Source organism: Watersipora subatra, chromosome 7, assembly GCF_963576615.1.
Source record: "Watersipora subatra chromosome 7, tzWatSuba1.1, whole genome shotgun sequence".
Classification (NCBI taxonomy): Eukaryota; Metazoa; Bryozoa; class Gymnolaemata; order Cheilostomatida; family Watersiporidae; genus Watersipora; species Watersipora subatra.
In genome coordinates, this window is record NC_088714.1 from 26,992,152 (window position 1) to 27,136,330 (window position 144,179).

The 144,179-nt window shown below is 35.5% G+C and overlaps 5 protein-coding genes across 7 annotated transcripts; 1 reads left to right on the top strand and 4 right to left on the bottom strand.

Moving 5' to 3' along the window:
* Window positions 1-24,474: 24,474 nt before the first annotated feature.
* On the bottom strand, window positions 24,475-26,199 carry LOC137399545 (transcription factor kayak-like). Of its 2 annotated transcripts, none has more exons than XM_068085709.1 (3): window positions 26,020-26,199; window positions 25,274-25,588; window positions 24,475-25,154 (listed from the first exon to the last, which is right to left on the bottom strand). In XM_068085709.1, exons 1-3 carry the CDS (start codon window positions 26,167-26,169, stop codon window positions 24,819-24,821), a joined length of 801 nt encoding a protein of 266 aa, XP_067941810.1. In that variant the 5' UTR covers window positions 26,170-26,199; the 3' UTR covers window positions 24,475-24,818. The 2 variants fall into 2 exon arrangements, with proteins under 2 accessions (XP_067941810.1, XP_067941809.1); XM_068085708.1 differs by having other exon boundaries at window positions 26,011-26,199.
* An 8,293-nt stretch (window positions 26,200-34,492) lies between these two features.
* LOC137401169 (E3 ubiquitin-protein ligase UBR2-like) lies at window positions 34,493-109,774 on the bottom strand. Of its 2 annotated transcripts, none has more exons than XM_068087550.1 (35): window positions 109,720-109,774; window positions 104,578-104,669; window positions 103,424-103,655; window positions 102,707-102,814; window positions 101,191-101,394; window positions 99,528-99,668; window positions 93,833-93,956; window positions 90,002-90,103; window positions 88,585-88,772; window positions 86,949-87,030; window positions 86,285-86,372; window positions 83,406-83,511; window positions 80,585-80,795; window positions 78,496-78,647; window positions 76,266-76,379; window positions 73,888-74,030; window positions 73,297-73,510; window positions 72,997-73,198; window positions 70,762-71,037; window positions 69,602-69,822; window positions 66,558-66,709; window positions 65,901-66,050; window positions 64,402-64,539; window positions 63,667-63,840; window positions 62,273-62,464; window positions 60,853-60,931; window positions 60,680-60,761; window positions 59,116-59,268; window positions 57,665-57,826; window positions 54,342-54,485; window positions 51,569-51,781; window positions 49,163-49,412; window positions 42,637-42,831; window positions 40,623-40,724; window positions 34,493-35,072 (listed from the first exon to the last, which is right to left on the bottom strand). In XM_068087550.1, exons 1-35 carry the CDS (start codon window positions 109,762-109,764, stop codon window positions 34,931-34,933), a joined length of 5,373 nt encoding a protein of 1,790 aa, XP_067943651.1. In that variant the 5' UTR covers window positions 109,765-109,774; the 3' UTR covers window positions 34,493-34,930. The 2 variants fall into 2 exon arrangements, with proteins under 2 accessions (XP_067943651.1, XP_067943650.1); XM_068087549.1 differs by having other exon boundaries at window positions 103,418-103,655.
* Window positions 109,775-109,892: 118 nt separating this feature from the next.
* LOC137401170 (uncharacterized) lies at window positions 109,893-114,268 on the top strand. Its single transcript, XM_068087551.1, has 2 exons — window positions 109,893-110,000; window positions 113,881-114,268. Exons 1-2 carry the CDS (start codon window positions 109,895-109,897, stop codon window positions 114,048-114,050), a joined length of 276 nt encoding a protein of 91 aa, XP_067943652.1. The 5' UTR covers window positions 109,893-109,894; the 3' UTR covers window positions 114,051-114,268.
* Window positions 114,269-127,198: 12,930 nt separating this feature from the next.
* Window positions 127,199-130,981, bottom strand: LOC137400610 (uncharacterized). The gene has a single exon (XM_068086941.1). It carries the CDS (start codon window positions 130,979-130,981, stop codon window positions 127,199-127,201), a length of 3,783 nt encoding a protein of 1,260 aa, XP_067943042.1.
* A 592-nt stretch (window positions 130,982-131,573) lies between these two features.
* On the bottom strand, window positions 131,574-133,091 carry LOC137400611 (uncharacterized). Its single transcript, XM_068086942.1, has one exon. The coding sequence runs from the start codon at window positions 133,089-133,091 to the stop codon at window positions 131,574-131,576; it is 1,518 nt and encodes a 505-aa protein (XP_067943043.1).
* Window positions 133,092-144,179: the final 11,088 nt, after the last annotated feature.

The window sequence follows — 144,179 nt, forward strand, 5'->3', positions numbered from 1 at the left end:
ATTTGGGGGTGAACACTCCTAAAACAATCTGGTAATCTGATAATATCAGTTTAATATCACAAGCTATAGTAGCCTAATAGTTCAAGGCAATTAGGTTACGTTGTTCAAGCTTGTACTGTAACATATAACTATTAAATCCAGAGGTCTGAAAAGTCATCCAAACATTTTAATACACCTGAATGACAACTATAAAACTATTTTCATTACAATCAGTAAGCAGAGTAATGTCGGGGAGAAAACTCCTAATAGTTTTCATTAGATTTGTTGTTGGTTTACAATGTTTGAGAATGGTATTGTGAGACCGCTTATGTAATGATTAACATCTCTTATCAGTAATTAAATTCTGTGTTTCTGTCTCTGGGAATTATTGCTTTTACTATGGAAGGATGTACAGTAGGATGCATGTAGTAGGATAACTCCTACTTCGTGAATGGCACGTTTCAGACCCACCCACGATATGGGAATTTCCAAAGAAGAGAAAATAGATTTTTTACGTATGAGTCATAATTTTAACACTTAGGAGCACTTAAATTCCCTTTCTAAACTTTCACCAGTTCTATATACAAGTATGTACGTGTCCTTCTATATCTGGTATACTTGTATAGTACATTGTATATATAATAGTTAATTCTGTGGGAGATTAAATAGAACTGAACGGAAAAGCAAGTTTGGGTGAGAACCAAAGAGGTAAAGCCAATGATAAATATTCTTGAGCCAATCAGTGTCAAGATAGCAAAAATATGGCAATTCTTTGTAGATGAAGGAGGAGAAGTGGTCAAATCTCATTCAACAGTTAGAAACGAGATTCTATTTTTGGCAAAAAACTTTCGCATCAAATATCTGTATCCTCCCAATCATGTCTTCTAGACACAACAGACAGCGTACAGTGTAGGCATGTGCCAATGAAGGCCGCTGAAAATCCGCAATACAAGGAAACGAGAGACTAGTGTGCTTTCTGATAGCCCTTCTAGGTTTCACAGCAAGATCATTAGAAACAAGTCAAACAATTTGGAAACTTTTCATGCAAATTTAATTTTGTGAAACAGTGAAGTTTTGCAGACTAAATAGGAAAATTCCACAAGAAAACACCCATTTCTCACAAACACTTGCCTTTTTTCTGAAATCAAAGGAGACTGTCTACAAAATAATTTTCGAAGCTCAAATAAACACTTCTCATATGACAGAGGGCTTAAAAAATAAATGGAAATTAATCAAATAGAAATTTCCAAACAAGGGCAAACAATGTTGTTAACATACAATGTATTTGCGATAGATGTGAGATCTCCAGTGTATTGCGGAGAACCCTGTCGTACCTACGAGAGATGTGTACATGGTGTAATCATTTTCTTCCTAATCCATTCAGCTGTACATAATAAGATTAGTGTAATAAGGCCACTGTTCTCCTTCAGGCCATATACATAATATGGCACTCCTGGTATGTTGACCTCACAAGTGCATGAAAGGCCAGCCATTCCAACTGAACTATTGACTGAAGGGGATAATTAGCATGATCTCGCGGAAGGTTAAAAGTTCAAATGGTTGCCTGTACTGCGTGGGCTTAAACTCGTTGCCAACAGATGCTGTGGGTGTAGCCATTAAAGGCTTTTCGTTGGCTTCCGCGAGCAGCGCAAGATGACACGGGATGGCAGCGAGGAAGTTTGTTGGTTTTTTATTACAGCGGTATTTTTGGGTTGATCTAATGACCTTCAACCTCATGACCTCTAATGACCTTCAACCATAGTCAGTCAAAATTAGCATTAGCTCTCGCTGGCATTAGCAACACCTGGGTGGGCCAGTGCCGAAGCTCTACAGCCACAGACAAGCAGATCATGTTTCTATTGGGCACTATAGTAGAGAGATGGTTGTGCAAAGCCTCATGTCAAGGTTGTATCTTTAAGAGGTCAAGAACAAAGCAAGCCATGGATGATCAGGCGAAAAATCTGCTACTTCTTACGGCTGTTCGTTATGCGCATGACTGTCATTTTTAGCCTCAAAAATAGAAAACAAAACAAATAGATTAGAGTGTTTCAACCATAGACCTATTAACTATTAACTATAGTATAGTTAATAGGCCTATGGTTTCAACAACAAAAATTTCTGCATGTGAAGCAACAGAAAAACTAGACCGATGCGTATTCGCAAGTGTTTCACTTTCAACCAGCGACACTGAATCATGACAGGATGAGAGCAACACGACTGTTTCCATGATGTCATTGCAGTGCTACATGAGGACGTGTCACTGCTCTATCAATGTATGAAAACTTAGCAATTACAAGATATCACATTGGCTAATAGTATAAACGATATGATTTCTGTACATTTGTACTGATTGTAAAAGTGAACTGAAGGAATATTTTGTTTATCAAATTTAAAGGTCAAATCAGTGAACTGTGAAGTATGAGTGACTTCCTGTCACGTTTATCAAAATTACTAAGCATCTCTTCTGTGTTTTATCTAGTTGTGAATAAGCTGTTCATCGGTATTCAAAATTACAATGTAACAGTTGCCTGCGATCTTTGCCACAGAAATTCCAATAAAAAAAAACTGCCAGCCATGTTTTTTCTTTGCTTGGGATTAAAAATGAACGTACATAAAATTTTAGTAGGTCTTGTCAGAATATACCGGTCTTGTTCTATCATTTGCGATTGCTTCTGATGTTTGAGGCGATTTGACCGTCAGAATGGTTCAAGATTAAAATCGACAAAATTTGATCACGGTTAAAACAGTACGAAAAAAATACATTCCAAACTGATGTCACTAGTTGCTATCATTGCTATGGTTGATATTGGCTATTGTGTTCAAGTTGCAGCAGATACGCGTCTCTATTCTGTCAGTTCTGTCGATAGCACTTTTACTTGATCTGAGCGTTTTAACAATGATCAAGTTTTGTCGATTTTAACCTTCAAACATCCTGGCAGTCAGATCAAATCAAACATAAAAAACAATTGCAAATGGTAGAACAATATCGATACTTACTAATAAAATCTACTAAAATTTTTTGCATAAGTTCATCTTCAACTCTTTCGCTACCGTAAGCCGATGTATCGGCTTTCGCGGTAATAGAAGTACAGACCGTAAGCCGATGTATCGGCTTATCAAAAAAGTTTCCCTTTGCTTTTTGCTACGAAGCCTACACATTAGCTAGACAAATTAAATTTGGTCTCCAACAAAACAACCTTGTTGCCAATCATGTACAACCAGTCGAAAATCTTTTTGCTAAGCAACTCCATTTCTAATCATTTTTCAAGACGGGAAAACCAAATCGCTATCGTCATAGCAATAATGAACTCATCGCGTTCTTTCAATGCAAAAGAAGCATCAGAAATTTTGCGAGAGTGGGATTCACTAAACAATTTGATACTTATCTCGTAAAAAGTTTTGTTTTGAATAAGATAAGATACATTTTACAGTGAAACTATATCTGCATTGATTCTCGAGATATTGCATGAATACTAGCGGTAATCGATTTTTCGTACATCCGTTTGAATTAATTCGGTCAGAATAATAGTTCGGTCAGAATTTAAGGCGGTAATGAAAGAGATAATGGAAACTATCCTACGAAAATTGAACATGCATAAACTGAATTCTAAGAGAATATTTTGCCAGTTTTCTAATATCAATAATAATTTTGCAATAGTCAAATAATTCTGCATTATCAGCTGAATTGGAATGTAAGATACACATGTAATGAAATATAGTGTTAAGAAAGGGTATAAATCGAAAACCAGTTCATGAAAAGTCTCCCCAAAATCAGCAGCGGGTTGGTTAGACTTTCATGTCTAAATGATCAACCTTCTAGTACTTTCCATTCGTGTTCACATCTCAAGGTATGCTGCTATGCTCATCAGATAGATTATTAAAGATAGAGTTGCTACATCAGTGATACATAAAATGCGCTAAAGGTTTAAAGCTCACAAAATTTATGGTGAGAACAGATAACTCATAAAAATCGTCACCTATTTTCTTCTTTGTGTCTGCCAATAAGGTATCAATCATAGTGAGCATTACCCAATAGCATCGTCGGCCATCGTTATGAGAAATGGACTGTGAGAGAACTGGGGAGATGTATATGTTGCGATTTTTCAAACTTTAAGTCCAAATTCAGCTGTCATAAAATTGTGATTTGTCAACAAATTTTGCCCTAGTTGGGCATTAGGTTTATCTTTCCTTGTGTTGTTCCCATAGACCTATTAACTATACATAAATATAGTTAATACATAAGTGCATAAGTACATAGGTACATAAGTACATAACTATACATAAGTATAGTTAATAGGTCTTTGGTTGTTCCCAAGCCATAAAAGCCGTTCATAGGTTGGAGATGTTGGCTGCATAATATGACTGCAGGTGCTGACTGTATCATATGACTGCAGGTGATGACTGTAACATATGACTACCGATGAAGACTGTATCATACACCTGGCTGAAGGTGATGGCTGTATCATACGGTTGCTGGTAATGATTGTGTCATAGAATTACAAGTGATGACTATAGCATACGCCGAGGTGATGACTATATCATAGGACTACTGTAGCAGGTAACGACTGTACCATAGAATTATGGGTGATGATTGTTAGTAAGCAGCTTGCAACTAATGGAAGATTGCAACATAGTTTCTTAGCAGCTGTTTCAGTGAGTGGCTGCTATTAGCTATGCGTCTGCATATCAACATATGCTAAAATATCTCACAACTGCACACTATACAGCAGATTTAATATAGCGGTGTATCTATACAGTGTTACCTATACAATATAGCGGTGTACCTATACAGTGTTACCTATACAATATAGCGGTGTACCTATACAGTGTTACCTATACAATATAGCGGTGTACCTATACAGTGTTACCTATACAATATAGCGATGTACCTATACAGTGTTACCTATACAATATAGCGGTGTACCTATACAGTATTTATAACCACGTATTAAAGTTCTCATGTGTTTATGGCTATGATAGTTGACCCAAAACTATTTTTAGTTAGAGTACTATGCCAAGACAGTTAGTACTTTGTTGTACTAGCTGAGGCTGAAAGACAAAGATTATGAAGAGAACAACACTAAATATGGGCTACGGGAATATAATCCACCCGATAAAACGATTCTACATTTACTGTATATTATAGAGCTTGTAGCTTTATAGGTACAATAAACTTCATGTAATGCTCCAGTATTTTATGATATATTATGGAATATTTAAAAGACTGTGTAATGTTATGGAATTCAGATAAACAAAATTTATTATTTTAAGTTAAACAATCATCAGATCAATTGAAATTAAGTAATATTATTCAAAATTTGAATATTAATTAAAGTTTTTAAGTCTGAATATATTTAAAGCAACATTGTTTCTTACTGTGTTTAAAAAACTATCGTTTACTAAATACTATTCACAAAACTGAAATAGCATTTAAATTATATAAACAATTTTTTAAAAATACAAGAAAACAACATACATTGAAATAAAGATATATAAAGCAAAAGCTTTATAAACAAATACATATATATTTATGTATACACATATATTTATATAAACATATATATAAATAAATAAATAAAAAATATATATGATTATTTTTTGTCAAAGTGTCACTAATAACGTAATAAAAAAGTGTATCTACTGAAGACAAGAGACAATTGAATAACTGAGAACGTAAATACATTTGAGTAATCTATGCAATTGCATCAGATATAGCAAATACAAATGATTACAACAGTAACACACAGGCACGATAGTAGTCATAAACACTTCAGAAATTATTAAAGCAGATTATGCCTCATGACTCGGCGATGCACGATATTTGCCTACGCTCCGGTAAATCCGGCATTTTGCCATCTCAATACCGCAACTCCTTCGTCATACTGAACACAAAAAGGATGGCGTTGCAAAGCACAAAAAGTTTATTGTAGCAAGGTTAGCGTTGCCCCACCTATCAACTCCTCCACGGTCCATTGAAATCGCATTTGCGCTTATCGTTAGCGCTTTTATTACATCACAGCTAATTCCGTTTCGTACAATAGGCCTTTGTACGAATGAAGTGCAAATGAACTGGGTGGATGTTGAACAGGCTAATCAGCTAGTTACGCAGGCTCTTTTGTGCTTGAGGTACAATTGAAACTGTCAGACAGTAGCAAAAGCTTTTCATTAACGCATGCCTCTGGCAACACGCCAAAAAGCTCTGGTGACCATTTTGAAAAATCTGGATCTAAATAGGAATAAGTTTTATAATATGTTACCCAATACGTGGTTGGTATAGGATAGCCAGTAAAAAAAGTTCAAAAGAAAAATTATTTTTTATATACGGTAGTAGTATTATTATTTTGGTTGCTGCCAGGATTATTTCGACTTATCTTGTCACACATTGTTTTCTATAACATGATACCAACATACCACATCCACCATCGTATGATCCAGTTTATGAACTTTCTGTTACTATAACCTACAATTCACTATCCCGACTTCTCTGTAATACTATTAAATAACCAGTTTTTAAAACACATATGTTCAGCTTACTCAATAATTCCTGATTTCTGTCTTTTCATTGTTTTTTATTGCATTTAATGAAAAATATCATTTTTTGACGGTTACTACTGCTAATAAAAAATTGATACAAACAATTAGCTGCTGGTTTATAAAAACATCCAATAAGTTTAGAGCTAAGAACTATTATCAACGTAAACATGACAGGTTGTCTCCTCTTTTACAAATAATAATTAAAAACAGGGTTGCCCACGCCGACCGGCGCGGGAGAAACACGCTGATGCAAACAGTGTAGCGCGCGTGCGGCCCCGAACATCTGAGGGCATCATTGACCTGTTATTGCTCTCCGCTTCACGCGGCTAAAAGCCGCTTGTCTCTCTAAGAAGCGAACGGTCGCCGTCCGTAGTCGGCGCCGTCTATTTAGCAGGCAAGAGTCTGGTTCGTTATCGGAATTAACCAGACAGATCGCTCCACGAATTCTGGAGCAATCCACGAATTCGCTCCAGAATAATTCCAGAGCGAATTCTGGAGCGATTAACGATTAACAATAATTAACAATCATTTTCTGTTTCAGAAAATGATTGTTAATTATATGCTTAATATCGTGCTAAGTTTTATTATATATTCATTCAGAAAACCTACTTAAACTTCAAATGGTAAAAATTATGCTCTAATAACCCCAAAAATTTATTGTCCAGCTACCAGGTCAGACACATTCCTAGATAAACTAAGTATAAACACAAGCTTTTATTCTCGTGTTGCGTTCATGGATTTCTTGGTAACGAGAAAACAGGAAATAGCCAACCCCCTCCCTTGTAAGTATGTATGCTCCTTCATAACTAGCAGTTGTGGATATGTTACTGACACTATGGAATTGTTTAATGGCTAAATATGGCTATCTAAAATCTATTAGTATTGCTAACAATAACCATCTTTGATCAATCTTTCCAATATGAGCCTCTTTCTGAAGCCCCAGTTGGAGGTTGGGTAAAAAAATGTATTTGTACAGGATTTGAACACACTACTTTCAACTTGGTAGCGCAACACACTAACATCTGCGCCACTCTTTCAGCAATGTCCTAATAATCCTACACCTACATTATACTCTGTGACTGATCTGCACACCTGACGATCTCTTACAACACACCGAACTGCCAGCCAACCAGCCTATATAAACATGAGTGAATAAGCAAATTAGAGGTATGGTACACCATATTTGTACTGACACGCTCGCTCTTGTCACTCCGCCAGTGGTCAAGCTACTCTCATGGTTTTTCGAGGCAATATTCATTTGGAAAATCGAATACAGAAAGAGGATTGGAGTGTGACTCATCCGGTGTAGAGGTCAACGATGACTCATTTGTTTACTATGGTGAAACCTCGCTCTGAGTCAGACTGATAATTAATTAATAAATTAGCCATCGTATAGTGGCTGAGATGATTACCATAGTAGAGTTGCGCAAGCCGCAAGGCAATTAAACTAGGCTTGACTTGATCTTCACTGTAACTGATAGTTCAATGGCTATTGTAGGCTCTATGGCTGCAACTGCTGCCACTAATTTCAGCAGTTCTTTATTAGAGGCAAGCTAGAGACATTCCTTGTCTGTACTGTAAGTGTGGTAGCCTAATACCTTCAGGTACAAGCTTAATATATTCCTGGGTCCAAGCTTGTATATCAGTTTACTCATATCTCAAATCTACTTTTCCAATTATGTATGATATCTAAATACAAATTAATTCACTCCCATTTTGCTAAAAAAATCTCTAAAATCAGGGTATTACAATGGAAAACATGGTTTTAATTGATCTAATTCACTACCTCCATTCACAAAGTAACAAATACCCATGTTAGTAGTAGTTGGTGGCAAACTGCAAACTGATCTGACGAGTGCTTTGAGGGATGTTGTTCTTGTAAGGGGCCTCTTCCATAGTCGGCCACCTGACAGCAGCATCAGGAGCAATCTCGTACGCTCGTATTTCAAATTATTTTATATTTCAGGACAAAAATTTGCTTATAGTTTTCCTCCTGTGTCAAATGTCTCGTATGTTGGAACACCCAAATGTCAAGCTATTACTGAAGTAAGCGCTTAGTGAGTACACAGTGAGTAAGTACATATTAAGTAAGTACAAAGTGAGTAAGTACACAGTAAAATAACAGTTTGTAAGACGTAAGAGTGGGGCCGCACTAACTTGACACCGCTAGCATGGTTAATAGACTCAGCTCAGCTTAATATATACAATAACTAGTAAATATAGTATTACGCATCTATGGATAAGTATGCAGACTTAAGTCTGTTTACGGTAACTAGTAAAAATAAAATATACATCTATGGAAAAGTATGCAGACTTAAGTCTGTTTACGGTAACTAGTAAATATAGTATATACATACATCTATGGATAAGTATGCATAACTGTCACGTTCAACTTTTATCGTATTCACTAGGTAAATCAGACACTCTGATTCCGATTTTTTACTCAAAATAAAGATTGGTCCATTAACCTTCAGAGTCATGAAGGCTTTTTAAAGCGTTTCTATATCCGTCTTGAAAACAACATGATTGGCACAACAAGCTCTGCCCATAAATATTTGACGTACGCTAGCTTTTTAGGAACGGAGGTTAGGGATGTTTAGTCCGATTTAGAATGATAGAGATGGGTGTCTTAAAACCCATTATTATCTAAATTCAAATTTATTATTCAAATTTATTATTCTAAGTTCTATTATGAAAGGTAGATAAACTATTTCAAATTGCTTGTAGCTTGTTACATGATGTTTAATAGGCTGAACGCCGAAATAAATGAGCTCAAAAAAGCGTGATTTTATCACAAGCTAGCGTTGTTATCGCGCTTTTTTGAGTTAATTTTTAAATATGCAATGTTAAATAGCTTATCTACCTTTCAGAAACGACTGAAATTATTTTGAAGGCTGAATTTAGATAATCATGGGTTTTAAGACACCCACCTCTATCATTCTTAAATCTAAATCGAACTAAACATCCTTAGCTTCCGCTCCTAAAAAGCTAGGCTATGTCACATATTTATTGACGGAGCTTGTTGTGCTGATCATGTTGTTTTCGAGACCGATATTAAAACGCTGTAAAAAAGCCTTCATTACTATGAAAGTTAGGTGACCAATCTTTATTTTGAGTAGGCCTACAGTATTTTGAGTTGGAATCAGCGTGTCTGATTTACCTAGTGAATACGATAAAAGTTGTATGTGACAGTTATGGTTTACGGCTGATCTAAGTCTATTTTGAATACCAGTTTATTGAGCAATAAATGTCATATGATCTCACTCAAATAGATTAGTAACTTTGACCTTGTAAAAAAAGCTTTCTGTAAAAGAGCAACCATTTCCCAGAGGTAAGCTGTGTAAATACCATGCCTATAATAGTCCTTTTATTCATAGTACAGAGAGAGAGGAACGACCTTGAGGCTAGTTCATAATAATCCCTAGAGGTTAGGAGTAGTTTCAACCATCTATATGTACATTTAGTTTGTTCCAGACTGTGTGCTCAGGAGTAGCGGATAGCTTGGGCTTTTACAATAAAAGTACAGATGCCCCCAATTCCCAACAAAAGGATATATCCAGATACCGACCTAGATACATATTTGAGTGTTAATTTTGTGACAAAGAATGTATAATATACATTTATGTACTTTTGAATACTTATAAAATAATGAAATATATTTGAATTCAATTTTGCAATAATATGAACAAATAGAAATATCACGCAGCTTTCTAACTTTCCTATGATTGGCGGTAATAACTTTCATTGCAGTGTAGACCTATAGGAAATATGACACGCTATTTACATCCTGATAAAACAAGAAAACTATTAAATTAAATTATTGGTTATGGAGCTCAGGTAGAAATAGAATATGAATGCAGATAAGGTCATCAAATATTTATATCTCAGTGCGGGAAACCTGCAGTTTTTTACTACTATCAGCATTATTATGGGAGATTTTCATCGAAACCCTTATGGGGTGGTTGTAAGTGAGCCCGAGCCCTATCTAAGGGCCAGAGGGTTGTCACTGTTTTCTTCTACTATAGAGCCTTTCTCAAAATCTGTGCTGTCCACAGGACAGGAAGGACGCTGCGCATAGCTGTTCACATGGTCATGCTTCCTCATCCTTCTGCCAGATGTCTGCAGCTTATTGTTCCGATAACTCCAATGACAATGGGTATCACCTTCGGGCTTACATCCCACAATCATCCGAGTTCGAGTCCCAGTTCTCTGTACTTTTCTGTCTTATTATTATTGTTGTTAATGTTGTTAGTACGATAGGCTGAAATACTATTGTCATGGTTAGCAGTGGGCCTGTAGACAGTAACTAAAATTCCAGAGTTATTGAAACGAAGATTGGCAAATACTTGAACTCCATATACTGATACGATGATCAGGGTATCTTTAGCTATAAGGTAACATTGTTGACGTTAGCACGCTCTTCATAAAGTTACTAGCCAGTCAGGTCACCCGTATCCAAAGCGATGCTCTCTGTTATCAGAAAAGTCATCAGTAATTTACTGAGGATAACAACTTCAGCTAACCATTAATTATCCATGGTAATGATACTCCCTTTGTTCACTTTGTTTATGAAACTCCATGAGTGACTACAGACAATTCTTATCAAACTGCAACAACAGGAATAATTACAGAAAAAAGTCTAACAGCAGCAATTATTTTTTCTTAAACTTAAAGAGAGGAAGTAAAAAGTGTTCAATGGCAGTTTTTTGATGTTTTTTGGAAAAGATAAAATTGAAGGATTGGTGAATTCAACGAACTAACCTTTTTTCACAAACTTTAAACTTTTGATTTGATCTATGATCTGGAAACAAAATAGAGCTAAGCTGTCGTTCAAAATATTTGGCAGATCAAGTAAAGAGTTCGTAACAAAACGACTTTCAAAACTTCAGTGTGTTAACACGGCAAACAATCTCATTCGACCATCTAATTTGTTTCTGTAATAAATTTTGTTGAGGCTTGTTAAACTTTTATGCACAGATTGTTTTGAGAAAAATTGTTTTATTATTGATGTTAACCAGTCACCTGTTTTCTGATTCAGTGTAACCCCTAAAATAGTCATTTCTAGTATAATAATATCTAATACGTGGCTCCAAAAACATTTAACTTAACACAAGTTTATCACATCCATATTTCAAAGTTGTACTAATAGAAAAAACAAAAAAAAATAAAAACAACTATTATTATAAGTCTCACATCTGATGTGATTTCCACAACCAAACACTACAGCAATCTATGAGCACCTCTGCGCGTTGACATACATCTGTCAGAGAGGACAATGCTTAGCATCAGTATTCATTCACATCCATGGTGCCTCAGGCGCCTCTGTCACAAACCCTCCAGGTTGCCGTCGGTATCATGAAGTCTTGATCTCCAGTTGCCACGGTCTCTGGAAAGGACGGTCAATAAAAAGGGATTGCCGTTGAAGTCTTTGAGGTCGTGTTTCATAAGATCTTTGAATAGGTCGTGGCCTCCCTGTTTGTCTTGTGCCATCCTCCAGGACTCCATGGAGCAGAAAATTAGCGAGTCTGTATTGAGGCATTCTATTGACATGTCCAACCCAACCCAACGCAGTCCGATCAACTTCAACCAACTTGAAGATGGTTCAGAGCTGGCAATCTTGAAAGTTTCATTTGTCCTTCTGTCCTCCCGGGCATTATAAGCACCTACTACTGCATTATCTACAATAAGCTACAGAGAAACATTGAAATTTTATATTTGAATGGTTCACTAAAAGTAGAGTTTTAAAGCTTGCAGTTTTTTAGTTGTGACTGCCCTCCATGATTGGCAGTAAAGGAGTTTCAGAGTTTCGAGTACAATGGTCAGTTTATGTTTATTTATTTCTGCAGGCGTTGAAGGCTCGTACCCATCCCAAAACTACAAACAATATAACAAATTATTACATTAAGTAGATAGTAAAAGGCTACACACAGGTTTTCAACAATTCACAAAACATTGATTAATAATTAACAAAACAGAACAAGAAATACGAGCAATATATATAAAATACTATGGCGAGTATATATTGTACCTCTTTCACCCTTTCCAAGAGAGAGTTGATAAAATACAAAGCTGTTAAGTAAGATATGATAGCGTTATGAAATTGCTAAACTACACAACCCAGAAGGAACTGAAGGAAACACAACATATAGCCGAAACGATGTAACAAAAAACGCTGTCACGGAATTGGTAACACTTAAGCAGTGGGGGTTTGATGATGCAATACAATTACCACATTTGTCTAGAAACAGATTTAATGGGGTACTGCGGTCAAATGTATAAATAGACCAACAGCATGGTGATAGCAAAGTCAACAAACAAGTTATTTAAATAAAAGGGAGACTAAAAAAATTATATAGATAACTGGCAAACCATTACAATAATTGTCCTGATGCAATTTTTTGTTTGTTCGTAGAACACACAGCCTGCTCCACCATATGACATATGAGAATTCTTTACAGCTGGTAATCCATATATTTGACAGCTTTTTAATTTATTCGAACCACAACTCAAGCTCTTTATAAGGATACTCACAGATTACAGGAACTCTCCGATAACTCTACACTGTATGGTTTATACATATAATCAGGTTATTACGAATATTTGTGGTATTTCTAAATACACAAAAGTATTGTTTATTTAAAAATAACATTAGAAATGTTGAAACTCTATAAATAAAACTGCTACATCATACTGCTATGCTGTGGTAACAACAATCTGGGTAGCCCATGCAGGCGTGATTCTCAAAGTCACGTGCTAATCTGATTGCTCCACTCATGTGTGCAATTTCTGATGACTCAACAAATGCGTGTTTGCAGCCTAATAGAGTGCCTGAGTAGTCATTCCAGTCATGTGAACTCTGTAATCGACTAATCGGCTGTTGAAAGTTGTGGTGTTTTAGAATATCTAGCAAAATATGATGTCAAACCGAACATTATTTCATCATAAGTATAAATTTAGCAAACATGACAAATATTTTTATGGAACTCTAGTAACTTTTTACAAAATTCAAAACTTTGTTTATATTGTATTTGCTATATTATATCTGTTATATTATACCTGTTGTATTATATTTGGTACAATATATTTGTTATACTAAATTTGTTATCTTATATTTGTTATATCATATTTGTTACAGTATATTTGTTGTAATATATTTTTATACTATACTTGTTATTTTATATACATTATGTTTTATTTATTATACTATATTTGCTATACAATTTTTGTTCTATTATATTCGCTATGTTATATTTGCTTTTATAGATTATTTATATTTATTATTTATAGATTGTAATTTTTACATGACTCGAAGCTGATTCAACTAACAACCTCTCAGTATACCCAGAAAATGACTGCTCAAGGTTTATTTTATATTTTCTCTGTCCATCATCATAACATACAATATAATTAATTATTTACATTAGGCAAGGCCACAATAAACTACCAAAAACACGAAGCTTGGCTTTTTATTCAAAATATGGAAATAAAGTTTTATTATTAACTCTTTAAAGTTGGAATTAATTTTCAAAAAATTTCAAAAGTCGACATGGCCATATATAGTCTTTCATAACTTAGAAATAATTGGTATTTATTCAAACTGAAAGCTGCATCCTATTCAACACAAAATTTTCTTTCTAATGAAATAGAAAATAACTAGCCTTACAAACTTTTTCTATTCCATAAAAATGGAAAAGAAATGGCTTGAAGAAATAATTTTTAAATCACCGTTAAAATGCAGGAGATTATTGGCTATAAGAACAAAAAATAGTGTTACACATGTTTTGTGTCCTCTCATGTTGACCACGTCCATCATAATGAGCACTGAAACCTTGTCATCATAGCAGCTTTATTATTTTGCACTACAGAGGACGTTTCCATCAAGCACCACGAGGAGTTATGAGTACTATTTTAAAAGTTGTGGGATCAGTGTTCCTTGTATTCCTTAAAGCTTAGAGTGGGGAGGTTCTTTGAAAGTTTGTACGGTATAAAAGCGTTGAATTTTTGAATATAAGTTCACATTGATTGGGTTACTCGTTTCATAGCAATAACAAAAACTAACTGGATGCTTGGCTTCGGCTATTTTGCCTTCGTTTTTGATTCCTAATTTTGATTAAAAATTTTGGAAAAGTATAGAGCCACTCACTTTGGCGATATAAGATGTCAAAGAAATTGTATCTTGTAAAAGATTTTTTGGAGAACACAGCTAAAAAAATTATTTAGCTACTGTTAGTGGTTGCCAAGCAACAAGCAAAGGAATGGTCCAATGTCAGAAAGTCGCTGGGAGCAGCTCGCTGATTTTAAAGAGCTATGAACACTTTTATAGAATATTCTAGATATGCTCATTTATTTTTAGAAATTTCGTCTCAGCAGTGTATTCTATCTAGTCTGTCAAACTGCATCCTTCTACATGTACCTTATTCCTGCGAGAGTTGTAGTGAGTGTATGACATGCAGGCTATATGCAACTATAAGATTCTTGAATTACTTGGTTTTTTGTTTCTAGCTGTGTATTCATTCTTTTCAACAATCTTGTGCTGAGATCTCTCTTACAAGTTCTGTGGAAAAAGAAGAGAAAGATTCTGATATTGAAAGACTCACAATTTTTTGTTATAATGCTTTGGTTTCTTCATAGAACTAGCATAATAAAGACGATTTTGGGAAGCGAGCTAATGAAAATGTACAATTTCAGAGCAAGGCTTTCAAAGTTCAGAAAGTCCTTACAGGAAGTTCAACTAGGTTCAGAAGGAATCTACTAGGTAGTGCTTGCAACCCTAATGACCTAAGGGTATGAGCAGTTGTTCATGATGGTTGAAGCGCCAATCGTGAAGACTAAAAAGTGTATTTGCCATCATAACAACTTACCTAGGCAATTCTGGATATTTATTTTTGGATATTAAACTTTCTTTATATTAAAAATAAATATTGTAACGCCATCAATCCTAGAAATGATCTGCCCATTTCACTTACCCACAAACAACACGTTTTGATCAGATAATAGGTAGAAGGCAAAAAAAGACAAAAATCATAAAGTAAATTATTTTTTATATGCTGCTGTGTGAACACCGTAGACTCTTCTTAGAATGACTTTCCAATAACATATCGTTTTCATATATTTCAAATATGTCTGTTTTTTATTGTTTTAGGCCTTTGTTGTTTCATACTGAACTAAAGGTTGTCAGTCATACGGGGGTTCGGCAATGAAAAATGAATAGCAAAGAGCTGCCCAATATTTCAAAAACGTTACATTTGTCTAGTATGACTCTTGTTAGTCTTGTATAATGAAGTCGTGTCATTGTCTATATTTAGACACATGTATGATAGCGTGTAATGAATAAATCATTTGCATATTTACCGTGCTGCGTAGCACGTTGTACAGAAAAATACGGAAGTAAAAGAGAATAATATATTACACGCCAAAAAGTCAGACAAAGAAAGATGAACAAGCGAAATATGTGTTTGCCCCGCGGTCATTTGTAGCATCTTTTGACAAAAAAGGCTACTTTTTAAAACGCTAAAAAGATCGTCGAGTGTAAACGGTAAAATTTTTTGAACCTATCGACTTTGGAAAATGTTTGGCACTGGAAAAATTGGGTAAAGCTCGTGAGAGTTATTCAGTGACTGGTCAATATAATTGAGAGTTTACATGAAGATAGTACAAGTATAGGAATTATTCAAGGCAAGGTTTTTTATTCTAATGTCACGGAAACCTGTTTCATTTAAGATTCCATATAACATGAAATCTTACATAATCTGACCACCATAAGTTTTAAAATGATACAGAGTTAGACTTCTTCGAACTATTAGGTCTTAGGGCTATATAAATGTAGGGCTTATCTTGTTTTCTCCTATTAAAGCTGAACTTACACAAAATTTTAGTAGATTTTATCAGCAAAAACAGGTATTTTTCTAGCATTTGCAATTGTTTTGATGTTCAATGTGATCTGACTGTGAAGATGTTTCAAAATTAAAATTGATCAAATTGATCACAGCTAAAACACTCAGGAGAAAAATATGCACTGAAATGACGCCCCTAGTTGCTCAGCAGTACGTCTCTCCCATTATTAATATCAGCTATAATTGTGTTCGAGTTGCAGCATTACGCATCTTTATTATGTCCGTATCTTTACAACTATAAATATCATAATCGCCCTTTCACTTGATCTGAGCAGATCAACTGTGATCAAGTTTAGTTGATTTCGATCTTGGAACATCTTGACAGCCAGATCATCTCAAACATCACAAACAATTGCAAATGATAGAGAACATCGATACTTTTTGTTAAAACATCTACTGAAATTTTGTGTAGGCTCATTTTTAAGAGCTGTTGTTTACATGGAAATTTTCAGGGAAAGCCTCGTTGTCGCCTCAAGATGGTGGTTTTCTTTCATATCGGACATCCAGCATTGATATTTGTATATGGCAGGCCATGGAAAGTTTACGGTCATTCGAACTCATCTAGCACTGGAGATTGAAAAAGTAAAAATACAGCGGCCAGTAATTATTGATAAAAATTAAATGAAGTTAATTCTTGTTATACATTCACTATGTTTTCATGACACACATGATTCACAAATTTGAGCCAATTCGCAAGTTAACCGCATCATGGAAACGACATAAATCCACAAGCTAAGCGAGTTTTTCGATTTGCAAAACTTTACCGAATCCATCATGGAAACAGCACTTGCGAATGATGGAAACAGCCCTTGCGAATGACAGAAACAGCCCTTGCGAATGATGGAAACAGCCCTTGCGAATAATGGAAACAGCCCTTGCGAATGATGTAAACAGCCCTTGTGAATGATGGAAACAGCACTTGCGAATGATTCGCATTAAAAATCGTGCCAGCTAATATATTTTAAACACTTTCAATACTTTCGTTGTCCTTTTTTTTCGATCGAGCATCACTTGTTTGCGTCGCTAACCCGTGCGTCGCTAATGCGTGCGTCGCTAATTATTAACTTGTAGTGTACAATTCCTTAATTTTTTTCAACAAGGCGCTGAAGTCAATCCGCATCATGCGAATGTCCACAAACAACTGTTAATTCGCATGGTAACGCAACTTGCGCACATGCAGCTCATGGAAACATAGTGATTATTAGTACGCTGACGGCTTGGTGGACTGTAAGGAATAATTAGGTGTAACAAGTATACATACAATTATTCCCAAACTCAACCTGTTTATCGAGTGATGCAGATGGTGACACACTAGTCTGCCAAGTCTAATGATTGACTTTGGAATCTCATACGATGACATCTTTCGGACAGACAGACAGATGGAAAGATGTGGCTCTTATTATAGCAAACACTAGTACGCTGACAGTCCCGTCTGCCGTGAGAGATCATCAGGTTTAATAAATATGTGCATAATTATTCCGTATGACAGCATTGACGATTGGAGAAGGGCAGATGGTAGTGTGTGCATAAAATGGAATATCGGAGTTTGATGCCTGCGCGAGGCTTTTTTTCCTAACGCTCTTAGTATGGCTTGAGACAGACGAATGACAACGGCTCTTAATATAGTAAAGGTTGACGATAGACCGTGTGGGAAAATGTTTCTCAAGGAAATCAATAATGAAACGGATTCAATGCTAGACAAAAAAACAGTTTTACCTTCACAAAGCAATAAATATAGCGACGGAAACTGTCATTTTCAACTAAGACGCATTTCTCTTTGCAAAATAATAAAAGCGAGACAAGAGTTGACTGTTTTGGAATACTGCATGCAATATAAACCGCAATCCAAATCCAGCACCGCTGCGTATTTGTAATCCAGCACCGCTCCGGTCGCCAGCGGTGTTGGCGATTGACCAAACTTTAGCAACGGATGTAATTGTCTCTTGTAGTGTATAAATAACTCGACTGCGTCGTACGCCTCCCTTTGTGTTTGCTCTAGCTGTTCAACAACAATTGTTGGCAAACGACTGAATACCTTTTATATTTATTCATCTTTATTGCTTTATTCGTCTGTATTTGTTCACCGAGTCAAACAAGTCGGAACTGGTCGTAACGGCGCTTAAACTTTGTCGTCATTGATAATCGATTGAAAGAGCATTTACGAGTTCACTTTTTGATCGTCGAAACTACAAAATTTCCTAAGTTCAAACTTCTGGATTTGTTCTAATGTACTTTCAACCAAGTAGATCCTAGTACCGAGTGACACATGTTGAGTATCTGTTATTTGAATTTCATCGACTATTGACTCCTAGCTGTAATATACATGCTTGTGTTAAACCAAGAGTATCAACAAGGAAATCATTTACACGATTCTGCTATCTATCGCTGTCCTTCCTTGAAGCAATGGTTGTTCACAGTTCATTGACACCCAACACGGAGTCAAAGAATGTTATGTTGACGTAACCTGGGTAAACTGACTGCTATGAACGAGGAAACCTTGGTGATCGACCTATTATCACTTGTGTACTTGGGGCGTAGAATAGCTGTGACTTCCCCTTACTGACTGGAGACACAAAACTGGCGGTAAAATATATAGCGTAATTTTGCTGTTAAACATAAATAAACTTAAACAAAATTTTAATAGTTTCACCAGAAAGTATCAATATTTTTTATTGTTTGCAGCTGTATTTGATGTTTTAGGTGACCTGACTGTTTCAAGATTAAAATTGTCAAAACTGACCAATGTTAAAACGATCAAATTCATGCGAAAGTGTGATTATGACGTCTATTAGTTGCAAACTATAGAGATGTGCAGCGCTGCAACTTGAACGTAATGGTCGATATCAATAACGAGAGACAATCAGCTGCAGAACTAGTGACATCATTTTGGCATGTATTATTCTTCTGAGCATTTTAGCAGAAAAAGTCTGGCAGCTAAATCTTTTAAGCTGAATAAATAACTTTTTAAATTTAAACTTTTCGTTTCAAATTAAAATAATTTAAAATTACATTGTAATTTAGCCAACTCATATAAATATACGTAATATTTTACTAAGGCCAGCTATCACTGGTAGTTGCTCAAATCTTCAAAGATTTTGAAATTTTCAAAAATCTTCATAGAAAACATGATTTGGAAAGGCTGTTTGACGAGTAAATCACGTCAACTTTTGAAATTTCTGTGCATCAGACATAGACCTATTAACTATACTTAGTTAATAGGTCTATGGCATCAGATGATGAATATAATCTTTGAAGCAGAGAAGCAGTGCATATGCCAGGTTTGGCTGCACTTTCTGAAAAAACTTCCCCTTCCTCACGGACTAAATAGTCTCCCAGCTTCTATATTGCCTTATGTATAGACTAGCTTGACTACAGAAGGACAAATTTTAAAGATAAATATAATTACAGAATACAAACAACTTAAAAATTTACACCCAATAATAAAAAAATTAAAAACAACAATTATATTAAAAAATAATATAACTTTGAATAATTTTTTATAGTATCAGTTAGATATGCCAGCTTTTGGCTCTAGAAGGATCTAGACTATTTTTCTTCTAGCACGTTCTAGACGATTGCGCCAGCCGTACGTCATGGAAATCAATATTGCGCAACTTGTTTAACAATGGTTGCTAAACACGGCTATCAACAACTGATCACATACTTCGCAGAACAACAGGAAATTTCCAGGGTAAGAGTGTGTGCCGCAATAAATAAACAAACAGTCTCCCTCTAAAGAATATCTGTTTACCATTGCGACAGACTGGATTATGCCGGTAGCGCCTGGCATCCACCGGCTGCTATTAAAATATTTCTGGTTCTTTCCGGAGAGTTCTTTTGGATTTCCTGTCTATGTGAACCGTTTGAGATTCCACTTGCATTGCAGAATTATGGTACTTTTGTGAAGTTTAGGTTAGACTTGGGCCTCTAAAAAGCATTAATAAAAACCGGCCGGAGTTCTTTACCAAAATCATTTAGGTTATAGTACCACATATGGTTTATTACTTACAGGAATAGCCGTCAATAATGATTAATACCTTACCTTCAGAAAATGTGCAATACTTTTCCTGTGAGCCTCAATGTGCTACGCGTCAGAAATTAAAAAATTTATTTCAAATGGTAGCTTCACCTTCTCTCCAGCTGATGAATATTTCACACACTCCAAACTTTTTAAATGAATTATGAAATGGATGAGTGGAATGAAAGTCACGACTTGTGGTCAATGGTTTTGACTAATTTGTTAAAACTGATTTTACTTGAGAATAGTGTTTCTCTGCAATGCCCGATTTAGCCTGGATTATGGATTATCCCTCAGTCTAGGCATACATTGGTTCTTGTCCTTATAGGCTTAGCTTCAAATAAGCCTTCTAAGTTTTTAATCACAGATGAGTCTGGCTGAAGCTCATACAGTGCAGATATTAGCATAACGTTATCAGTAGGGGCTGATCAATGATGCATGTAAAAACTATGCCAACAAAAACTGGGAGAGACTGCTCGTAGTTTTAACAGAGTCCCTCACATCAAATGCTAGTAGATTCTATAAGAAAATACAGATATTTCTCTATTATTTACGATTGTTTGTGATGTTTGAGGCGATCTGACTGCCAAGATTAAAATCGGCAAAACTTGATCGCGATTAAAATGCTCAGATCAAGTAAAAGTACGATAGTATGATGGTTGCGAATAGATTGACAATATAGAGACTCGTATCACTGCAACTTAATTAAACGCAATAGTCGATGTCAGCTATAGCAACAATCCATCGTTTTTTTTACATCATCACCCTGTTTGCACATGCGCTCGTCCACGAAAAAGCCGCCATCTTCGTAGAAAACGATCGTCATTCTCTTGATTAATAGTATTTTTTGGTGTTGTTTTGATACTAAAATAAAAAATTTGCAAACAAAAGCATTGTTAGCAATAATTAATTGCAGAAGCTTCGTGTTTTTAACGATAAAAGTTGTCCATAAAGATGGCAGACAACGATAGAATGATGTCACGAAAAAACAAAGGATAGCAACTAGTCGTGCCATTTCGCATGTATTTTGCTTTTGATCGGTTTGATCAAGTTTTGTTGATTTTAATCTTGAAACATCCTGGCAATCAGATCACCCCAAGGATAGAAAACAATCCCAATCATAAAAATACTGATACTTTTGATGAAATCTAAATGAAAAGATTTTGTAATGGTTCATCCTTAAAGGGTCACTCACATCAAACTTGGTGTGAGTGACCCTTTAACTGAGTACAGACATGCTTGTTATTATTGGCTGCTAGACAGCGACAATGACTAACCGCTGCCGCGTGTGTATGTCCTACATTTTCACACCGGTAGTGCCAGTCGTGCCTTTTGCTTGTTGAATATGAATGGAGAAATTGATTAAAACTATAAATTATAACTCAACTCTTAGCTAATGAATGAGTCATAGACATGGGATACAAAATAAACAATTGAAACAAGCATCAAAGGTTACAAAGAAGTATTGAAAAGTATCATTGTTTATGCTCCACTCAAAAGACTTAGCAGAATTAAAGCAAAATATTAGTTAAACAGCATTTTACATTTTTCAAAAATTCATCTACGAAAGTGAAATGAAAACAGTGAAAGCAGCCACCTGCGATCATTTCTTTACTAGTCAGTATTAAATAAAAGTATGCGATTTTCTCATTTAATAATATTCCTTTATACTTATGTTGTATATCTAACAATATCCTTAAAAATGGTCTATATTATGTAATATATAAAAAATGCTGGCGTTTTATAATTTTTCTTGCTTAAGTGTATCTTATTTTGAGTATATATATTAGCATAAATTCATATCAACTAAAACTTAGCTTATTAAAGTGGTAAATATTTGTAAAGTTAAAAATATTTCATATCCCAAAAATTTGCATACAAAAATTAATACTTAAGCCATGTATAAATAAAACAATATTGTTATATTTTTATATCCACGACAACCACATTAATACAAGGTGAATACATTTGTATTTAGCAAAAACCATGCTAAGGAATTGTCGCAGCGTAAAAACCTATGTTTTGGCAATGACATAGGTTTTTGGCAATGACACAGCAATGACTCATGATTCAGCTTTGTAGACGCGTCATTTTGTTAATTTTCTTTTGATTACGATTTTTAGAAATTCAATTTCACTCACAGCATTTTTTTAATTTAAAGATTTAATCTAAACATCACATACTATTAGTGTTAGTACTAGTACTATTAGTACTAGTAGTGTTAGTACTAGTAGTGTTAGTAAACGAATTGTTTCTGTCAAGTTGATATTCAATCAGATTTCACACAAGGTTTTGGTTCCTCCAACTCATGTTGATTCTCCCATCTCAATCATAAAAAAATATAGGTCACATTTTTTGCCCAAATCATTTATGACTATGGACCAAAAAGTACATTATACTAGCACAAAAGATCATATATTTAATATAAATCCAATAAAAATGCTAACCTACCGTAAAACCTCTAATCAAACGCCACTTCTATTCAGCGCCATGGCGCTCAATTAGAGGTTTTACGGTACATATAACTTGCAATAGTTACTCCGTCTTACTATTATCTAACAAAGTTAACAAAAACCGCTGTAGCTGCTATAAAAGTTATATAATAACAATAATTAGCTATGTATCTTGAAGAGTCAAAAGTAAAACTTATAACCTTGAAACTATTGGCTGAAATCATTATAGTACGTTTTTGGACAGCTTAGCAGGATACAGGATAGACAGCCTCGTAAAACAGATTAATTAAAAAGAGGAAGTGTTGCTATGACAACATATTGTAATGATGAGCAACTGTTGGTGCAATGGAAAAGTCATGTGTATATGATGGGTAAATTATACTGTATATTCTGTATATTACCCCATGGCATTACATAACTGTGCTTAGTCAATGCTTGATTTCCAAAGTGCTGAAAGAGAGTTGTTGTTAAATAGATATACTTGCTTTGCTTAAAATTTCTGCGATCCAGCTAGTTAGAAATAAATGGATTGTATGCGAGTCTAATATACGCCTAGTTTCATCCTTGCTACTACTTCAGGCTCGTAATTTAAAGACATCAGACACTTGACAATCCTACTTTCACAGGTTCACGTTGCTCAAACGTGGCAAAAGAGTTCTGTGAAACCAAACAAGTCTCTTGGTTTTATATATATTTTATTTTTTCATGCCAATTTTCACATATACATTCGGTTAGTTTTTTGTCAGTTGTTCTTGTGAACGATTTACCAATTACATGTATGGGTTTTCATACATCGATAGCCTAGCGACGCACCCCCATGTGGCACTGCAAGGCCATCATAGAAGCAGCCGTGTTGCTCGAATTCTGTTGTGATTCAGTGGCACTGTTTAGATGCAAAGCACCAATATGATCCATCCGCCATTTTTGTCCCATTGAACAGCCTTAGTGGCCAATGGTGTCTGTGCGTGCCAAATAGGTCTTGCTTTCTCGTTGCTTAATACAACCACTGCTCTACTCGGCCCAATGGAAATAAGACAGCGTAGCAGCACTGGCGCACGCGGCGTTGCTATTCTATCAGTTTACAAACTTAGTACATATGCACCTAGCTTGAGTGCCTAGCAAATGTTGAAAAAAAGACTTGATGATTTGAAAAAAGGTTCACTGCACAGCTCTCTAACTTATTTGATAAATACAAATAAACAATATAACCACAACTCTTAATAAAGCTAGGTTTCGTATAGTAATACGTAATTAGCTCTTACAACTCATATACAGACCTACCGTCAGAAAGACACATGACATCTTTCTTCTAGTAGATCACACCCTACTTTTAAACTTTCTAAGGAATGTTTTGCAGGAAAAAAATAGCTTACGTGACAGAAATAGCTATTTTGACTGAGGAACTGGTGAATGGGATTCCAATTTCGTATCAAGAACAATATTATCCCAGTTATTTACTTATGCAACTGTTGCTCAATGTTATTGCAAGTTCCTCAACTACTAGTGACCAAACTTTATAGTTGAGCGAAGTGAGAATTGAGGAATTATCTTGCTTCTAACGCGCACACGCTATTCTAATGTATATAAGAGTTTAAGATATGATTAGTGTTATTTTATTTGATACACTTTGTGTATATGTATTGGAAGATATGATCATAGATATCGAACATAAAAAAATATAAAAATAAATTTATTAAAAATGTAGGTTAGTATCATAGCAATGTACATAAAATAATAACTGATTGATTCAAGATTGAACGTGAAATACTTGAGCACCAAAAGCTGGTAGACACCAGTTCAACCATTGAACACTTCTGAATGAAATAAAAGAGAGAGGAATGGCATAGCATAAGCTGAACAGAGATTCTTGACTATGGTAGTAATACTGGAGCCATTAAATATCACAAAATGCATTAAATAAAAATTGAGATCAGAAGAATACTACAAGACATATGAGGGTGATAAGATGTCTCCTTCAGAACTACTAGATCTTCTATGTGCCGCCGCGCAGGGCGTATTGTTATAGGGATTAAAAACTCTACGTTTGGCAGCTTGATTACAGTGGCTTTTGTGAGAGTTGAGTACGTATTCACACTCCTCTTTGTATTCTCTCATACGATTTATAAACTCTTCATATTGTCTAGTTTGTTTTTCCAGTTGCTCTATTTCCTGTAATAGCTCATCAGTTTGAGCTAGTCGTCTTTCTCGGCACTTTTGAGCGGCTTCTTTGTTACGAATACGTCTCAGCCTTCGACGCTCCTCAAGATGAGGTGGTAACTGTAAATATAAAAAGGTATAATAAGAAACTTACAAATGAAATCACGAAAAAATAAGAAACTGCGAAAACTGAAAATGATTGATAGTTGTGAAATCAAAAATTCTGAAAGAATGCTTACCGGATCATTTTTGGGTTTCCTTCCTCCTTTGCGTCTAGGTTTAGGCTCCGGAGCTGTGGCTGATGGTACAATAACTGGACCTCTACTATTCGCGTATAGCTGCTGGTTTGTGGATGGCAACTCGTGAAGAATAGGAAGTGGTACAGGAGATGGAGTGTGACTTGAATACAGTGACGAATTGTCTATTGGATATGAGTATCCATTGCTCACCGCGGTTAAAGCTGCTGAGTCCGTCGTATGCATATATGGGAGGTTGCTTAAAGGGTGTGCTGAAGATTGACTCACTGGTGGCGTGTTTAGCGTCAAGAAGTCAGGCTGCAAGAAGGCAAAACACAAATAAGTCTAAGAGCAAAACAGACAGTGTATAAATACTTGCTAAAGAATGTTGTTTAGCAAGTAACTACTAACCGGCTTCAACAAGTTGAGAAACGTGCTGCTAATAATAGCTAGTAGGCAATGCGTGCCGAACTTTATATACCACACGCCCGGCACGCTACTTGTTTACTAAAACTGTCCAATCAGCCGCGAGTTTTGCATTTGACGTAATAGGTCATTGAATGGAACATTTCAAGTCAATTTTTATGCCACAGTAACAACTAGTATCACACAAAGTATCCTGTCAATATCTTATGATACAAAATCTGTGAAATGAGCAAACTTTTGTATTTACTAAATCCTTTTAAACTGCTAAAGAAGTTGAACAAGCACATGCTAAAATGTTGATTGTAGGATTTTACCTTACTTACCACTGCTTGATCTGGTTGAGCTATGAATAAGTCTTGATAATTGACTTCACTATCCATATCATAGTAATCACCAAAGCTAGATGCTTGAACGTCTTTCTCTGAGTTGTGTGCCATATCGTTGCTATCGTCCAAATGAGCCGCGTAAAACATTCCCTATTAGATGCTCTCTCTGTGATGATTCACGAGTTAAATGACTGGGGGTATCCCTTCTTTCGCTTTATATACCAAAGGGGGCGGAGCTATCTAGTAAGCTATGGAAATTTCTATAATTTAGGGCCCTACCATCACAACGCGCTAGCCGCACACGTTGAACAACAAACAATTTCAGTCGAAAGGCTAGGGAAATTCCATCCATATAAGGCCAAGAGAGCCTTATATGGTGAGCAATGACCACAAATTCAATCTCGTTCGTTCTACATAATGCTTTGTGACTGCATTTAGCTGTGAGCCAGCCGCAACTATGGAGCCAATAAATAGTACCTCGGAACTAAAAATATTTATTTGTGCAGACATAACAACTTTAACCCGTTGAACCCTGGCTATTCTTGTCAGTAACCCTGGGCAATTTGTCCAACGGTCCAAAGTTTTAAAACCTTTATTACATATATCTAAATGTGCTGATAATACAATGATATTTGGTAACACACTAGTAAAATAGTCGGGCAACCCACAGAAAATCTCATCAAACAGAAATAAACAGTATTTTACCATTATTCGGGCTAAAACTATAAAAATTTGTACAATTTTAAAAACTCGTAAAACACTTCAGTAGTATCATAGCTATCGAACATATGTTTATCATCATTTCATGACTGAAAATATACTGGAAAACTATAGTTAGTATCATATAACTATTTATTTGCATCACAATCATTTATGACCTACCATTGAACGAGTTGTATTGAATTTTCTGAGATATCGTTCTAAAAAAACTTGTTATTATAACGAAGGAAGTAGATAAAGATATTTGAAAACTGTTACATATGGAAGTGAAATTTCTGCTTTAACATCTTGTGCAAGAATTAATTAGATTGGTTTACGCTGTTACTGTACTTAGAAACAGCTTTTGTAAACAGAGCCATGTGAATGCCGGTATTTCGGCCGTTAGGGTTTATAACACACTCTACGCAACGCCGGAAAACCGGCTGTTAAAAGGAGTAAACAACAGAATAAATAAAGATGTAATCGCAAGAAAGGTGCAACAGTCATAATACTGTATCTAAAAGTGCGACAATAACGTCATGGGGGTTGCTGTGATGAAAACGTATAGGGAAGGACTGTTCCAATGTTTACCTTATACGGTTATAGATTGTAAAAGGCTTCATTGTTTTGCGTGCAACCTTGCGAGACCACTACCAGTAAACTATTAGCATTATGTGATGTCATGTCTATATAGAGCGGAGAGCAAAGGTAGGTGTAGCCGAGTACATACGCACTCACATCAGATGATAATGCACAGCTCACTAGGTGTACATTCGGGCAACCATATGTGCCCTGAGTGTTTAACAACATGTGGAACAAATATGTATCGTTGAAGGTATGTGCACATACAAGTATAAGCAATACAATGTAAATGTATAAGCATTCTGTAGTCCAATGGGTTTCTATAAACTTTGCGTTACTTTCTGTATGCCTAGTCCAGTGATATGCTGGACTAAACCGGTAAAATGATTTATTTTTGGTGTACATCCAAGTCCTCACGCGCCCCCAAATGATTTGAAAACGTGTGAGGACTTGACTCTAAACTACAGAGGTGATAGTAATTGTGAGATCATTTAAAATAAACGTGTTATTTGCGATTAATTCATAGTTTGTAAAGTATTTATTTGATGAATTATGGCAATGTGCATATCAGTAGAAAGCTATGGATGTTCTACACATGAATGTCATTAAATATAAACTATATTGGCCTTCTTAACCAGATTTTTAGTTCAACATAGTGATATCGGTACATTATGACAAAAATCCTATAAAACTAAGTTTGTACTCGACGACAAATTTTTTTAACTTGAACATGGTTTTCGAACATACATGTACTTGTTACTCATGAAAGTAAACTGGTGACCTCTGGAGTATTAGTAGCGTCTTCATATTTAGTTGGGGAGTCCTTATTGTCAATCACAGGATAGGATAAAATGGGTGTCCAATAAATAGATTATCTTTTTTCAGAATGCTTTTGGTATCAGACAGATTGTTTACCAATCTTGCTTTTCAAGTATGTATAGTATGTATGCTCGGAGATAATAAATAAATTGAGTTGAAAAAAACACGAAAGAAATACTTGATGGTCCCATAATTCTGATCAACTCTGTATACCCTACAGAATGAAAATATTTGTTGGTTATAAAAATTCGCGATTTCGCAAGCAGTAAAATCCACGAACTATTAAATTCCGTGAATAATTAGTTCTATTTTTAATCACAAGGGAGAATAACTACTGCATCAAAATAAAAACTATAGCTGCTAGGCTAGTTTTTACTATAAATACTAAACGTAGTTGAGTTCCAAAACATTTTTAAAATCATTGCCTGGGCTTGGAGCTAACACCATTGCCAATGTATCACATTTCTTTGCAAAATTATTCAAGGTTGTCACAAGATATGCAGAATGGCGTCATCGCAAAAATAGCCGCTGGGCAGAAGTACTAAACGTAGCCGAGTTCCAAAACTTCTTTAAAATCATCGCCGGGCTTCGAGTTTTATTGCATCAAGCTTTATAAAATTATTCAAGGTTTTCACAAGTTATTCGGCATGGCTTCGTCATCGCAAGAAATCTCTCCTAGTCTTTTTACATTGCAATCAACCCCATCAATCTCTAATACCGAAGTTGAGGACGATCATGATTCTGATCTGGACATTATGGTATGTATTTGATTTGCAGTGCAGATACGTTTTTCCATAATTAACTGCATTAGTTAATTCTTTTGTATAAAAACTGATCGCTTTCATTAAATACTTCAGCTATTGTTTTTGTACTTCCTTAACACTGGTTAATATTTTTTTCTTTTTTGTGTTCACTGTAGATTGAGAATGAAACAACCTACTCCGATTACGAAAACTAGAGACAAGTAGTAATATTCATCAAGGCAGGAATATTGGCAGAGAAGCAACCAGTCAACCTAGACCTCTTCATCGACACCAACTCCTTGATATCGCTGCAGCAAACATGATTAAATTATATATTTTATTTCATGTTTAGATATATTATAATTTATTACAAACTTGAGTGTACAAATAAAATATTTCAAATACAAATAAAATTTTACAAACGATGAATGGAGTAAATATAAACAGTTTAGTCTATATGGCGGTTGTCTAGAGCAATAAAATTAAACTGATACTCTTGATAAGTGAATACTAGCGTGTAATGGTACTCTCTGACTAGATATTTTGGTAATAGTAGCTCTATATCGCTGTCACTGTCTTGGGTAGATGTTTAAGGCGATTCTCTCGCTACTAAACGACTGGTAAGGAAGTTATCATCAGAACGCTCCTCCTGGCTTACTATTGCAAAGTTCTGCCGGTTGGCCAAAGTTTTGTGCTCGTAAAGGCGTTTTTGTTCCTTTTTTAAAACAGATATATTCTCCTCGTAAGTAGCTGCGGTCACTTCTACCTCAATTTCCAGACTTCCCTGAATGATTCGTGATCTTGTAAGTATGACATATACCACCCTTGCAGTATTGTGCTTGCGTGTATGATGAAAAATCTCTCTCTCACACTAAAACAAATAATGAAGCGGTAGGGATGGAAAAAATAAATAATGCGTTTTACCGAAGAACCAAAGTAAAATTCAACTAATTCAGTAAATGGTTTTGAAAAAACTCATTACTTACCACAAATTGTTGGCTTATCAAAGGCCTCCAAAGCAATGAATATTCGTGAAAACCTCTGGACGCAGCAAAAATTGTTTACCGTAGCTTAGCATGATCGCCTCGTAATTGTAAGCTAAATTTAAACCGGAACACGCGGTGTGCGCATGCATAGGAATAACTCTATTACTGGCCGCAATAGAGTTAACCTTTCCTAGAGAGTGGCAGTTTTCAGCCGCGAATAAATTCATCCACGAATATGCATAAAAAGACAATTTTCGCGAAATATAACTCCGCGAATAAATTCATCCTGTAGGGTAATATAAATTATAACCAACATAAATGAATACAATTTTCCACCTCATATTTGTTTGTCTGCTGACAATGCTTTTTGGTTCAGACAAGTAGAACGACTCTGAGCGAATTTACTTTGAGATTTCAGGTTGTAGAAGCGTTAGTCTAGGGGCCGGGTGAACAGCCCATAGGAATGACCTAATTACTTTTTAAAGATCAGCTGTGACTGTTCTAGAGAAACAGTTGCTTCATTCGAAGTCTGGAAACTCATAAATTCCCCTAGCTTCCAGTTCACTACTTATGTATTGGGTGCGGTGTATAAGCCCACAATGGTAACCATACCTACAGGCTAAAGGATTTCCTTCAAGTAGATGACATCGAAGGTCTGGAATGTATCAAACACATTGTGTAACAACACGGCGTAAAGAGTCAACAAGACTTACTCTGAGGTCTAATTGAAAGGTTGCCAGTAGCCATGTCAGAACATATTGTATATAGTGTAGTGTCCGCAGTGCACTTCCAATGAACTAAAGCAGTAAGTGCGTTATTACGACAGCACTTTTTAGGCTGACATCTCTCATTCGGAAACTGTAATGAGTATAGACAGGCGGTGAAGGAGATAACAGCTATGTTGTGCAACAGCTGCATTCTTGAGTAACACGTACTCGGCTAACTCAAGGCATGCAAGACCGGCATGGGCCACTGAGCATGCGAAGTAGGAAAATGATTTTTCGGAAATATCTTTAGAAAGCTGCCACATGGCTTTTTCTTGAACCAGTGCACTACTAACAAGCACTCTACATGAGATATTAAAAGTGGTATGGACCATTGTCCTTTATTTAAAAGGCAGTTTTGTGATGAACATGCACTGTTTTGTAGGTATCCACAATCTAGAGACAAAATTTTTTATAACCCAGACTTACTAAAGTAATGATGCTACGTTTTTATGATAAAAACCAGCCGAAAGGTATTTTTATCTTTATCATGTGCCTTTATCTTTGAATGTTTAAAATAGAAACAGCTACGTCCTTGAAAAGTCTTTGAAATCTGATTGAATGTCAACATGACAGAAACAATTTATTTACTATCAGTACGTGATGTTTAGATTAAACCTTCGAAATATGGAAAAATGTTGAAAATGAAATTGAGTTTCCAAAAATCATAATCAAGAGCATTAACAAAATTACACATTTACAAAGCTGCTCATGAGCCATTGCTGTGCTAAACCATAAAAAAACTATAGTTTTATATGCTGCAAGAGTTCTTTGAAATTCATTAGTGGCTATCGCCTTCTGATGAAGCCTTTTCTAATCATTGGGCAGATGAGCTAGTTGGTGCGATCTTGCGTGCCTTTTGTAAAAAATGACATAAAAGCATTTGAGCGTTGGGGTAAGAACTGATTTTTTACAATAAGATCCAAATGTAGACATCGAAATGACTGCAACATTCTGTATAAGCAAGATAAACAAAAAGATTGATTTTAAAATTTTAATTAAATAAATTGTAAACAAAAGTTTACATATTTTACGAACAAGACATTTAAATTTTGCTAAGTCAGAAACTGCGACCTCTCTCAGGCGAGTTGCTGTGAGAATTATAACTGCGACTCTCAGGCGAGTTGCTGTGAGAATTATAACTGCGACTCTCAGGCGAGTTGCTGTGAGAATTATAACTGCGACCTCTCAGGCAAGTTGCTGTGAGAATTATTTTGCTTCGATAATACTATGAATTGAAATTATGCATACGTAGTATTTTAGTTTTTATTGGTTCACTGTTACGGTTATGTTATCGGCTCATATGATATTAGACCGATAAATAAATGTATATATGAACTATATTCTCACCGATCGATGTGGTTTAAAGCAAATTAGACCACGAGACATTCAGTAATAAACTATAGTGAAGTAAATATATTGATGATGCAAAGTGTTGATGATTTGAATGATCTAGAATAAACACAACGACTGCTACTGGATTTATTCACATCAGAAAATTAAGAACACATAATTTCCACTGGGTAGAAAGGCATTCAGTATACCTGTTCTTCGCATCGCTGCTCACATAACACACTATAACAGTAACACACGCTTCAAATTACGAAATGACTGTTTTTAAGGAAGTGTTCTGAACACTGTTCTCAATGCGAATTACCTGGGAGATATGCACAACATTCTTGGGCCATTCAGAAGTGACCACTTCCTGAATGTCATGAGACATGTGCTGAAATGACTAATTCGTGATGGAATATGGCGGCTAATCCATTCGTGCGAGTGCTTATCTAAACGCCATTCCATTAATATTGCTATCATAAGTAAAGCCTGAACGTTGCTTATACTAGCAGTAGCGTACCACCACCGATGCAATGACATGACCTACTTTTTAACTCTCTTTACGTAGATGGCTATTTTGAGAACGCAGTCATGCATAATTCTATTTGCTTAATAGCATTGTTGTTTGATATAAGGGGAGCGTGCAAGCCCCCCATCAACCGTGCAGTACCACGGCTATGAACTTTGCGCCGTCCATTACTTGCATAAGAGGCCTAATCAACTTATGATCACAGCTGTTATCAGACTGCTAGTAAGTGACTAGTTGCATTGTATAATAAACGCTTGCGCAACTGGGTATTCTCCAGTCTCAAGGACATGTAGTAACCCCTGACCCAATGTAAAATGCTTTAATGGTATCACCCAGCGATCAGAAAGCAACTACACGAGCAATCATCAGACATATGGGCGAGTCATTGCAATGCCTCTCCAATAATTGCATAGGGGCCGAAAGTCCCTGAGAAATCTTAAATTAAGCTGTAAAGCTTTCATTTCGATGAAGTAACCTAAAACTAAACTAAATAACAATTATGAATATCCAAGGCTAGCACCATTTGCCCCATCACATTTAGCCTATTAGCAAAAGAATATCATAACCCATTTCTGGCGTCTTGAGAAATGAATGGTATTAATGCCAGTTTTGCTAGGAAACTATGGTAGATGCATCTAATGTAAATCTAGGAAAAATACAGTATGCGTGAATCACTATGCTTCTACGGTGCGACTAATCCGCCAATTTGCACCATCAGTAAGAGGGAAACGACAAGAAATATCCAAGTCAAGCGAGTTTTGTTACTTGCAAAATTTTACCGAATGTTTTATGCTTGTGAACGATGGAAATGGCTCTTGCAAATGTTGCGCAAGAAAATGCCACTCAAGCTATTCCATTTTAAACATTTTCCACAGTTCAGTCACTCCTACTTTGATTTCAGTAATTCCAAATGTGACGCTGTGACCTTTGGCATAGAAATCCTGACCTATGTTAACAAAGTGCCGCGTTAATCCTCATCACGCATAGATGTTCGTTAAAATACTTGTTGCACGGTAACTCAACGTGTGCACAATTCCAAATCCGATTCAGCTGTACCATGGAAACAGTGAAAATGGTCATTGCGTATTAAGGCGGAACCGACTGACAGCAGAATACTCAACAAGAATACCCTGCTGTAGGCAAATTGCCAAGATCTTCCAAGATCTAAGTGGCTTCAAGTAAGTTACAACTAGCCAAAGCACTGCTTTTGTCCTAAATGTTGAATAACTTTGTACCCTTCTATTTAAACATACATCATTTGAATATATTTTAGAAACGCTTGGCAGTAATTGCTCTCACAGGCCCCTAATTGCTACACTATGATAAATATTACACTTTGTCATTTAATAATCAAAAGATTGTGAGTGTTAAATTTAGCATAACGCGTGCTTTCATCGATGCCGATGCAATAGTTTTTTTCGTCATCTGAAAGATTGGATTTTCAGTAATATTATTAGTAACAAGAGATTTCTGCAAATGAGCTTGCGTGCACCGCCGAAGAATATGTATTTGACACACCCAAGCCCACGGTCTCTGATGTCACATCACAATACTACCAAAAGATAAATGGAATATGAACTTTAGCCTGTGAACCATAGATATATAGCTTCTTTATTATAGCTTCTTTATTATAATTGTATTATATTCTTCTTATAGCTTTCATTATTATAAACTATTTGTGCAGTGAATTGCTCGCAGATGCTGCCTTTACGTTGACCAACTTGAGAGTAAACACCATGTCGTAAAGGCATGTATTCATAGAAGACATGATAGTTGCATGCCTTTTCTCTGAGGATCACTAATATTGTAAGCGCAGTCACTCAGGATGACTGTGTGCTTGTGAACTATGGTACATATCAAGGCACGGCTGGCAAACACATAAGCAATCCAGCGCTAAAATTCACCGGAAACTGACAGCTATGATTGATAGCACTAAAAATAAGTTAAGCCTCGATCAACATGGTTACCATGGCAAAGGCCTTGCGGAAATTTGTCAACAAAAAGATGTACAAATAGTTGTGATACAGATTTTATTAATAAACAACCAAGAATAGTTCAAATAAACTTTGAGAAAAAAACGTTTGGTTAACAATCAGCAACATATGATCACGCAAGAATAGAAACGGTATAGCGTGTAGCGTATTATGCTACACATTTGTGGTGAGGTAAGAGAAAACGAAGAATGGCGAGTAGTTCGCAAATGATGGATCAGCCTTCTCGTGTCCTTGCTAGCAATTGTTACATTCCCTCCGATACACATCAAAACGCTTTGCAAGAGGTGCGAGTACCTATCCACGCATACAACTTTCCAAGACGGAGCACTACAAAACACTTGTTGGAGGTCAAATAATAAGACGTAGGATGGCTTGAAATTCCTTAAAGCATTCCAGTTCTCTGGGAGAAGATAAATCTAGAATATATGGCCCTGAATAGATTTGAATGATTGGAAGGCTAAAGATGAAACCATTCGGCGAGTAAATGTCCAGAACTTGCTATGACAGATCGAGCTACCCGCTGTTGAATACCGTGGCTAAGCCAGAGTCTGTGCAGGTCTCTATACGCTGTACTGCAGAGGTGTAAGGGGTTGCCTCTCCTGCAAGGCACACACGGTGTCAGCTCATACATGTTGAATAATACAGCAAGATGTGGCAACATGAAGCAGCCTTAGCTAAAAATTATGTTTGTTCTGAATGAGAAAAAACTCAACACTGACTCAGGAACCGCGCTACACTTAAATGAAGATCTTGCGTGTCATCAATTAAAGGGTGTATCTGATTGTTAAAGGGTGTATCTGATTGTTAAACTGTGTTATGCAACTGTGTTATGCAACTGTCTTTTACACAAGATAATTAGATTTCAGACCATTTGGCTCATTAATCTTCTTGTAACTTGATAAAATGTACGGGCATATTTGGATATAACTTGAAAAACATATGCTGTTTAAACATGCAATTTAACATCTACCCTAGTGCGTTATTCTCTACTAAATGCTATTCAAAATTCCTCGTATGATACCTATCAAAAGAAATGGTCTTGCGATTCTTCACATTATCCACAATAAGAAAACACCGGTGATACCAAATACATGGGCTACTCAGTTCAGAACTGAGAATATAAACTGCATGTGCAATTGTTTCTTTAGGACAATAATGTATAGCTTTGTAGGCATATAGCTACCTCAATTTATACACAAAAGAGCTTTCCATAGAAATATATTGCCATTGACATATATTTCCATAGAAATATATTGGCAAATCTTTCTTGGCCGACTGTCTCCCGTCTATGGTAATATATTTCCATAGAAAATATATTGCCATAAGACTGTTTTATTTCATTTTGTTACATGGAAACACCAACAGCCACCTAAGTTAATGTAGAGAAAGAGAATGCAATCCATATTTGACAATAGGCCTATCACTGCTCATGACACAGATCTGATAAATGAAAGGTTCATATATTAAAAAATAAATAAAAATTGTGTAAAAAAAATCACCAAAATGTACATGAATACAATTAAGGAGTCTGCTGAAAAAATATTGTTCGGGGAAGAAAGTCGGCCATGAAAGATGCGCCACACAGTTATGACATCACATAGTATCAATAAATATGGCCAGCAATTGTCAGACACACAAGGCGGAGTTAACTATTGTTGCTACCGACTTTGACATTCTGTATGAGTGCTACAGATATTACATTGATGTTCATCACAACAGAATAATACATTATTAACAAAGCTCGATCTTGTGATGTGCCAAAGATCAACTGACAAATATCAGTGCTTTATATTTTACCAATACTAGTAAGCTTGCCAGCCTCGGGCACTATGACCAATCGTCATGAGGAATCAGTATACTGTATATGTATAATTATTCCGTGATATTGTAAGACGACTGAGCGTTTGGTGGTGGCGTGCTTGCCTTTGAAGAAGATGCCCCGAGTTCGATCCCCGTGTGAGGCAATACTTTTTCCTAACACTCTTAGCGTGGCTTCGAATGGACGGACATGACTCATATTATAGTAACGATTGCCCCTTTTGATTAAGTTTTGAACACAGACAGCTTACAATGATAGAATTCAAACATGAAAAGTGGAATTGTGTAGCACATCCGAACTTTGATATTTTAGATAACAGCGACTAAAATTTTTGCCAGCACAAGCAAACATTCCAAGCCTGCTAAATACTGCCGTCACAAATAACAGTGTGTACACACAGTACAAAAGCTTTGGAATGGAACAAAATCTTATTGACACAATTTACAGCATTTATCATAATTGATACAGCTAATGAAGGAAAATGTGTTGAGTGCAATGGAATCACGAGGAAGTAGGAGAGGGCGGCATGCATTATTTGATCAAGTAAGTACCAAAGAAATGTTACAGGCGAACATTTTTTTGACTCCTGAACATAATAACCAAAAGCGTTCACTGTCGGGTCTACAATGTTTTGAATAGGTTTGACTAACTCCAAGATAGCCAATAAAGTTGAACGTTAGAGGGCCTTCAAATGCTGATGGCCGAGTTTTAGTAAAATTTGGTATACTCATAGCAGAATAAATTATAAGTGTGAAATTTTTACAACGCTATAATGGATTTAAAAAAATGGATGAGTATCATGTTGGTGATGGAAACCATTTGAAATGATATTTCATCAGGACATTGCAGCCGACCCTTCATAATACTAGGGCATGCATATAACTAGGGAATAAATTACACAAACATGTTTTTACATTTCATTCCAGCAATTGACACTAGAACATAGCCAGTGACAGGCCATTTAACGGCTATGCTGGTGTGCAAGGTCTTCTAGTGTAATCGTATTGCCAGCACTTTTAGCTATGGGTCTGCTCAAAAGCAGTAAGCCATGCCAAGCAATGACGTCTGTCAGGCCAGTGACCAGTGACAGCGGGTACCACTGAATACAAGGATGCTCATATTCGGCCCCTAAGCCAAGCTGCTGTTTGACACAGCCCCGACCTTAGCAGTACCAACTGGCGGTATGACAAATTCTTCCCCATTCAATTACATAGCCTGTGAACGATTATGCAACTAATTTAAGCGCACAAATGTCAAAATTAGGCAAAATATGCTGTATCACGGTCATTATTGCCAAGTAACAACCAGTGTAGTGCTTCTACAAAACTGTTGACTAAATATGACATTTTAATATACAGTTAAACCTTGACTGATGATCACCCCTCTATTTGGACTATTTGAAATATGATAAAGCTTGAGCAAATACAAGTTTTGGCATATGAAATGAATTCAAAAAAATGAAATCAACATTTTTTCAAAACATCACAGTTCTTCGGGTAAAAATGTGAAAAAACATCAAAAACAATAGCAAACGATAGAAAAAGACCAATACTTTTCAATAAAGTCTACCAAAACTTTGTTTACATCCATCTCTTGGAGTGTCAAACAATATATCGAAAAATAGCAACAGTTCCTCAGGCTGATGTTCTGTATTGACCTGATCAGTAAGCTACATACCTTTCAACCTTTGATGGCATTGACACTAGTAAAAAGTTAATGTTTACATGGAATGCTCATTAATTACTCCACGCCTAACTAGGTTTCTTTCTATTAGCTACGACCTCTACTTGTGGTCTTGTGGAAAGTTACCAGAAATCATAAGTTAACCCTACTTGTTGTCTTGTGGAAAGTTACCAGAAATCATAAGTTAACCCTACTTGTTGTCTTGTGGAAAGTTACCAGAAATCATAAGTTAACCCTACTTGTTGTCTTGTGGAAAGTCACCAGAAATCATAAGTTAACCCTACTTGTTGTCTTGTGGAAAGTCACCAGAAATCATAAGTTAACCCTACTTGTTGTCTTGTGGAAAGTCACCAGAAATCATAAGTTAACCCTACTTGTTGTCTTGTGGAAAGTTACCAGAAATCATAAGTTAACCCTACTTGTTGTCTTGTGGAAAGTTACCAGAAATCATAAGTTAACCCTACTTGTTGTCTTATGGAAAGTCACCAGAAATCATAAGTTAACCCTTCTTGTTGTCTTGTGGAAAGTCACCAGAAATCATAAGTTAACCCTACTTGCTGTCTTGTGGAAAGTCACCAGAAATCATAAGTTAACCCTACTTGTTGTCTTGTGGAAAGTCACCAGAAATCATAAGTTAACCCTACTTGTTGTCTTGTGGAAAGTCATCAGAAATCATAAGTTAACCCAACTTGTTGTCTTGTGGAAAGTCACCAGAAATCATAAGTTAACCCTACTTGCTGTCTTATGGAAAGTTACAAGAAATCTTAAGCTAACCATTGCAATAACCACTTTTTTTTGGAAAATATTAAAAACAGCTGTAAACAACTAAAATTATCAGCAATATACAAAAATTGAAGGGATTGTGTGAAAATAGCAAAATGATGCAATACATTATGAAAAAAACATCGCCACGCATGGTTGCCTCGGTTGCCTCGTGTAGCCACTAGAGCATTAGACACGCTCAACGACCAATCAAAAGGTGCTATTTCTCCAACTCTATTTTGGTAGACACAGTTAAGTGATATGGAATGTTTCAGTTGAATTCTAAATGCGGAGTACTTGAAGATCAGTATGTACTGTGACTTGTTTAAAAACAACAATTAAATACAGCCACTTTATAAGCGAAAATAATAAACATTTATGCTGCAAAATCTTTGTTTTGATTGTTTGTGACTTTCTAAAATGACAACGCTTCAAAGGGATGTAAAAAGCGTTATCAATCAGTTTGGTTTCTATAATTTCAAAAATTTAAACATGATTAAAATCAATGAAATTAATAATAATATAATAACAAAGCATAATAATAATACAACATTCTGACAAGGATTGCAGTCATCTAAAAGTACATTTGTTCAAGTATTCCCTAAGCACCTTCACGCAGATTTTTGCCATATTTTTTAATTCGAAACAAATTTACATTGCTAAGCGAAAAACTTTTTGAGCAAAATTTTACACAACAGAGTTGTCTGTATTCTAAAATGATAACAATAAGATAGCGCTATTAGTAGTTATTCCACTGTTTGAGCTGTAAGTATTCTGAAAGTTGTGCAATAAAAACTTCTCATTTCCGTTGCTGGAAATTCAATGAATCCTCTACATACGATGTTTCGTTTGTTCAAAACCAGCTCCGTATCTTAAAACAGTTGTATGTTGGGTCAAATAGGTGAATTAAAACACTGTAATTCGTTAAAGTTGTTCTACAGTCCACAACGTTACAATAACTTAATAATACCGCAAATAATTAAACATAAAAGTAAAACAAGTACCGTTTAAGGAAAATATAAAAAATAATTTAATAACTAAGTAATCAAAAGAAAGGATTTATATTATTACTTTAGAGAAAAGTAAATGAGAGTGCAGGCCTGGCGATGTATTGGCTCAGTAGAAGACAAGATGAGCACCATAGCTTAATCAAACTTAAATTAGATAAAGTTTAAACTTTCTAATATTTTAATTTTATGCTATTTTACACGTGTTTTGCTTTTATCTTTAACTTCATCACTTTAATTTACGAAACTATGATTCTCAAAAATCTAAGGATGTCATATATTAAGAATTATTTTCAATGTATAGTAATATATATATTTGGCTTTTACATTGTAGAAAAACCTTTATGCAAATGAAGTAAATCTCTCACTGTGTATGACACATGGTACAAAAGAACATTCTCCGCTCCGATCAACAAATAACAGTGTCATAGCGCGCTTTGAGTTCATTTTCCAAGCTTCATCAACTGTATTAGTAAGTTACTATTAAAATACCAACTATAATGATGCTCTGCCTTAATGTGGAATTTTAAGTTGCTATGTTGTCATGGTTACGCAAGGCTTTAAAAATTTCCGCTCGGTTAGCTGAGACATAACAACCTTCCTTTTTCTAAAAACTTTTCCCCACATCCCAATTCTAATACAACTGCTACAATCTCTACGTCCAAAAAGGATGGTTTGTTAGTCCAACCACTCTGGCTAAAGGAGAAAATGTAACACCCCTCGCACCCCTTTCAAGAACTGAAAATTTTGTGGTGCAATCATGTTGGAAAATAACACAGCCTAGTGAAAATTCGAGATGTCACTAGTCAAGACTAGACCTTGAACCCAAAGTTCCTTACTTGGAAGAACTTTTTTCAAAAACATTTCAAAGAACTTACTTGAGTTGCACGTCGGACTCGCCATAATCGTCGACATAAGGTGCTGGGAGGAAACAACCCTTGTTATGTCCAGAGAGGAGAACCACCTGGCATTGTCGAACTCTGAGAATTAAACATATACAGCTATATACGATGTATGTACTTGAACCTATATTGTATATAACTGACCTTCAGCTACTTGACCTCCAGCCTTACTAGAGCAAAGTACGGCTGAAGGTCTCAAACACTATCGTGATTTAAGGCTATGGTTACATAGCACCCAAAATGGTGTCTCGGCTGAAAGGTGCATGTCTACACTGAACGAGCCAAAGTTCTTCCCTACCAAAAATGAATTTGGGAAATTAACACAATGATAGCTATTTCTTGACTTAGGATCAGTCGATTCCATTTGATTCGACATGAATCACGATATAATTAATCTCCAATGAAAAATAGAATAAACAATGCATTCGCTAATAATATGCTGTCCAATCAAACCTGACCGAACTACACCGAGTACGACTGAAGCCATTCGATTGCAAGCTTTTACGTTTCAGCTAGTTCGGTCGCTTCTCCTAAATGGAGCATCAGCTGTCAGAACCATCACATTGACTGCCGTGTGGTCCACGGCTTAGCAATAAGCCTCAGACCAAGATATTTCTTATTTTAAGCCTGCTCACACTAAATCGCCATTTGTCGGCGTTTTCCTTTCAGCCTTTATTGCCAACTATGTGAACCGTAAGCCGATGGCATCGACGAAGCGATGCAGTTCCGTCATGAAACTTCGCAGCTGTCAAACTTTCGCAATATTTCGCCAAGCATCGCCGACTGCCGGTACAGTGTGAACCATTTAAGTGATAGTAATTCATGGTTGCGTATAAAGCGATCTATTTCAATTCATGAAAGTTGCTGCGGGACTAGTAATTTATTCTAGCACGGGTAAAAAAGAGGTTTCTCTGTGAAAAATCAAAAAGGAAAATGAGAACACTACGTCATGGAGTATTTGCTGATGCAAACGCGGTTGCATAGCATGTGTTCGTGATAGTGAAAACATTGTTATTATCGACGATCACTGAAGTATTGTGGCATCAATGCCGAGATACAGCGATATAGTGTGAACCAGCCTTTAGGTCCATATGCGTCACATGAAGTAATAATTACCTCACAGCATTATTGAACACTTCCCAAAGCTAATGTGTTAAATCTACTAAGTATTAAATCAGCATATTATAGACGTGTGTAAAAGTGTGGGGTCACAATAATCTAACATTTCTGAAATATGTATTTCTGAAGTTGTAATTTGTCTTCAAGAAAACAATACAGAAACTTGGTATCATTTTAATACTCAGAATCTCATCTATCTGTTGATCTTACTTACTCCTCTTTAAAAGCAATACTCTGGCCGTTACGCTACTAAGTTACGCTGCTAAGTAGTGTTACATGTAAATATTTCTTAACTAAAAGTTTTTTGAAAAATTGATGCTTAAAATATTGAAGTGACGTGACTGAACTTATTTATACCGCTAAGGAAGTAAAAATGTCAAATATTTGAGAGAACTTCATAGAATTTAACTGAGTGGCTTGAGAGAAAGTAAATTTGGCTAATATTTCATTACTACAGGGCAGATTAATTATGCAAATGAGAGGAATAAACTTTAACTCGCAAACAATACAATAACATCACAGAAAATGCACATTTTAAAGATTAGGTGACATGCAACTTTCTTATACTTGAGACTATATTGGGCTAGATTGAGTCCTCAAGTTGTAATGCATGAAAACTAAGATGAACATTGGGCGGTCCCATATTATTGCACATGACTAGGGGGCCAGTGCAACAAATTTCCACAATAAAATTAGACATCCTTATTAAACATGCACTAACTACAACACAGCACCATTAATAATCACTGAAATGAACAGCAAAAAATTTTGATATAATGAAAAAAAAACATGAAAAATCTCTGACAAATGTTTACTAAATTTGAATTTCTGCGTATGTGATGTAAAAACTGAACACGAAAAAAAAACTCACCTTAAAAACATGCAGCTGCCATTACCGCATTTGATGGCGTGATGAGAGGCAGCGCCTATTGAGTTGTCCTTTGATCCACTCCTAAATCCTGGCATTTCGACTTGACAGCAATAGCTCTGAGAACAAAGCATCTCTCCACATATGAGACATAGAGTTGGAGTACGGGACTCATCACTGCCCATTGAATTAGGACACCTACAAAATACCCATGTACAGTGGACTCCACCACACAATTTTAATTCGTTCCAGTGTTGGCATTGTAAATTGAAAACGCCGTACAGAGGGTATAGAAAACCATAGTAATTATCTAATGCAAAAACCCCTAGGTGATAAAATCAAAATTTTACATAAATACTGTACATATTACACATTAATAACAAACTAGCATGTTAACCTTAGTATTTATATGTAGTTACCTATAGTAACTTTAGTGTATTTAATGGTTATGATCTGCAATAAAATGTAACACTACAAAATACTATGTGCTGTACGTACCGTAGGAAGTTCTTATTTTCGAGATCGATGTATAATATAAACTTTGAATTTAACATAGATGAATTTAGCTTACTAAACACTCACTTGAAGCTAACTTTTAGTATGTATTTTACTATCTGATTTCTGAGAGACATTATTGTTGCCGGAAAAACATTGTGTTTCACATCGTATGGTGATAAAACTGTAAAACAGGGACATCGTAGCCCAGAGGTACGCTGGATCAAGGCATTTATTTGGCGGCATGTAACCATTATAGCTACTGTAAAACCTCTATTTGAATGCAGTGGCGCTCTATTTTTCAAACCTTTCCCTATATTGATGGTCAATTGGAAGTGCCGTTCAAATAGATGCTGGCGATGTATTTGAATAAAAAAAAATGCGAATATCCGTTGAAACACTTATTAAATGGTAACTCAACGTGTGCACACTCCGAATCCGCATCAGACGTACTATGGACACACAGCGCATGTCTACTTGCCATAAGGAACTAATCTTGAAGGCAAGGAGGTAGTACAATCTAATGGAAATATGGTAATATATTAGCAAAGTATAGGCTTTGATTCAACAATGCACAACATGATAACCAACATAGCTAAAAATGTGCAAAGTCACTTGGGCGAGTCAATATAAGCAAAATGTCCTCCGATTGGTCACTTCACGGGTGACAAGAGGAAACGCAAGTGCAGCAAATGTGCGCAAAATACATGTCAACACGTTTGGAAGCTAAAACGGACCAATGCAAATGCTAGCTGACCTCAGGACAGAGAACAAAACATGTTTTTTCTACAGTACAATTAAATTACAAAAAACTAAACAGTATATAAATAGTTTTTGCCGACGTATAGACCCACACACCTCATTTAACATTCTTTTCAAAGACGAACAATACACTATAATTTTTGTGCAAAATCAATTAACTATTGTAATCACGCGTGTCCCTCCTTATTCGGTATCGTCTTATGAAAATACAAGGAAGCTAAGGTACGAATAAATGTAAAAGCTCTACCAGCAACATTAAAAGTATAGTAGAAGTAGACGGTCCTGCAGGGATTACGGTATACGTGTTATAAGTTGTTCAAAAACGCTTACGTTACAGGGATTTTCTGTTATACAAAGTATTAAATACACGCAAATAGCCTAATCTACATATTTTAAAACGAAAAAACTAACTTAATCTTTTAATTTACTGACTGTACCGTAACTGTGGTATTATTGGTTTGTATAGAGAACTTCTCTCTTTTTCTTATCACTTTCACTCTGTTTAGGGTTCATAATTATTGTAAATGATGTGCATACCTTCAATGTCAATTTAAAGGGATTTTTTCACTTTTTTTCTACACAGCGAGGTTTATGCTGCAAAGAAAAGAGAGAAAATTTTTTTTGCTTATGTATAAAATAAAAATAAAGTGAAACAAAAACATATTTTTACTATAACGAGCGCAGTGTCTGTTCTTCCAAAGCCTGGGTTAGAGGTTAAACCATAACTGTCACGAACAACTTTTATCATATTTACTAGGTAAATCAGACACGCTGATTCCAAATTTGTAATCAAAATAAAGATTAGTCCACTAACTTTCAGAGTAATAAAGGCTTTTTTACAGCGTTTTAATATCGGTCTCGAAAACAACACAATCGGCATAACAAGCTCCGCCCATAAATACGTGACGTAACCTAGCTTTTTAGGAACGGGCAGTTACGTAGGGATGTTTAGACCGATTTAGAATAATAGAGATGGGTGTTTTAAAATCCATTAATATCTAAATTCAGCCTTAAAATAATATCAGTCTTTTCTGAAAGGTAGATGAGCTATTTAACATTGCATATTTAAAAAAGCGCGATAACAACGCTAGCTTGCGATAAAACCGCGCTTTTTGAGCTAATTTTTCTCGGCGTCCAGCCCATTTAAGCGTCATGTAACAAGCTACGAGGAATTTTAAATAGTTTATATACCTTTCATAAAAAACTTAAATTATTTTACAGGCTGGATTTAGATTATAATGGGTTTTAAGACACCCATCTCTATTATTCTAAATCGGACTAAACATTCCTAACTTCCGTTCCTGAAAAAGCTAGGTTTCGTCACATATTTATGGGCGGAGCTTGTAATGCCGACTTTGTTGTTTTCGAAACGAATATTGAAACGCTTTAAAAAAGCCTGAATGACTTTGAAGGTTAGTGGACTAATCTTTATTTTGAGTACAAAATCGGAATTAGCGTGTCTGATTTACCTAGTAAATACGATAAAAGTTGTTCGTGACAGTTATGGTTTAAGATAAAACTTTGCTTTCAACGAGCCTCGTCCTAATGAGATTCAACTTGACAGACCGTTCAATTCAAATTCAATTCCAATTCATATTGTTAACTCACACAAACTTGATGCTTCATGTTATACAGAAACCTTCTTATTACATTATATGAAATGTCTTACATAATACAAAGCAGAAACTTTACATAAACTCTTTATGTTAGGTGGAATTTACGTAAGAAGGGGTTTACGCTATAAGAGAGTCTACTGTATGTAAAAAGAATGCCAAAAAAAGAATGTGTCAAAAATTTGTGAGTTTGATCACTAGACTTAGTACTAACTGCCAGTTGTATCAGTCATACTCCCTACTCAGTTGTATCAGTTAAACTCCCTACTCAGTTGTATCAGTCAAACTCCCTACTCAGTTGCATCAGTCATACTCCCTACTCAGTTGTATCAGCCATACTCCCTACTCAGTTGTATCAGTCATACTCCCTACTCAGTTGCATCAGTCATACTCCCTACTCAGTTGCATCAGTCATACTCCCTACTCAGTTGTATCAGTCATACTCCCTACTCAGTTGTATCAGCCATACTCCCTACTCAGTTGTATCAGTCATACTCCCTACTCAGTTGTATCAGTCATACTCCCTATTCAGTTGTATCAGTCATACTCCCTACTCAGTTGTATCAGCCATACTCCCTACTCAGTTGTATCAGCCATACTCCCTACTCAGTTGTATCAGTCATACTCCCTACTCAGTTGCATCAGTCATACTCCCTACTCAGTTGTATCAGTCATACTCCCTACTCAGTTGTATCAGTCATACTCCTACTCAGTTGTATCAGTCATACTCCTACTCAGTTGTACCAGTTATACTCCCTACTCAGTTGTATCAGTTAAACTCCCTACTCAGTTGTATCAGTCATACTCCCTACTCAGTTGTATCAGCCATACTCCCTACTCAGTTGTATCAGTCATACTCCCTACTCAGTTGTATCAGTCATACTCCCTATTCAGTTGTATCAGTCATACTCCCTACTCAGTTGTATCAGCCATACTCCCTACTCAGTTGTATCAGCCATACTCCCTACTCAGTTGTATCAGTCATACTCCCTACTCAGTTGCATCAGTCATACTCCCTACTCAGTTGTATCAGTCATACTCCCAACTCAGTTGTATCAGTCATACTCCCTACTCAGTTGCATCAGTCATACTCCCTACTCAGTTGTATCAGTCATACTCCCAACTCAGTTGTATCAGTCATACTCCCTACTCAGTTGTATCAGTCATACTCCTACTCAGTTGTATCAGTCATACTCCTACTCAGTTGTACCAGTTATACTCCCTACTCAGTTGTATCAGTTAAACTCCCTACTCAGTTGTATCAGTCATACTCCCTACTCAGTTGTATCAGTCATACTCCCTACTCAGTTGTATCAGTCATACTCCCAACTCAGTTGTATCAGTCATACTCCCTACTCAGTTGTATCAGTCATACTCCTACTCAGTTGTATCAGTCATACTCCCTAATCAAGTCGGAGAGAACAGTACCAAACTTGTGGACACAAATATAAGCCTGAGGGATATTAGTTACAAGGACTAAAGCTATAGCACTTTATGTGTGTGAGCATTCCTTGAAGGAGTGTGATGTTTGCTTAGCCCACTGTAAGCAGAGACTAGGTGTGTTTTAAGAGCCTTAGTGTGCAAACAGTGGCTCTGAGATCTTGACTGGACATGTCCGAGTCCGGCGGCTAAGGAAACCTCAGCAACTGGAGACATGTCCAGTTGTAGAAAACAATCTAAGGTTGGATGTTATTATTGTCATCCCCAGTGGTCTTTTTTGAGAATTGAATCCGGCCAGTTGTTTCCAGGTCAGTATGCAGTGTATGCAGAGTTAAAGTGCAGAGAATTTTAACTGCGAATAAAGTTTTGTCGATTTCAATCTTGAAACATCCTGGCAATCAAATCACCTCAAACATTTATATATAAATTTTTGAGGTGATGAGGTTTATATTTATATATAAATATAAAAACAATCGCAAATGATAGAAAAATACTGATACTTTCTGATGATATTTACTAAAACTTTGCGTAAGTTCTTCTTTCAGTATGTTTCCATGATGCGCAGTGCTGCGGAGTTGTGCCCTCCATGATGCGCAGTGCTGCGGAGTTGTGCCCTCCATGATGCGCAGTGCTGCGGAGTTGTGCCCTCTCCGAATCATGGAAACGGCGGCTCCGCACTGAAATCACTGCGTACTGACCAGTGTGAAGCCAGTGCAAATTCGCAGCAAGGAAACAGCTGCTGCGCAGTGGCTGTGCATAGCTTTCATGCCGTGGAAACGGATTCTTCGAGGGCCGTGAACTAGTACAAATGTTATCCCGCTAATCTTGTTTTTTTTATATTCTTCCAATCTTCTTTCACCTAAATTTAATTATGGTCTGCATTCACGAGGATGATAAGGTGATTACTTTCCTGGACTTTGTTATCCATGCCAACACTTTTCGAAAAATAGGTGGCAAGTCTTAAATTAACGTTTAAATAATATATTACTTAAAAATACTTATTAAAAATATATTACTTTGTAAAAATTGTGTTAAGGTTTGTAAAACCTTGTGAATGTGTATTGTAAATAAAAGTATAATGACGACAGAAGCATAAAAAGACCGTTTCGGACGTTCGGTATCCGTGATCGATTCTATTTCTCCATCAGGTGATTCGATTTATACAATTTCTCTTCTCTGGCTAATTTGCTGAAAACCACTGCGCAGCATGGAAACGTACAATCCCCTCGACTTCGTAGAGGGCTGCTTCGCAGTACTGCGCACCATGGAAACATAGTGATTAAGGAATTGAAGGGCATAATCTATCATATGAGCAAAAGACAGGTAACTATTGAAGCCTGATGTCAGATGCATTCAAACTGTGAGAGACGGTGAGTGATAGACCTCGCCATCTACATCCCCGCTGACTTGCGTAAGATATAAATTAGATATAATCCACATGCAAAGATAAGATTTGTGATGTCATTATGTATGGCCTGACTGAAGAAGGTTACGAACAACAAATACATATGCCTAGCCTGTATGGTAAAACTAGCTCTATGTCAAATAGTTGCAATTGATGTATTCATAATGGCTAAATATATGCAAAGTTTTTATGTTCATCTAATGGATAAACAAATCCAATGTTTATATGCCGAGCTTGCATAAAGCCGATGAACATTCCGAAACAAGCGAATGCAAAAGCCTACACTTTCTCTTTCAGTAATCACCCAATCACCAAACTTCATTACCCCTTTTTAATTTTCTAACACAATTCTCTACACGAGGGTGAAACCATGCCATCAAGGGAGATAACCTCAAACTTAACCGACCGACATACTATTAATATAGTTATATTGCGCAGATGATACGGCTTTGGAGTTGTGTGCACGTTGAGTTATCGTGTGACAAGTGCTTTAATGGACATTGCGAATTCTAGGAATTCTACGCCAGAGGTCATAAAAGTCATAGTTGTGCACTCCTGTCTCACTAAGCAGCACGCTTTCGGAAAAGGAATGACTGAAGTAGGAAAAATGTTTAAACTGGAATAGCTTACGCATAATTTTTTTTGCGCATCATTCGCGAGTACCATTTCCATATTTCATGAAACATTCGATAAAAATTTGCTAATAGCAAAACTCTCTTGACTCGTGGGTTTTTACTGTATCCATCTTGTGGATGAAATGAAAACTTGCGAATTAATCACGGAAACATAGTGTGTGTGACAGAGAGCATCTTACATGAAGAGAGAGGCAGAATTGATGAGCTCTGAGAAGTCAGAGGGAAGCTTGACCAGAGTATTGACCTTGAGAGGATACTCTACAACCATCAAAGGCCATCGTCCCTGACTGAAGCGCTGCTGGACCCTCATATCACTGCATTTGTTCACTAATATCTCCACAACTTCATCGATAAAGAGCTCGCTAGGACTTGCCGGTATAGCCAAGTACCTGCTGATGATTGCGTATTCCTCAGGAGGATCGGACAGCGCTGCAAACAGAAAATATGTGTAATTATGGCAAAGAAGCTAAACTAGGAGACATCTATTGACTACGTCTAGTGACCGAGGCTCCGGAGAACCACCTAGTACTACAGGTAAGCGGGAAGTCTACTTGCGATAAATAATCAAGTATTCATTTAGTACAATTGAGTGTTATGTCTCATGTTTACAATCCAACCTTCCTGAGAATACGATTTAGATGTTTGTAAAAAGTCAAAAATAATCAAACTAATTCCTGACTCGTTTAATTTGGCAAGATTCTAAAGAGATAAAATGGCTCCTTGTTGTGAAATGTACCGTGGACACTCCTATAATGTAAACCTCCTTTTACATAAATTCCACGTAAATAAACTATGTAAAATTTTTACTTCGTTTTATGTAAAAAATTTTATACAACATTATACAAGTTTTATATAAGTCTGTCCAAGTTCTCAAATTCGATTTGAATAACAAGAATCCCATAGCTAGCCTCAATAAATATCGTTTTTTCTCTTGTCGCCATTGGGAAAGCAAATTACGTGGAAAGGTATTTCTAACATACACACTGGGACCCTCACTGTCTAGCATGCCGCGAGACTTCATCAAGTGTGCCGATTTCTCAGAAATTATTCAGAAATACCTAACGGCGATCAACTGGTGCAGGTGTTAAGAGTGTAGGCCTACCTATCTGAATATTACTAATTGGGGTCTTGTTGAAATCAATCTTCTATCCTAACTACATGTACTTTACTGCTCGTATAATGTAAAATCTGTATAACATAAACACTCTGGGAATGGAGTATTTACATTGTAGGCACATCTCCTGTTATTGAACAATTTATTTGCATTGTAAAATAATAGCATATTGCAGACATCGCATCAAATCATTGCATCATTCAAAGCCGTCGTATAAACACGACTACGTAGCCTATTAAGTTAAAAACTGGTACAGAAACCAAAACCTCTGCATAGACATGGCTGCTTGCATGCCTTATAGAACACTTGCACCAGATTTACAGATCATTACAAAGGAATCGTTGTGTTAGAACAATTATTGTGCACATAGTTATCATGTACATGGTAACCATAGTTACACTACATCACAATCAAACACTCAGATGTGGCTGATTGAAACATTTTGTGAAACATAAAAGTGGACAACTCCCAAATATCTCAAAGCTATGACACATTATGTCATTCTCGTGAACCGTGCACTGTGCACTACCAACAGGTACAGTTGACGCATCTGAGATTTACCTTCCATCTATATTTAGCTGCTACGTCAGCAGATAGCACCAGCCTGCAGCTTAGCAACAGAGTAAACAAAGCTTTACATCATAAAACTTCCTGGTACTGATCATTGTATGTATTACACTACATGTATAGTATATACTTTAATGCAGCCTCATATTCTGGGTTAATATAATCGTCATCTCCCTATTTATTAATAAATATTAGCCCTATCTTTAAAGCTAGCTTGCATAGGCACACCTTTTCACTGCCCTACTACATGTATATGTAGCTTATGTACACACACCCTTCAGGCTATCATACGAATACACACAGTATTCCTATATATGGCCCATAGAGCAGTAACTTCCTTCATTCCAAGGATTGTAGCTGGTACCCTGAGCTTTTTTTATTAAGCCCAAGCAGCATCTTATTAGATGTGATGCACAGCTTTACAAACCTAAGATCAGTCTTCCTAGGAGTAATCTCTTGAGAAGCATTTATGATAGAAATGAAGTGTTTTTGTCGAATGGCCATACTTCATCTCACAAGACTAAACACAGGCATCACCGAGACCTCTCTAATTTTCGGCACTTATAGATAACAGAAATGACAAAAAAGTAGCAAATTTTGAAGACTGTCACAAGATGCCGCTTGTATAGGATGACCGTTACATTGTGTTCACAACTTCAAAAAAAAGACAAGATGCAGCCTTCTGCTGATTCTTCACTTCTATCGCCATAAAGAACACAGCATCTCGGATCACTCTCAGGCATTGTGGGGAGATTTTGGCCAATAACGTATCGGCATTTTAGTAATTTTTTGAGCACACCGTTATGCGGGAAAAATACCTTAACCAGAGGCCGGAAAAACATTGTAGTTCAAATTGAAACCACAAAAAACCATGTCCAGAAGTTCAATATAGAATAGAACCTACCATGAAGAGCTGGAGGGGCCGGTACATCTGTCAGATTGGCAAAAAGGAGAGCAGCGCATCGTAAGAATGGCAACGAGGCATTAATTATATGTGTTTGTAGCTGCCGGGCAGAAGGAGCCGATTGAGGTTTAACTATGCCTATGCTTGCGTGAATCCGCATGTAGACTTGGATGAGCTTACAAGAGTTGTCTTCCTCTGTGTCCATATTTGTATCTAGAGCAAGCATGGAACAGGGAGTTCAGCATAAGAGCCCTTGTGAACAAGTTTAACAATGGGTAGATGATGACGCAGAAGGTACAGGTGCATGTCATACAGTGTGTGCTGCACTATTTCCAACTATGGTTAGCTGATTCCAGCCATGAGAAGGTTTTCTTTCAGTTATGTATATATTTTAAATCCAAAAATACATTCAAAAAACCAACAATACAAATTCCAAAATAGAGTAAACCAGATTATGTCTGAAAATCCAGTTTAGGAGAATAGAAACACTTTAGCGATGGAGTTGTCGTCTCTCCCATTTGAACGCGATCATTCACAGCCCTACAGCTTACCAATATTGCTTTTAATCATCAAGAGGAATATTTGGCAAATATGATTGGTTAAGAGCACAAGAGATTTTAAGATTCAACATGTGAGAAATGCTATTGACTTCAAGAGTTCACTTCCAGCTGTGATTGACTTAAATCTAGAATATAACCAAAACAGGCCTCAACAACAAGTTCATATTTATCATCTATTAAACATTGTCTCTCTCTGCCCCTTAGATCCACTAACTTTATTTAATATGATTAATGACCGCCATTTTGTGTACAGATTAACTGAACAGCTAACTGGTCTGTTTATGCGCACATTTGAAACAAAACTTTATGACTAAAAATGTTTGACTTTATTATGGCGCTTTTCCTCAAAAAGATGACAGGAAACAAACTGGTTTTCAGTTACTTCAGCTGTATCTCTGTGACACAAATTTACAACTTGCTCATTGCTAATAACCTGTTCAGAATACTACCGTATGTTGAGCACGCCTAGTGTTGACCTAGTTTCCTTATTTGTTGGCCTAATTTTTCATATCAAATATTGGTACTTTGCTATGTAAATTGATTGCGACGAACAGTTGCAACGTGAAACAAGCTGAGCATCTGATGTACAGATCATGAAACTAACTACGCAGACAGGTTCAACTCTCCATGTCCACCATCATTATTAACCAGACTTTGGTAAAAAGCACCACATCTATATTCCTTTTACATAAACTGTTTGATGTATTAACGTTTGTGATACCTTATTACGATCAGATTACCTCGTTAGTACATGTGAAAAGCCTTTGCGTAAAAGCGGATACATACTCAAAACTAGTCTGAGATGTCCCACATGTAAAAAATTATGATCGATAGCTTGAGAAAACAACCAATATAAAAACATAAAAGCAACTGATACAACATAAACCAGACTTAGGAATGGTTAACTTATTTGTGACAGGTGCGAGGCAGCCCCTCTCACTAACATGAAAAAGGTAAAAACAATATGATTGCTCCAGAATCCCTGGGTAAAATTGGACCTATTCCTATTGACTATCAAAGCATTTCTGTTGTGGGCCGAGAACACAACTTCCTATTTTATAAATGTTCACTTTCACTATTATACAGCGGTGTGCGAAATAAACCGGACCCTTTTGCTGGAAAACTAAAATTCTTATTTAAAACATCGCTTTCTATTGTGAATTTATTCAATAGCCATAAATTCTATATTAAATTAATTCTCATTTTTCCTAATTTCAAATATGTAAACCAAACAGATGTAAAATTATGTTTTTAAATAATGATGTAGGCCACAATCTGAACATTTCATTTTTAATGGTTGATAATCTGAACAGACATGATCACACCGCATACATTTTCATTTGCTTAGTTCAAGTCATATACATGTATATGACTTGAAATTCACAATGAGTAACAATGCTGCAAATGGGAATTTAAGTTTTCCAACCAACGGTCCAGTTTACTTCGCACATCTTTGTACATGAAAACGATTACGGTGACTTCATGATGTATTACAGGTAAGTAAGCTCTTCCTAAGATTTACCAGCCATACAAGTAACTGTAAATTTAACATTAATTACTAAAGCACTGCAATGTTACTTACAACACTGAATGTTGTTGATGTTGTTAAGGTATACTTGAAATGACAAAGCCATAGTTCCGGATGCTGACACACATTCTGGTTTTGTTATCCTTAATGTGCTGAAACCAAACAACCTGTTTACACAAATATTTTTATTTTCCCGTTTACTTAGCTCTACTCTTCAACATTTGCCGTTCAACTGTTTACATTCAACTGTTTGTCGTTCAACCGTTTGTCGTTCAACCGTTTGTCGTTCAACCGTTTGTCGCTCAACCGTTTGTCGTTCAACCGTTTACCGTTCAGCCGTAAACCGTTCAACTGTTTACCGTTCAACTGTTTGCCGTTCAACTGTTTACTGTAGCTGCAATTCCTAGCTTTGTAACAGTTAGCACATCGGTGTAGTGACTTTAGCACATACTACAAACATCGATTTATTAGATTAGATGTTCCAGATACAATTATTTTCAAATTTGTCTATTAGCGATTAACAATGCTCAGTCGTATACAAATTGCAATGTTTTGTAGCTTCAATACTTATATAAATAAACTCATAATTTTTCTCCTCAGCTTAGCTTTTCTCAGTAGAGTGTTCCTGAACGTCAAACCATAACAGATGTAAGTAGAATAAGTTGTATTAAAAAGAGTTGCCTACCCTCTTCCGGCTGAGTAGCAGTCGCTGATGATGATGGTTGGTTGACTACAGGGCTTTTAGATTCAGAGGGAATAGAGCCTAACATTATCTGTGTCATATGTAGAGAAAGGAGCACATGTAGTAGATACTGTTCATTCACACTTCCTGTAAGAAGACATAATTTGTTATACAATATAAGCCTAGCGAAGACCAGGACAAATCAGCTTACACTATCGAAAACCTAGCTATACCAGCACAAATTCATCATAGTATATCATAAGAACTTATGTGAACTATCGCGAACCTGCACACAATAGCATTGATTGGTATACTTTTAAGTTTATGCTGGCAGTGGCTCAGCTACTAAAATAACATCAGCCAATTGCAAAGAATTGTGACATATGAGAGCTAGATAGATTCAAAAGTACTATAGCAAGTTGCTCTCCTTTTCTTAAAGACTGAATAAAACAAGAGAAGACAGAGAAGACAATTACACAATTACGTTTGCCGATTTCATTGAAATGAATTGAACAAAACAACTTCGCGGAGGAGAACAACAAAGCTTTTATTACTTGTCTATAACTAGAGCCATGATTGCATAGCTTTTTCAGCACATTTACCTTTGTAAGCTTGTCTCCTTATAAAAGTCAAAGATCATTTGCACAGACACGAGACATGAGCAATAAGGATGAGCAGTAGCTAGTCAGAGGGATAACAGATTCAGTGAATAGTACTGGCTGATAAGTTAATAACCTTAAAATACAGTGCACCTTCAAGATATGCTTACCTTGATACAAGATTTTTTCACCTCACAATGTGGAACATAATGATTTTTTACCTCACCATACAAATTTTATTTCACCTTATGAATTCAAGAAAATGAAAATTTTCGCCCAAGTTCAAATTTTGCAGTCGGTGTGCTTATTACATAGTCGAAATAATAAAGTTGCCGAAATGCGATTTGCTGAAAACATTTTCAAAACACCTGAAAGAAACAAGATGACTGATTTCTCTCAGTTCGGCACTTATCGTGTGTAAAATAAAAAACTTAAGGTATAAACACACTAGTCGATATCGCGCTGCGTAGCGCTAATCTGCGCTAGAATTCACTCAGCGTGCTCATGCAGAGCGATAACGTTAGACTTTCTCTACACAGCTTTATCGCTAGCGAGATGCATTTAGATTGGTTGGCTTTTACTAGAATGCAATTTTATGGCGGGTAATTATTTCTTATCGCTGTTCACCAATGTACAGCAGCAACAATTTGCTATTTTGTTACGATTGAAACATCTTCAGAACAAACACTAGATTGTTCATAAATTTAATAATAGCACCCCCAGTCCTGTACACCATAACAAACAAAATTACAAAAGTTCAAGTTGAAAACCAACATTTGGAGTCAATCGTTGCGCAGGTTGACCATCTTGAGAACGGTAGATATTTAATATATTAAGTATAAAAACCACTACAAAATAAAATATGTATAAAAATAGTGAAAAATATTACAGTTAAAAATGCAATAATCGTTTTTCTTGTCTCCTTGTAGTGTAGGCAGTGTACAATCCGTGAAAGTGAGATAGATTTAATAATAAATGCGTAAGTTGTTTACGTTGTCGCCTAGACGGCGCCATATTGACTAACCTAGACTTATTAACAACTCCGAAGAAACTAATGATACGGAATTTTATTGGCAGTTTGTGGGCGTGCCAATTATATCGTTTGCTAGTGAATCGCTCAAGTGTGTTTATGCACACGCTAGCGATATCTCCGCCCTCATCATGATGCTCGCGATAAAATCGCCTAGTGTGTTTGGACCTTTAGAGTTAAACTAGAATTAAAAGTTAAAACTAAAAGCAAAGTTGGAGTTACAATCTCTTTAAACAGAGGGTTTGTGATAAGACAACTTCCATTAACCTGCTAACAAAAAAATCCACTGCATTACGGCAACAGCATTGTTCAGGCTTTCTTGCCGAACTAGGTTGAAAAACATTTTAATTAGATTTGCTAAAATTGTATTAAAAACAAAATCAGAAACTAATAAGTGATAAAATTTAGTGATAAAAAGTTGAAATTCAGTAAAATAGTTAAAAATACATACTAAAACTTAGCGTGTGTTTAGTAAGCTAAACTTATTTAAAGTGAATTCAAAGTTTATGTTATAAGTACGTCTGTCTTGAAGGTAAGAACTCTCAACGGTACGTACTGCACATAGCACCGTTACATTTTAATGTAGATCATAACCAATAAATACACAACATATACTTAAGTTACTGCAGGTAACCATAGTTACTAAGGTTAACATACTATTTTGTTATAAATTTTTAATATGTATAGTACAGTATGTATATAAAATTTTGATGATTTTTACCAGAAGTTGTTAGCATTGTATAATTACTATGGTTTCTATACCCACGTATATGATTTTTTCCTTATATGATGCAAACCCTGAAATGGATTAAAATCGTATTCTGAGGGTGCACTGTAGCTGTATGAAAGGGGGAGAGATGAGAATGAAAGAAGCCATGGAAAAAGAAGCAGTATATAAACAGGCAATAATACAATAACAAATATGAATAAAATAAAAAAAGATTAATAATGAAACCAACAATATAGAGAGTAACGATGTGGAGACCAATGATACGGAGACTAACGATATAGAGACTAACGATATAGAGACCAATGATATAGAGAGCAACGATATAGAGACTAACGATATAGAGACTAACGATATAGAGACCAATGATATAGAGACCAACGATATGGAGACCAACGATATAGAGACCAACGATATAGAGACCAACGATATGGAGACCAACGATGTAGAGACCAATGATACGGAGACTAACGATATAGAGATTAACGATATAGAGATTAACGATATAGAGACAAACGATATGGAGACCAACAATATAAAAACCAACGATATGGAGGTCAACGATATAGAGACTAACGATATAGAGATTAACGATATAGAGACAAACGATATGGAGACCAACAATATAGAAACCAACGATATGGAGGTCAACGATACAGAGACTAACGTTATAGAGACTAACGATATAGAGACCAACGATACAGATACCAACGATATAGAGACCAACGATACGAAGACCAACGACACGGAGACCAACTACATAGAGACCAACGATATAGAGACCAACGACATGGAGGTCAACGATATGGAGACCAACGATATAGAGCCAAATGATATAGAGACCAATGATATAGAAGTGAAAAATGGAAACATCAATTATGTAGAACCGAGCAATATACTGATACCGATTACAAACAAACAGCAATTACAAAGGAGGCAATATAGAAATGACTAGGCCAAGGTAACTAACCTGTAGGGATAAGATGGGTCCTGCTTGCGAATAGGCTAGGCAGAGCGAAGACGAGAGAGACAAGGTAATGCCAAACATCGATATCCAATATGCAGTTGTTGGACATGATGTCAAGGATCTCTCTGAACTGATTAGGCTGTGTTGGATGGGGGAGCAACAGACCTACAAACAACACTCATCACATAACCTATTCTTATATTCCATAAATGTTGTATTTTAGCGATGAACCCAACTTGCTTAGTAACGATATAAAATATAGTTCAGACCAAATGTTGAAAATAGTATGATTGGATAATAAAAAAGAAATATTAAGATGCACTAAAGAGAGGAGACTTTATTATTCATCATTAGCTCAGAAGGTGGTCCGAACTCGGCCTTTAATTAAATCAACTTTACAAGTTTCAAAGGTTAGTTGTCGGGTTTTAAACTTCCCTACAGTCTTGTGACCAGAAGCAGTTTTCAACTTAGTATTCTTCAAACAATGACGAGAAAAATGTTTTATTGTAATAGCAGTTTTGGGAGAATGATCGTTGTGAACTTAGATGATAAACTTCCACTAGTGGTAGATGTTAACAGGTGATAGAGCAGAAGGGGATTGACAAACTGCTCTATGAGGTAGGTGCTGCCCTAAATGCTTTACATTTAAGTGCAGCTAGAAACCTTTCAGCATAAATTGATTAAACATCAGTTATCTGCACAAAAAATAAAAACGTAAGTTTGCTGGTGAAAATTTCTCCTCGCATTGATGCTTTCTGCTTCTGAAGCATTTCTTATAGTAAAACCTGTACAGCCAAGTGGTGATGATAACAGTGTGAAGGAACCAACTGAGTTCCTCTACTTGCTCCAAAAGGAAACAAACCACTCGAGTGCAAGGTACCAAATGTATATGTTTCTCAGCAAATATACATGTATGATGATACAGTTAAATATGCAATGAACATATACATGTAAGTAACTGCATATGGTAAGACTTTCAGGTTCTCTGCTCCTGGTCACTTTTGCGGCCTCTTTTATAGCTCCTGGCTTGTCTCCACCCCTCGGTAGCACGGCCGACTCGGCAGCTGACTCTCAGCCAGCCAGAAGTATTACTAGGGGCTGTGACGTCTGCTGAGTCGAGGCTCAGCCTGGTAGTGGCGTCGGTCGCCTCAGGGTCACCTTCTCTCTCTGACCCGGGCCCTGGTCTCGGCGATCGTTCACCACACTCTTCCCCCATAAGAGGCATGCGGGCCACTCACTCAGCGTCGGGAGGAGAGATCAGCTGGGACAGTCGGCTCTTTGAAAGCAATACTGGCACTGCGCCCACCATCCCTATTAGGCATTATGTTGAGCAAACTGTCCTAATCTTAGAAAAATCAGACTAAACTATAAAATGACTACTAGTTGGCTACAGGAACAGAAAACCTGACTGATGGGAATTGTAGGCCATGTTATACTGCAGATAAGAAACCCACCCTGCAGCAGCGTTTTACAGTGAAGTCCAACCACGCTCTGTGGAAGAACCTTTCGACAGATGGAAGCAAATCTGACAAGCAACATGATGCACATTTCCTCTCGCTGCGTCAAATGACCAAAGAGTGGCTTGCCGTCAGACCTTAGCAGATGCTCTGCAACAGAAAAAAATAACACAGTGCAGAAAAAGTAGGATACACAACGCGACAAGCACTAATGGTCCATGAAAAAAAGGTGTATATATATATATATATGCATGTATACATATAAATGTATATACAATATGTCGTTTCAAAGTAATCCAGTCAAAAAAGAAAATTCTAAACCCTAAGAGTTGAATGTATTAAAGCTAGACGGTACTTATAAGACTAAGATTTGTCGTGGCAGCTACAGTGCTGTTTCACACTTGGCGCTCATCAGGCTCCGATTGAGGTACATAATTTATATATGTACGCATATATTAATTGCAGCATGTATGTATATATGCATATATATATACAGACCTAAACTAAATACAGTGTACCTCATTACCTGCATATATACCCATAATAGGAGAAGATTAAAAAATATTTACTACTCAAAAGTAATAAAAAGCCACCAGTAGGTGACAGCAGCCGCAATACCAATAGCTATAGCAACTCTGGTGCATCGGCACTACCGATTTGCCTTCGACATATACATGCAGTAGAACACACTGTGAAGTTCTTTAACTGTTGTTTTGGCGGAGTTGTTCTCCCGTCCGCGGGCGAGCAACACAACAGCTTGTCACAAGATGTGCTGCACCTGATGCATCAGCTGCACTTATAGGGAGTTGTTCTCTTCCGTCTATGCGGCTTGGTTGCGATGTTATGTCGGTCGCTCCATTGGAAATCATAACGGATTTCGCGTAAAAGTTTATGCAGAAAAAATATGATTACAACGTTTAACCAAATACCAGTCTTTGTTGTAAACGTTAGTAGAATTTAAGAATAAAATAAATTGAAAATAAAATCTATAAGAACAAATAAAACTGACTGATACAAAAATAGAATTAAAACTGACTGAGCGCACAAATAAGGACAATTTTAGTCGCTGTTGTTGCCTAAGTTCTCAAGTTCTACTAAAGTTTACCGCAGACTGGTCGCTGGTTAAACGTTATAATCTTATTTTTTCTTCATAAATTTTTGTGCAAAATCCGTTATGATTACCAATGGAGCAACCGACATAACATCGCAACCAAGCCGCATAGACGGAAGAGAACAACTCCCTACAAGTGCAGCTGATGCATCAGGTGCAGCACGTCTTGTGACAAGCTGTTGTGTTGCTGGCCCGCGGACGGGGGAACAACTCCGCAAAAACAACAGTTTGTCAAGACAGGCTAGCCTTCATGGTGGTCAGTTCAAATAACACAATGCGATATCACATGACGGATTGCTTATCTAACACACCCCTGTCCGATTCTGCTCTTATTCAATGACTACTCAAGACATAATTTGAGAAAATCTGTGAAGAGAGGCAACAGCCAAGTTTCTAAAAAGCAAATGTAATAAAAAGTATGAACAACAATACTAAATATAAATATCTCACCAGTAACTTGTATTGTGTAGGCTGTTGTGTTCCAAATGACAGGACCTAAGTCTTTCTCCTCTAGAGCCTCAAGAGGTGAAACCTGACAACCAATAAATGAAGGTGGCACTAACTCGATGTGTTTTACATGACAAACACTACAAGTGGATGTAGGTAAAGAACATGCAACTGACCTTGACCCCTTTGAAAACTGAATACGTGCTTAACAGGTATTTTGTAACCATTCCAGACATCTCCTCTGACAATACAGTCCTAAACAACAAATACATAATACTATAAACAACTAAATACATAATTACTGATAATAATAACCTGTGCATTATTACAAAGTATTTCTAGTCTGGGAGCATAAAGGGCCGGTTACGAACTTGCAAAAATGAGAGTAGTTGGGATGAGCAAGCAACTCTCATATATAATGCAGAGTGACAACTAAAACATGCAATGAATCAACTGCTGAATGGTTGGTGATATTTTCAATTCTCTTACATCTGAGATCAACCATAATAATAATAAAAAAATTTCATAACTTGGATCAAAATTTGAAATTAATTTATTTATAGAAAATAATTTGCTATCTAAATGATGGTTGACTAAAATTAGTATATGAATATTAGAAGAATTCGTAAGACTCGAGACCATATTTCCGCCATGTTGTTCCGTCCTTTTTGTTCAGTGGCTGGCTGAGAGCTAAACTATTTATTACCATCTAACAATTATGTAGCTGGTCCCTTATTCATAATCCATTACTAGTGTCACAATATTTAGTGATTCAAATCTAGTTTAAGACAGATTCTTAGTCACAAAGAAGATTGCTGAGAAGACAAGGCTGTTCCAAGGTCAAGGTCTCAGAAAATGCTAGAGCCTATCAGAAAAAAGTCACTCAATTTAAACCTCGACTAATCATATTACTGTTAATGTTAAGATAGCTAGCCAATATTTGCGCTTTTGGCGACCTTGACCTCAATGAACTTTTGGTGACAGCAGAAATTAGCAAAACTGATGAGTTCCTGAAAACAAACATTGTTCCTAGGGTGACAAATGTCGCAAGTTTACAAGTAGTGCGCACTTCACCTGCAACATACCATTTTAAACTGATATTGCGTATGCCTTCAAAAACCTCTAGTAAAATGACTATAAATGTGCAGATTATCCAGTTGCACCTTTTACATACAATTGTAAATGATTTTTCGTAGCTGAAAATTTTTTGGTCTCATTCAAATAACAACCTCCAGCTGTAAACAAGCGACATGCACATATGGAGTGATTATTAAATCTAAAATATTAGCGACAAACGTCTTTGATGTCACGATAAGGAAATAGACTTGACCAATCAAAAGCCAAACTCCCCCGCCGTTATTAAATTTATTGGACCAGCTGTTTGCCACTAGAAAACCGTTATTATACACGACTTATCAGGCTCATATTCTTTTGGTTAAAAAATATGTAAGATTTTGACTCTTAGGTTTACCAGTATTCACTAATTTGATGTAGAATTACAAGATATCACCTGACCCCATGCAGCAAACATGCTAGAGGCCAACTCAGGTCAGCTAAATAATTTTATAAACCCGGAGAGTCGGTTAGACTACTAACTCATTTAAAGCTGCGATATAATCATACAGCCCCATGAGCTGTGAGAAGACCGTATCGGCAGCTTGTCGTGCGAGGTCAGGAAAAGGGCAATGCTCTTCCACTGCTGCGCTAGCCACACCAGCATTAGACAACTGAGTCAGCACCTTTAACCAGTCTGTCAGTGTTACTTCAGATACGGAGGCTGACACGGGGCTACAAGGAAGGCGACAGAGCATCAATCAAGAGTTCAGGAAACATAATATTTATTAAGATACATATAGTAAAGCATTGCCATATTTTACGCACTAGGAAGCGCCAGGCGCACTCAAAAGCCTGAAATTTTCTAAAGATTTGACTGTGCGCTCATTAACACGGCGCACCCTGTGGGTGGACTGAGGTCTAAAATCTGTTGTGTGTCTTTGGTTTAACAAAGCCCCTAAAATGGCATTGGTAAAGCGCCATGCTTATGCGGCTCAGTTTAAACTGAGGTATCAACGGACATGTTACACCACCGCATGCCGGTGAATTGTAGACATATGAGCTGAGATAAAGTCAGTCTCTATTGTTAGAGCGCTAGAAAAAGCATCAACGATGAACCGCAACCAGCCAGCGAGTCTGACGCAGACAATGATAAGGAGTTAGAACGTGGACCGTGAAATAACTCAGCAGGTTAATTTTGATACTGAGGATGAAAACTTTGAGGGTTTGTTAAAGAAGAGTGATTATATCCAATAAAGTTGATCAACTTCACTGTTTTGCCTTGGTTGCTGTTTTTCTGTGAGGGTTTAAAAATGCGTCTTGTAATATGGTACGCTTTATATATTGGTTATGTACAGAAACAGACCACGAAGTTGAAACTGGGCACTGATACGGTTTGCTCTGTGGTGGGAAACTACAGTATTTACAGAAACAAACTTTTGACTGGTCGGTGACAAAGTCGGGTGAAGTTTACTTGCAAATAACAAGCTGAGACAATAACTTACTCACTTAACTAAGAACTATAAACAAACATAACGAAACCATGAAAACATGAGGAAAAGACGAGGAGGAAGAGACAAGAGAAGACGAGGGAGAATGACAAGGCAGAGAGGAAGAGACAAGAGAAGACGAGGGAGAATGAAAAGGCAGAGAGGAAGAGACAAGAGAAGACGAGGGAGAATGACAAGGCAGAGAGGAAGAGACAAGAGAAGACGAGGGAGAATGACAAGGCAGAGAGGAAGAGACAAGAGAAGACGATGGAGAATGACAAGGCAGAGAGGAAGAGACAAGAGAAGACGAGGGAGAATGATAAGGCAGAGAGGAAGAGAACAAAAATGGAAAAAGAATTAAAATGAAAAGAGGAAGGGAGAGGGCAAGAAGAGAATAAAATTCGAGAGAAGGCTACAGAATGACCAATCAGGTAAGAACTAACTCACAGGCTAGGCTGAAACTTTTGAACGCTGGGCAGAACGGGAAGGACTGCATTAGCTATCGATTCGCATAGGGGGCAATAGAATTCTCCTTTCTCGATGTCAAACAAAGGGATACGCCAGCCCAGGAAGGCTCGCTGAGCCCGTGCCTGCTCCTTTGCTACAGCGTTCTCATGGTATCTACAATAAACAACATGCCCTTAACAACAACTCCTCATTGTAACTACAATAATCAATACTTCCTTAGTAACAACTCCTGGTAACTACAACAATTAGTACTTCCTTAGTAACAACTCTTTTTGGTAACTACAATAATCAGTACTTTCTTTGCACCAAATCCTCATGTTAACTACAATGCTCAGTACTTGCTTAGCAACAACTACTCTTGGTAACTTGAATAAATATTTTTTTAGCAAACACTCGCTTTATCAAATCAACTGTAGCCTATGGTCCTGGCAACAACAAAAGAGAGGAACTTTATGAATTGTAACATCTTCATTTTTCTCATTTCCAAACACTGAAACGCTGCACGCAATGGCTTCAGTATTTTTCACTAAAATTCCCATGAAAATTTCGCAGTCGATTCAATGCACAATGCAATCAGGATTGAGATAGAGATATTTCGATAATCCCAAAGGAGGAAACAATACGAATAACGGCAAAACAATCTTTTAGCAGGAAAAATGAATGATTTCATGGAATGAACACGGACAGATCAACGGAGCTCAGGCAAACACTAACCTCTTCCAACAGCTGGCGTGCATCGGGTGCCCACACGTGCTCGTAAACACTCCCGAGCGCAAGTCTGCAGGAGTGAAGAGCATTGTAACTGACGTCCCCTCTGGCGCCTGAGTGTCCTTTCGAGACAGCACAGATGACCTAACAAGGAAACATAAAATAAATCTGTTGAATTACAAAAAAAATTTCTGTGTGAAAAACATTTAAACATGTGGTAAACAAAAGCCTAAGAACTCTGACAAGATAGACTCTTGCACTCTTGGATGGTTCTCGCACAAATTTGCAGATTGTGACCCTTTCATGAACACGACATACCACTCGTGGTTTAAAAATTCATATTGAATTTAAATACACATAGAATGAAATTCGTAACATTGAAAAAAATTGATATTACTGGGCCAAGCTAGAAAGAGTGAGCATATCACTACTTGAAGAGCTAAAAAACAAAACAATTTAAATAACTATCAGCTGTAGAAGTAAAAACCGAAGAAATAAATGTGAAACCTTCTGACACAGTGTATAACACCTACAGTGTATAACACCTACAGTGTATAACACCTACAGTGTATAACACCTACAGTGTATAACACCTACAGTGTATAACACCTACAGTGTATAACACCTACAGTGTATAACACCTACAGTGTATAACACCTACAATGTATGACATCTACAGTGTATAGCACCTACAGTGTATAACACCTACAGTGTATAGCACCGACAGTGTATAGCACCTAAAGTGTATAACACCTAGAGTGTATAACACCTACAGTGTATAACACCTACAATGTATGACATCTACAGTGTATAGCACCTGCAGTGTATAACACCTACAGTGTATAACACCTCCAGTGTATGACACCTACAGTGTATAGCACCTACAGTGTATAGCACCTATAGTGTATAACACCTACAGTGTATAACACCTACAGTGTATAACACCTACAGCGATGACACCTACAGCGTATGACACCTACAGTGTATGACATCTACAGTGTATGACACCTACAGTGCATGGCATCTACAGTGCATGAAATCTACAGCGTATGACACCTACAGTTTATGACACCTACAGCGTATGACAACTAGAGTGAATGACACCTACAGCGTGACATCTACAGTGTATGACATCTACAGCTTCACGATTTCCAAAAATCACCAAACGATTAAATATTGCAAATAGACAATTCACGATATATATACATGTATATGATATTATCATTATGTAAAAAATTTGTAAACTTTTGTTAACATTTTTTTGTATATTTCAACTTGTGGCTGTGGAATGAGCGTACTATTTGACTAGAAGGCCTATGCGTTTTAGTTCCAGTAGCGCTCACTCTGAAAATCGTCAGATGTAACATAAATCGCCATCAAAAAGATTATATCGCTTATACGATTGACGATATCTCATTAAAGGGTGATGATTTTCAAATCGTTTACCTTAAAAATCGTCACAAAAAAATTAAATCACCATATCCTGAAGCTCTAATCACACCCACCTTTGAATGAGTGCTGCATATACAATGGTTGAATCGTCATTGATAGTTGATGCACCCTGACACAGTATGCATACAAAGTTGTCGACGTGGCTGTGGGAGGGTGTCTGATGGAGGCCTAAGGCTACGGGATCAGCAGTGTCATCTAACGAACTAAAGCATAAAAAAGTGCTCATAGATTTCAGCTTAAGTGTTACATCGTTACACTGTTAAAAAGGTTGACACATAACTGACAGATTAGGACCGGTGAAATCACCGGCCATGTAAAATACCCTTGTGAAATATAGAAATGTTATAGTAAGGTCACAAAAGATGCACAAAAAACCGGCAACACTAAACATATGTGTAAAGTTGTGCAATCAATAACATTCTAGAGTTCACGTAACCAGCCTTCAAAGCATTGCAAACATATTTTCTTACCTTTTCGTGTAAAAGCGGTTTCTGCTCTTTCTTCGAACAGCCTTCACACCGTGCGCATGTTTGCACATGTATGCACAAGTAACTGATTTCTAAAATTATGTTACTCTGCATACCATATGACTGGTCAAGCATTGCAATCGTGGTCAGACAACTGCGAGGTGTAGAATACTGAATACTCTATGCTAGGCGGCGAAACATGCTTTGCATTATACACTACTTAGAGACTCACTAAGGACTTACCTTATGTCCATAAGAGACGATGCTGCCTTCAACTGCGACTCGGCCTCATTTGAACATTCTTCGAACAGATCTTTGGAGTCAAGGAGAAACTTCCTCTGCATTTTAGCCATCTTATCGAGCAGCTTGGACCGGCTTTTGGCAGCTTTGTTTAACTAATAATAGCCAACAACAACGTGAGTGCGTAACTCCTGATGTTACACGCAATGCTCGGGTAGGCTTTGGCGAGCCATCTCTGAGTCACCAATTAGTAAAGTTCCATAGAGCTAACGACTCCTGAACTTGATGTGAGCCAGCAAAATAACAAGTGGAGTAATTTCTGTGTACAATAAATGTTAGGCGTTGGGCCGGATGCCGACAATCAAGCATATTTTGTATTATTTACTATTTATTTAATTTCTTATTTTGCTTTATACAGATAAAACTAGCCGAAAAATGTCAAAAAACTCCCATTTTAACCCAAAAGGCGAAATTTTCTTCCATTTTATCACAATTAATAATAATAATAACTATGACGGAAACTAATGATATGACAAAAAAGTGTCTTCTTATGAAATCTAAACATTACATATAATATAGTTTTCAAATCAACTAGAATTCCTGGTTATAAGTTAATTGTAACAGACTGCTTCATATACCCTCCCGAAACAACTACAAGTAAAGTTCACAGCTATATAGGAGTTGTGATATCACACCACTGAACTGTAATAAGGAGTTAGCGTCAAACATCATGATAGTTTACACACCCTTCTCAAAATAGATCTAACCATAAATACACAATTGATGCACTCCAGGAAGTAGGCTAGCCCAATATTAAAGATGGCGATAGTTGTTGAGAGTAGCTACTATATTCGGCTAATCTGAACTAACTCTATGAACTGTAAGTAGTAAGTTCATAACACAAAGGTCTATGAGAAATGTTTGCACACTAGTTAATCGTTTGACAAAAAATGAACAAGTCTGGCCGACAAACCGTAAGCTTTCAATTTTGCCACCAGTAACAATTTTGCTTCCCAGTAAATTGTTACTGGAAGCTTGTTCAAGGTTGACTTGCAACAAAATTCACATTACAGTTATTTGGTATCAAAAGATTCACCATATCTTACTCTGTTGTGTTGTAGGTGCAAAATATGTGGAAATGTGATTACAAGCTCTTAAAAGCTAAAAAACGAACAGTTAATCGTAGCCATCACGAGACCGCCGTAGATTAGAATCTCTTTCCAAAACGGCTCAAATGGGACGTAGTTGTACAAGATGGCTTCTGTTTACACTTTCACGCAACCTAATTCGTCGAAATGTTTTCACAAATATACTTCACGCATTCAATAAAACTATGTCTATTGTTCTTACGCGTCTGTTTTATCGTCATTGTAATGCTGTTACTTTTAGTACTGATATCTCAAAACCTACCGTGAAAATTTGTTTAATTTTTTAACCTTAACTCGGTGTGCATATCATCCTCTGATAAACATGATGAGCCTGTTGGTCACCTGTGATAGTCGAAAAATGCTGCAGAAATTATTCGCGCTGTTTGGCAGGAAGTATGGGTCACATGATCAGATTACGACTAGATGATTAGACCAAGCCGAAACCAAATTGTAAACTAGTGAGCATCTATATTTGGTAAGGGCTCTTTCAGTAAAACACGAAGTGTTTGTCATAAACTAGTGCTACGAGAAGTTTTATATTGAGCCTTTTATTGGCCTTTCAATTTCGTGAAAACATCACTTGACAAAACAATAACCAAATGTAATGACTACGCCAGAGAAATAAACTGATTTCAATCTACGGCGGTTTCATGATGGCTGCAATTAACTGTTCGCCTTTGAGCTTTTAAGAGCTTATAATCACATTTCCACATATTTTGCGCCTCCAACACAGCAGAGTAAGACATGGTGAATTTTTTGATACCAAATAACTGTAATTTGAATTTTGTTGCAAATCAACCTTTAAATTCCAGTAACCAAGCTTCAATTTTTTACTGGAATTTAAATTAAATTAAACAGTAACAAAATATGCGAAATGCTTACTGGTTAATTTCCAGTAACCAATTTTTCAAAATAAACTGGACACCTTTTGAACATCGAACCATTTTCTCAAACTTATTTGTAATTTGCTGTTCCCATATTTCTTACCAGCAAACAAACAAATTATATACCACTAGATTCAAAGTATTGTCAGGATTCGGAATATTTCATCAAGTAATGTGTAAGATTCATCTAATTAAGATTAGACGTAGTTTCTTGAACCAATGCAATAAAAATGATAGGATTACGTATGACCAGGTTTCATGAGATGATTTCTTGTTTTTTCGAAAATTTAGACACACAAGTTCTTTATTTCCAAAATCTAGTCTCGTAGGTATAACTAAATACGTTATTTCTTGCAAACACAAAAAAAAACAGATCATTTGTACAGATTGTTATTTTTAACCATTATAAATTAAATGTTCAGAATTTAACCTAGATAATCATACAGAAACAATTTTACAACTGCTTGATTAACATGTTTGAAATCTGAAAAACTTGAGATTTAATTTAATTATATAATTTATTTATAATAATATAATAATTAATATAATATTAATTTAATAAATTAATCTATTCACAATGAGTAACAATTTTGTAAATGAGACAGTTTTTTTAACAAGGTGGTCCAATTTATTTCGCAAACCACAGTAGTTATTTTTACGGAATATTTAATGTTCATAATACCAAAATGACATTTGCAACAAGCCAATGAATATAAACTATGAATAATATAACTAATATGAAATAGACTACCAAATTTATTCATGTATGCTAGATGTGTATTTGGGAGCAGCTCGTGCCACCAGATCTTACTACCTATCTCACAAATAGTTAGTAAGCACACCGATGAAAGATGTGTATTTGGGAGCAGCTCGTGCCACCAGATCTTACTACCTATCTCACAAATAGTTAGTAAGCACACCGATGAAAGATGTGTATTTAGGGGCAGCTCGTGCCACCAGATCTTACTACCTATCTCACAAATAGTTAGTAAGCACACCGATGAAAGACCCTTACCCGCCTTTGTCTATCTCTCGCTGCCTGCTGCTGAAACAAATCATCGGCTGGACTCGCCGTTTTTGAGCTTTGAGCCGCTGCTTCAAACTCAACCTCCGCAACGCTGACGAAATACTTGAGCACGTACTGAAGAAGGTCTTTGATTGGCTCATGAGTTACGTGAGGAGATGAAACGCATTTATTAAGTAAGTCATGTATGCTAAAACGTTCGTTGAGTCTCGCTACAATTTAAAAGAATAAACAATAATTCATTCATCTCGCTACAGAGCTAGAATACCTATGACAACTCCTTCATATAGGCTGCATGTAACTACAAACTGCATTAAAATAAATACTTCATATTATAAGACTATGCAAAAACTAAATGGACAAACAATTGTCTACATGAGTTCAATTAATAAATCAATAATTATATAAAAATTTCTTATTGTTATTATCTAACATCTAACATTAATTATCTAATTAACTAACAAAAGGATAGGCTCAGCAATGCCTAAGTTAGGAGGTGGTTTCAGTGATATGAATATGTGACTAAACTTGCCCTAACTTAAACTTTGTGAAATTTCAACTAACTTTGTTTATATATATTTTTTCAAATTTTAGTTTGAATTTTCAATAGCTTATTTGTTTACCAAACAGCAGTTTTAAGAAACTTTGAGCATTGTAAGTTGAAAATTACTTTAGATGTAAAGTGAAATGTATGCTTAAATTTTACAATATATGCTGAAAAACTCACATGTTGAAGTGATCATAGGCAAAAGTTTGACTGCACAATGTGAGTGATGCAAAGATAAAGACAAACATATTTTAAATGCTAAGCCAAGATACTTTTGTTATTATTAATTAGCAAAAAAAACATTCACAAGAAAACCACCCATAGAAGTTATCTGTTGCTGTTTTAAAGACATGCCATACATCATACCAAACGTACCATGTCAAACAACCATAGAAAAAGCTATGGCAAATAGCCATACCAGAAATACCATCCCATTCCAAATAACCATATCAGACAGCAATAGCAAACATTCATAACAAAACATCAACACAGATTGCATTGAGAAATTGATAACTATGTATTGTCAACTTTAATTAAAGAGTAGAGTTGCTCTCCCCTGATTTAGATACAAACAAGAACAAACAAGAAATAACTAAGGCCTCACCTGAGTGATAGTCGCTCGCCCCGTAATAGCTTTGAGCTGCCTTAACAAAAGCGAGACTCTTGTCCCCAGCCAGACATGCCTGCTTGTCATTGTGCAGAGCGAGAGTTATAAGGTGGAGAACTCGTTCCGTGTGTGATTCGGACTTGAGCTTTGACCTTTTGGCCACCATGTTACCGAGCAACGTATGAATTAGGTAAAGCATTACATCGCATGTGTAGAGTTTTGAGATAGCGGCGTAGCGTGAACACCAGCGTGGAGGAGATGGTATGGGTAATGCTGAAAACAAGCAAGTATATTTAGAAATAAAATTACATTCAATTCAAATCTGTAATCACCAGAAGCATCAGAAGTCTGAAATATTATAGAGTGCGTGCATTCAAAATGTGGTTACAATCATACAAAGACGATGACAATTTTAATCCTAGCTATTTATCATACAACCTCTATTTGAACATCACCTCCAATAGAACGCTACTTAGGAAGGGTTGGAAAATCTAGTGCCACCCTTTAATTGAACGCCATCCCTATTTGCACGCCACTTTGATATTTTTTGATCTTAACGACCCTAAAATAGTGAGTGATTAATAGAAAAATGTCCCCCAAAACAGTACTAATAATACTCGGTTACATCAATAACAATTAATTATTTGGTTGCTGTTGCGGTGGTTACCATGGTTTTAGTAATGGTGTACCTGAGAAGATCGAGCAACACCATCATCAGAACTGCACTGATTCGACGTCACTCAAGTCTAAATCCTATCTATTGTTTTCAAATTTGTGGTTTCAAATGTGGTTTACAATCTTAACTGAAGACTTTATAGCGTTTTGATGAGCGATGAGAATACACCGTATGACGTAAAAGCAGCCATTGTTATGGCGTATTCTAGCGTTAAAAAATTAACGTCTTTAAAATTTAAAAACATTGTGTCTATTTTTAACTCCAAATCTTTACGGTTTTTTCTTTAAAACTTTAAAAGCGACACCATCGAAATAATTAGTAACTGTATCCGCTAATACAGTATAATCAAAGTAGTTCCTTGTTTAATTTGGCCTGAAGCTTCGACGTATATGAAAAGCAGTTTGCGATCTGCCTAAAGGAGAGTGCAAAATATAGGTGGCTTTAGCATCACTTCACCGGTAAAAGAGTTAAAATTATCTTCCTAAAATTCTGGCGAGCTAGTCGGAAAATAGAGCAGCACCCTCTAGTTGAAAGCCACTTCGAATGAAACGCCACAAGAGAGCCACATGGCGATATATTCATGCACCATATATCCTCGCATAAACACCGAATTTACATCTACAGAAAAGTCACCAACTAAGGAGTCGGTTTATACGTGCCTAACTCTGATCGCACTCAAACGAAATGTTATTATGCCAATCTAATTTCACCAACTACTACTCGACCCATGCTAAGCATGCAACTGGTAGTCTTTTGTTTACAGTTTGTTTTATACCGTACTGTCTGCTTACACTTCAAGAAAAGCTGCGTATCAAGGATGGTTGAGAAAATGCAATAACACTGGAGCGTTTCGCCTCGTTTCTATTCAGATGTTGTTCATGAAATAAAGAACATCTGAATGAACAACGTCCACGTACACACGCGAAGCAGCACTTGGTTGATAACAGTATGCCAAGACAACAATAACAGTCTGCAATTGTTTGGTCATACACGTGATCACTTGCGTGTCTACGCTAGTCACCTACAACTTTACGCAGTTTATTTGCTTTAATAGTAGCGCTAGTACAGTTAAAAACATTTTACTGTTAATAAAAGTAGAACATGACAATAATGGTTATCATTTTCATTAATTCTCTTCGGCAGCCTTTTGCTGTGATAGTAGGTACGCACGGTGTATTACGATTTGTGGAGGCAGCTTATATGCAAGTTGTTTGAGTTCACCATTTTAGGGCTGTTTCTCAAGGGTTGGCTTATATGCGAGATCAAGTTATCTGTGTGGATATATGGCACACAAAATGGGCTTGAAAACTTAAGTAATTAAGCCATGAGCTTGAGTTGTTTTTGGAGAGACAATAAACAGAATTTATAAAATTTGGCTGCATTATTTTCACTAATTATACAAATACCCAGTTGAAATAATTTTCCCCAAAGGAATGACAACCCCTACAAAAGATATATTCCAATTATAAAAAAAAGTTCAATGTACAGTATTGAACAAAAATCTACATCTAGCGACTGAAACAATCAATGACCGACCTTAAACTGGTGAAACTAACCTTGATCTAAACCGGAATTTTTCCGATGAAGTCGCTGGTAGTCCTCAGCCTTACTCTGATCGGACTTGTTGTAATGGTAGAAACACGAGTTGAACTGTGACCTGCACTCATCAGTCAGGCTATACATTCCTTTACTAGCTGCGGTTCGCTGGAACTCAGCAACCTTCTGAACATTACTCTCTAAGTTTGTCTCCAAGTTGGGCTAAAAGAAAGGAAAGACGACTGAAAGCGGATTAATCTGAAGCGGATTAACAAACACGTGGAGGCTAACATAAGTAACCAGTTCAGGAATCAACTCACATCCTCTGGCAAATTTTTGTCAAGGTCGCTGTGGGACATCCTATTGATGGCGAGGAGGTGGATAATTTCCCTTTGTATGATTTCATCCCTTGTCACTTCACCAACACCTTCCACATACCGCTCTCCCAATATTATTATTAGCAAGTGCAAAAATTCATCTATCAGCGTTGTCATCAGCTTTACTGATAGAGAACTGAACAGTGGCTCCTCCTGCCTGTCAAAAAAAGCACCTTTCAGGCGATGTTCTGATGCGACACATGTCAGTTATGTAAACAGGTAGAGCCTGAATCTTGCCAGCTGAGCATATAGCAGGCACTATTAATAGTGCATTTATCCTGTGAACTCTCAGTTAACCTTTACATGTGACAGATAGCTGTAGTGTGGAGGAAAAATATGGCATGTGTCAGTTAGTATTATGGCAAATGATAGCTGTGATAATTGCTTTGCAAATAGCATTATCGAGCACAACTATCCAAAATATAAAATTAATAGTACAAATGTCATAATAAATATCAATTTCTACAAATATTACAGACAAAAAACTAGGTCCATGTCAGACGCCTTTTATTTCACCTCAAAAATGTGACTTACTGGAAAACAGAAGCAATGTTGAATTTATGCAACAGGTGGATAATGAACGAATTTGGATCCATCAAGGCAGCTATTGCTTGTAGTAGCTGAATATCCCTGTCATACATCTCCTGTCGACACTTGACAAACTGATAGTAATATATCTACAACGAATTGACAACTTGTCATGCAAATGTTGACAACAAATCGACAAAAATTGACAACAAATCACACAAAATTCTCTCTATAGAATGGACCAGACTTGACCACAGGCAATAGAATAGCCTACCTGTTTGTTTTGTTTACCTACTTTGATATGTGCCCAACCCATAACCCATATCAGTACATGGACTGGTTACTCTTTAGTATTAGCATTGCTACCTCAACAAACCAACCCATATGGTGCTTAATAAATGACATTATGCAAGAAACCACCAGACTGCAGTAATCATTGTTTAGACTATACTATGCACATAAACTATATGCTAGTTTATCTCAAATGAATCAACAGCTGATAAAGGGTCTCGGTGAATTAAAAAAAAATATATGTTATCAAAGACACTCGAGCTTTGCTCAAAACAAACAAAACCAATCAATGACTCCGTTATATATATCTTCGTTACTACTCAATGTTATTTTGACCAATGTCTCCAAATATTAAAATAAAAATCATTAGCCTTCAAAATTATAGCCACTAAGTAAAATGCAAGCCACTTTGAACCTGGTTGACACACTGAGATGTTTCCTATATAAAAACTTGCTTCATGAAAAATGCAGTTTTCAATTATTACACCTTGATAAGTTCCGTTTGTTTTACAAAATACTACTCCATATAATTGCCAGCAGACTGTAAAAAGCTCTTTACAATAACACAACACTTACAAACCCTTGAATTGGGCAGTGTATTGTACATAAACCTTCATTGTCATAGGTACAGTACTCCATGAGCAAACATAACCGTGTAAGCAAAAATGGTATCTGCTCATGATGTTTTGTAAAGCCACCTCAACTAACCTTATTGTCATCTCAATCCATCTCAACAACTAGTTTTATCAGTACCTCAAGTACAACTTATTCTACCGAGGCCACCGTAATACTTTGTTTTGATTGGCTAGCTACTAGAAATATTTGACGCTGCGTTTCCATTTTTTAACTACAGTTGGAAGTACACTAGTAAATTGTTTCAGTAAAGTTAGCTCAAATGAAACTGCTAATAAGCAAATCAGATATAGCAACAAGAAACATCATTCTAATGAACACCATTTTATGGATTCAAATGAACTTAAAATCAATCAGTTGTGATTACCAATTGCCAGAAAACAATCGGAATAATCGACCCTGAAATTAGATCAATTAGCCAACTGCCATAAAACAAGCTAAAACCAGTAACATTTTATTTATGCGGCTAGGGTATGAGTGCCAAAAGAAGCATAACTACAAACACTAACCATGTTATTAGCACAGAGTAAAAATAACCTGCCTTGAGGCCTAGCGGCAGCAAAATAGCTAATTTTCGGACTCCGGTAAACAAATCACAAATTTTTATCCACTGCATACCAGGCTTGCTCAAGTTAGAATAGGTATTGCTTTCGTAGAGCTACACATGATGAGAGAACATCAGCTACTACTACTGCCTACATTACTATTTACCACTACTATTACATTACTACCATTTCTAGTATTACTACTATTACTCCCACTACTACTATTACTACTACTATTTACCACTACTATTACTACTACTATTACTACTACTACTACATCTACTATTACTACTACTACTGCTATTACTACTACTACTGCTATTATTACTACAACCACTTCTATTTTATATACTACTGCTATTATTACTACTACTACTCCTGCTACTACTATTTCTGCCACAAATACTGTTGCTATAACTATTACTAGTAATTAGTATAACTGCACCCAACCTACACAAGAAACAAAAACGATGTCTACAAGGAATGCCTACAAGAAACATGTTTGAATAAGCTAAATTAGTCAACTGCGGTTTTATGAAAACATGAGTGATGAAACAGAGGCTAAGGGAACTTATGAGAGGGTGCATGATAAGTCACAACAGTTACAATTATGTTCTGACTGGTGCGACCATTTCTTTGTAAACTTTAATTGCTTCGATTGAGATATTCGCACTTTGGGATCTTCGGTTTAGTTGCCATCTGCCCATACCGTACAAAAGTAAAAACTTTCTATAAAAAACTATCGATATATATATTTTTATATGAGTAGATTCTATAATTAATATAACAGAGTTACTTTGGTGGTGCATGCATATTACAGATACATTCTTAGCCTGGAGTTTTCTTCTCTTACACGATTCTTCCTACTCTTGTAGAAGCAAAGGTAATGAAGTAGAAAACAAGCGCAAATCTAACCTGATTAAGTATAGAATATCCATTCCTTTTCCACATGTCAGCCTGAACCTGGGCCAAAAGAACAAGCACCCGCAGTGGGTACTCAAGGAGGTCTGCAAGATCCATCCTTTTGTTCTGTTGAAAGAATGCAAACCTTATAACGGTAGTTTAGAAATTACTAGATTAAAACTGATCTATCTGAAAATGCCAGTGCTATTAACCTTAGTTTTCAATTTACAACCAAACAGAGGTTTTAAGATTATTGCAATGAACATCTAAAATTGAAAATTCACAATTTTTAACAGCAAACACAGATCCCGCCTTGTCATCTTCTTACACTTATACCGACAAAAAACTAAACTGCCAAACGGCAGCAAATCCTAGTCAAGGATTTGAAGCAAAGACAACCTTCACATATTTAAGAAGCTCTCTCACTGTTCTTGTGAACCATTGCCGGGGAGTGATAAGGTGGTGGCTGTGTAAAAATTCATGGTTACCAAATTGTCTATGAGTAAAATGACTAAACACAAAACAGTCTAGTTACAAAATGGTCTAAACATAAAATGATCTAGGCATAATATGGTGTAAGCATAACATGGTTTAGAGATTAAATGGTCTAGAATTGGAACAATCAGGCATCGCAGCCCAAAACATAAAAATATACGTAAAATGTAATGTAGACATAAATATAATGCAGATATATGAGGATGGCTGACTTCGAGGCTATGAAATGTCATTTGTTGTCCTGAAAAGTCAGTGTCTAGTCTTTGATAAACACCCATTCATATTGCAAAGATATGGAGAAATATATGGAATAGATACGTTGGATAAGAGAGTAAATACTGGATGCTAGACCAGGGATTGATGACCTCTTCCATTTAACTCTTTCGCTACCGCCAGCCGATGTATCGGCTTGCGCAGTAATAGAAGTACAGACCGTAAGCCGATGTATTGGCGTATCAAGAGAGTTGCACTTTTCTTCTCATTACAAAACCCACACATTAGCTAAACTAACAAAACTTTGTATCTAATGAAACCTTGTTGAAAATCACGTGCAACCAATAGAACATTTTTTTGTGTCTCAACAATTTCATTTCTAATAATTTTTCAAAACGGCAAAACCAGATCGTTATCGTCATGGCAATAAGAAACACACCGCGTTCGTTCAAAGCAAAGAAAAATTACGAGAGTAAGATTTACTAAACAATTTTATACTTATCTTGTAGAGAATTATTTTCTGAATACGATGCATTTTACAGTAAAAGGATGTCTGTTTTAATTCTCGAGATATCGCTTAAATACTAGCAGTATATCATTTTTCGAAAATCTGTTGGAATTAATTTGGGCAGAATAATCGTTCGGTCAGAAGTTAATGCGGTAGCGAAAGAGTTAAAGAGCCATTTGTACCTGTTTTCCGCAGGAAATAACGCAGTGGGAGCCACAAACCCTCTTTGATATTTTTAATTTAAAAAAAAACTTCATGTAACGTTTTTGTTTAGCTTTTAATGCTTTTATACCATGTTTACACCATAAAACGAAAAGGTGTGGTATGTATAATGATTTAACTGCTGAGAAAACAAAATTACACTTTTGGTAGGAACAATAAAATAATTTTGGCGGTTTTACGGCGCATAAATTGTTATAAGGTGTACTACCTGTATTAGTGTTGTTATTTGTCAGGAGTGTTGTTGACGATATTGCTGACCTAAGTGTGCTGACCTAAGTGGCTGGCTAGCCTTACTAGATTTCCAATTGTTTAACTCTAGTAATATCAGAAGGCATCTTGTAGCGATCTGGTCCTCCACACGAATCCGGTGGTACGTTTTTCTGTACTTTTATATTAAAGTCACGTGACGATCATGTGATAAAGTACTAATAATAATATAACATAAATAATGACGCATAACAAGCGACAATGTTTGATTTATCACCATAATTACAACTTTTTAAACCATAATACAAAATCTAGTAATAAAACTTCTATATTGTTATGAATTACTTGGCATATGGTGAAAAAGGAACAAAATCCGAAGTCAGAGGAAGCCGCATCAAGGGGATGAAAGAGCCGCATGCGGCTCCGGAGCCGTGGGTTGCTGACTCCTGTGCTAGACTAAATGATTCTAGGCCATGACTTGAAGTGCAATAGGAATATTATCGGCAACTCAACATAGCAACAATTTAAAAAGATATCAGTAACAATTCAATGTTGTCAGGTCACATACGGTCATGTAGCCTTAAGATTGTAACTTACTAGAGGAGCGAACTGCGGGCTAAGAAAGTTGACACCCTCTGGGAGATAATTGTTGAGGCCGGCCAACATCCTGTGCAACGGTAGATGGATACTTGTATAGCTTTCAGTGCCCCCGACCTCAAACATGCAGCAGTCTACAGTGTGCTGGGCCACTAAAACAAAGTAGGTGTAACCAGCTAGAGACGTAAGTGCTCTGAGCATAATCACCAGGTGCTTCCTAGTTGATAGGTGGTAGGTATTGGACTATAATGTACAGAGGAGACAAATATCATGAACCATAATTGACAGGAAAGGACAAGTCTAATGGATATAATACACAGAATTGTGAGGTATTATAAATATAAATGACAGAAAAGGGGTAGGTGTAATACATACATGTATACTATATAAGTAAAATGAAGATATCATAAATATAAACAACAGGAACGTGCAGGTGTGAGTGGTATGGTACACAGAAAAGTGGAGATGTAATGGATATGAATGACAGGAAGAAGCAGGTGCTAATGGTATAATAAACATAAATTTTGAGGTGTAATGAATATGAATGACAGAAAGAAGTAGGTGGTATAGAAAACAGAAAAGCGAAGATATAATGGATATGAATAACAGGTAAGGGCAGGTGTTAGCGGTATAGTAGACCAAAAAGTACAAGTGATCCACTTGTACTTTTTGGTCCACTTGCACTCCTCCCTGTCATTCATAATGGATATGAATGACAGGGAGGAGCAAGTGCTATAAATATCATTATGACATGGAAGAATTATTGCTATTTTTAATAGCTACATGTTTGCAACCTTCCTCCGGTTGACTGCACAACCATTAGAACAAATTGAAAAAATAAAAACTAAAAATGAAATTTTAATCCAGGTCTCTAGAGTTGCCCCGATCTTGGTAGCGGAATCGGTGCCGATATGGGTGTCAACTACCTGAATCGGTATCGGCCGATCTTTTCTTAAAACATCTGAAACTTCCGATACTTTTCACAGATCAACTATTTAGCAGAAAACCGTATTTTAGCCTGCTACACTAATACAAAATCATCAACTGTAAGCTCCTTTTACCTAATGAATTTCGGGCCTGCCACTAAAATTTATTTCATGTCTATAGCCTGATCAACACAGCGGAGGAAACTTGCTTTAGCTAGGACGTAATCACAAAGTGTGGTTTTCCCAATTACAGTGATAGGATTTATTGCAGTCAATCACGAACAAGATAACAAAGATGGGAGACAAGAACGCAGTGTAATATTTCTATTTACTAGCATTACGGAAGTAATTTAAACAGTCGGTGCATAAAGTTGTCTATCACTCTCTTGATCCTGACGATACAATGTATCGTTTGTATCATACAAAAAATGGTAACCCCAGTGGCTTATCGGTATTTAGCCTGTCCTCCATCATCTGTAGCAAGTGAGTGCCTCTTCAGTACGACTGGCTACATTGATAGCGATGGAAGAAAGAGACTTCTTACTGAGAGAATTGAATCACTAACGGTAATTAAAAGAAACATCGATTTGCTCTAAACTTGTACAGGCGCAGCAGTTCATTCAGCAATCGAAGAGAGAATTCGTTATCACAGAGAGAACTGTACCACTAACAGTAATTACCTTTATTTACAAATTACAAGAAACATGGACTGTTTTGTCACTACATGAACGGTATGTTAGTATGAGAATATGTATATATATTTTTCCATAAATACAAAGAAATAAATACGTTAATATTTATATTTTCTTTGCATTATGTTTATATTTGCATAATAAAATGAACAACTATCTATGCAACACAAAAGATCTGAATCGGATTATTTTTCAATAAGAATCGGTATATTGGATCGGTATCTGAATCGGCTGGTGAATTTAGAATCGGGGCATCTCTACTAACAACAGCAGTTCAACTGTATTTACAAAATTTCATTGTCTCAACCTGATTGATACAAGAAATGTTTAGTTTTTATATTCCTTGCCAACAACTGGTGAGGAACAACAATTCTAGAGCATGAAACAGCCTGCTCTTTAATAACAAGAAAGGAACTTACTTGTTTGCAAAGAGCAAGCTTAATAGCTACAAAGTAAACAAGCAAACCTTACCTGTGATCTGGCAGGTAGACACATCCCTTAATTTGACGAGGTGCTGCAGTACAGTGCTGTAGACATCAAAGAGTATTTCTGTATTGCTGCTGCACCACCTGAGTAATAAAGCTATGCAATCATGAGACTTGAGTTGAATATTAAACGCTGTCTCCCACTCGGGCTCAATCTCGATGTGCTGTGTAGTAAATCTTTTCATTCCATCCATTCCCTGCAAAAAGGATGATCTATAAGTCGTGATATTTTTTCCTTGCTTATCGACCATATCTCTACGCAGTTGGGACTATATCGACCATATCTCTACGCAGCTGACGACTATATCAACCATATCTCTATGCAGCTGAGGACTATATCGATCATATCTCTACGCAGCTGAGTACTATATCTACCATATCTCTATGCAGCTGAGGACTAACCATGTTTATCAGGTAGCATTATGACAAGTTATTTAACCCAGCTACTGTAATATTTGTGTATACATGAGGCTAGTGGCGAGAAAATTCGATTTTGCTGTAACATTGCAAATGTAAAAATTGTATAAGTTAACTTTCTATTTACCAGATTTCAGAGCAAAGTAATTATAGCGACTATCCATACTTGCAAACCTATTGAGCAAATTTGAGACGAGTCAGACAACTTTGAATAGCATTGTTGAAGACCATTGCTAAGGTAAGTCATCAAAGTTCAAGATGGCTGTTTATGAAAATTATATTTGAATTTAATTTAGCTGAGAAAAATAATAAATTATAAAAAATCTTTGTTTCTAACACTTTTTCATAGCCATTTGTTTCTATACAAATGGCTATGAAAAAGCACAGTTTTATACTTTATAGACCGACCGAAAAACTGTGAAACTGCTGTATGTTTACTAACCATTAGATATAGCAAGGAGTTGTAGATAGAATTTATAGATGCTAAGGCAAACACAGATATACAGTGAAACACGGATAACTCAAACTTCAAGGGACCGAGCAAAAGTGTTCGAGTTATTAGAGCGTTCAAGTTATCAGGACAGTCATAAGTGCACGTATTTATCAGTAGATACATGTGCATATACAAACTATATATCAATCAAAAGCATAGATTGCTTGTTGCAAGTTAAAGGGTCTCTCGTGTGAAGTTTTAAATATTTTTAATCAGAAAGTATAGATATTTTTCTATCACTTGAGATTTGTTTGTTGCTTTAGGTGATGTGACTGCCAGGACGTTTTCAGATTAAAATTGGCAAAACTTGATCGCGGTTAAAACGCACAGAAAAAGTACATACGTATTTTTCTACCGAGCGTTTTAACCAAGATCAATTTTGCAGTAAGTCAGTTATTACAAAACCGCTTTACTATTAAAAACCCATAATCAATTTTGCCGATTTTACTTTAAAGTTATCCAAATTTTACCTCGCTTTTCTTGCTTTCGGAGGGCTTATCGCTAAGCGGATGTTTGGCAAAATTTGATTTTTGCAAACCTTTAGAAAAGTCGTTAATGAAAATATTTGCTGATGTTAGTAATAACGAGGCCCAAGAACTGCTAAAAGTCGATGTTTATCTCTATGGCTTGGAATAAAGTGATATTCTAAAGCGATAGTAACAACTGTCTCGATAGCTGTTTGGCAAAAAACTGTTCGAGTTACCAGAGTTTCGGTCGAATTATCTAAAGCCATTTATCATTGCGTGGGAACGGACCAAACAAATACATTGAGTTAACCGTGTTCTCGAGTTATCCGAGGGCGAGTTATCCAAGTTTCACTGTATTATAGTTATATGCTTGAGTTGTAATAATAAAGAAAATTTGCTTTCAATTTTTTATTCCACTCACAGGTTGTAAGGTGATTGTAAGGTGATTGTAAGGTGATTGTAAGGTGATTGTAAGGTGATTGTAAGGTGATTGTAAGGTGATTGTGAGCTGAGTCGGCCTGCCTGGAATTTCGTTTTAAATTTTGAAAATTTTGGAAATCTGATTTTTTGTTACAATAAGATAGAAGGATTTGAATTTGCTCTTTGCTTTTCATGTATTTATTTAACTGTAGTAACAAAGCAACCTGCAATCATCAGAACACCTAATCTTATTTTAACACACCAATAAGTACACACGACACATGCCTCACACTAAGCTTATCAATCTCTATAAAGCTCCTTGTAAGGATAACTGTGATAGTTACAAGCTAAAAAATGGGAAAGCAAATCAGAATCTGCAGTTTTGCAAGCAGTTCCAAAATGAAGTATGTCAAAATCTAATTTTTTGTGCTAAAAGACAGGAGCGAAAGGGGTGAAAAGAGCAATGGTTTGACCCTGTCAACATGAATGATCTGATGATGCAATACTTGCCAGACAAAGCTGCTGGTAAGATAGACTGTCATGTTAAGATTTGAGCTCTCCAAAAATCACTAGACAATTCGATATTGCAAAATCGAATTGAATCACCATATATCGCGATATTATTATTACATATGTAAAAAAAACTTGTAAATTTTTTAAAATATTTATCTGTATATCTCCACTTCAAAAGAAATTGTTTTGTGTTCTGACAACTAGAAACATTTATGTCTGGAATGGTCGTGTGAGTTGAAGGCGATGGATTGAGCCTATTATATGGCTAGAAGGGTTATGCACTTTAGTTTTCACATCGCTCAGTCTGAAAATCATCAGGTATAAAATAAATTGCCATTACACTACTATATTGTTTATACGATTGGCCCATATCTCTTAAATGTGATGATTTTCAAATTGTCTACCTTCACAATCGTCACCAAACAATTAAATCGCCATATCGTGATGCTTTAATTAAAACAAAGGTTAAACATGTACGCACACAATGTTAGTCTTACTTGTATTTGAGAGAACAACTCCAAGAAAGTGGAAAATCCAGCCAGGAAGGACTTCTTCATATCTGTTGACCACTGGAGCCCAGGCAATGCTGAGCTCAGAGCATATCTACAACAGAAAACGATGAGCCTTGCCATCAGTTCAGGTAAATTAATCGCTATCAATAACCTATGGCTTAACATCCTATTAAACCACTTGTAGAGATGGTCATCTGACTACACAATAGTAAGAGTTCAAACAAGCTGATCTCGCAACCAAATGAAAGCCATGTGGCCAACAAGTGACCAAAGGAGAGGCGGTTGCTTTGTAAAGTAATAATGCAACAGCACAGAGCAAATGGAGAAGCCTTAAAACTAAAAATTACTACATACAAGTTTTCTAGGATGTCAGCAAATTTAACTTACAACAGCTTTTAACAACCGTGAAAATAAAATAACTTCACAAAATATTGTTGTTCATAATCAACTAGGCATAATGTATTTTTCATTGTGTGATATCAACACTGCGCTAAGAAATCAATTTTTTTTACTATGGCTATTTGCAAATGAACAAATAATGAGATACACCATGAGATATGGGAGTCATCTAATCATTGTATAAATGCACTTAAGGTATAACTGCCACAAACAGCTTTCATTGTTTTTTCATCGATAAATCGGATACGCTGATTCCGATTTTGTACTCAAAATAAAGATTGGTCCACTAACCTTCAGTCATTTTTGTTTTTGAAGGCTTTTTTACGGCGATTCAATATCGGTGTCGCAAACAATGCAATTGACACAACAAGGCTTGCCCATAAATATGTGACGTAACCTAGCTTTTTAGGGACGGAAGTTGGGGATGTTTAGTCCGATCTAGAATTATAGAAATGGGTGTCTTAAAACCCATTATTCTCTAAATTCAGCCTTCAAAATAATCTCAGTTTTTTCTGAAAGATAGATAAGCTATCTAAGACTGCTTGTAGCTTGTTACGGGATGTTTAATCGGCTGAACGCTGAGAAAAATGAGCTCAAAAAAGCATGATCTTATCACAAGCTAGCATTGTTATCGTGCTCTTTTTCTCAGCGTTCAGTCAATTAAACATCCTGTAACAAGCTACAAGCAACGTTGAATAGCTTATCTACCTTTCAGAAAAGACTGACATTATTTTGAAGGCTGAATTTAGAGAATAATGGGTTTTAAGACACCCATTTCTATAATTCTAGATCGGACTAAACATCTCCAACTTCCGTCCCTAAAAAGCTAGGTTACGCCACATATTTATGGGTGAAGCTTGTTGTGTCGATTGCGACTCCGATATTGAATCGCTGTAAAAAACCCTTCAAAAACACAAATGGAGTGAACCAATCTTTTTTTTGAGTACAAAATCGGAATCAGCGTGTCTGATTTACCATGAACAAACAATGGAAGCTGTCCGTGGCGGTTATTCTTTAATGCTTGAACCCAGGCATAACATTTAAATTTCTCTCTGACTAAAGCTTTTATTTTCATGGCTGTGCATTTCCAACAAATTAACTTATGTTACTTACTATCAAAGAAGAGCTTGTTTTTTTTTATAGAAGTATGACAGTAACTATATTGTTTATTTTATTTTGGTTTCATTTTACTTTGCTGTTTAGTTTTGTGCAGTCATCACTTTCATGTCAAGCAGCAATTGAAGAGAAAAACTGTGACAAACATTTTCATGAGAGAATTCAACGATTTTCAAATATCAGCTTTTTTAATGGAGCTCTCAAATTTTAGGTCACACCGCGACTTTCTAGCAAACAATTGAGGATGCACTCAGCCCACACAACTATTTGACACATAATTACAGAACAACCAGACACTTTATTTCCAGTTGTGTAATCACGGAAGTCAATTTATTAAAATTTTCTGGGAAATAGAGCTGGATTTGAAGGAAACAAAAATTCTGAGTAAATATTAAATAACAAAAATAAAACTAAACAGCTTGGAAAAGCTTCTAGGAACATTTGTATAGCCAGGAATACAAAGGTTTGTCATGAGCAAACAACTCCCTTGAAGGACTCATGCGATTTGAACTAAAATTTGGTGTAACTCTTTTCATTTCTCATGTTATTATCACAAACAGTAACTAACTACCACATTGTGAACATTTTTAAAGGTTACGACCTATCTTAACACAAATAAACACTTTTAATATTATATGGGAAGTACATGCATGTCTATTCAAATGAAAGTCCTCTAATTTTTCTGGAATTTCTTAGAGGACATATAGTCAGTAAATTGTAATGATAGGGCAGGTGATAGGACCATCTGTACCTGTAGAGTTACAATAACTTGTTAACAACAGCAAATCAATGATTTATTAAAAATTTTTGGAACTCTTAAGTGTTAAAATGATATGTGATTATTTGATTATCGGCTAAATAAATTTCTGCGCCTAAGCTTTGGCTTCATTACTTGCCGACAATTTTTCTGGCAAGTAAACAAGCTCTGACAATTTCAAATTATCATGCGAGTTGTTCAAGTGTATATTCATATATGCCGATGTTTTAGAATGATAATTACATGTAAAAATAGAAATGATTAGGTTTTCTTTATTGTTGATTATCATTAATATTTATCAATACTTGCTGACTTCATGGTGTGTGGTTGAACAGAACCTACGCCATAACTTACACCATAACAGAATTTACACCATAACAGAACTTACACCATAATAGAACTTACACCATAACTTACACCATAACACCAGCAAAAGTTTCCCTTGCTTCTTACTCGTCCGTGAGAACTTAAACTCTGGTAAGAGGCTGTAGGACTGAACTCAACCCGAATAGTCCAACCCACAGCAAGCACAACGCATACAGCAGACACAAACCATGTGGTGAGACTGTGAAGTTAACGGAACTCAACTTACTTGAGGTCATTAAGTGCAAACTGCACTTTTTTGAAAATGTCATAATCTTTGGCTATACGCCTTCTCTGAAAACTTAGAATTCCACGTTCTACAAACAGGAATAAAATATACAAAAACGTATTTCATCTATGATTAATATAGCAATGAATGACAAAACGCAAAGAAATTCCAGAAAAGCTCATTTCTCATAAATATCATGATCAGGCACAATATATGCAACATTATAGAATTATCATCCCTGAGTGCGAAATACCTAGCTACGCCCTGATTCCTTTTGCTTGTGAGGTACTGCGTAAGAGCTCGTAGGTAATATTAACATAAATCATATTTTCGGGACTGACCTTTCAGACCTGAACTGCACGCGAAAGCAGCATGATGAGAATTAAATGGTGGTTAAAACACGCAACATCTGATCAACTATCAAAAACTTGCATAGCAAAAATCGCATAAACAATGTGTGGATACATATTTGAAAGCTGGCCTGATTTCTACGTTGCGCTGGATTATTGACAAAAGGCCTGAGATCACGTGTGAGATAGTTCATGTCAATCACAAAAGCAGGATGTGTCTTGAGTCAGGAATTATATATAGACAGGTTTGAATCACTGCTTACTAAGATGTAGCGGTCAGAAAAACTGGTGAACATATGTACAACAGCACTAACCATTCTTCCATTTTTCACTTTCTTTCAGAATTGTCCTGAGAATAACCTCTATTAGATGATGCTTCTCTATGAGAACTTTCACCTGAAACAAACAAACTGATCAGCACAACAAACTCTCATCTCATTTCTACTTACCTCGGTGATCGTAATTACGGGACCACCAAACAATTTTTTTCTATTTTTGTTACTGATGACAAAAATATCACTCTCTTTATTATCCCAGACCACATGTACTCTACATTTTTGAGAAGCAAACTTGATAGACACTCTGTCTGTCACCAAAAGTATTCTCAAGAAATATAATCTATTTATTGGGCACTCATTTTATCCTATCCTCAATTGACAATAAGGACTGGCCAACTAAATATTAAAAAACCCTTTCATACACTTTTGCCGCATACATGAAACAAGGGAATGATGGAGTGACAGCGTGAAGGAAAAACAGGCGAGATACCGGCATCAGTGAAACGACTGTCTAAAAAACAGCAAGTAGGTAGACATTACCGCACGCAGGTAGAAATGAGAGGAGCAGCGATTAACATAACATACACAACGATACTCCAAATTTGGCATCTGAAACCGATTTCCTCCTATATTGATGATGGAGGAAGAAGCGAGAGATACAAAGCTTGCATTGACATAGCATTGACAACTATATTCACATATAGAAGAATAACAGCAGGTTGCCTACAATCACTGTTTCTATGATGTGTATTTGGAGTTGTGTGCTCGTTGAGTGACTATGCGATAAGTTTTTTAATGATTATTCGCATGATGCGGATTAACGCAAGCCCTTTGTTAAAAAAGATAAGGATTTATCCAATAGAGGTCATAACGGCACATCGAGAACTGCTCAAATCGATATAAGAACAACTGAAGTATAGAAAATGCTTAAAATGGAACAGCTTGCACGACATTTCCTTGCGCATCATCTGCAATTACCGTTTCCATCATTCGCAAGCATGAAACATTCGGTAAGAATTTGCGAGTAACAAAACTCCTTTGACTTGCGGGAGTTTTGCCATTTCTATCTTGCGGATGAATGAAACTTGCGGACTAACCCTGTCCTGGCAACATAGTGATTATGAGTGATCAGATAACCAGTGCTGTTGCAAGTAGCACAATATGATGACAAATATGAACAGATGACCTGCTATAATACTGCCAGCCAGCATGATAAGTATAGCCAACTTAGCAATCCATCTATCTATCTATCTATCAGAAAAAGCAACAGAAGCACCTGCTAGATTGTTGGCAACAGAACAAGTTCGCGTAAGTATCAAGAACTGGAGTGAAATAATAATAGACAAAAGCATTTAGAAATAGACCTAATAATAAAGCTCGTGAAATAGTAACAAAAAATGCTAGCTAATAGTTTAATGGAGAACTTAACTGACAACTAGCGACAGGTGATTTGCTAATCTAGTCAAGTAAAAATGAATGTTATAAAAGATGTACCACAAAAGTTAAATGACACAAGCCAGCAGGTAACAAGTCACAGTACGACCAATGATCTGCTACACAAAACATAAAGACAAATACTAAGTGACTCGCTGCAATAACTATGGTAGGACTAATCCTAGCTGATGTTTTATGACTCAAGTTAATAAATGACAGCTGCCAGCAGGTGACTTACTATAGTAGTGACGGTATAAATCTGAACAGTAACTACTGTAGCAGAAGCAATCCTGTAGTGATCATCCCTGACAAACTTTTCGTAGATGGCGCCATAGTGCTTGGTGAACAAGATGGCAAAGAGGGTTTTATTCTCAACGTCTTTAAAGACTCCGGTCATAAAGAGCTGATGAAACTGCTGACGGGTTGCTGGCAATGACACATACAAACAGTATTGATGAATAAGGCATGAAAGGGTCATCTATAAACATTGCAACAAATGGCAAAATGAGGAACAAGAGATATACTAATAAAGATTGAAAATAGAAATATAAATGAAATACAGAAAAAAGTAAAATAATACAAATTATAAATTAATTATATTAATTAAGTATAAGTGAAATAAGTAAATAGAATATTAAAAAAGGAAGAGACATTAAAAAGAGATGAAGGTAGGTGGTAGGGTAGAACAGAGAAAAGAGAGACATTAAAAAGAGATGAAGGTAGGTGGTAGGGTAGAACAGGGAAAAGAGAGACATTAAAAAGAGATGAAGGTAGGTGGTAGGGTAGAACAGGGAAAAGAGAGACATTAAAAAGAGATGAAGGTAGGTGGTAGGGTAGAACAAAGAAAAGAGAGACATTAAAAAGAGATGAAGGTAGGTGGTAGGGTAGAACAGGGAAAAGAGAGACATTAAAAAGAGATGAAGGTAGGTGGTAGGGTAGAACAGGGAAAAGAGAGACATTAAAAAGAGATAAAGGTAGGTGGTAGGGTAGAACAAAGAAAAGAGAGACATTAAAAAGAGATGAAGGTAGGTGGTAGGGTAGAACAGGGAAAAGAGAGACATTAAAAAGAGATGAAGGTAGGTGGTAGGGTAGAACAAAGAAAAGAGAGACATTAAAAAGAGATGAAGGTAGGTGGTAGGGTAGAACAAAGAAAAGAGAGACATTAAAAAGAGATGAAGGTAGGTGGTAGGGTAGAACAGGGAAAAGAGAGACATTAAAAAGAGATGAAGGTAGGTGGTAGGGTAGAACAGGGAAAAGAGATGAAGGTAGGTGGTAGGGAGGTGGTAAGAGGGTAGAACAAGGAAAATTTAAAGCAGTTTAGCAAAGGAAAACGAGAACAGAGAAAAAACCAAACTAAGGATAAGAAGGTTGAGAGGGAAAGAAGAGTTGGAAAAAGAGAGGAATGAGAGAGCAGACAGAAAAAGAATAACAGACAATGAGCAGTAGAAGAGGAAGGACAAAAAACAAAGAAATTGAGGAGAAAAGAAAAGAGAGTGAGAAGAGGTGAGGCTGGAAGAAATGGAAGAGAAAGTAGCGCAATGAGAAAGATGGGAATATAGACAGAGGAAAGATGTAGCGAAGAGCAAATGATATCAGTGAAAATACAGCAACAACAGTGCCAAGAAAGAAAGAGCAAGTCATAGGGAGCGACTCACCCTTCCAAAACAATGTATCGGAAAGAAGAATGTCTTCTACTAACGATTGTGTATTTCCTCTTGGTGACATGGCCACACGACAGAACACCCTTCTCACTCCATCTACAAATAGATGCTCTATTTCAATAGACCTTTTTTTCACAAAATATCCTGTGCTATCCTTCACGCCTTATAGATCTTCTCAGTGAGTCTTATTAAAAAAGCAAGACAAAAATTATCAAAAATTTATGTACAACCGTAAACGAAAGATGCGCCGTCAAACTTGGAGTTATGATCAGCTCAACCTACAAATTATTCAACACGCGACTTGAGCAAATATCTGAGTGAACACACAAAGTCATTTCCAACACAGTGTCTGAAGCTTCTCAAAACACTGTAAATCAGCACATGTGTGCCCAGTTCGGTTTTACATAGCTTGGTTATACAGCGATGAAACAATATTAATTGTAAATATTACATTCGTTTTGAATTTTATATCATAAATATCAAAGCAGCAGTATGGTGACAATGGTGAAAAGGCAATGCATGACAAACATGATCTTCAGATAATTCATTTGTATTATTTAAAACGTTCCCAAATTTGTCTCTAGCTACAGTGTGAAACAAACCAAAAACGATGCAAAAAACATTCAACTGTAAATATAGAGAGGCTGGCTCTGATAATTAAGGATACGATTTAACAAAAATATTCAACATAAAAAGTAAAAATGTAAGTAAGCGAAATAAACTGGACCTCGTCGTTGGAAAACTAAAATTCTCATTTACAACATTTTTTACTCACTGTGAATTTAGTCTATAGCCATAAGTTATATATTAAATCAATTCTCATGTTCTCCTGATTTCAAATATGTTAATGAAACAGTAGTAAAATTATGTTTCTGAATGATTGTGCAGGCTAAATTCTGAACATTTTCTTCTTTTGATGGTTGAAGATAATAATCTGTACATATCTGATCACACACCCCATACATTTTTGTTTGCGTATTTCAAGTCATATACAGTGGAACCTCAGTTCTCGAACGATTCGGTTGTCGACCAACTCGGTTTTCGACCAAAAAATTTGAAATTTGTTCGTCTCGGATCTCGACCAAACCGGAACATGCGCATTTGAATTAAACGTTCGGAACAGCTCCGGAAACAGCATGTTTATACATTTAACGATATTGTTATGAGCCACATTCGGAAGGTTCTCAAAAAAGGGAGAAGTTTAGCGTCCTTAATTCTTTACAAAAAGGAGCCATCTAGGACAACGTCTCCTCTACCGAAAAATTTGCTAAGGATAAAACCTCTCCGGTCGAGTTACCCTAAATTGTTTTGGAGGAGGATTCTCCTTCAAAAATGTGAAGTAAATGTGCTATTGTTGTTTATATTTTCCTTTTCCTACGATTTTTGATGTAACTGATCTGTTGCATTTTTTGCTGTTTCATTATCAATTCCTGCAATTTTTGTCATTGTATCTTAAACCATAACTGCCACGAACAACTTTTATCATATTTACTAGGTAAATCAGACATGCTGATTCCGATTTTGTAATCAAAATAAAGATTAGGCCACTAACTTTCAGAGTAATGAAGAACTTTTTATAGTGTTTTAATATCGGTCTCGAAAACAACACGATCGGCATAACAAGCTCCGCCCATAAATACTTGACGTAACCTAGCTTTTTAGGAACAGAAGTTACGTAGGGATGTTTAGACCGATTTAGAATAATAGAGATGGGTGTTTTAAAATCCATTAATATCTAAATTCAGCCTTAAAAATAATATCAGTCTTTTCTGAAAGGTAGATAAGCTATTTAGCATTGCATATTTAAAAAGTGCAATAACAACGCTAGCTCGTGATAAAACCGCGCTTTTTGAGCTCATTTTTCTCGGCGTCCAGCCCATTTAAACGTCATGTAACAAGCTGCGAGCAATTTTAAATAGTTTCTATCCGTTTCATAAAAAACTGAAACTATTTTACAGGCTGGATTTAGATAATAATGGGTTTTAAGACACCCATCTCTATTATTCTAAATCGGACTAAACATTCCCAACTTCCGTTTCTGAAAAAGCTAGGTTTCGTCACATATTTATGGGAGAAGCTTGTAATGCCGATTGTGTTGTTTTTGAAACGGATATTGAAACGCTTTAAAAAAGCTTAAATGACTTTGAAGGTTAATGGACTAATCTTTATTTTGAGTACAAAATCGGAATCAGCGTGTCTGATTTACCTAGAAAATACGATAAAAGTTGTTCGTGACAGTTATGGTTTAACCTTTAATGTTTTTGATGTTTTAAGAGCAAAACATATGGAATGTTTACTTTTGTTTTCTTTCTCCATCATCATAAATAGAAAACCTTTTATTAAAATTAAACACGATCTATATCTACCCGTTTTTATTTATAGTATGCAGTAGACAATACAGTTTATGGTGTAAAATGTTAAAAATTACTTTACCAAAGTTGTTAAATCGATTTGGAACGGATTAAAACTTACATATATAAATCTAAACCTGTTTCGGATCTCGAACAACTCGGTTTTCGACCAACCTTCTGGGACGGATTGTGGCCGAGAACTGAGGTTCCACTGTACAGTAGGTCCAGTTTATTTTGCATACCAATGTATATTATAAAGTTCATGTGGTTTGTGTTAGACTTTATTTACAACTTACGCTAACAGTGGTCGGCTAGCCAAATATTATCGCAATTCAGAATGATTGGAATGAAAAGTGACCCGCTATAATTTTGCCAGCATGACAAATGTGAGCCAGTAATTTATTATCTAAAATCAGAAGAATGCCTATTACCTTATTGTTGAAAACAGAACAAATTTGCAGCAAAGGTGACAAATACCAGCAGAACTATCAACACTATCGATTTCATACAATTTGTGCAAAGTTAAGCCCTGCAACGCTATAATATTTTACGGAACTACTAAGGTATCAAGTTTCATGAAATTTGAAAAGAAATTAATTGCTTGATATGTATTATGAAAAAGTATTACCAATAAACATAAAGACTTCAATAATTTTTATTCAAATGTGATCACAATACAATACATATTTAAAAATCAACCATAACTTTAAGCAGCTGTCCTTATCTTGCTTACCACTTCCTGTTTTTAATGAAGACAACAAACTTGCACAAATACGCACAAATTTTGAAATTTTGTGGAATCTCCGGTTTCACAATGAAGATGTGTTGACACTGAATAATTTTGTATGCAGTTAGAACTTCTTATGCGAAAATAGATGCATATGTAAACGGTAAGGCGTCTGGGCTCACTGCCATTGTATAGTCTACTCTGTTGAAATGATTTCTTACTAATGATCATGAACCAGCATGAGATGGTGATTGTTTCTATGGATTAAATTTTTCTGATTTGAGTTGCATGATCTAATCGTCTGCACATATTTTCACTAACAAATTATTCTCCTAGACAGGAATAGTTCACCCCTTAGTAATATCATCTTACGCCGGATGCTATTGGTCAATACTTGTGAAAATAGGCAAGTCGCATGAAAACTTTCAAATTAATTTCTTTAAGAGATTTGTATTGAAGTATTGCATGCCGATTACTTAGTACTGAAATATGGTAAAAGCTCATATGGATAGTTTGTGTAATATAAAATGGTTATTTTCGGTAATTGTATGAATTCTGCGGATAGTTTAGTCTTTATGTCAATTTTTTTAAGTGAAACTGTTAGTTTTAATCATCTAAGCAATCAAAATTACTAGCAAGTCCCTAGTCTCCCAATCTTAAATTAAGATATAGTATGTTTTGTCACATCGTCAGAGAGAACACAACTACTCAGTGGCACATGAACCAAATCCAGTTGTAAATGCTAACCAGAATATTCCAGGAGATGTTCCAGCCACCGTAGAAGACTCAACGCGAACTCCTGATGTGCCACAACAGTCTCATGCATGATTAAAGCTTCTAGAATCTTCTTATCAGAGCTCGAGAACTTCTCCTAAAATGGAGAAATTCTGGACCAATAAGGAAAGGCTTTATAAGAAGAATGCATTTAATGGAACTTATAGGTGAGAGTAGGGTTAAATCTGTTACTGGAAGTCTATAGGTGAGCGAGTGCTGTTAGAGAAAGAAATGAATTCTATATGCAGTCTAAACAGAAGTTCATATATAAAATATTGGCTGAATGCCCGACATTGCACGGGTAACACAGCCTTTGCACAGAAAAATTATTTTTATTTAATATGTACAACATTTTCCATAATAACTTTTAAACTTCATTTCATGAGTAAAGTGTTTAGTGCAGTTCAAATAAATTGGGAGTAAAACTAAAACAACTGTAAGTGTGTTTTAATGTGAAATAATAAGCAAGTAATGGGTAGATATAATATGATTTGTTACGATAAAAAGTAAAATAATACTGATACAGTTGATACGAATTATTGAAACAAGAGAAAAATCATGAATATGTTGAATTAATATTAACAAAGACTACATAGAAGTGTGTGTATAAAAAAGGTTACTGATGCTGCAGAAGCTATCCATCAAAATTTTGAATACGACAATACTGGTACCTCTCGATAATCGATAGACTCGACACTAGCAATAACGGAAAAATGCAAGATCGAAAATTCGAAATGAAATACATCAGCGAAGTGCACGAGGGTACTCTGTCTGACTGAAGCAAGAGAGAGAATGTAGAGGCAATTTTTACTTGATAATCTCCACGTGAACATCTTTTTAATTTGACAATTTTTAGCGATTGACCTTTGACATAACCAAAAATTAAAGAATGAAATTGTGAGTTTACAGTTGCACTGTAACGGAACATTTGAATTTGAAACAGCAAAATTGGAAAGTATAAATAGAGAAAAATGAATACTAGATTTTAAAATGGCTCAAAAACAAAATTTCAAAAGACAAAAAACTCAAAAGATAATATTAATTCATAATAAAACGTACATATTTAGCTGTAATAATAATTAATAAGGATACCGTACGTAGATGAGCTAAATAAGGAAAGAATGGCCTAGCCTTGAGGGCGCATGTTTGCATACTTGAAACTGCAATCGTAACGAGATCCATTACAGTACGGTGAGAACTTTTCATTAATAGACTTCATTCGCTATAGCGGAACGCAACAACAACAAAAACAAACATTGAGATATATATCATACCGATAACATGTATATAACATATATCTCTATATATAACATATATCATATGTATAACATGTATATAACATATATCTCTATATATAACATATATCTCTATATATAACATATATCATATGGGGGTCCTACCACACAAAGCTGTCGTCAGAATAGTCACTTTTAAAATCACTGTCGTCACTTTTAAAATTACTGTCGTCACTTTTAAAATCACTGTCACCTTTTTCAAGTTGGTAACCAAAACAACCTCTTTCTTCACATTCGTTATATTAATACAAATATCTATACTGGTGGCACTGGGTTGCGTTAAAAATCTGAAACTCGCTAGGTTTGAACTTCTGCTAACCAAAAGCATGGCTCAACCAGCGACCTTCACAAACATATTAGTGATGTTTGGGAGCATTGCTGATTACTCCGCGAAGAGTGACAGCCGTCTTAGGTTTTTAGAGCTATATTTCTTGTACGGAAAATAGACCGAGATTGCCTTTAATAATCACTGTCAGTCACAGACTTGGAAACGGATTTGCTGTCAATGTCGTGGCATTTCATTGCTTTAATTATTTGGCAGTCTATAAATGCTGGGCCAGATGCTTCAAACCAAAACTAGTGAAGTTTCGGTTGACCGTGGTGATTTATGAACAAATAATAAGTTAGTAACGGTACGGCAACACGTAACAAAATTTCCGTTGGTTCTAACCAAAATCACGAAATGATTGAAACACACAGAATTATTTTGCGCTGCTAGAATCGTGCTAACGAGCACGATCTCAGCAGCTTTTGCAACTAGTATAGTCAAAGAGACGTATAGTGACACACAATAGTAAAAGTATAAGTGCAAATCAACATAGTACACACGATGCAATTGCTTAAATTGCGTTATTGAATGTATTTATTGTTTGGACGCTATAGCTACAATTTGTTTATTTTTTAATTATATTTCCTTTTTAGCAGCAAAAGTTTTGTGGTAGAGAATGTCGACATCTCTAGCGCAAACAAGTCAGTTGCATCGTATTTACTATGATAACTTTCTGTAATAATTTTCTTGTGTGTCGCATTATGTTTTCGGACTACGTATATCTTAAAATTTGCTAAAGTCGTGTTTGCTAACTAATAATAGCGCGACTTAGACAGTTACATCGTGTGTTCTATGTTGAAATGCTTCCGTATTTTTATTGTGTGTCACGGTACATGTCTTAGACTATACTAAATGCTAAAGCTGCTAGAATCGTGCTCGCTAATAATTTGTTTAATCTGTTAAAAGCGTTTCGTCGACGAACTCGGTGGGCATGCACAGCTCAAATAATTCTGTGAATTTTGACCGATTAATTCTGCGTTTTTCGTGATTTCGGCCAGAACTCCGAACCAACGAAAAATTCGTTACGTGCAGCCGTACCTTTAGTAATCCTATTTACGCAATCCTCGTCACCTACATTGATAAATGGTCGTCTCGTCTGTCACTTTTTAAATATCCCTGTTGTCGGGTCGTCAGAATCGTCACAAAACATGGGAGGACCCCCTCATATGTATAACATGTATATAACATATATCTCTATATATAACATATATCATATGTATAACATGTATATAACATATATATATATCATACCGATAACATGTATATAATATATATCTTTATATATAACATATATCATATGTATAACATGTATATAACATATATCTCTATATATAACATATATCATATGTATAACATGTATATAACATATATCTCTATATATAACATATATCATACCGATAACATGTATATAACATATATCTCTATATATAACATATATCATATGTATAACATGTATATAACATATATCTCTATATATAACATATATCATATGTATAACATGTATATAACATATATATATCATACCGATAACATGTATATAACATATATCTCTATATATAACATATATCATATGTATAACATGTATATAACATATATCTCTATATATAACATATATCATATGTATAACATGTATATAACATATATACAGTCAAACATGGATAACTCGTCCACGGATAGCTCGAACACATGGTTAATTCGAACATTTCCTTTGGTCCGTTCCCACGTAATGATAAATTGCTATAGATAACTCGAACTCAACACTGTTAATTCGAACTGTTTTTTTGCCCAACAGCTACCGAAACGGTTGTTTTCGCTTTAGAAAATCACTTTATTCAAAGCCATAGAGGTAAACTTCATCTTTTCGTAATTCATAAGCGTCGTTATTACCACCATCGGCAAAATATTTTTGTCAACGACTTTTCTAAAAGTTTGGTGAAATTTGATTTATACTGCGATACGATGAATAGCACGGGCTAGCCGGGTCACGCGCGCAAGAATTTTCGCCACGCACATACAAAACAAAAATCGCATGTTGTTTTGTATGTGCGTGGCGAAAATCCTTGAGTGCGTGACTCGGCTAGCCCGTGATGAATAGTTTTCCGACGTTGATTCCGTGTTGAATCAACGTCGGAATGTTGAATGTTTAAAACGTCTTAAAAATGTTGTAATTAAACGTATACGTTGTCTGAGCTACAAAAAACTATTCATCGTTTGACCTAAACACAGAATACGTGTGTACATTCAATAAGTATCTATTAAAAAAGCGTGAGTGATATAGAATGTACCGTAAAACCTCGTAAAACTTCTAATTGAACTGCCTCGGAGTGTTGCTCTTAACGAATCCCAGGCAAAGTAAGGTAATCTGCATAAACTTCAAGAAAAAACGGCAAAATTGATCGTGGGTAAAACCCCAAAAGAAAAAAATGTCTTTTCTTTTGAGCATTTCAACAACAATCAAGTTTTGCCAATGTCAATCTGAAAAACGTCCTGGCAATAACATCACCTCAAACAACAAACCAATCTCAAGTGATAGAAAAATCTCTATACTTTTTCATGAAAACGTTTTAAACTTTACATTAGAAGCATTTAATTTGAAACAAGCCATTTGTGCTTTTGATTTATATTATAGTTTGTATATGTACATGTATCTACTAATAAATAAGTAAATATATGGACTTGTGACAGTGCTCTGATAACTTGAATGTTCTGATAATTCGAACACTTTTGCTCGGTCCCTTGAAGTTCGAGTTATCCATGTTTGACTGTATATCATACCGATAACATGTATATAACATATATCTCTATATATAACATATATCATATGTATAACATGTATATAACATATATCTCTATATATAACATATATCATATGTATAACATGTATATAACATATATATATATCATACCGATAACATGTATATAACATATATCTCTATATATAACATATATCATATGTATAACATGTATATAACATATATATATATCATACCGATAACATGTATATAACATATATCTCTATATATAAATCTCAGGGTCTGTTGTTTGTCTGATTAAAAACTAGGAATGAAAAAGCTGCAATGGATTTTAACTCTACGAACAGGCGCGTCTAACCATTACGCTGAGCCGCCCTTGTAGCTTGTATCCTGTTATCGCCATAACGATAGGTATGTATTTTATATTATTAATTAATATCACCTTTTGCGTTTCCTTTTTTCTAAGGTTTTTTTAAAAGCCTTATAATCATTTCCTATTTTTTAATTCGGCATTTTCAAATGTGTCGTTACACTCCTTCAATTTCCAGTTTTCCCTAAGGGCGATCGTTAAAAACAAAAAACCGATATCCAATTTTTACATTTGTACCAGTATCAAAAGGCACCTGTATCATGGTATTCAAAATTTGCTAGATAGTTTGTGCTGCAACAGTAATCTTTTTATACACACACTTCTATGTACTCATTGTTATTATTAATTTAACGTATTCATAATTTTTATTTTGTTTTCTCAGTTCGTATTAATTGTATCAGTATCAAATCATTTTTCATTGTAATCATTGTAGTAGAACAGACTATCTAGCCATTACTTGCTAAGTTTTTCACGTTTAAACACCTTTACAGTTGTTTTATTTTTTCTTTAAAGTTATTAGAACTGCATAAAACACTTTTCCCATGATACGAAGTTTGATAGTTAAAATGGCAAATGTTGTATATTTTAAATAAATATAAATTTTCTGTGCAAAAATGATTTGATTACCAAGCAATCCGATTACCGAGCACCTAGCATAGATATATATATATATATATATATACATGTATATATATATATCTATAAGACATATAGCAATACGACATCGAGTTCGACTCTGATAAAAATCGATTCACACAACTATTTGGATGGTTGTGCAAAATATAGGCTATTATACGGCGATTTTTGAACCATGCACTCAGCCTCTCACCCTTCACAAAGTTCAATCTTACAACATCAGATAGTGACACAATCATTTGCGAAGCGTGCCAATGGTAACAACAACTGTATAACCTCGATTCACCTGAATGGCAGATGAAATCTTCTGACAGTTAGATCGAGGTCCGCGATAGACTGGAGTTCTTCCTTCCCGGTCTACTGTGGTAGCATATTCAACACCTTCCTTGCGTGTACAATGTACAGCCTTCTCTAACCTCTCTATAACCTGTTTTTGTAAGACAAACAAATCCAAATTGTAGATCATCAAAAGTTTATACATGGTCTACGCAAAGTTTACACAATAATTTCATAGGCTGTCTTCCTAAGACACTCAGCAATAGATAAATCTAATAGATTATGTTCAAACAAGTCCAGAATGAATGTTAAACTCTGGCAGCACAGACAAAGCTTTTCCCAGCAATTCCTGGTTGGCAGCAAACAGGTCTTGTTAAATGACTAAATTTGTACATGTTTCTTTTATCGTGTTACATATGGCTACCATGGGATTTGTGAGAATATTACGCAATGATGGTACTTTCTATAAAGGTCACACCAAACTTCCAGTGTTTGAGCATACGCACAAACATACGAACACAAATACACTTTTATATAGTCAAACCAAAAGGAATGCTCGATATATGACATCTAGAGCCAACCACAAGTGCATATATATTATAAGCACGTGTGTAAATAAACATATCTATATATAAATAAATATATGATATGTATATGTGACAATTGAGTTATTTTCCTTATCTATTAATAAAAGTGTAATCAAACAGCAATCGTTTGTACTAATATCCATCAAAATGATTTTAACTGCTACTTGCTCTGACTAAGGGTGACTGCGGTATTTGATTTCTTCAACTATGATTTTAATCTACAACTGAACATGAACTGTTTCCGAATGAATTATAATAGATTATCAACACACGGTGGTTTGTTTATTAAATGAACTGTGACAACAGCAAATCTATGCTTAGAAAAACAGATTGATGAGCGGACAACTTTAATCATGAGTAATTTTTTCATGAAACAATTTTTCTTTGTTATGCTTACGCCTGAACAGTAGCACGAGTCATTGACAAACACAGAACCTTGTAGTTGTTGTTAATTGCTATCCGCTCAACTAACAAAACTTGATGCTTTATATAACGCACCATGGACACGTCCTCTTCTGATGTCTGAGGTTTTTGAACAAGGTTTCAGGCACTTAACACTTGTTACAAAACAAACCAGAACAATGATATAGTGATATCATTGTGGGAACACTATCATTGCACTTAATTCTTTGTAAACAGATTGTTACAGAAATTGAGTTTACTTGAGTACATTATATCATCATTGCAAGTGCCCTAAAGACAGCAAAGTTTAGCCCAAGTTGAACATTTGCTTTACTTTTATCCAATGTATGTAAATACGAGGTGAAAAAAGATCATGCAGTGTCCTATACTTAACTACACTACTTGTACAAAAACATGTACACATATGTGTATATGAAGTATTGCTTTGGAAGCAACTAAAATGATAGTCATCGGTATTTCAACAACTCATTACACAAAGGACATATCAAGAGACAAATATATAATTGGTTTTGGCATAAATCCAAGCAATAAGAAAATATTACTGTATTGTGCCATTCTTTCAACTGCTTGAAGCAATTTGGCATTAAAACCTTTTTTTAAAAAGGTTTTAATACAAAATTGCTTCAAGCAGTTGAATACAAATATAAAAAAAAGCTGCCTCACCTGGTCGTAAGTATGTATTTCATCATTGAGCAGCATCACACAAAAACAGTTGCTGCTTGTTTTACTCGCAGACGAGTTGTCCAGTTCAGATAGAGGGCGATTGTACTCCTGTCGGACAAGAACCGTATAACAGTGCTGTAAAACGACATCTATCAGCACCTCTGCTCTTCGCTTGATGTCCTCCGGCAATCTTGCCTCAGGATCCTAAATCAGGATGAGTTAACATAGACCACTTTAAGCCCAGAAATGCCCAAGATGGATAAAATACTTTTTCAGCGAGTACAGTTCAAATGAAGCTAAAGAAAGTAAAACAACTCCAAAGATGAGGAAAAAACAGAAAACAATTCCAAAAAAGGAAAGACAATCACATAGAGATGAAATCACTCACGACTAAAATAGTTATAAAACCACCACACAGGAAAACTTATACTCGGGTAATGTTAAATAGAAGATGATTCCAAATTATAATAATTTAATCAAAGGGAAGTCATTAACTTCTAAACAAAGGGAAATTCGAATAAATGTAGTGATACCAAATGAAAAAAGTACAGCAAAAGACGTTTTGGAAGATCAAAAGTTTGAGATATGAGAAGTTTGGGTGCACTGTCCAGAGTTGAGGAACAAAAATTAGAATCTAACATAAAGTATTATAATAAAATCTTATATAATAATACAGTAAACGCTTCCATAATGTAAATTCCAGATAACGTAAAAACTTTCAGTGATGTTTTCACTTCCTAAAACGTAAAAAGTTCCATATAACGCAAGTTGGCCAGTCGGGCAAGTTTTCAAATTCTATTTGTTTGTTCATCTCGCCACACTTGCGAAATAAAACACCTTCTGTATAGTGTTATATGTAACTTGTATAAGCGTTATATATGACTTTCGCGACATTCTAGTTCGCCGTAATAGATCGTTAAACCTGTCGACAAAAAGGAGAATAGGATTAGCTGCGCAAATGTTCATAAATGCAAGGATGATGGATCGTGAGCGTGTTACAGCATCAGTCTACCAATCTAAATGTCACGAGTTGAAGTATTGTCGAAAGTTATTTTTTATCCTAACCTTGACCCTAAGTACAGGATAAACGACGACTAGATAGATCCGCTTTTTATATTTAAAAGATTTTGTTGTTTTGCCTTATTGTAGACGTACAAAATATTTGTTATAAGTTTTACTTTGCAGAATAGACTTTGCTGTTTAGAAAAAATAAGCAAATCATTGTAAATGAACATCAAGAATGTGCAGTCACCATCAACTTGTTGTAAAATTACAAGTAAATCATGGCCTATAAAACCAGTGAGATTGGTCATATAAAAGGAGAAAAATTGTCAATGCAAATCAGTAGTACTGCAGTTACGGTACAGCCCACAAATTAAAAGAGTTAAGTCAAGTTTTTTCCTTTTTGCATGGCCAAAGGGGTGAGTTTGGAAAGATCTTGGAACAGATTAGGCAATTTACATGTATTTTACCGTTATTATACCTACTGCACATGTATAATATAATGACTACATACTTGCTTGGTAGCGAGGTTAGCCTTATCATGCTGACTGCAGGCAGGTGCAGTCTTCCATGCATCTACATCTCCGCAGTCGCAATAACCACTTCCTCCTGAAGTGTTTATCTGTAAACATATACCCAGGCAAAATAAGAAATCTGCTCTTTTACAAATCAAACACCAATGGAGAAATTACCTGTCAATGTTCAGACTAATACACATTGGTGATGAGAGACAAAAAAAGAGCGATTCAAAATTTGAAGATATTCTTGTTACTACCAGAAGAATAGAACCCAAATGGGAATAGAACCCAAACCTGTTGTTTAAAGCTGTTCATACAAACCTTTGTCATATTCATTCAAAGGGAAATCTTAGAAGACAACTAGCTTGTGGTGGAAATGAATAAAACAAAATCGATATAATGTTCATTAATCTATTTTAACAAATGAAAATTTACCGGTTCAATTTGTACCAACATAGACCAACAAAAGAAGGCAAAAACTGAGCTAAAGAGAGATATACACAAGAGAGATACAAACATGTTCATTTCAACATAGACATCAACAACACTGACAACGTGTAGCTGATGCATTGTCAAAAACCAAATTCATCTGCGAGTGCAGCATGCCATTAGCTTGCTAAAGTTTGTTATAAAATACAAATGGCTGGTAAGATGAAGTGACTAGTAAAAGAATGACATAAGAATTGAGAAGTAAATGAATACTAGACCTCTACCCGGTATTTGTGCGTCTTGTGTCCGCTCAGGTGAAAGCACTGCATGCAGAGAACACATGTCGGATCCAAAGCACAATCCCTACAGCTGTATGTTGGTTCTCCATTCCTGAGTGCACGACCGCAGTATAACGGAGGGTCATCAGCTGCCTTTAGATTGTTCAATATCGATGACGGGTCATCGCTTTGGGTTATGAACTTATCGAGTGCTGTCAATAGCTTCTTTTGTTGCTGCCTGTAAAATAATTATCTTATGTTTTGCTTATTTACCTCTATAAACAAAATACACTTGAAATCAATGTTTTATATAAACAATGGTGTCTCAGAAAACAGTTTAGTAAAATATACACATTTAGGAAGCATATAACAGCAAGACGTGTTCTTGACATGTTTATCGAACACCAATTATAATAGTTTGTAAATTTGTTGAAACAAAGCATCCAATCATTAACTACCGATGCCTTAAAATACGATTTTAACTCTTTGGCTACCGTAAGCCGATGTATCAGCTTTCGCGGTAATAGAAGTACAGACTGTAAACTGATGTATCGACTTATCAATAGGGTTTCACTTTTCTTTTCATTGCGAAGCCTACACATTAGCTAGATCTAATAAAATTTGGTCTCCAATCGAAAAATTTTCCAGTAAGCAATTCCATTTCTAATCATTTTTCAAAACAGGAAAACCAAATCGCTATCGGCAAAAATAAACTCAAGGCGTTCTTTCAATGCAAAGGAAGCGTCAGAAATTTTGTTGTGAGAGTGGGATTCACTAAACAATTTTATACTTATCTTGTAGAAAAATTGTTCTGAATAAGATGCATTTTACAGTAAAACGATATCTGCATTAATTCACGAGATATTGCATAAATACTAGCGGTATATCGATTTTTCGAAAATCCTTTTGAATTATTTCAATCAGAATAATAATTTGGTCAGAATTTAATGCAGCAGTGAAAGAGTAAATGTCAGGAAAAAACCCTAGCATGTTGCCGCACAATTATGTTAGTTTTTTTTTGTTTCAGTTTTTGTAGCAGAAAAGTGGATTTGATCAATGAGAGTTCAGAATTGCTATGACTCCTCAACTAAATGTTACCCGGGCTTCAACAGTAAAGAACAGTGACGGCAATAAGGATAATGGTGGGCATGGCTACTTACTCCCTTTGCTGAGCTGTTAGCTCCTGATTATATGCCCCAGGCACGGCATCTTTCCATTTTGCATACAAAGTCTGCTTCAAATTACTGTAATCCTATGAAATGCAAAAAATAGAAATACTGTATAGAATGGTCAACCAATAATGTATATATATATGTATATATATATGTATGTATATATATATATATATATATATATATGACATATACGTATATATCTGAGACAATGACACACAGTTTGCTACTGCCGCAACAAATCTATACTTGAGATCAAATAATATTCATGTCCGTAGCCATGCTAGCATTATAAGCTCAATACCACGAGCTCACATTAACATTACATTTACATACATATTATATTATGAACTAAATATTCAAACAATTATGACAACAGTTGAACACTTTCAGCATTCAGAAAAACCATAATATCATCTCATCTGATAATCATCTTGCAATCGCTAAAACAGATCTCATTTTTACGTTTGTACCAGTATCAAGAGGTACCAGTATCATTGTATTCACGATTTTACTAGATAACAAAATTGATGTTGATGTAGCTTGCAACGATAACCTTTTTATACACACACTTGTATGTACTCGTTGTTATCATCAGTTCAACATGTTCATGATTTTTATTTTGTTTTCTCCGATCGTATTAATTATATCAGTATCGAATAATTTTTCATCGTAATCATTGTAATAGAACAGATTATCTAGCCATTACTTGCTAATTATTTCACATTTAAACACCTTTACAGTTGTTTTATTTTCTCTCTAAAGTTATTTGAACTGCAGAAAACACTTGTATCACGGTACGAAGTTCAAAAAATTATAATAGTAAATGTTGTATATGTTATATGAAAATTTTCTGTACAAAAACTATTTTATTACCCAGACAATGCTGGGCATTCTTCTAGTATATATACAGTCAAACATGGATAACTCGAACTTCAAGGGACCGAGCAAAAGTGTTCGAATTATCAGAGCATTCAAGTTATCAGAGCACTGTCACAAGTCCATATATTTACTTATTTATTAGTAGATACATGTACATATACAAACTATAATATAAATCAAAAGCACAAATGGCTCGTTTCAAATTAAATGCTTCTAATGTAAAGTTTAAAACGTTTTCATGAAAAAGTATAGAGATTTTTCTACCACTTGAGATTGGTTTGTTGTTTGAGGTGATGTTATTGCCAGGACGTTTTTCAGATTGACATTGGCAAAACTTGATCGTTGTTGAAATTCTCAAAAGAAAAGACATTTTTTTCTTTTGGGGTTTTACCCACCATCAATTTTGCCGTTTTTTCTTGAAGTTTATGCAGATTACTTTACTTTACCTGGGATTCGTTAAGAGCAACACTCCGAGGCAGTTCAATTAGAAGTTTTACGAGGTTTTACGGTACATTCTATATCACTCACGCTTTTTTAATAGATACTTATTGAATGTACACACGTATTCTGTGTTTAGGTCAAACGATGAATAGTTTTTTGTAGCTCAAACAACGTATACGTTTAATTACAACATTTTTTAAGACGTTTTAAACATTCAACATTCCGACGTTGATTCAACACGGAATCAACGTCGGAAAACTATTCATCACGGGTTAGCCGAGTCACGCACTCAAAGATTTTCGCCACGCACATACAAAACAACATGCGATTTTTGTTTTGTATGTGCGTGGCGAAAATTCTTGCGCGCGTGACCCGGCTAACCCGTGCTATTCATCGTATCGCTGTATAAATCAAATTTCATCAAACTTTTAGAAAAGTCGTTGACAAAAATATTTTGCCGATGGTGGTAATAACGACGCTTATGAATTACAAAAAGATGAAGTTTACCTCTATGGCTTTGAATAAAGTGATTTTCTAAAGCGAAAACAACCGTTTCGGTAGCTGTTGGGCAAAAAAACAGTTCGAATTAACAGTGTTGAATTCGAGTTATCTATAGCAATTTATCATTACGTGGGAACGGACCAAAGGAAATGTTCGAATTAACCATTTTTTCGAGCTATCCGTGGACGAGTTATCCATGTTTGACTGTATATATATTTATATACAGTCAATCATGGATAACTCGGCCACGGATAGCTCGAACACATGGTTAATTCGAACGGTTTCTTTGGTCCGTTCCCACGTAATGATAAATTGCTATAGATAACTCGAACTCAACACTGTTAGCTCGAACTGTTTTTTTCCAACGGCTACCGAAACGGTTGTTATCGCTTTAGAAAATCACTTTATTCCAAGCCATAGAGGTAAACCTCAACTTTTTGTAATTCATAAGCGTCGTTATTACCACCATCGGCAAAATATTTTTGTCAACGACTTTTCTAAAGGTTTGGTGAAATTCGATTTATACCAAACATCCGCTTAGCGATCGCCCTTCGGAAGCGAGGTAAAGTGAGGTAATCTTTGCATAAACTTCAAGAAAAATCGGCAAAATTGATCGTGGGTAAAACGCTCAAAAGAAAAAGATGTCTTTTCTTTTGAGCATTTCAACAACGATCAAGTTTTGCCAATGTCAATCTAAAAAATGTCCTGGCAATAACATCACCTCAAACAACAAACCAATCTCAAGTGATAGAAAAATCTCTATACTTTTTGATAAAAACATTTTAAACTTTACATTAAAAGCATTTAATTTGAAACAAGCCATTTGTGCTTTTGATTTATATTATAGTTTGTATATGTACATGTATCCACTAATAAATAACTAAATACATGGACTTGCTCAGTGACAGTGACCTGATAACTTGGACGCTCTGATAATTCGAACACGTTCGCTCGGTCCCGTGAAGTTCGAGTTATCCATGTTTTACTGTATATATATACATATATATACGTCATAATGCAATGTCTTATATATATAAAACAGCAATACAACATAGAGTTCAACTCTGTTAAAAATCCTACCACCTAATATTGAATTTCATTTGCTGAACTTTTGAAATCAGAATTATTTATATCGGTGAGAAGCAACAGCTGACTTAGTCTACAGTTTAATCTTATTTCTACATATGATTAATAAAAGCACCCTATTTCAAACAAATTATATAGCTAAAAAGCCATAAAAAGCTTACCAATTGATGGCAAAATGGAAAACAAAAGCTTAAAATCACTTGAATAGAACACATTTTTTCTTTATGTACCTGACATGGCTATAAATATACATCTAGCTAATGAGTTGTTGCAAATGCAGAGCCCATGTTTCAATTATGATTCGTGCCAACTGTCATTTTCAATAACAATGGCTTTCGAGTATTTTAATGATGACTTGTCTATTTGCCAGTAAATATACTTTTAAATGTTTTTTGTTAGTCTTCTTAGTCTGCATGGTTGGCTTGGTTTAAACAAATGGTTTAAACCAGCCCGAAAAAACCGGTTTTTATGGTTTTTTCATTATTTTTTGTTAAAAACATAATATTTTAAGCTCGTAGTGGTTCATGTGCGGTAGAAATGCAATTATGTGTAATTATCAGCTTGGAAGTTTATTTAGGACACAGTAGTGAATTGATGGCAGAGCTCAAGTTGAAACTACATAAAATCCTAGCACAACAATGAATTAGTGAATTTCATTTTCAATTGGTTTTATCAAGTGATATGATGATCTCTTTACTGATGAAATATAAAAACCATGTGAAATATACTAATCCAATCATCATCTCTAATAATGAATGAATACTTTCTCAAGTCTGGCCAGTGAGAAAGGATTACTTATAATTAGAAATTAAAACAATAAAATTCCTTTGGGCAAAAGCTTTAAGTTTGCAAACTAATATTTCATTTATTGGTCACAAGCCAAAGTTGTTGGATTGTTAGAATTCAGTTTATGAAGTTTGTTGTGTTTTGAAAAGTTTTGAAAGGCAAAGGTTTCAAGGCAAAACGTAATAGGTGTGCTGTCGTAATGCGAGGTCACGCAGATAGGCTTAAAGCTCATGTAGCCAAATATCAAGCTGAAAACACCAATTTAGACAGTGATGCTAATATTCAGGTGATAGAAGTTGAGTCATCTGCCACTGCTCCAAACACTAGCAATGCATCTGCATTATGCTCTGCTCTACACTACCACACAACTAATCACTGGGATTAAAGTTACTACTTATACATAGAGCTGTATGTAAAATATTCACTTTATGTGATAAGATTTCTGCTCTGTATTTCATCGACCATGTTGGATTTAAGACTCTGAAATTTCCATATGTTTTCTCTCTTTCTTCCATTAAAACTCCCACAGTACCATCTTTAACAGATGATTCCACATATGCATGTTCAATACTCAATCATGTAGCTATAGTAAGTGATGTTAAGTAGACTTAAAATTGCAAAAACCTTGGTGAAATTATAAAAACTCTAAAAACCGGGTTAAACCATAAAAACTGGTTTAAACAAAAAAAAAACCTGGTTTTTTTCATAAAAACCGTGATTTTTTCCAACCCTGCTAGTCTGACATGTTTGGTTCACTCTGAAAAATGTTTAGGCAAGAAGGGGTGAAAATGTTTTATAGGCTACATATGTTTTTGTTGTTGGTAGCATATTTGTTTTAAGCATTCATATTTATGTGTATATTATGCTATTGTAAGTTGTTGATCATTATCCATACAAAATAATTACATTCTCATCTAAGATGCATTATAGTGATTGGATGTCTCGGTCTTAACAGTAAACGTCGGCTACGTAGATTTGTTAGAATGATTGGTGTTGCAAAACACGCTAAAAATTCGGTGAGCAGAATGTCTCGTGTGATCTAACAGTGTGCTAAAGAGAGATATACCGAATGCGTTATGTACTAAAGACATCTTGCCGTTAGGATTTCTGTCGTGTGTGAGCATTCGTAGTCACCAATCTACTGAGGTTATGAATATTGTAGGCCTATAACGCGTCTAATAAAATATCTAATACGACGATCAGACAAACATTAGCTTCAAAAAGCATGCAAATGTTACTCAGATATTACACACATTTGGGCCGGCCGATTAAAACAATGTTAGCATCTCGATTAACATAACTGATAAAATCGAAGAAACTACGCATGACATTATCGAAATGTATAAATGAGTATTTTAGAATAACGTAATATGCTCAAAAAACATAAAATAAATAAAACTACCAATATAACCACATTATGACCTGTGAAATTACCTGTGAAATTTGTACATCACCAAAATAAACGGGCATTTCTTCCATAGGAAAACCGAATCGCCCTCTTGCGTAAAGGTTGAATACAGGTCAAGGATAGCTTAAAACTTACAGCAATTACAAGGAAAAATGACCTCTAACTGTTAGCATCGCAACTATTTAAAGTATATCACATGACATGAAGATGGCGGAAGATGTAAAATCAGATAAAGATGAAGAACAATCAAATAACCAAGATCACAATGGTCTACTACTGCCTGATTCAATAGAAAATTATGGAACTGGTAAGTGCGATTTTTGTTTAATGTGAGGTCACTATAGATTATTTATCTTTTTATTTGCTGTATCCTTACAGACCGGCCAACCTTGGAGTGGGGAAAGGAGTGAGTGTCTATTTTGGGGGCAATGAAAACGTGAGGATTTGAAAAGTGGGGTTAATTTTCGTAGCATATAAAACATCACAGCGAAATATAATATAGCTCCATATGGAAACCACATGTCGTCAAGGTGGAGGTTATTGATAGATGATAATGCCACAAATATGTTTATACATAGTTGTTTATTAGTAGTAAGTATATGATTACTACTTGAAGATTGAGGCAAAAAACAGGGTTGCTTGGGTAAAGGGGGCAATTGCGTGACCTGGGCGTGAGATGTGTGAGGCATGGGACAATTGCGTGAGTCTCACGCCCAATGCGTGAGCGTTGGCAGGTATGTGTATCTACGAATGAGAAGCCTAAATGAAAATTCTCCTACTTACTTTCCGTAGAATCAATTAGCTTGCCATGCGTGTGAATACGCGAAAATGCGCCTGAATTTTATTTTCAGGTAAAGAATACTTTGTTTATTGCAGACGTGATGTCTATATTATTTTTTTGTTGCTCAATGGGTGGTAAATACGGCGTACACTCTGAACATAAGAATCCCATTGAAGGCAATCTCAGTGCTTTAACCCTTGTAAATCTCATTCTTGCACTTGCATAGTTGCTCAAGATGTAGCTGTTTGTTTATGGTGAATCATTGCTTGCATGGTACCATGATGTTGGACACAACAAGAAACAAGTAACCTTATTATGTTTTGGAAACCAGCAGTTTTAAATTCGTTGTCATTCATGCAAAGTTGTGTTAATCAAACAAAGAATAAGCAAGGAAGTGTTTATGGGGCTGTGATGATAGCATTGTTATGATGGTACTATTGTGATGGTTGCAACACCTAAATTTTTTTGTATGTTAAAAGATAAGATACAGTTATAGTCTGATAGATAACATACATATAGTCTGATGTGTGGCAACTGGTTACCAATCAACTAGGACTGCTACCAGTTGCTCTGAAGTCAGTTCACTTTGCTGATACAGCTCATCAAAGGCAATTCAGCCTAGCTAACTTACATGTAGCTCACCCCAACTCATCTACAATGTAGCTATATTCAATATGAATAGGCAAGCTTTTATTGAGTTTCATCAATACATTGCCGGTAATCTGCTTTTGAAAACTGCAACTTTACAGCAGCTGCTGTAAAGTGCTGATAAAGCTGTCGAGGGAGTTTTGATTTACCTCGAAACATCAAGAGTTTCTGTATAAACTCAGCAGTTATTTATGATGATAAAAATAGAAATGGTGTATTTTGTGAGAATTACAAGGAGTTGATGGATCCTATACATTGCTGAGAACTTTAATAGACATTGTCTGTTGCGGTTGCTTTGTGTGGTTCTTATATTTATATGCTTAAGCACGTCCTCACAAGCTTTGTCCTTTGAACTCCGTGGTCAAGGCTGCTATGAATAAATGACATGGCTGTTTAAATAAACCATAAAACTTGAGTAATAACTAGATAACATGACCATTTGTTATGTTATCTTAATTTTGACTTGGTTGAAGATAAACCAAGTAATATAGCCAGTTTTTGTCAGTAGTTCTATTTACAATTGACATGCCAATTCGATATTATGTCATGATATACTCTTGCATATATGTCTATGCATTTTTAAACAAAAGTGCATGCAAAACTGGGTTCACTATCTCGTAGCCCTTGGTCTGGAGAATAGAGAAACAAGTGATGGCTAAGGCACAAATTTAGAGGTTCCATTCAAACCGAAAACCTTGACAAGTATGTTTGTTGATCATTATTTAAAATATGCATGTATATTTTATCACCCATAGTATCCGGGATCACAAAGATATAAAGCAGTAACAAAAGAATTAACTATTATTAATGTAACCGAGTCACTAATTGTTCCATTTGCTGGACAATCTTCTACTGATCATTTTTTATGATGGGCTCGTAAATATCAAACAGTGAATATCAAAGTGGTGGTCTAATAGAGATGGCGTTCAATTAAAGGGTGACACTCTAGTTTTCAACCCTTCTCCAGGCCTATAGTGGCATTTAAATAAAGTTGGCGCTCACATAGATGTTTTACGGTATATTTTTTACCTCTCATAAATCCAGGTCCTATGATGAAAACCTTGCATGACATAACAGATTTCATTGGTTTAGTTGATAATAGTACATGAATGTTTTGTATTTTTGTAATGAGAATGTATATCTACCACTCATATAAAATCAAAAATTTAATACTCAAAATGCTAGCACCTGTTTAAAAACATCCAAAATGAACAGGTATTCTTTCATGCAGACTCATTTTTCCGTTTTAATAACTAGGCAAATCTTTAATGATGCCTTTACTAAATATGCTGAAATCGGGTACAGTAGACCCCCTCAGCCCTAAACCCATCCCCTCCGATAACATAAATAATCCACTCTGAGAATGTTTACATTGTAGTGAGTTTACGCTGTACCAAGTGTAAAATATATGTAAATAGCCTAATCCGTTCTGAGTGGAAGTTATGTAAATGATTTACGTTATTTACGTTATAGAAGCGTCCACTGTACAAGCTGTTTGGTTTTAGTTTTATGCTGGAGTAGAAGAAGAAATCAATTATAGTCGTGATTGCACACTTGTCACTCCCTTATTGTCATTGTATTTTTATTAAAGCTGCTGATATCCTCTTCACCCCTGCTGAGTTTATGACGGATAGCCTGACTCTCAGGCTAAAGTTCGCTGCGCGTTTTCTGTGTTGAAGCGCGTGTTTCTAGGGTTTAACAAAAAAAACCATGATTTTTTTACAAATCGTTTTTTTTTCAATTTAATCGGTTGTTATAATTCTTTTTTAATAATTATTATTTTATTGCCTATTTTTCTTATGCAACTTGTCGGTGACTTGCATTGTACATCAGTATATGGTAAACCCACTTTTCAGTGTTAGTGACTTACATGCTTTAGTTTGACAAATTCTTATATATTGTTACATTCAACATCCATATAAAATGCTAATGTGCAAACTACATCTAAGTTAGTCGAGTCAGTTTTACATGAAAAGGTGCTATGAAATATTTAAACTCATTTTTCCTTGATGTGGCCGATCATGCAAAATATAAATATCATTTATCCATTTTTTTAGTACCCAGCAGGTTTCTTATTTTTGATTGAACAAAACCAAAGGTAGAGAATACTGATCAATGCTTGCACTTGAGATGATTGCAGTATAAGGAGTTTGATATCATAATATTATTTATTAAACAGAGTAGTGAGAGGAAACTACTAGTTACAGTTGCTACCTCATAATTAATCCTGCTGAGGTTTAATAAATAAACTCATAGATCCTAACTTCAAATGTCCTTCTGTAGCAGTGTACTACACATACAGTCAATTATCTCCACCATATTTGTTAATTCATGACAGACAAGCTTTACAGATTTGTTATACACGCTTCAAAACAAGATTGTTTGACTAGAAACAAGAAACTTGAAAAACAGAAATCCTTTTGAAAAAATTTGGAAGACAAAAAATTATGATTTTTTTGCTGGAAAAATCATGATTTGAATCAATAGTTTAAATCATTTGATTTTTGTGTATGAACCTGCTCGTTTCAGTATGATGGGTCCATTAAGCATGTGGTTATCTCAAATGAAAAGGACCTATACGTTATTAGCTAATGGGAAGGTTTCATAGTTTATCAAACGATTTTGCTTTTTCAAATCCAAATGAATAACAAGAGTTCAGTTAACAAAGAATGTGGCAATTCTGTCGGTGTGATACATGACAAAAATACCTTTTAGGAATCTTATAGTTTTGTCTACATTGTTGTCTTCTTTTTGACAGAGTTCACATCACTCTCTGACACACTCGCCGAAGTTGATGCAGCACTTCAGGCCCTCGAGTCGCAAAGTGATGCCCTTTATGACGAAGCAAAGACAATGCTAGATGAAGTTAAACAGGACAAGGCAGGTGTTAGCGCGAGTGAAAAAGGAGAGGATAAAGCTGTAGAGTGACCTGTAGGCATCACGGATGGTTGTCAGGATTGCTGGTCTCGTTGAGTAGGACTGCATCGGTGTAGAGGTCTTGACTTGTCGTTAGATGACCTCTGTATTCATACCATGTCGTTGAAGAGTATTGTAATCCTGTGAAAAGATGTCTTAGTTCCTATTTTTTCTTTTGTACGCAATACTAAGTGTATTATATTAATAAATTGATTACCAAGGATACAATATAGACTCTGTGAGTAGGTAATTTTTTTTCCAGAGAGTTACATTTGATTTAACCTACCTTATTTAACCGACCTTATTTCACCGACTTTTGACAGCAAAAGAGAATCATACCATGTGAAAGTGAAATAATAACATGGGAATTTGTGACATAGTCCATGGATCCATAACATGGCATCTAAAACAAAAATTCTTATGATATGCACGTAAGTATCATCTAGATATAGGACAGGCTAGTTGTTTATATCAGGTGTGCACAGTGAATATTGTTTATGGGGTGTAGCTATGACGTGGATGGGGACTATTATTAATATTTACATGCTGTTCAGCGTAACCTCTGACCTTTTCTCTAGTACAGGTTGTATCAAATTCTTTAAAAAGCTTCCCATTGTCTAGCTTGTGAAACGGAAAGTCTTGCTTAGTTATTTGAAACTTAAAAAATTAATAGCTACAATTGTAGAAAAATATTTTGCATTTCAGCTGCGCAATAACAAAAATAACTTTGACCTTATCAATATCCCTATAGTCAAATCCATTTCAACTAGCCGTAAGCCCTAGAGCTGTTCATCTCAAGTGGTTGGACAATTCTTATTTTATGTTCCCATTGATCATTAGCAGTCTGAAATTACTCACAATAAAAATATATATGTGTAAATATTTTATCCATTAATAGCCGTGAAAGTAGTGATGCAAAGCCAATGCACCATAGCATGGCTAATCCAGGTCCTGAAAGTCGGCAACCAATCCTCAGGGCAGGCTATCCCAGATTATCCAAGATATGCTGGGCCACGCTAAATTTATTAATGCATCCTATCTCCCTGGAATAAACAGGAAGACTGCCCCAGACCTCAGACATCTGGTATGAGATTTGTCTCTGGCCACAAATTGGCATAGGTAAAGAGTTTAGACTTATTAACATCGGGCCATTTGCCTGACCAATAAAGCCCAAAAAAGTCCCTCTAATTGGGAAAGTAATGACGCGGCGATAATCTGTAAGCTCAAAATTTTCTCAATTTCTTGATTTTTTAATAAAATTCTACCTAAATGTATAGTAATGTTATAACGGAATATTAAATGGATCAAATAGAAGAACAAGTCAGTTTTTTATTTATCTTCACACGTATTTTGTAATCCCTTTTAGAATTATGCAATTACAATGCAAGAATTGTTTGACTTATTTATCAGTTGTTATTTTGTGATTTACTGAATTGATTGTCAATTGATTACTAATTTTATTGTCACAGGTTTCACGGTGTATTAGAATCAATCAAAAATAAATAGAAAATTCTAGATGCGCATTTATGTAACCGTCCTCGCTCTGACTCATAAAAGTATTGCAGTTAGGTTAAAATGAACTTACACAAAACTTGGTTCTGTCAGAAGGTACCAGTATTTTTTATCATTTGTGATTGTATTTGATGTTTGAGGTTGTCTTATTATCAAAATGTTTCAAGATTAAAATTGATAAAACTTGATTGTGGGTAAAATGCTCAAATCAAACAAAAGTGTGATTATGACATCATCAATTGCAAAGAGACTGAGTCTTCAATTGCAATGATATCAACTGTAGTGACATCAATTTGCAGGTGTTTGTCTTCTGAGCATTTTGATCGCTATGAAGCTTTGTTGATTTTAATTTTGCAGCTTTCTGGCAGTGAGGTCACCACAAGAATCGAAAACAATCTCAAATGATAAAAAATATCGTTAATTTCTGATAAATTCTGCTAAAAGTTTGTGTAATTCATCTTTAAAACTACAATAATTATAAATAATTGATTGAAAATAATTAATTAAAAAAAACAATTATTATAATCAGTGCAGCTGGTTTACATGCTCATACTTCATTTTATTTCGAAACTTCAAAATTCACAAAAGATATTTCATAAACTTAAGCAAGTCTTAATTGGTTTACTCGCTGAGAGTCATCGCGCATTGTCGGCGTCCGATGTTGAACGCAGCCACCAGCACAAGAAGTCTCATCTCTGGTCGAATTCTAATTCCAGGCTTGAATCTAATCTGGACTTTCTTATTCATCTTGAAAACGTTCGCGAAAGGCTTTTGGCACGTGTCGAGAAAAACTAATTTCTTGGAGGAAGGTGACTTATCATAAGTGAAGGCAACATTTCCGCAAGGATCATAGCCAGTCTTTTTGTGAATTCTTCCTCCGCTGCCATTGATATGGGTAACTTCGCAGCAATCGAGTGTAGCATTTGTGACAACCTTGATTATTTCCTCGGCATCCTCCGCTCTCCTCCAAGACTGTATATTGTGTCCCTCCCGCACTGTGATAATGAGTTCGCCTATCTTCGTGATGTGGGTACCGCATGGCGATCTATTCATTCCAGCAGCCAATTGATAGCCTGAATATTCAGGGCCGCTCTCTCCAAACTTTCTAATTTCGACAATATCCATTTTACTATAGTAGTCATCAAACGTTTGGCTACACATTGGCTCCATCTTAAACTATTATTGGCAGCGTTGGTTCCAGCAGCTGAATTAGACACCAATAAGTGTGATGTCACACATAAGAGCTTACTATGCAAAAGTACATTCTTTAGATATTTACCCTAAACTTGATATGCAGAAAATTCGTTTCTATTACAATCATGCATACATTACAAAACTACAAACAATAACTCCTTATTTTATTTTTCATGCATACTTAGTTATATTGAAAAACATAAAATACATAGATGTATGTAGTTTGAAATATTGTGCGTTGAGATCTATTAAATTAAAAGCAATATTAAAACAACCTGGTTTTAGAATACAGTTATGCATGAACCCACTGGTAAAGCAAATGCAAAAACATCCATACTTGACTGTAACAGTCCTACTCTTAGTTGTTACTCAAGATTTGTTAAGGTGTTAACAGGTGTTAGGGTGCTAACAGGTGTTATGGTGTTAACAGGTGTTAAGGTGTTAACAGCAAATAAATTTCTATTTATTTTAATTTCATTTATATAGAATAGGTAAAATGTATTTGTACTACAATTTGGTTGCTGTTTGTGCAATCATCAGGTGCTAAGAACAAGCGAGCAAGAAACGATTTGTATCGTAAATTCATTTTAATAAATTCTGTTTAAATATAATCAATAAATACCTACCATAAATACATACCTGCACTGCACTGGTAATAAGGTAACCGGTAGGAATAGTAAAGTGGACTGAGGAAGCCATAAAGGAAGCAGAAATAGTAACTCGCAGTCTCCTGGCCATGCATGGAGCACTCTACACCTACTGGCGGCTAGGCAATTGATCTGGTTATTAGGATAAAACCTTTAAATCTAAAAAAGTTAATGGCTGGTAGGAAGATATTCAAATTTTAACATGTGTGATTTCTTACAACCGGCAGTATTTCCTAGTTTCTGGTTTACTCTACCGTGGACCTCCACCGTACGACATTAGTTCGTTCTGGTGTTGGGTTCATAAGGCAAAAATGCCGTATGAAGGGGTATAGGAACCTATAGGAATTATCTATTGCAAACTCCCCTCGAGTAAAAACATTAAAACGTTATATACGCACTGTATACATTAAAAACTAGCAACAAACTGGTATCGTAACTATAGTTACCTATTTAGCGGTTATGATCTGCAATAAAATGCAACACTACTATGTAGAGTATGAAGTTCTAACCTTTGACCTCCTTAGTGGCTAACCGCGGTGTGAGACAGATTTGGACAGCAACGTGTTTGGTACAATATCTTTTTGTGACGCTACATGACGTAACATAAACTTTGAATTCACCTTATATAAATTTAGCTTATTGAACACGCACGCAGGCATTCACACGCACAAACAGGATTTTAATCTTGAGACATCCTGGCAATCGGATCACCTCAAACATCAAAAACAAATGATAGAAAAATACCGATACTTCCTGATCAAATCTACCAACATTTTGTGTAAGCTCATCTAGAACAGATTCTCTTAGCGTTCCAGTGTTGGGTTAGGATCTCAGCTATGCTTGTAGTATTAGACTTCTGTGCCATGCTGCCGTATGCTGATTGGAGGAAGATGTTTACGAAGAGACTATAACGAGTCACATACCTGAAAGATATGCATAGTACTGTATAATAAGTACTGTATATAAGTAATACCTACAAGTATTTGTAATGTATCATGCTTACAAAGGAAAATCACAAATATCTCAGTGCTATCTGGCTGCACTCCAATCTGGTAGTAATGATGATGCAATCCAGTTTGGTGATGTAAGCAATCTATAAACCTATTAACTATACATCATATATTAACTATAACTATACAATATTAACTTCATAATTGATAGGTCTATGAAGCAAACCCTCGAAGATCAGTAGGATGCAAGCAGAAGCTGCGCTGTGTTTTTAAGGGCCATGATGCACTAACACTAACAATGGCTCTGTGATCTTGGCTGGACATGTCTGATTCCAGTGGTAAAAGAACCTCAACACCTCAACAGCTGGAGTCACCTCCAGTCGTAGAGAGCAGTTTAAAGTTTAATGCTATTCCAGTCACCACCAGCTGCCTTTTAAGGGAATTGAACCCCTAACCTGTGGTTTGCATGTCAGACGCTCCAGACCACTAGACCACGGCTGCTCTATCAGTTTAGTTAAACAAAAGATAATATTTTTGCAGCTAAAACAATAAATGTAACTTACCATGTATTCGTAAAGCATTAGAACTTGGTTCGTTGCGGCGAATTTAACAAACTATTTATTTGGCATCCTAAATCAAAGCATCTGCTTTAAAATGATTTTTGTGTGCCAATTGTCTTACTATTCCAATGATATCCAATTATTTTATAGATTTTCTAAATTGCTACGAACAAAAAAAAAGTTTTATGCTTTCCATATACTTTCTTTGTCCTAGATAATATATAATACAAGTGCTGAATAATGTGTAGATGATATATTGTTAAAGATATATTCGGTAAAATCGTATTATATATATATTTTACAAAACGTAATTAGTAACAATTGTAATAAAAATATGCACAACTTCATAGTAAATATCTAGTAAGGTTTTAAAAACTTACATATTTACATACATGTACATATTCAAAACTTTGCTTGCATTATGGCAGAAAAATGGCTAAATGTTTTACAGATTGCTGTTATTTTGAACTTTTAAAAAGCAGCCAAAGAAGTATAATAGTGAAACAAAAAACTAATTAAAATAGGTAGTTGTCAAAATGAAATATTTCGAAAACTAATCACTAATAAATTGATATACTTGTAATTATAATAAATAACTTTTACAAATTATACTTAAAAGTAAATACAATATATAGCTATAAAATACATTTGTTAAGATAATAATTATAAATAAACTTACTTAGCAATCATGAAAACCAATATTTCACAATATTATTATTTAGACTAAAAACAGCTTCAGAAATGAAAGACTTTAAACAAGTATTATGCTGGTGCATAACAATTTTTTCCAACACATATAATGTTGACAATTAATTTTAACTTTAATAGGCGCATCACATCATTGAGAAGTTTTTAGTAGTAAATGTAATTGTAAAGTTTTAGTTTTGGAAAATTATAATTTAGCATCATCAGTACTCAGCATAGCCTGTATCTACTTACCTGTGAAGGTTTCGGGTTCAAGGCCAGTGAAGAGCCATCAACTATGTATATTTTAAAACCCTGATCTTGTAATTTTGTTGAACACCTCTTCATTAACTGCATAAAGACTGGCAATGCTTCGAGTTCTTTCCTTTTTAATGGAAATTGGTTTATGTTTAAAATCGCTGAATGTGTTCATTGAGGGCAATTGTCCTTTATGCATGTGAAGCCGCATTTTAAAGTTTTTAATCGGATAGATTGTGGCACATTTATACGGGAAAAAAAAGTTCTAAGATTGTCAATTGAACTTGACATAGTTTGAACTGGGCTGCTTTTGTACATTAAACAAGCTGTAATGCGTCTGCTCTCATAACTCTTCCCTCATGTGAGAATTGGTTAACATCGTGGAATATCACGGAACATCACGGAAGATCATGGAACATCACGGAACATCACCGAACATCAAGGAACATTACGGAACATTACGGAACATCACGGAACATCACGGAATATCACGGAATATCACGGAATATCATGGAATATCAAGTTCTAAGATTTTCAATAGAGCCTAGAATTGCTTAAAGGGGCACTAAATAGGTCTACTAAATAAGTCACTAAATTGATTTTGCGCATTAAATAGGTCATAGGGAATCTAATCTTATAACTAATCACCCAACTGAGAACTGTTTAACGTCACGGAACACCAACCTTATTATAGTAAAGATTATTCTAGCATTTTGGAGAGCGATCAGTTAATCTATTTGGTAGCGTGTCGGTTTACCAATGTGAATCTCAGAAGTTCACAATATTTTATGAAGCAGTTTAATTACTGCCTATATTATTTCTTAAGTGTGATGGTTTCAAACAAGATTACAAGATGAGAGTTACATGTATATAATATAGCAGTGACCTTGACCTACTTGAACTCATGACCTTCACAGATGTTTAAAAACCCATAACCGTCTTTAACAAGCAAATACTTGTTTTTAATTGCTAAACATTACATTTTAATAGAAATATAACAAATATAAAAAACGATTAGGTTTTACTTTTAATAAGCTGAGATATATATGTAGTTTTTTAGTAGAAAAATCTAAAAAATTTAAAAAATACAAACGAGAAATTTTTTGAATTTGGTTTATGTTTATGCCAGTTGGAATAATAACAGCCCATACAGGAGTTACTAAATAGAAGGTCAAGGTTTCGCTGGTCTAACATAATGGCAAGACAGAACATATCAAGTATCGATGATTATAGTACTGTAAGCTATGTTGATATTTTAAAATATGCAGCAAATGATGCAGCAGTCCCGGTATATTCGCTTGCATTGTCTACTGGCGGACTGGCTCCTGCCACAGTTGGGCAATGGTTTGTTATACAAAAAGAGCCGAACAAACAAATATGGCGCCAAGTCATTAATGGCCGAGATGTTTTCTGTGTCCAAATCCATGACGAACGAGATGAACATCAAGTACTACTACCTGAAAATGCTTGTGGAGGTTCGGTGTTTGGTGCAGATGGATATCTCAAAGGGAACTTGAAATTCACTATAGAGCGGTCACGAAATGATTGTCTTTTTTCTGTGGTCTCCAATGCTAAAGATATTCTCGCTGCAGCCTATGCAGTAAAAAATCGAGTTCAACTTGTTTTTAGTGATAAATTTGAAATTCAGCCAAAAATAAAAAATTTGATTGTTGTTGCAGTATTTAAATTTTCAATGCAAGAAAATTTGGTGCCCCTGCTTTATTTTCCATAAAAACCCTGCTTTATTTTCCATAAAAACCCTGCTTTATTTTCCATAAAAACCCTGCTTTATTTTCCATAAAAACCCTGCTTTATTTTTCATAAAAACCCTGCTTTATTTTCCATAAAAACCCTGCTTTATTTTCCATAAAAACCCTGCTTTATTTTCCATAAAAACCCTGCTTTATTTTCCATAAAAACCCTGCTTTATTTTCCATAAAAACCCTGCTTTATTTTCCATAAAAACCCTGCTTTATTTTCCATAAAAAGCTTTCAATTATAGAAGTTTTCAATTCATAGAACTCTATGAACACGTATTTGCTTAAACAAAAGTGAAAACTACCAGCCGTTCATTATATGTAGTTGAGAACTCTTTTGGGTTTGAAAAACAAATAATTTTATTTAATTAAAAATTTCAACATTGAGATTTTACTTTGAACACGGTATTTAAATTTTAAGTTGAACATTCTGCAACAAGAAAAGAATTAGAATTCACTAAAACTTGGCTGTCTTTTTAACATTTTGAATAAAAGCTAAATTATTTTCTTCTTTTTGCACTGTTGAACAGCGCTGAAATTCTGACTTGAAATACTACAATTTAAATATTTTATTTAGCGTAAACATGACATTGCATCAAGGAGCTGATATACATACGAAGCCTACTTCATGCGATAATCAAAATTATCTAGTCGTACACTCTTTCCAAAAATATGACTATTGGAACAAATAAAATCAGTTTTTCCAAGAACTTTGCTGAGCTTCTGAGTTTAAGGGCCAATCAGATCTGCACTATTTACTTGTCTGCGAGATGATTGGTGCATGAGTGAATAACCAAACCATCGCTACAGAAACAAATATCAGGCATCAACTAGCCAAAGGAGAATAAGACAAAAGCGAATTACTATAACCTTTTGAACTTTGTCACAGAAATCTACTCGATCAATGATTTCTATCTATTTCTTCATTTTGGCATGCATTCATTTTTACTATTATTATGCATTCATTTTTGTTGAACGGCAAGAGTGGGTCTTAAAAGAGTTAGCATAACAATATTAAAAAAATGTCCCAAATAAAATTTTTATTTTGTTCGGGTTTAAAAAAACTCCTTGAAAATATAATTATATTTTAATAAAATTGTCCAAGTTTATGTCATTATATTAGTTGATATCTTTGCTAAAATTGATTGGTTTATTCTGGTACACCTTTGACTACTTTGACAACATCTTTTGCTTTTGCATGTTTGTAAATAATTTAGATCTATAGATTTGTCTATGAAATTTGAGTAACTAAGGCTATGGCACAGAATAGCAATGTAATGCCCTCAATAAAGGCTAAACGTCTAGTAGTGAGGCTGTGTACTTGTGATCTGGCACCTTTAGCCCTGTTGGATATAATCTCATCAGCATTATACGAGCTGCTCTAGTATACAACATTTTGACATTTTAGGCTCATCAAATAATATCTCCCAACTATTTAAAATAAATTAAAAATTATAGCAGACTGTAATAATAATATAATAATAATAGATTTATTGTCTTATATTTATTGGTTTGACTAATTGTTTGCTCAATGCTCATAAAAATATATTTTCTATCACTGCCCCAGACTTCGAGTGAGTAAGTCATACCACATATACATACTCTGAAATGGTATAATGATAATAAATAACGCAAACAAAAGGTATTTATTATTCGAAATTACTATTAATAAGGTATAGAATTACAACAAAAACTACTACAAAAAGATGAGCTACAGCAAAAACATGTAATGGACATGCATATACAAAAATATAAAAAATTATATATATAAAGCAAAATAAAGGTTAAATATCTACATACTTTTCTATGTTATTAGCTACTGACAGTTCCATGCATTTGCATTCCTTAGGCTCTACTAGGTGTAATAAGCCTACATGCTAGTACAGCCTGAGAAATGCGAATGCACGAAATAGCCAGTAGGTAGAAACAGTGGTAAGCATACATTTAAACTTTGTTATATTTTATTAAAAGCTCCATTAAATTGTTGAGCACCTTCTCTTTAGTCAATTTAGTATAATTTTCACTAGTATACTAACTTATTTGTCATACAAATATATAATATAAATATATATATATATACATACATGTTTATACATATATATAAACATATATACAAATATATAAACATATATACAAATATATAATATATATTATAATATACATGTATATATATATATATATTTATATATATATATATATACCAGGAGAACCAGGAGAATGCCCAGCACAGGTATTACAAATCAGCTTATAATTACTGCCAGGCAATGTAGTTGCCTGCCATTAGCCTGGCACTATACCAATGGCTATTTTGAGTGAGCTAGTATTGCTAAATTTACTAATAAGCGCCGTGAGAGCAATCATAGCATGACGTTGCGCTGTAACGCAGAGCTGTGTGCGTATATTCACTGACATAGCGACATATATCGCCCAGTGAGTCCATCAATATCGCGTAGCATAATGATTTAGCATATCGTCTAGAAAATGGGAGGTTCCGATATCAAATCTTCTGTGATACGGATTCTTTATCCCAAGAATTTAATAGCTATAGCTGGACATACACAAACCTTGAGATTTATGTATAGATATATATGTAGGCCTATATATATAAGTAAAAGCGTAAGATCTGAGCAGAGTGCTCAATGATAAAATCAGAGCAAGTTAAAATCAATAAAACAGACTATAACTTTAGATAAAACACTTGATTACTATTAGTTTCATGCTTGGTAAGAGCAATCTTCAGATAAATGTTAGCACCAGTTTTGGTTACTTATTTACAGCTAGAACTATTAAAATTACTAAAACTTCATAGCTGGAAGATTATGGATTTTTCCTAGTGCTAACATTTTATCTGCAGATTGCTCTTACCAAGCATGAAACTAATAGTAATAAAATGTTTTATCTGAAGTTATAGTCTGTTTTATTGATTTTATATGTATATATATTTATTTATTTATCTTATATTTTATATAAGATACATATATATGTGTATATTATATATATGACATATACACATATAAATATACCTATATACAATCAATATATACATATGTTTATATGTATGTATATGTGTACTTGTGTTTAGCAATATATATATTATACATTTGTAATATATATGTATACAAGTGTACATGTATAAATTGTATATTTATATATATCTATGCATACATATATATTATATATTAATATATATATTTATATAAATGACAGATAAGTTAGTATAATTGTAAAAGTTGTACTATATATTATTTTAATATGATTCAATTATGTAATATATAATTATACAATTATTATATAGTTGTATAATTGTACATATTATAATCATACAATTATACAGTTATGAAACTATATTATACAATTATAATTATATAATTGTATAATATAGTTATATAATTGTAATGGTGCAATTATATATAAGTATCTTATAAAATATATATATATATTTACATATACAGTTATATATATTGCTTTTAAATATATACTTGTGTATATAATTATAATACTATATAAAAAAGTTTAATATATGTATTAAATTTCTCCAAACAATTACTAAAAATAGGCCAATATTTTCAAGAATTTGGAATATTTAATAAACTAAGTGTTTATGTGATTGTTGCAATTGCACAAATCATTTTTGTGGTATTGCTCTAATTACCCACTAGTGCATTCAGTGGCAGAGTTATAAAGAATACTTAAATACAAACACAAGATGGCTTACTGTACAGTGCAGGCACGAAGCAAGCAGACAGATGACTATTACGCTAGTATTATATATGTCGACTTCTCGAACCAGGCTCCAGCTAGTACCATTCCATTTTACACCGTACAAGCAGCTAAAACTCCTGAAACTCAAGGTTGTTCGGCGGTTCCAGTTGGTTCGCTAGCTATGATGCAAACAGATTGTAATACTCAAAGTTGGAAAAGGAGAGATACCGATACAGAGTTGTTAAGTATCAAAACCCTCAGTAAACGAGATGAGTGGCATGTCAGGTTTGCATCTGGCGCTTTCATAGGGTCTGTTGTCAACAATGAGGGACTCAATAAATTTGGAAACAAATCGTTTAACATAAAGCCGGCAGCCATTGGAAGAAGCTATGCGTTTACAGTTCAAAACGCGGAGCAAGAAGAGCTAGCCGGCATCTACGTCCTGCATGACAGAGTTCAGGTTACTTTTGTCATCGGACTTGATATATCGTCTGAGACGAAACTATTGGTTCTCGTTGCTGTATTTAAGTTTGCGCTAGCAAGAAGTTTACTGCCAGCGAAGAAATAATTTATTTTAGTATTATCTAGAATGCTTTAACGGATATTAATAAATAAAAGGATGACCAAGCAAACCAGTTTAATGATTTCATTTTGTTTTGAAAACATTATAAAAAACTGATTATTATAAAAAAAGCTTTAAAAATATTCATCAAAAATCAGACAATAAGATTAGTAAAAGAATTATGTTAATTATAACAACAATAAAACATAGTTAACTCGTTAGCATAGTTAACTTGTTAACAACTATGTTAACAATTATGTTAACAATAAAACTAGTACATTATTGATAGATAGAAAAAGAATTCACAAAATATCTAATAATAGCTCACTAACATTCAATGAAAATGTTTTTGTTGCTACATTGGCTTAGGGATACGCTCGTTACTTTTTTTTTAATTTCTAAGTAAATTGAAAACTAATTCAGCTTATCTATATAGATCTAAAATTTGTCGCCGTCCTCTGTGCAGATGTCTGCCTGTTCAGTTGAAGCTATTAAACTCTTGGAATAATAATCTCTCTGCGCGCTGGTTTTGAACTCTGGGCAACTGTAATCACAAGTTGAAACCACTCGTTCAACCACTGAGCTATACAGTCCTTAGCATGCTAGCACTTTTATCATTTACCGTATACCTTATGCACACGCATACGGTGCAAAGGTGCACGCCAAATGTGCACTTTTGATTACTAACTAATATTACCTGTAGCGAATCCCCTGGTTCGTAGTTATATTGTCACATACGGGTGATGAGGCATAGTGTATATTCTATTAAAAGTTTATTATATATGCTTGTCAACACCGTGAAACTACAATAAAACAATAACTCGATTGTCGATAAAGGTTATTGAAAGTATGCTAATTATACAGGTAGCCATCTGCAAAGCCATTTAGAAACATATAAAATAAAACACATAAAATGAAAAATATAATATTTACCTTAATAACACATCCAGGAGATTGCTAAATAGTATGTGATTCTCCTTCTGTTTAACTCTTGATTATATGTGTATGCGATAGATATTGGTGTAATGATGAAACTTAATACAGATAAAAGAAGGTATCAGCATCAAAAAATGAGGCTTAAAAACTACATGTTGTTGGCTCAAAGGCTGACAAAACAATGACACCTAATCAAGCTGTATGGCACTGTGGCAAGTCAGACAGACCACACAAGACCATTAGACCACCCAAGATCAACTGGCATTCGCTCTGGGCAGGAACAGTGAATCACACTTGGTGACTAGATATTGCAGTGCACTATCAAATTAGGAAATTTAACAGACAGCAGAACTTTACACTCCCACCTTAAATTTTCATAATTTTCAACATGATTGGTGCTAGCACATATTATTTGATTTGACTGGTAAAAGTTTAATCAATTTCACAACTGGTCTGATTAGAAATTTTCCAGAGTTTTTTGCCTGTACACGGTTGCCTAACAGTACTTTAGCTGAGCGTATTTGTCCATCTTGAGATGTGTAACAATCAGAAACTCGGCCTTTTAACCAGACATTTCTTGTTGTTTGGTCATCTTTGATTAATACGATGTCACCTACTGCTATATTATTTGTTGTCTTGTGAACCCACTTTTGACGAGAATGCAGTTGGGATAAGTATTCTGTCTTCCATCTTTTCCAGAATACATTAGCAATGTGTTGAACCGCGCGCCAGCGCTTGCGACTGTACATATCGGACTCATCAAAGCTTCCAGGGGGCGGTAGGGTAACATCAGATTTCATAGTCAGAAGCATGTTAGGACTTAGAGGCATGTCTTCTTCAGTAACCACAGATAGTGGTCTGGAGTTTATGATGGCCATGACTTCGTACATCAAGGTGCGAAGGTGGCTTGTGTCAAGCCTATCACTATGAGACTTCAAAAGAGACTGAAGGACATTTCTAGCAGTTCGGATCATACGTTCCCAAACGCCACCCATGTGACTGGCGCTGGGAGGATTGAGTTTAAACTCAAGCACGCCTTTTTCTGTTAAATCTTGAACAGCTCCAACAAAGTTGGTGCCCTGGTCACACCAGATCTTTCTAATAGGCCCGCGAATAGCTATAACGTTTCGAATTCCGTTCACAAAGGCTGTTGTGCTCATATCGTCCAAAACTTCAAGGTGCACTGCTCTGCTTGCGAGGCATGTTACCATGAGTCCATATCGTTTTAGCTCTGTCCTTCTATCTTTGACCATGAATGGTCCAAAACAATCGATCCCACAATAGCTGAAGGGAGGCGATTGGCTAGATCTTTCATGAGGAAGTGAGGCCATTTGGGGTGTTGGAGGTTTAGCTCGGTGGGATCGACAAGTAATACACTGGTGTATCAAAGAGGCTATTATACTTCTGGCACCTATTATCCAGTACCCAGAAGATCTCATCTTGGCCAATGTGAAGCATCTTCCTTGATGGGCCACTTGCTCATGAAGATGCTGAAGAAGAAGGCGAGTAAAATGCCCACTTTTGGGAAGCAGAATTGGATGTTTCTCAGAAAAACTGAGAGCTGTGCTGCGATTGAGGCGGCCTCCTATTCTCATTACTCCATTTTCATCCAGAAAAGGGTTCAGGTTGAAAACTGTACTCTTTGGATTTAGTGGCTGCTCTTTTGTCAGAGATTGCACTTCTGGAAAATGCTCAGCTTGTATGCATTTAACTATGTACAGGAGTGGTGCGTTAATTGGCAGTTGAGTGCCCTTTAACTTGGCTACTCTATTGAGAAAGAATTTAGTGACTTTGATAGCTTTATTCCAACTAGAGAATCGCTGTAGTCGCTGATAGAGAGTTTGACTGGGACTAGAAATCGTTTGGACACAAAGGGATTTGACTTCAGGGTCATCAGGTTTTACTTCGGGTGTCAACTGATCAGGAAATTGCATAGGTTCCTTCCAGAGAAAATCTGGACCTGTAAGCCAGTTAGATTTTAACAGCTGAGTGATAGTCAGGCCTCTTGAAGTGTGATCGGCAGGGTTTTGATCTGTAGGGACATAGCGCCAATTTTCAGGACTTGAATTGTCTCTCACCTGCTGAACTCTATTAGTCACATAAAGATGAAACTTTTTAGTTGTGTTTTTAATGTACCCAAGAACAATTTGAGAATCTGTCCAAAAGGTTTCTGTGGTATCAATCTCTAGCTCAGATTTAATAAATCTGGACACTTTAGCTGCGGTAACCGCTGCTTGCAGTTCCATGCGCGGAATGGTTATGGGCTTGATTGGTGCTACTCTGCTCTTGCTCATTACAAGTGAACAATTTACTTGTCCTTGTGTGTTTACTAGTCTGAGATAACTAACCTCACCGTAACCACGAGTACTTGCGTCACAGAAGTGATGTAGCTCAGCCTTGAAGATGTCGCCAAAGTCTGTCGGTTGATAACATCTTTGGATGCTTATGTTTGTTAAGTCTGGAATAGAAGCTTTCCATTCCTTCCATAGTGACAATAAATCACCTGTCAGGTGATCATCCCAAGAAGCTGAACTTCTACACATATCCTGTAGAATGTTTTTGCCAATTAAAATATATGGCGAGAGGAATCCAAGAGGGTCAAAGATTGAGGCCACCGTAGATAGTACACCCCGTCGGGTGTCTGGTTTTGTAGCAGTGTCATGGTGAAAGGTAAAATTATCCTTTTCAGTGTCCCATAGAATACCAAGTGATCGCTCTTGGGGAAGCGGATCAGAAGATAGGTCAAGACTAGCAATGGCACGGGCGCACTCACTTCTTGGAAGTTGTGACATCACTTCGCGGCTGTTGGATGCTATTTTGTGAAGTCTTAACTGGCCGGCAGCACATAGTTCACGTGTCTCATAAATGAGAGAAACTGCTTCAGCCTCATTGAAGACACTTGTGAGACCGTCATCAACATAAAAGTTGCGGTGAACAAATTGATGAGATGCAGAATGGCCAGACAATAATGAATTATATTGATCGGCGAGAAATCGAAGTCCATATGTTGCGCAAGCGGGCGAAGATCTAGCCCCGAAAAGATGCACTGTCATTTTGAAAGTAGCTAGATTTCCATCACAATCATACCAAATAAACTGTAAATAGTCTTGGTGCTCTGGTTTCACCTTGAATTGGTGAAACATCCGTTCTATATCACCCATGAAGGCTACAGGGTTCAAACGAAATCTAAGAAGAATGCCTTGAAGATCATTCATGTGATCGGGTCCTTGTAGTAGAAAGTCATTTAAACTGACTCCTCCCACTTTAGCAGCGCAATCAAACACAACGCGAATACGGTCAGGCTTGCGAGGATGAAAGACACCGAAATGAGGAATATACCAAGAGTTGGTAGTGTCGTCGGTTGCCAGAACTGCTTCCCCCTTTGTGATGATGTCAGACATAAATTCGTGGTATTGCAGTTTATATATGGCATCTTTTTTGAACTTTTTTTCAAGAAGATGAAATCTGTGCATTGCAGTAGTTTTTGTGTCAATGCTGAGCGGTTTAGCCTTGAATGGTAATGGCATTGTTATGTAACCCTGCTTATCTTTATGAATTTGCTCTTTCATAATTTTTAGGAATTTGAGATCATCGATTGACATTGTCTTTATCTCATCAGCGTGATTTGTTTGAAAGTCAGAACTAAGAACTTTTAGTATTTGTTGTTCGAATTTATCTGTGTTGGGGAAGTCAGGAGTTTCTGTTTTGATTTTAAAAGAGATACATTTTCTAGTCGTTGGCTGTTGTACTGCCAAGTTTACTATTGTCCCAGATTGAATGGTATGAGCGCAACTGTTGTAGCTGTGTGCAGAGTTTGTGGCGTTTCCCATCAAGATCCAACCCAAGTCAGTGAGACGAGCAAAGGGCTCATGGTCTTCTCTACTGATTTCTTGTCTAGATATAAACACATGTGGAAGATTGTTTCCAATCAACAATCCGAGCTCGAGGCTGGCTGCTTTTTGAGCAGAGATGAACTGAGAGGCAAGATGTTGTAAGTGTGGCCAGTTTTGCACTGATGTGGCATTGGGTATCTCTTCTGAGTTGAAAGGTATTTTGCTTGTGCTTATGCACGGTGGAAGTCTACTTGCTCTGCTCTGATGGTAGCCACGAACCAGCAGTCCTGAGGCCGCTTGGCGCATTGAATCAGTGCCCTCAGTATCAGTAAGTGTACTAATTTTCATAGCTGCATCACAGGTCTGTACATTGAGCTTGTCAAGGGTATTTTGAGTGATGAAGGTTCGATTTGAACCGGAGTCTAGCAAGGTAAACACCAGAACTTCTTTTTCAGGATTATCTTTGGTTGAAATATACACTGGTATTGTCCATGACATGATATTAGCTGGTCTGGTGTCGGAACAGTTTAGGGCTGTTGCTGATTTCTCACTGTCTGTTTGTATTACTTCTATAGGAGTCTTACTTTTGCTGTCTTTATCTTTTACGTAGTATTCATGAAATACTGTGAGGTGCTGTTGGTTGCAATTTTTCTTTATGCATTTCTCTGGAGACCGACAATCAGTCATTCGGTGTCCAGGCTTAGAACATGCAAAACATAAGTTATGGCTCATGAAAAACCTTTCGATTTCGGAGTGTATTTGCTTACCAAGCTTGAAACAAGTACCCGTCGTATGATTGTTCATGTTGCAGTTCAAGCATGGGTATTTGTTTTGTTTCAGACCATTGGCATTGTAACAATTGTGAGACTTACCGTCAGCTATGGTTGCTGTCGAAAAAGACATGATTTTGTTGCTTTTGTCGCTTTTACCTTTTACTGACTTATCTGTTTTTCCAGTCTTGATACGCTTTAGTCAATGTGTTGTTTAATGTGTCAGATTCATGAACTAGAAAGTCGATGAATTCTTGGAGTGGTGGAAACTTGCTCAATTTCTTCTCCAGTTTTGTGGCCTTTGCTGTCCATCTGTGAGCAATATGTAATGGAAGTTTTCGTATCAGCCGCTTGTTTACAGATTCAGAACCAAGGTTCAAATCACTATCACATTCTGAACAAACTTCAAGAAAGTCAATGAAGTCTTCTAACTGTTCGCCGTCATTTGCTTCAATTTTTTGCCAGCTGAGTAACTTTTCCTCCATGGCTTCCGCCACTATTTCTGGTTTGCCATATTTGGTGTCCAGTTTCTTCCAGGCAAGCATCCATGCACTTTCTGTTTTTCTATAGCTGAGGCCCTCTATTTTTTGCCAGGCCTTGCCTGTAACATATTGCTGCAGTTTGAGCCATTTTTTGCCTGGTGTACATGAACTGAAATCAAAGGTTTCGAAAAAGGAGGCCTTCCACTGCTGATACTTAAGTGTCTCACCCTTAAATATGGGTGGTTCATCAGGACGCTGGCGAACCGTGTTGATTGCTTCAGCAAGAGCAACAGGATCAAAGACTGTAGTAGGGGTACTAGAAATCGTCATAGGAGAACTATCTGGGGAAGCTCTTGGAAGGCGCAGTGGTGTGATCACCTCATTGGCAGGCCGTTGTGATGTTTGTCGGAATAACTCATTTGAGTCTTTTAGCTGTGTTTGTCCTGAATTTAACTTATTGGTGACAGGAGGGCGCAACAATGACTCATTGTTATCTTCCAATTTTTCTGCTATTGCTTGTGCGTAAATCTGCTCACGTTGGCGCTCAGCTTCTAACCCTGCTTTTAATTTAGCTTGTGCTATCAGACTTTTATTTCTTTGAACTTGTGTCTGAAGTTGGAGGCTTTCCTCCTCAAGTTGTTGAGATTTTATCTCGGCTTGAAGCTGGGCTTGTTTAGTTGCAGCAGCAGCTTTTGCCTCGGCCTGCATGATTTTGAGTGACTGAGAAAGTCTGCTCGAGCCTGATTTACTAGACCTGGATTGTCTAGAGGAAAGAAAGGATGAATTTTTGGATTTTATGCTTTCTATGTCTGGCTCAGCGTGCTTGGTTCTTGTTACCAACTTATTCATACGAATTTCTAACTGGTCGATAACCTTCCTGTTATCAGCAAGCACGCGATCTATTTCTACAATGTCTTCCTTGTCAGGTTGTAAGTCGCTTTCATGAGCTTCTTTGTATGCACTATGCAGTTTTGTGATATTAACTGCACCTAATGTGATTTCTCCATGCATGCTGTTAAGCTGTTCATAGGAGAGTTCAATAGAGTTATCTCGCAAGTCATTTAATGTAGCTTTGTGACTTACACTGAGATTTTCAATAGTTGCTTGTAACTCAGACTTAATTGACTGTATTTTTAGTCTTGGTGAAAACCTCCTACTGGTAGATTCTTCACTGTGAACAGAAGCGAGTTCTTCGCTATCAGACATGATTTAGTTTGGGAGAAAAAGCTTGGAACTCAACTCGTATTGATTTAACCCAATGAATTCGAGGACACAACTCCAAGAAGGTGGCAACGCGATCTGCACTATGGTCAAACCTGTCAGAATTTTCAGCTGAAAATTGTTCTATTTTTTAACTTGTTTATAGCTATCTTACTAAAAAATGCCAAAATTTTTAAGACAATGCACTAGGTTTAATTACAGTAGGTTTTACTGACAGCAATCAATACAGGATTAGTTTTGAAATTCATACCACAAATTTTCTCTGCAAGAAATCAATTGAGACTATCACCCTTGTATGATTCACTGCCCAATGACCAGAATCTGCACTAGTAGAATTGCTTAATTGCTAACGCACACTATTTAGTGAACAATTCAACTAGCTGCGTAAAAGGATTTATAAATCATTAAAAAACAAAACACAAAACAAAGTCAATTGCTGTTGTTTAAAGAAAAAAGAAAAGGTAATGCGACTTATCAAGTTGGAAGTCAAGATGTCTCTGGCTGCGTGGCTCTAGCTGCTCGACTCTGGCTCCTTGGCATCACTTTTCCTTTGTAAATCAACGGAGTTTCACCTGGGCTGCTGGAGGCGAAATTAATGTTCATTGATATATATATATGTATATATATATATATGTATATCCTATATACGTCTGGCAGTTCGATTTCACTTCCGTTAGTGTGTGTAAGTTTCACTGTAGCGAATCCCCTGGTTCGTAGTTATATTGTCACATACGGGTGATGAGGCATAGTGTATATTCTATTAAAAGTTTATTATATATGCTTGTCAACACCGTGAAACTACAATAAAACAATAACTCGATTGTCGATAAAGGTTATTGAAAGTATGCTAATTATACAGGTAGCCATCTGCAAAGCCATTTAGAAACATATAAAATAAAACACATAAAATGAAAAATATAATATTTACCTTAATAACACATCCAGGAGATTGCTAAATAGTATGTGATTCTCCTTCTGTTTAACTCTTGATTATATGTGTATGCGATAGATATTGGTGTAATGATGAAACTTAATACAGATAAAAGAAAGTATCAGCATCAAAAAATGAGGCTTAAAAACTACATGTTGTTGGCTCAAAGGCTGACAAAACAATGACACCTAATCAAGCTGTATGGCACTGTGGCAAGTCAGACAGACCACACAAGACCATTAGACCACCCAAGATCCACTGGCATTCGCTCTGGGCAGGAACAGTGAATCACACTTGGTGACTAGATATTGCAGTGCACTATCAAATTAGGAAATTTAACAGACAGCAGAACTTTACATTACCTTATACATTTGTTTTTTTGAAATTGTTTAAAACTAAGTTTTTGCTGCTATTATCTATTATTTTAATTTGGAATTTTTAAATGTGTTATTTTAATTTCAAACGTGCGTTACACTTCTATTTCTCGTTTTTTGTAAGGTTCGATTGCTGAATCAGTAAAGGCTAATACTTTTCACGCGGACAATTGTATTATCTTGAGTAGGAGTAGCTTCTACATTCTTTCTCCGTTCAGTCAGACAAAGGACTGGACAAAGACAGTCCCATATCTCATTTTTACATTTTTACCAGTATCAAGAGGTACCAGTATTGTCGTATTCAAAGTTATGATAGATAGGTTCTGCTAGAACAGTAACCTTTTTTTATACACTTCTACACTTCATAAACACTTCTATGCACAAATTGTTATTATTTATTCAACATATTCAGGATTTTTATTTTGTTTTCTCAGTTCGTATTAACTGTATCATTGACAAATCATCTTTTATTGTAATCGTAGCAAAACAAAAATAATTTAGCTATTATTTGCAAATTATTTCACATTTACATTTAAGACTTTCATAGTTTCTAGTTGAATGTGCAGCATATTTAGCCAATGATAACAGCCCTCACTGGGGGGCTGTATATTATTGATGTAGCCACTCCTCAAAAAGTACCAATAATAAAAAATAGTAAGAAAAGTGCATCAATGTTTAGGAATAATAAAACAGCTGAAATAAGAAAAACTTAAACAGAATTTCAATAGATTTTATCAAAAGTATCGGAATTTTTTTTCCATTTGCGATTGTTTTTGATGTTTTAAGTGATCTGATTGCCAAGATGTTTCAAGATTAAAATAAACAAAACTTGATAGTGATTAAAATGCTCAATTGAAAGTGCAATTGAAAGTGCGATGGTAGTGTCTATAATTGCAAGAAAACCAACAAATTAGAGATGCGTACCGCTTCAACTTGACCCCAATAGCCGATATCATATATCACAATGATAGCAATTAATTTCGTCCTTTCACACGGATTTTTTTAGGCGTTCTAATTTTGATAAGGTTTCATCAATTTTAATCTAAAAAGAAACAAAAAGATGAAAATTGCTAATAAAATCTGCAAAGGTTTTGCATAAGTTCAACTTTAATAGCATTCAAACCTTTGATTCAGGTCAATAAGGTGACCTGAATTTTGTGCAATTGTGCAAAATTGTGCAAAAATATTTTTTGGTCAATTGTGCAAAAACTGATAGCTGAATTTCTCAGTTATTCTATTGAATGAAATTAAATAATTGTTGAAGCAGATATAAGACTACCTTTATTTGTATATCTGTCGATCACCTCCAATAATACAACTCTTCCAATTAGATTGTATGTTTAAAAAAAGTTAAACAATTCAGCGATGTGCTACGAAGTTTGTCATTAAAGTAAAGAAAAGGTTTTGGTAAATGATGTCAGTGCTTTCATGAATGTACTACTGAAATGTGCTGCACATAATGTATTGCACTATGTATTGATAATAAAAGATTTTTTGGGCTGTTGCCAAATATACATGTACATTTTAGCTAGCTATAAGAAAGGTAATGCTTTAATCAATCTAAAATTTGACGATTTTACGATTTTACATCAGATTTGGCTTAACACCATGGTGTTAACATGGTGTTAGCAGTTGAACATGGTATCCATATGACTTTAAATTGACTGATAGGAGCAAAAAAATGACTTTTTGGGATTTACATTAAAAAGGATTTATTTAATAAAGGCTTAGAGTAAGTCGACTAAGTATACACTAATATGGCACTAATTATACACATTCAGAACAACAATCAGCTGAGTATACAAAATAGCTTTGAAAGTCGTAACTATTGCATTATCTATTAAAATAAGAAAAGTTCATTCCATGTTTTGCCATACATAGACCTTTTATGAATAAATCCAAAATCCTTGATTGGAATTGTCTTTTCTTTGCGTATGCCACGTAACTGGCTTTTGAAATACTGTATATCTACGTTTGACCTTAGCATCTTCTAGTGCCATTCTCACAACAGCACAATAAACTGCATGGCATCTTAAAACTACTGAAAATAGATAAATATATTTGGCGGTATTTTTACATTTAGTTTGAATGGGATTAACTAAATTTAGAAAGTTCATATAATTATACAATTACTGTGATTATATAAATTATATAGTCACAGTAATAGTATAATTATATAATATATAATCTTGTATAATATATATAAATATATTATATATATACTAGAAATTCCACTGTCATACAGCCCACGACCAAAGTGATATTGGAAAAAAAGAAAGGGTACTGATGGTTGAGAAATCAATATTAGCAGTCAAATGGCACTGCAGTGCAATAGGATAACTGCAATGGTAGCTGTAATGTACTGAGTGTGGGTGTTATTATATACAACAAATAGCAATAATGAAAGGAGAAGATTATATGTTTATATCTCTCCCCCTGCAATAGGAGAAATGCAATATTGGCCAATATTAGAAGTAAAATGCACTGACATTATTAGAATAACCAATATTATTAATATAGTAATAATATAAAACTAATGCACAGTTTTGTTTACATTTCATAACATCATAGCTAACAATATCACGAAGTTGTGATATTTATATAGATCTTTATAAAATCTGTACTACGTAGTCATCGTTCTGTAGTCATCCAAACTTATAATTAATTTTTGTAATAATCTCATAAGAACCGTTAGAAAAAATATCATCGTCATTTCTTTTACTTACACTGCGTTGGACATCAGTTAGAATTCCAAAGTACTCAAAAGTTTCCAAAATGTCAGTTACTTTGTAATCGGCAAAAATGAAACGATTTCAGCACTCCTACGTTAATTACAGAAACCTTCGGCAATGCTATAGACTTGTAAAATGTGCACGTTATTTCTTTCGTGAGATGCGCACGACTTAATTGTTCTATTTTCTGTTGCTCGGCGTTTTAATTTCTGGTCTTAACTTTGATAAAAGTAAGGATTAGCAAGTATTAATAATGATTTTCGGCCAAATAAATTTGTCTATTTGTGTATAATCCAATCAGATGGGTTAGTTTTAGGAATTTGTGGTAACCTTTCAAAGGCTTGGTAACATATTTAAATAGGTTTATATATGCGTTTTGTATCATTATTATACTTAAACGACTTTACAGAAAAATAGTTAAATTTGTTGATAAGATTTTGTTACAAGGGTTTGGTGACGGCCGTTAACGGATAATTTTTCAGGAGTTGTATGCACATGTGCATTTATCATAAATCTCCCAAACCAATCGCTTCGCTCGTGTTTGGTCGTCGGATTATACTGTAGTTAACAACTTCTGACTATCTTCGTGTGCTTTGTTGGGACATTTTTCAGAGACATCTTCGATTAGCAGTTTAATGGATTAACAGTTTAATGGATTAACAGTTTAATGGATTAAAAGTCTAATGGATTACTAGTTTAATAAATGGGTCATAAGCTACATACAAATAATCTTACAGCTGTTGACTCTGACCCCCAGGTCATCAAGTGCCTCTCAAAAACTGTAGTATTTGTCGAAATTTCAGAAGCACTAATTTATGACAGTTCTAGTTTTGTCCAATTTTGGCCTATGTTTTATTTAATATGTTAAATTACCTTTAGAATGATAATTATAGAATCGTAAGACATTCTATCACTTTAAAAATTGTGACAATTCTCAACTTAAGACCTTTCAATAAATGTTGAAATCTTATTACTTTCGTTAACAGCGTTAGGCATGGTTTCTCATAAACACAGAATGTTCTACACTCTCTTGTTCCTAGATATGTCCGTATTACACTCTCTTATGTTTTAAAAAAGCGGAAATTGTACTCATATATGTAATAGCATTATGTATAATATGTAGTAGCATTATATATAATATGTAAAAGCATTATAGATAACATTTAATAGCATTCTATACTATATGTAATAAAATTTTATATACATGTAATATGCGATAGCATTTTGTGGCTTTTGTATTAAATCATCCTTTTATTTTTACAATACATGTATTTCTAATAAACTAACCAAGTACGTACTTTTAAAATCAACTCATAGAAAGCGTGAATTTTTAAGATTGAGAAGCGAATATAACACATTTGAAGGAAAACTGAATGCAGGTAGACACTAGCTATCTCCATGAACTTGGAACATTTCTCACAATTTCTGCAATCAGGAATCCTGTGAATTTGAACTAGCCCTATCATTAGCTTCTGGATAGTTTACAAATCTCTACTAATATGTTAAGGGAAAAACAATAGAAGTTATGTAATTACAAGACACTTTTCCATAATGAAGGCAAATTGTCCCTTTCATTTCTTACTCGCTAACAGATAAGTGTCAAATCTAGACATTAGTCTAAGAACAAAGCCACATCAAAAGAAATTCCCCATAGAAAGTTGTGTCAGTAGGAGAACAAAGACGCGACGGAGACCAGAGGCAGACAACTCAAGATATCAACTCAACTTCTCGTCTGCCGATGTATTCATACACTGTCTAGCTGGTTACCAGCTGGAGAGTGTACCACTATCATAATTTAAATCTAGCTAGTTCATTTCAAATATTTGTTGTGATATTTGTAACATTTGGTTTGTGGTCGAAGGATAATTTCTACAAAAAGTGTATTGATTTTTAGTCAATGTTAAGCTTTGTTTGCCATAAATTAAGGGAAGAATTATCTTATCTTGTCAGTAGAATATGCAGCGATAGAGTTGCGAATTAAAGGTTTGAATTTAAGGTCTTGTTGAGAGATAACTTTGTACTGTTTTATTTCTACTTGCAAACAGTGTAATAAAAGGCATATTTTGGTTAAAGAGAGAACTGCAATATTGACCATGAGACATGTATGGCTCAGGCTATCTCTTTAAGATGGAATAAGATGTAGTGTATGCTTTGCTGACTGCAAGGTTGTGTGTGTGTTTTAAAAACATTGTCACACAAACTACTATGTTTCTGTGATTTTGGCTGGACATGTCTGAGCCTAGTGGCAAGGAAGCCTCAACAACTGGAGACATGCCCAGTTGAAGCGAGCAATTTACAGTTGGATGCCACTGCAGCCATCTAGGCCGGCACTTCTGGGAATTGACCAACAAGCTGCTGTTCAGATGTCCTAGAATCCAGACAACTAGGTTACAGTTGCTCCAATATTTACTATAATAAGAACTATAATAATATATTTACTATAATCATGTTTAAGTAAAGCAATCTCTCGAATCTAAATTTCTTGTTCCAACGACCTATAATTTTATAGAGAGGTGTAAACTTTTTCGAGCTGGGTTTGAAAAAATCTCAGCTCTGTTCGTACTTAAAAAGCAATAGCCTAGAAAGGAGTAATGTCCATGATGAGGTATTTCTAATATAACAGCAAGTGGTAAAGGTTTCAAACACACAGCCACGAGTACCAGAATCAGATTATTGGTAACCTCAAAGTTTTAAACTTTATTTTAGCTCAATTTAAGATTTCAAGATTTTTCATGATTTGTGTCCTCCTTTTTTAAATGACGTTACAGGTTTTTATTAAAGTTACAGGTTTTCGCTCAATCCAACCCACATGGTGTAAACAAATTGCATACAACCACTACAGATTATTTTAAAGATATCCGTGCTAGCTGCTTTAACAATCTTCCTCTTAATATCAGTTCTCTTAGCAGAAAAAGGTATTTTAAACACTATATGTCGTACTATATATTCGATTTTAATAGCTAATTGTTGCCCTGTTTTATGTTGTTGTTTTATTATTGTTGTATGGCATAGTTTGAAAACATTTTTATTTGAAATGAAATTATTGCTAATAAAATAACATCCATGTAAAGTGAAAAAGTGCTTAAAGAAGTAAACACGTTATTACAAACTTTTTGAAAAAATTAATAGAGGTTGATGGAGATTTTCAAATTATTGTTTGTAAATGGCCCGTAAAATCTTTTTCTTCTAAAATTAGTAGTTAGCCTATTGTCTTGAAGAACTTTTAAGTTTTTTGTGCCAAATTTTTGAGATTAAATTTTTTAATGTGGCAAACATTTTTGTCAGAAATATGTTTACTGACACAAACTAAGCAAACCAGATAATGACAGTGGGCATCCTTAAACTGTATGACTCTCAGTAAAATGATCGAAGCAGCGAGTGAAGGCCAGGTACTAGAACTTTTGAGCAGCAAACGAAAATGGTATAAACAACTTCCAAGCTCAAATTATTTTATTGCATCATGTCACAATTGAAAAGCAATTCACTAATTTATGCATTATTGTATGTAAAGCAATAAACATAAAAATAATAATATAATAATATAAAAATTAGTTTAATAAAACTTGCAAACAAATCTTGTTCACAATATTTCTTAAAACTTTTGGCACATTTTAGTAAGCTTGTCTTTATAAACTCTATAAACAAAAACATATTGATAAATACATGAAAATATTTAGTTGCTGTTAACATGTAACGGTGAACAAACTCTCTATAGAGATTGGTGGCCTCAAGAAAGGCCGTTTTGGGTCATTTGACCAATTATAGAACAAGGAAACTTAATGAAAGGCGTAGACAGCGCTTGTCATTCGAGAGGAAGAGCTAAAGGACTCTCCAACCCATCTCCAGGTCTCAGTCTATTGCCTGTTTTAGCTGGAGTAAGAAATTCATCTACTTTCATATCCCTAGCGCAGGCATCGGCTCTGTGCCCTGAGAGGCTGTTCTGTTTGCGTTCAATGTACTCTATGTACATGCATCTAACACTCTCTACTGTCGCTCTCTTCAAATTGATTCTGTAGTCAGCCATAACTTGTTTGTGCCTCCTTGCCCTTTGACCTCTCTCATCCAACCTTTTTAGTAGAGTGTTTAACTTAGCAACCTTCTTAGTTGCTACAGCTAATTGTAAGCTGCACTTTGTCCTCGGGGTGTAAAGCTTTTTTCTGCAGCAGCTGTTCCGATTTGGTGTAGAACCGTTGTTCATTCTGTTTCCATTCCTGGCAGTTCTCACGCTTTTCATGTTATCTGTAGGAGTTGTATCCATCTTTAGAAGAGGTGAGTTAGACATGGCTGTAGTAGTTAGTGTAAATGTGACTATAGGATGGGTGGCCTCCAAATTTATAGGTGCTCATTTAAGATGCTCATAAGAAGAGCTGTGACATGATTGGCTAATAGTATTATGGCTAATTAGCTTACACCTATTTGATTGGATAATCTCATAGAAAGACAAGCACCACTATTTCAAGGTAACGCAAAGAGTTGTTGATAGGGTCTAGTCACAAAGTTTTAATCTTGTCAAATGCCAAATTGACTGATCTCTCAGAAGACAATGCATACTCACATCAGAGCAAAAAGAATTCATGCGTTATTTCTTGTTTTGCAATATTTTCTATTATATTCGGCTCCCAAAATATTGAGTTTATTTACATAAGCTTTCTCCTATTTGCATCGTATATATATAGATTTTTTGAACTATAGCAAGATAGAAGTCCTATCAATCTGTCAGCAGCATTAGTTTGTATAATAATAGTAGATATGGAAAGAAGAGAAACCTTCAACAGTAGCTACTGATTCCATTAACACACTGCATCAAGCTGTTCAAAATGCTAGTCAGATTTCATTTTATTATTTGATTTTCCTTTCCATCAAATGGTCATTATTAAAGTATACATAACACTACATATAGTGAAGTAACACCAATTAGCACATTTTCCGAACGTTTCTCGTCACCTAAGCTGTTATAAACTGCGTGAAAGTGGGCAACTCATGTCATAATCTACCGGATAATTTACTAATCTCTAGTAATATTTGCAGAAAAGAACAATACAGGAGTTATCATTGTAGGATAATTTACTACTAAGAAACTATGAGTGCCTTTTTGTTTTGGTAGTAGATATGTGTCAGGGATAGTTAGGATTCATTCTATATGACAATATCAAAATAAGTCTTCAAGTAGCATGCGTAGGTAGTCAAAGTAGGCCAAAACTGAAACTAACAAATACGTGTCACATCTAGTCATCACTGCTGTTATATAACACTAGTAAATATATTCTTGTCCAAAAACTAGCGCAACCGGTACTGGACAAGAATATATAGCAAATAAGTCAAAAGGGTATTTTAGTTTACAATTTGGGAGAATAGTTTAACAGTAGTAAGTTAACGGTAAAATACTAACCTAACCATTTTAACTTGAGTTAACTTCAAATCTATTTAACGGTAAAATAGATTTGAATGTACATGTATAACATAAATGAATTATTAATTAAATGTATTAATTAGCATTTAGAAAACATTTAGGAGAAACTTCAAAAAATCTAAAATCTTATTAGCAATATTGCTATCCATTTTCACAAATAAACCATTTGGTTAGGTAAAATGTCAAGGGGTTTTCAGGTTTATCAAACCAACCAATGCATTATCATTATTTTGATTGGTATACCAGTCAAAATAATGATAATGCATTGGTCATTTGATCATTTGATCATGCTTGACCTCTTTGAAAAAACCTATAAGTTTTTTCAAAGAGGTCAAGCATGATCAAAGGTGAAAGCCAAACCTACAGTAAAGGAAGCTTTTTTTCAAAATACTTTTATTTTTTTATTTTGTGACCAATTTCTGTTACCCAAGGCAAAACTAATTAGCTGTTGGATTCTGAATGGCATTTATTGGATTAGCATTAATCTCGGTAAAGACTGTTAGCATTAATCCATAAAGCTGCTAATCCTGTTAATCCAATAGGATGTCAATACATGTCAAATCCTTTTGGAATGTCAAACCTTCAGGCATACAAAAGGTAATAAGAGATAATCTCTTATTACAATAATCGTCTAATTATATAGTGATATTTTCTAAATTTAGCCAAATTCCATTCAAGCTGGTTGTCAAGATGCACTAAATATACTCATCTAGTCTTTTGGTCATCATACCATCATAGGTCATCAGAGGTCATCATCACTAGTTCTCTAGCTGCTCAGTCAAAGGTGAACTTGCACAAAACCTTATGTAGATTTGAGTAAAAAGTGTCAGTATGTTTTATCATTTGCGATTGTTTTTGATGTTTGAGGACTGACTGCCAGGATATTTCAAGATTGAACTCGTCAAAACTTGATCGTGTTTAAAATGCTTAATAGAAAACTATGTTTGAAATTATGTCACTAGTTAATATCGCCGCTATAATTGATATCACTGATATCGTTGCTATAGTTGATATCAGCTATTGCGTTTAAGTTACAGCATTATGCGTCTCTATTCTGTTGGTCTCTTTCCAAATATAAACATAATAATCACACTTTCTCCTAATCTGAGCATTTGAACCGTAACCAAGTTTTATCGATTTTAATCTTGAAACTTACTGGCAGTCAGATCGCCTCAAACATAAAAACAATCACATATGTTAGATAAATAGTGATACTTTCTGATAAAATATACTAAAATTTTGTGCAAGCTCAGCTTTAGCAAGGTGAAACTAAGAGAAACTATAAGAACATAAGAACAAGCGTGAAGTCTGGCCAATTTTATTCAATTAGTACTTATCATGTTCAAATAATTGACACGCTACAAGTAAATAGTTTTAAAAAAGAGTTCACAAACACCTTTTTCAACTCATAAATAGTTTTCCATATATGTGGGAGAAGCTATTTATAAAAGCTACAAATGTATAATCATTTACTGCAGTACAATATAGCTCTTGTTTGCAACACGAACAGAAAAAAATGACTCTGGTATGTTTGTCAAAATTTAAAATAAATGTAGTAAACTGCAATGCAACCTAGTGTAAGATACCAGCTAGAGTTCTACAGAAAATAGAAATTTGTTTTGTAGA

What these genes read in the sequence shown, in the direction of transcription:
- LOC137399545 (XM_068085708.1), bottom strand. Translation starts at nt 26,169, where the DNA reads ATGTTTTACGCGGCTCATTTGGACGATAGCAACGATATGGCACACAAC. An exon ending in ATCAAGCAGTGGTAAGTAAG is followed by an intron (nt 25,589 to 26,010) that starts GTAAAATCCTAC and finishes GCCTTCTTGCAG; the next exon opens with CCTGACTTCTTGACGCTAAA. An exon ending in GGAAACCCAAAAATGATCCG is followed by an intron (nt 25,155 to 25,273) that starts GTAAGCATTCTT and finishes TTATATTTACAG; the next exon opens with TTACCACCTCATCTTGAGGA.
- LOC137401169 (XM_068087549.1), bottom strand. Translation starts at nt 109,764, where the DNA reads ATGGAAGAAATGCCCGTTTATTTTGGTGATGTACAAATTTCACAG. An exon ending in GACCCATCTTATCCCTACAG is followed by an intron (nt 54,486 to 57,664) that starts GTTAGTTACCTT and finishes GTCTTCTTACAG; the next exon opens with GAAGTGTGAATGAACAGTAT. An exon ending in GGCAGCTGCATGTTTTTAAG is followed by an intron (nt 40,725 to 42,636) that starts GTGAGTTTTTTT and finishes TTTAATTCTCAG; the next exon opens with AGTTCGACAATGCCAGGTGG.
- LOC137401170 (XM_068087551.1), top strand. Translation starts at nt 109,895, where the DNA reads ATGAAGATGGCGGAAGATGTAAAATCAGATAAAGATGAAGAACAATCA. An exon ending in AATAGAAAATTATGGAACTG is followed by an intron (nt 110,001 to 113,880) that starts GTAAGTGCGATT and finishes TCTTTTTGACAG; the next exon opens with AGTTCACATCACTCTCTGAC.
- LOC137400610 (XM_068086941.1), bottom strand. Translation starts at nt 130,981, where the DNA reads ATGAAAATTAGTACACTTACTGATACTGAGGGCACTGATTCAATGCGC.
- LOC137400611 (XM_068086942.1), bottom strand. Translation starts at nt 133,091, where the DNA reads ATGTCTGATAGCGAAGAACTCGCTTCTGTTCACAGTGAAGAATCTACC.